The sequence below is a fragment of the Aythya marila genome (assembly GCF_965140915.1).
Source record: "Aythya marila genome assembly, chromosome: 17".
NCBI lineage: Eukaryota > Metazoa > Chordata > Aves > Anseriformes > Anatidae > Aythya > Aythya marila.
In genome coordinates this window covers 7,036,265-7,158,160 of record NC_139058.1, presented here as the reverse complement: position 1 = coordinate 7,158,160, position 121,896 = coordinate 7,036,265, and the positions used below count along the sequence as shown (strand labels likewise).

Here is a 121,896-nt window from a genome sequence, read left to right as displayed (position 1 = left end):
AAAAATGCTCCTTCCACATGGTCTCCCTCCCCCCGGGGAATTTCAGCCCTCCTTGCCTTGGGAGGCATCACCCAGCCTCGCTGGAGCAGCAGCTCGGGGAGGCACAGGGGAGGGAGAGGAGGAGCTGGAGATGTTTGCTAGCAAATAAAGGACTGTGTGCTTAAACACTCTTCCTCTGCCTGTCCCCACCCGGCAGCGTTTGCTCAGCAAACACTGCTAATTCACCGGCTTCCCAACGTTTGATTCAGTCTGCAAAAGCAAACCTCGTACCCCACGTCCCCAGGGGCCTCCTCTCCCCCCTCGTTCTCCCCGGGACGTGCTGCTGGGCACCAGCCCTCGGTGCCTGGCCACCAACTGTGAGACTGGGGAACTGTGGGGGCACAGGGGGGGCAGCAGCATCCCCTGGCAAAGCTTTTCTGGTGCTCAAATGTGGGGGAAAAGCAAACTTGGGCAGAGCTTTACCCTGATGCCACCCGTGCCTGGATAACGGGCTCGAGCTGGATGATGCTGTGTGTGCACAGTGCTCATGGCTTCGTGGTCATGAGTGTGGAGGTGTAAGGGGGAAAGGTGGCATGGGACAGCAGTAGAAATATTTTTCCCCTTAGGGAAAGGCGAGGGGTTTTGCGGAGAGGCTCTGGGAATTGCAGCCCTGGCTGCAGGAGGGGGGCAGCACCTCGTGTGCTTCGGGATGGTTGCTTGTACCAGTTATTCTCCGAGGGACAGGGCTCAGCCCCTGTGTTTTGTCTGGCTGCAGCAGTAGGAAATGCTTGTGTTCATCCAGAAATGTTCTTGCCCAGGGGACTGGCTACCAGGGAGTTACTGCAGGGTGCAGTAGTGTGGTCGTGGAGAGATCGATACCTCTAACAGGGACCACCCAGATGCCACGACATTTCAACAGCTCCAAAATGTTCAGTTTGAGTCAGAGCATAACATCCCCTTCATTCTGGCAGGGCAGCGAGGACATCCTGCTGAAATTGTCATGAATTTCTGCTCGTGGCTCGGCCAGGAGCTCAGGAAGGTGTTTGTGTTCGGTTTCACGGAAACTCGCTTTGCACTCGTGCTGACCAGCGGTGCTGAGACCGGGAGATGCTCAGGGCTGGACCCAGGGGTGCTGGGTTGGAGACCTCAAGGGCACAGCCACGGAGGTTTGGCCAGGCAGCTCACCCCCGGGTGCTGTCTCCTCTTCGTTTCTCCTGCTCACACCTGGAGCTGGTGCTGTAGAACATGCCCACACTTTGTCCTTTTCCTGCTCAGCCTCCTCAGCCAAATAAAACCTGCACTGGGCAGCCTCGTGCCATGGGCACCTGGGTGTGCATCCACCCTCCGGACCTGCAGGTCCCTGCTGCGCTCCTGGGGAAAAAGGCTTGGGAAAGCAGCCCCTTGTGCTCGCCTATCCGCATGGGAAGCATCCTCCTGTCACTTCCAAGCAGCCCCGGAGCTCCGGCAGTGACATATGCTCCCTCCTCGCCCGCCTTTCAGCGCAGGTCCTCGCGGGAGGCCCATTAAGCACTTAGCTGACCTTGGACCTCTGCCCGCGCCAGCTGCACGCGGGAGGGAGCGGGCAGGCACGCGAGCACCGTGCCCGCCGGAGCTGTCAGCGGTGATTTACCGCGGCTGGGCGCAGGGTGGGCAGCGGGGCTGGCACTGCGGTGCCAGGGGGCTGCTCTGGCTGCTCCGATCTCCACAGCCCCGCTCGGTGCCCCTCTGGGTTCAACCCCGGGTCTTAATTTTCCGGCTGACCGCACTCGCTCCTAGCGAGGCGGAGAGGGGAGGCGCAGATTGCAGCGGGAGCAGCTTCTGGCGATGGGGTGGTGGCTGGAGGAAGGATGCAGAGGCTGTAACAGCTGCTCTAGGCTCTTTTCCTCCTCTCCATGTACCTTCCTGATGGGACCAAACATGCCACAGGGGTGCTTCTGGCGAGGGGATGGCACCATCTCATCCCGGCCAAGCCAGCATCCTTCGGAGGTGCCGGTAAGCCCCGTGTCACTTCAGTTCCCAACGCAACACCCTGAGTCTGAGCCATCACCCCACCGCATCCTGCTCAGCCTTGTAGCTTAGCCTTATCTCTCAAAGCAGAAAGGCTGCAGATTGCCCTCGACAACTTGTGAAATATCCTCTGTGGTCTGTGTGGACTCTGACCTCCTCCCCCCAACCCCTCCTGCCCCATCCCTGGGGGCCTCTCTCCTGCAGGAGCCCCAGAGCTGGTCCCAGCTCAGCTCGGAGCCAGGATATTTTTTGTCCCCAGTTTGCAACACAAAACCGCTGAGGTTTGGGCTGTTCCTTGGGAGGAGGCAGCAGACAAGGGCAGTCCCTGGCAGGCTGCTTGCAGGCAGCTGGAGGAGAAAGATCCATACAGAAAAATAAGGGTGGGAAGTCCTAAAGGATGCTTCGGCTGCAGCAGCAGAAGACAAGGAGAGGCGCAGAGGTGCACCCATCTTTTCTACTAGCTGTATTTGGGGAAAGCCTTAGGGAAAAAAGGTATTAAAAGGCTCCTAGCTGTAGCAGCCCACTCATCACATCTCCAGAGCCAGAGAGAAGTCGTCTCCACCATCCCTGCTTCTGGGAGCCCCTTGTGGGGTGCAGCGAGAGACCAAAGGGAGGAGACATCCCTGCTGGGTGTCACAGGGCGACTTCGTCTGCACATGGCAAAGGAGGGAAGAAAATGTGAATTTTCCAACTGGGTGCTGCTCAGGGAACCTTCTCGGGGGATGGGGACACTTATCCCAAGCTGTTGGTAATGTTTCCCCTACAGACAAGCTGCAGGCACCTGCTCAAATCGGAGCAGCCTCCCCACAACCTCCTCCTGCCCCGTGACAGTGAGCTTGGGGCACCTTGGATGGGTGCAGGACGGGTGTATTTGTGGCTGTGCTGGGCATATCGACTTCTTGGCACCCAAAGGCCAGCCAAGGCACGATTTTCAGACGAAATCTTTGATTTCTGAACGCGTCTGTGAGCGATGCGAGGCGGCTCAAAGGCGCTCAGCTGCAGTGGGCGGGCTTGCGCCACTGGCGCGGTATCTCTGCTGGACACGGCACGACTCGTGGACATGAAGCTGAGGATCTGAAACTCTGCGTGCCTTTGAAAATCTTCACTTGGAGACTGGGTTTGAGGTTCTGAGGAACAAAAAAGGGTTTTGGAGCTGCTCGGGGGCATGGAAAGAGCAAGATAGGAGGAAGGAGAAACGCTGCTCCTGGTGCTGCCTCGACTGAAATAAATGCCCCAAGAGCTGCTGCCCCCAGGACCGCTGAGTATTTCTCTGCTCAGCCTTGAAACCCAATCACCTTTTGCTTTGTTTGGCAGGGAAAAATCCTCAAGGCTTTGGGGCTTGGCCTTGTTACGGAAAATGCTTTAAAACCAGGTGTGAGGATGCTCTAGGCGGGATGGGCGCACGCAGTGGGGACGTGGGGACCCTCTACAGCACCCAAATCACCTTGGCACAGGGACAGCACCCAGATCTCACTGCCTGGTGGTGAGGACACGCTGCTGAGGCCACCGGGAGCCTCTCCTGCTGCAGCCTCCCCAGGCTGAGACCCGTGATCCTCCCGTACCACCGGGAGGAGAAGCTGGCCCCAGCTGGGTCTCCGGAGCGCAGCACCCTGCAGGAGGAGCCCTTTATCCCCCCACACACACCCGTTTGCATTATTATTCCCCCCCCCCCTCTTCAAATTCATCTCCCTCAGCCATCCGGGGCTGTCCCTGCTGGAAAATTACTCTCACAAAAGCTCCCTCAGCAGTAATTACCTAAATGGGGGGAAGGGAGGGGAGACCCATTTAGAATCCACTTCATGGCGGGATTAGCTAATTAATTAACGGTTTCACTGACAACTCGAAGGGGAAGAGTGTGTTAAATAGGAAGGCTCCGGAGCTTGATTTATGTGATGTGACACCCACGGCTTCGCCGCCACGTTGCCATCCTGCGAGCCCCGCGCCGGGAGGTCCCGCTCGGGGCCACCAGGGGGGACGGAGGGGACAGCGGTGGGAGCAGGGGGTGAGCAGCCGGAGGGTGATGCTGGGGTCAGATGTGTCCTGGATGCACGTGAAGGTGTGGAGATACCCGACGTGCCCTGCTGGATGGAGGGCAGGTTGTCCATATCCTCTGGACAGGCTCCCGGCCACGTCCCAGCCCTGCGGTGCCACATCCCCACTGCTCCTTGGCTCATCACCTGCAGGCACCTCGGGAAAAGCCCTGCCCAGGATACCCAAATCCATGGCTGGAATGGATTTGTTGTGTCTCTGAAAAGAGCTGGGCTGTTCTGATGCACGAATCCTGCCCTGACTCACAAATCCTGCGCTGCTGCATTCGGGGCTTGCTCTGCCCCGGCTCTGTCCCCTGCCCAAATCCCGTACCCGCCGCCTGGTGCCTCTCACCTCCGCCAGCATCCTGGGGGAAAAGCAGCTGTGTGTTTGGATGGGAAAAATAAATCTTGAGGGTTTCCAGCTGGATTTGTTAATTTGTGGCAAAGGTTAAGATGCGTATTGGAAAAACACGCTTTTTTTTAGGGGTTAATTTGCATTTGTTTGTTTGTTTGCATTCTGCGAAGGCTGCGATTCCCCTCGGAGGGAACAAAACTGCCAAGTTTCACACCTTCGCTGGAGGTGAAAATTTCTCACGTTGGTAGCAAAACCACAGATTGCTTCGGGGAGAGGGAGGGAGGGGGGAAGGCGCCGGGAATGGGTTTCCTTCCACTTCTGCAGGGATTAAGGGGAAACGCTGATAAATAGCAGAGACGAAGCTGCCCAACCTTCCTGCAAAACTCAAGGGGGAAAGGGGACGGGGTGGGACAGCCAGAGGGGTTATCCCAGTGCCTGGCTGTGGGATGGGAGATATTTTGGATAGGGGATGCTATGGGATGGAGATGCTCTGGATTGGGGATGCTTTGGGATGGGGATGCTCTGGATAGGGGATGCTATGGGATGGAGATGCTCTGGATGGGAGCTGCTTTGGGATGGAGAAACTCTGGGTTGGAGATGCCCTGGGAAGGAGATGCTCCAGGTGTGAGGATGCTCCACTGCCACCCAAACCCTCTCCCCCCTGACTTTGCCGATTGCTTTGGCCACTTGAATGCCAGAGGCAGGGAGTGGGTTAAATCTAAATAAATGTTAACCCCCAAATAAATAAATAAAGGCCGCTCCGGGGTGGGGCTGTCCGTGTCTGGCAGGCCTGCGTCCCCCCCTGTCATGTCCCCCCCCCCAGCACTTGGCTGGCTTTTTTTGATGGCTTCTAAATAGAGGCGCCCGATCGCATCTGGGAACAAAATGAAACAGATTTCATTTTTCACACGCGGCACAATGGCCGCGCTGACAAAAGAGGAAGGCGGCCCATTGTCCCGCTCTGCATCTTCACATCCTACCTCTGTCCCCCAAATTAACCCCTTTCACCTCGGCCTTTGTGGCGACACCACTTCGGAGCCGCCGAACAAAGGCGGAAGAAAGCCCTCTCCATGTACTGGGGGGGGGGTGGCGGTGGGGGGGCGGCGGGCTGGTGTCCCCCTCCTCGTGCTCCTGGCGGTGGCTGTCCCCGTGTCCCTTCTTCCATCAGCCCCTCGCCCAGCAGGACCCTCTCCGGCGGGGATGTCCCGCCGTGGATCAAGGAACAAGGAGGGAGCATCCCTTAAATGCAGCCCTGCCTTGCTGTCCTGGCGCTGGGGACACTAAAGGGTGGTGATCCCCATAACCACGTCCTCCTTTGGGATGCTCATGGGGTTTTGGGGTTCTTTGGTGGGGTTTTAGTCTTGTTACCGACTCTGACATCATTTGGCTTTATTGTGCTTAAATCCCAACCATGCAAAAAAAAATAAATAAAAAAAAGAAAACAACAACAAACAAATAAATAAAAACAAGGCTAAAGGGGAAAAAGAGCAAAGTGCTTTCAGACAAAGCTCTGGAGCATTCGGAGTTGGCCTGGGGTGATTTCCAGCCGAGCCTCGTGCCTTGAAGCACACAGCACACTGGGTGCTGGCACGGATGGTGAAGCCAGGACCCGGCTCTGTGTCCTGGTTGCGCTCCGGCTCGGGGCTGCAGATCCTTAACTCCGTGAGAAAACGATTGCAGGGATGTCCAAATTTCCAGCATTTCACACCTTGCCTCCCGGATCTGGGGGCCAGCTGGGGACATCTTGCCCTGGCACCGACCCTTTTCCTTGGGGTCTCACTGGGAGGGGGCTCTGTACTTTTCCCCCCTGGTGGCGCTGGCTCCGTGCCGTTTATCTGACAACCCGCTCTGTTCGCAGATGACACCGCCGCGATGAACCCTTTGATAATCCCTCCGTCCCCACAATCAATGCACCCGTGAGCAAAGGCTGGGTGCCGCAGCAGGGGGATTTTTACCTGGAAAATCACCCCCAGGGATGCGTTTTTCCCTTTCCCAGCTAAGCCTCCCCAGCTGGCCACCAACTCACCGCAGGGCCGTGTGCCCATTTCTCTGCCACCTTGGGCATCTCACCCGCAGCATCCTCCCACTCCCTTTGCCCACCATTTGAGTAGGATGTGGGGACAGGGTCAGGCCGGGGGGTTGCTGTCTGTGGGGTTCCTCTGGGGGTCCCCTCCCCTGACCCCAGCAGCTCTGCAGGACCGGGACCAGCCCCAGAAACACCTGGGCTCCTCGCCCTCTCTGCGGCGCCCCCGACTGCAGCATCCCTTTAAATAGCGAGGGGCCGCTCTCCCACCCGGGCCTGCAGGAGGTTAGATAAGAGAATACAAACCACAATGCTTGCCCTTTTTTTTTTTTTTTTTTTTTTTTTTTTATCTTTCCTTTTTTTATTATCTTCTTATGGCTTTAGAATTATCTTCACAGACACTACATGAATTTAGTCAGGGCAGGTAAGGTCAGGCGCAGACACAGTTGCTCATATTTATGTATAATCACCCGCCGGAGGAGATAAATGGGCAAAGAGGAAGGGGGGCAGCGGGGGCAACAAGGGATGTGCCCCCCGGGGGAGGACGTGGAGGGGCAGTGAGGGGACAGCAGCTTGTGGGTGATGGCACGGCCTCCACTGGCATGCCAGAAGGTGGGCAGGAATTTCTGCTAGGCTGGTGGAAATTCCTCATGGAAAATCTGAGGTTTGGTCAGGCTTCTGCACGTTTGTGACCTTAAATGGCCAGGGTCTTAAGGGTCAGCCAGGCTTAGGGGCACCAAAAAGTTAGGTGAGATGGTTCTTACCCCCCGGTTCTTGACGCAGACGGCAGCACCGTGCTGGGTGTCTTGGCTGGGTTGGAGAGCATCATGGTGAGGTGGAGATGGCCATGGCATGGAGAGATGGAGGTGACCACACCATGGTGAGACGAGCGCTCTGTGACCTGGCACTGGCCATGGCTGGGAAGAAGATCTCAGCAGAGGTCCTGGGTGTGCAGAGCCCAGGCAGGGGCAGCAGGCTGGGTGATGGGCTCTCCCCGGACACCCTCCCCAGGTGGCTCCCCTTAGCACCCAGCTGGGTGGGCACCCAAGGGCGACGCCCCGAGCCAGGGACCCCATTCCCACATCGAGCCGTGGAGGCGAGCTGCTCAGGGCGGGATGCTTTCTGCAGAGCCAGGTAGCAGGGCAGAGCGTGCCGCTGTTTCAAGGAAAATATATAATGCACCTAAAGAAATTGTACAGAAATTGCAAACAAAGCATGCACAGGAGGATATAAAATACCGCGTACAAGGGCACCCACCGATTATAACTTGATTTAAAACCACTTAATTCACTAAATAACAAATGCAGATTTACCAGAGGTGTCAGGACTAAAAGCATGCCTAACAATGCATTTATTTAATAACTGTTTGCTCTCAATGTCAGGGCACTGTGTCTAGAAAATACAAGCAGCAAACTAAAGGCTGCGATTTTCTTTCTTCTTTTTTATTTTTTTTTTATTTTTTTCCCCAAGGCCTGGTATATCTGGGGAGGGGGAGGTGGAAATCAAGGAAGAGAAGCCAGAAATTGTAACGCTGAGCGAGGCTGTGCCTCCCTTTGGCCAGGGAGCAGAGGAGGGGAGCGGAACGCAGCAGCCGCGAGCGCGAATTCACCGCCAGAGCGTGCAGGTGAAGGAGAAACCCGCGTGGCTTAAACGAAGCTTCATTACCTTCGCCAAGGAAAAGTGTTACAGGAAAAGCTCTGAAGTTTGCAGATGTGTTTGGTGTATCGGATGGGGTTTGCTTGGTCAAGGAAAAGGGAAGGAGCCAAACACTGGTGCCTGTTAGGCTGCTGGTTGGGTGTTGGGGAGACAAGAAGTGCCAGGCTGGGCTGCCTTGCCCCCGTGGCACTGGAAAGGGTCATTTTTACTGTCTTTTTTGGGGATATCTGGCTTGTTTCACGTATTGCATGGTTTGCTCAGTGCCATGGGGTGCCCCATGCAGCTCCTGGGAGGAAGGTGAGGGCAGCAGCCCACCTTTTTCCAGCCTGGAGGTTTGCCTGTAGAAAACCACAAAATGCCAAAAGGCGTTTTTCAGGAAGACTCGACTGCTGCCAAGCCTGCAGAGTGGCACTCGCTCGAGCTTCACGTCTACACTTACTCCTCTAAGTAAGATCCAAGCAGAAAAGTCCCTCACTGATGGCCCTGCTGATGGTCCCACATGGGGTGTGCTCGGGAGAGGGGCAATGGAGCCCCCCAAGACTTTGTCCACGGGGCCCCCATTGCCTTCTGCTCTGTGCCCAGCACGGCACAGGAAATTCAGGCTCAAATCCTTCCACATCCTCCTTTTTTTTAGGACTTTACGTAGAATCTCCATTGCCATCCCCATGCTGGCGACGATGAGCTGTTCTGTGCCCATTTTACCCAGCCCCAGCTCTTGCCTTGTGGCTCTCGGGGCACCTCACAGGGCAATTTCCAGCAGCTCCCCAGGCACCTGCTGTGGAAGGCGATGTCAGAAGGACACCAGGCTTTGCAAAGCCCTGTTCGGAGGTGGCGCCCAGTTTTCCTGCAATTAGGGAGCAGCTAACGGGGCTCAGTGGCTACCTCCACTTTGCTCATCCAAACAGGGTTCATCACGGAGCCAGTCTGTGCCAGGCAGAGCAGGGCACGTTAATTAATCCTCCTGCAGTCATCAAAAACCTCGTGGCTGCCTTGCTGCTGGCGCTGCGAGACGCTCTGTGTGCAGAGCCCGGGTTGCCCTGCGTCTGGCAGAACAGCGCTGACCCCTGCTCTGGGAAAGGCAGCACATGTACCAGCTTTGTTCCCGCGTCCCCTTTCTGCTGAGCACGGCGTCGACACAAAACCCTGGTGCTGTGCGAAGGAGCCGACCCGGTGGGACGCGGGGCCGGGCTGGGGGATGCCCCGCGGTGCTGCCGGGGGGGGATGCAGCCCCCTGCCACGGGCGTTGTGCAGGTGGGACGGAGGGGAGCCCGCCTTTCCCTGGCTCTCCGTGACGCACGGCCCTACAAAGCTGGTTATCTGCCCAAACCCCGCGGCTGACAAAGAGCCCCCAGCCGCTCCAGCGCACGGCGGAGGTCTTCGCCGGGCTCCTCTTCCCTGCTCCCCCACCTCCTCCCCCAGCACTGTCGCCCAGCCTTATCTTCTGTTGTCTTCTTGTGGGAGAGGAGATAAAAGTAATTCTTATGGATGCTTCTCCAGCGGAGGCTTGCCTCCTTCCCCCCTCGCCTCCCCCAGCATCTCCCTGCTCCGTCCAGATAAAGGGTGAGGACCAAGCACATGTCATTTTCTTTGTGCAAAATCAATATTCAGCAAAGTTTATCTGTCCGACATAGCAGGAAGCGCTAATTTCATCCGCGTCAATTACTTTGATGAACGCTCATACTGTTCAGGGTGCGAGAACAAGATAAAAGAATTACTGAAATAAAAAGCGTGCGCCCGCCCGCGGCCCCCACCCCAAAGCCCCTCCCGGGGCCGGGCTGCCCGCGAGCAGCCAGGCGGGGTGGTAATGGGGTGGGTGGGGGTGATTTTGGGCTGGGGACAGGGCAGAGACACCCCCCCTGCTCCGGGTCAAAGGGCACAGGTAGGAAAAGGTGTGCTGCTGCAGGGATGGGCTCATCCAGCACGTGTTTGTCCGTGGTTTTTGTTTTTTTTTTTGGTGGGAAATGGCACCCGGAGAATAAGGAGAGCTGCTCCTGCCCCAAACCACCCCGTTCTCTAGCTGTGGCCGTAGCCGCTGCGGCTGAAGTGGTGCGTAACAGTCTGATGGCCCTGCTGCTGCGGAGCTGAGCGAGCAGGTCTCGGGGCCCAAGTCTTTAATTAACCAGCAGGGCTTAATTTCACAGCCAGGCTGGATGCGCCGCCACGCTGCCGTGCTGCCGGCTGCGGGCAGCAGCCCGGCCCCATCACGGGTGTCCTCGGTGTTGGGGCATCATCGGGGCCTGAGCCCTGCTCCCTGCTGTGCTCAGCCCCTGGAGAACGAGGTCGTTTCGCTCAGCTGGTACAAACCCATCCTTTGAGCATCGTCCCACCGAGCCCCTCTCCGTCAGCCCCGCGCGCAGCAGGAGCGGTTCCCGGCTGGTTCCTGCAGCATCGCTGGCAGGAGCGTGGACAAATGGCTCCTGCGAGTATCTCTGATGCCGCCCGTCAGAGGCAATTTGTCACCTGCACGGGGCCGCCTGCTGCTCCTCTCCCAGCCCCGGGGGATGGAGCAGCGTGGGCTTGTCCCCGGTGGTCACAGCGGGGGGACATTGGGGCTTGCTGCCCCCACAGGGGACAGCAGCTGGAGCAGGATGGGGGAGTTCTGCCCCAAAATCAGCAGAGCCTTCCAGGCACAGGGACAGCTCCCAAATGCCTGGGTCAGATGAGGACCTGGCTCCTGCCCTACCTGGTGGTGAAGAAAAATGTGCAGGGGCTGGCGGCGCGCACTGGAGTGATTTCCACAGCTCAGCTCGGCACTGGGACTTCGTTAAGCCACGGCAATTTGCCAGCTCTTGGTGGTGTGATCAAGAGGCTGGCCCCGTTTCTCCACCAGCTGCGTGTGTCCCCGCCACCCAGGGCTCCCCGAGCATCGTGCCAGCACCGCGCCGCTTCCCTGGGTACCACCAGGAGTGGGATCGCCCTCGGCACGCCCCGTGGGGCAGCTGCAGCGCGGTTTGGTGTTAAATCTGGACAGTTTGGGCTGTTGGAGGAGTGCAATTATCCCCAAACTATTGCCCTTGGCTGGGCACAACTCTGGGGACCCTGTGGGGTGCCAATGTCCCAGGGAGATGCTCTGCACCAGGACACGTGAAGGATGTCCCAAAATGGGGCTTTTGGGGCATGATCTGAGCCCATAGCCTCCCCAGAGCAGGGCAGGGGAATAGCCCAGAGGGTGAGGACCTCTCCGGTGTATTCTGGGCTGGGGGGAGCCCGGAGCCCCCTGCCCACCTGGCTGCGCGCAGCCTGGGCTCCCCCCCTTGCTCCCGCAGGCTGCCAGTGCCTCTCTCCCCACCGGCTACAGGGGGAGCCAAGACATCGAGCTAGACGAGACGCACGGCAAGCCCTGCACGAAGGTCGGCCAGGCAGATGGTGACGGGGCTGCCGTGGGGACCCGCCGACAGGTTTGGGGTCCCCGAGCCACCTGCGCGGAGGAGGAGCCCAGAGGAAGCACGGCCCGGGCTGGGGATGGATCCAGAGCTGCTGGTGCCCTGCTCGGCACCCCCAAATTCCCACCTCTGGCACCACCCAGCCCCTCTCCCCGCTACCTACCCGAGTGTCTTGTGCAGCAAAAAGAGAAACAAAAGAGGGGAATGGAAAGGCAAGGACTGCAGGAACGACAAATTCCTCACAGGCAGCACAATTACTGCAGGGCGCTGTGGTACCCCGCTCCCCAAAAAGCAAACCAACCCCACACCAGGGGCACACGAGCCAAAGCCTTAAAACCTGCCTAGTGAGGAAGGATTTTATTTGGGGATAATTTCAAACTATGCAATCCTTTGCTTGTTTTTTTATTTATTATTTTTTTCCCCCCCTTAAATTAGACTTTGCTGACGGCACTTCAAGGGTCTTCCTGCCGGTGCCAAATAAAAAAAAGTCTGTGTAATTAGTAATACTTGGGGAAAAACCATCCTTTCTCATCGGGATTTGGAAGGAGCAGAGGTGGGCTGTGTGAGAGGGAGCACCTGGCCCTACTGGGGCACGAGGCTTGGATTGAACCCTGCAGAAGGACGGGGCCGAGGCTCACCGAGGCTGTCCTGGCGCTGGGATCCGCTCGCCCTCCCCCTGCCGGGGCAGGATCCGTCCCCATCCCCATCCCCCCCGTCCCCCGCTGCCTCCCCTGCAGCACACACAAAGCTGCGACCTGGATTATCTTCATTTCCATATGGAGGGCGATGTAAGCCAGCTCAATGCATGGCCGGTCATTTTGTTCCCAACTTTGCGGCGCGCGGGAGCGGAGCCCGCTGGGGACATTAACTATTCAGCTCATCTCACCTTGTGTGCGCACGCATAGATCAGGCTCTACAGCCCGGGGAAAATAAAGCCCAACGCCTCCTGCCCGGTGTTTCTTTGTATTTGCCTTCCCCGGGGGGGTGGACGCCTCTTTTGGGGTCCCGATTTGGGGACACACATCGGCACAGGGGGGACGGGGATGGTTCCCATCAAAGGGCGATGCGGGGTGGGCATCCCCATGCCCCGTGGCTGCTTCCAGACCCAGGCTGTGTCCCCTTGCCCCCCCCCCATGGTGGCCAGGGGGCTGCTCCGTGTCCCCAAATTGTCCCCACCGATGTCCTGCTGACCTGCAGCCCCCTCTGCCGTTCGTGGCTCCGGCTTGCCCCAGCCTCAGGGTCCCATTTTGGGGCTGGGGGGGGGTCACCTGCCACTCCCCACCCCATCGCCCCTCTCCAGCAGCCCCCTCCCTGGTGCTGTGCCCCCTCTGTCCCCATCCCTAGGGGGATGGAGTCCTGTGGGTGCATCCTGCTGGCAGCACTGGTGGCTTTTTTGGGGTCTCCTCCCCAGAGCAAGGCCAAGATAGTAAATAGAGGAGAACCCAAAGGGCCAAACTCGAAGAAACTCAACCCAAAAGTCCCCTTCCCACTCCTTCACATCCTTTTTGGGTGGCAGGCTGTGGAAAATGGGATGGGAGCAGCTCTGCAGCAGGTAAAGCCCCCAGCCCCACTGTCCCCACCTGCCTGAGGACACCGTCCCTGTTCCCAGCTCCCAGCATGGGGCTACGGGGGGGTTATTGAGGTTCCAGCCCCTTCACATTTTTCTGCCACACAATTTTAACACCAGGAGCTTGGGGCCTCGTTAAGGGCAGTGGGATAATCACCTGTGAGCGTTGTAGGGGATGGGCAGGGGACCCCTAACACCGCGGGCCCATACCCAAAGCTTCTCCCCAAAAATCAGAGCCCAAGGACACCCGGGGCTGATTTCTGAGCCTGGCTGAGGGAGGAGGGGGGGTCCCCATTCCCCAGGGAGGGCCCCCATTTCTGAGGTGGGTCCCCATTTCCCAGGGGGGATCCCATTTCCTGGTGGTTTCCCATTTCTGGGGGTGTGTCCCCATTTCCCAGGTGTGTCCCCATTTCCCAGGGGGTGCATCCCCATTCCCCATGGCCTCCCCAAAGCTCCCGCAGCCCCCGCACACCCCAGAGCACAGCCACAAGCTGCACCAGCACCCCTCATCCCCCAGAAAATCCACACACCCCACCACCATCACCCCCCACCTCCAAAACCCCAGCTCCCTCGGCCCCCCATCCTTCCCCTTCCCACTCCTTTGCCCCCCCGGCACCGCAGCTCTCCCTCCACAGCCGCCGGCACTGCCGATGGCAGCAACCTCTCGGCCACAAAGCAGCCTTGGGGAAGCCTCCTGCCGCTGTCCCTCGGCAGATGGAGGCAGGATGGAGCCCGCTGGAGATGCTGCCCACATCTGCTCCCGCCGGGTCCAGGCAGCAGCGATGCCGCCATGCCGTGCCTATTTTTTTTTTTTTTAATTATTTTTTTTCCCTTCTATTTTTTTTTTCCCATCCCTTTCCCCGTTCCCCCTTCCGTGCCGCTATCCCCCGGTGTCAATGCGGCACGGGTGATAGGACACGGTGATAGATCTGCCTCGGACACACTCTACAATAGCTCTCAGACAGTCTATTAGTCAGCAATTGTCTGCCAGGCAGCCTGGCCGGGCCCGTGTGCCGCAGCTGATAATGGCAACGAACAAAGATGGCAGCTGCTTTGTAGGGGGAACAGATTTGTGGCAAATCGAGATAAAATAAAGAGGAAGGAGAAAGGAGTGTATGGGAAAAAAAAAAAAAAAAAGCGTGCAGAGGAAAGGGGGAAAGTAGGGGAGAGGGGGAGGAGGAAGGAGGCAGCGTGCGAGCTGTCAGTCCGCGGGAGCATCGCGGCGCTCTGATCTTCTGCGGGGATGGGGAGGGGGGGAGAAGGAAAAGCAGCACGAGAGGAAATGCAAAGGCAAAAATCAAATGCAGAAATCATTTTCAGGCTGCCGGTGTCGTGGGTGCAGATAAGCGCAGCCACTGAGGCTGGCAGGCTGGGGAAGGGCTCCTGGGGCTGCGTCGCCGTCGGTATCGCGGGGTGCGCCTGTGTGCAGCCAGCAGGAGAACAACTGCTGTGCCTCTGCTCCCCTGTGCCCATGCACCCGGCCTCGTTTGGTCCCTGTGATGCTTTCCCTTGATTTTTGGGGCAGAAAGGGGGCTTGTCCCAGCTGGGGGTGTCACGGTCACACCGAGCACCCCTCCTGTGGCGTGCCCAAGGAGCGCAGTGGCTGCTGTCCCCTCTGATGTGCCCTGTGAGCAGAGGGGTGCACGGGGTGGGGAGGTGGAGGCTTCCAGGGATGGGTTACAGAGCTCTGGGGCTCTGAAAGTAAAGATGGGGTTGGCAGGGAGTGCGGGGAGCTGGCCTGCCTCCTTTCTGGAGCCGCAGGGCTTGCACGCAAAGGTTTGCACACCATGGGTTGCGCGCGAAGATTTGCACACCGTGGTTGGTATGCAAGCGTTTGCACACGGGGGTTGCATGCAAATGGTTGCATGCAAAGATTTGCACACCACGGGTTGCAATGCAAGGATTTGCACACAGGTGTTCGCATGCAAAGGTTTGCACACCGTGGTTGGCATGCAAGCATTTGCACGCAGGTCTGCATGTAATTTTTCACATGCATGGCTTTACATGCAAAGGTTTGTACAAGAATTTGCATGCAGGAATTTGCACTCACGTGTTTGCACGCGAAGGCCTGTGTGCAGGAGTTTGCACACGCAGTGCACTCAGTTTTCCACCCCTGACCCTGCTCACCATCATCCTCCAGCCCAGCGCTGCAGGGACATGAGCCCCCCACAGCTCCCAGCTCCTTGGGACCCCCTAAAATGTGGCCCCACGGGTGCATGGCCCTGGGAAGCACCCACCAAGGGGTCACACACAGCACTTGGGGTGCTCACTTGTCATCCTGAGCAAAGGGAGGATCAAAATCAATTACAAAAAATAAATGAAAAGGTGCCTGTTATAATTACAATCCAAACTTTTTTTTTTTTTTTTTTTTTTTTTTTTTTTTTTCCCAGAAGCTGGAGTTTTTAATTCGAATGCATTACATTTGGCCTCAAAAATTTAATTGGATTAAAATTTAAAGTTTAAATTATGGCAAACCTATGTTAAAGCCTACATTTAACAAGATCTATTCATATTAAAATTAAATACATATGTACAGTTATATATATGTGCATATAAAGACAGCTGCACGTGGTTTTTGCTATCAGAGTGCCAAGAGTTTGCTTTTCTGCTTGGTTTTCCCATGTGGCAGTGCTCAGCACCTGGCCTGCCCACCTTTTGAGGCAGAAACACGAGATTTTTGTCATCCTGGTGTCACTGGTGCCCAAGGTGATGGGCTTGCTGCAGGTACCTCCAGCTCATCCCAGGGTTGGTTTAAAAGGGAAAAATCGTGTTTGGGTAACGCAAGACCTTTTGTTCTTATAGGTTCTGCTTAGTTAGGGTTTGTTAGTGTATTAAAAAAAAAATAATTAAAAAAAAATCCTGTTTTTGTACATAGAATTTGTAATCGAATTCTGGTTCCCACCTCTCCTGTGCTCAATATGATGGGGTGCATGCCCTGCTTTGTGGGATGGGGAGCATCCCTTGTGTTTTGGGATGGGGAGCATGCCCCATTTGTGGGATGGGGACCATGCCCTGCTTTGTGGGTTGGGGATAAGCTCTACCTTTTGGGATGCGGAGCATCCTTTGCTTTGTGGGGTGGGGAATACGCCCTGCACTTTGGGATGGGGAGCGTGCCCCCTGTTTTATGGGATGGGGATAATCCTCTGCATTTTGGGATAGGGAATATCCCCTGCATTTTGGGATGGATACCAACTCCTGCTTTGTATGGCAGGAAGCACCCTCCACATTTTGGGATGCCGGGCGTCCCACAGGGCAGGGCTGGGGGCGCGTTCAGGCCCAGCCCCTCTCGATAACCTCCTGGTGGGCCCGCGGAGAGCCGAGCTGCCTAATCTCCTTATCACTGCCGGCCTCAGCCTCGGGGCTGGTTATCTCTGTGGATAAAGGCAGAGGGACACCGCACAGCACCTAGCCCGGCACGGGGCCCCCCCGCTAATCCTGCCGGGGCCGTTCTCCCTTTATCCCCCTCCGCAAATCCCCGGCCCCCCGCGCCCCTCCACGCCTGAGCAGCACCGGGACCTCTTATCGCCCGCACCTGCGGTGGGAAAACAGGGCTGGGGGGGGGGACACGGGGGTGATGAGAAGCTGGGGGGCTTCCTCTGTGCCCCCCTGGGCTGCCTGCCAGATAAAACCTTAATCACTGCTGCCAGCCCCCCCCCAGGGAGCGGGATAAGCCCTGCGCATCGCTGCTGCACGCGATGCCCCCGGTGCTTCACCCCCTCCCGGCCCCAAAACCTTTGGGTCCCCTCCTGATGCGCACTCACATTTTCCCCTTTCTCCCCCACCCCTTATTTCCCTCGTTATCCATTTTTCCATTTTTCCACCCCACAAACATATTTTTTGCCCCCCCCAGCACCTTCCCCCGTCCCCACTTCTCCCTGCTCCCACCTCCCCTCCCTCTCCTCTCCCCCAGCCTTCCCCCTCTCCCCTCCCCATTTGCTCTTTGTCAGGCTGTTCTCCATCCCTCAGCCTGCCTCTAATTTCTGATTAATATGTTCTTAGCCAAGGAAAAGAGAGAGAGGGAGAAGGAGAGAGAGAGAAAAGAAGGAATCTTCTAAATAAATCATTTAGTCATGTGAGGAGCTAATCTCCAAGTGACGGCCTGTGTTTATCTAGTTTTTAGCAGTGCATGTTAAATAGTGATAGGGGACTAATTTTTTTTTTTTTTTTTTCTGCTGGAGCTGCTGTGAAGGGATTTTTAACTTCATTTCCCAGAAAGAAAAATGGTGAAAGCGGAGATAAGGCCCCCGAGCAGCTCTGCCCCTGAACTGTTAGCCGGTGCAATTAAACACCGCACGGCAGAAGGGGCAGCGGGGCAGGGGTTGCCAATTACCCCATGCAGGGGGCACGGCTCTGCCCCCGACCCCCCCAGGCCCCTGCCCCCTGCCATCCACCCACCAGGTCCCCTCAGTCCCCTCGCCCCACTCTGGGCCCCCCCTTTAAGAAATTTACTCCGAACGGTGGGTTTTTTCTGGGTCCCTCGCCATGGCAGGGGCAGAGAGGCACACAGTGCACTGGTCCCTGAATGTGTCCACCTTTAGGTTTTACCTCTGGGAGAATGGTAAAGCCCCACCAGGGACTCAACACCCTGCTGAAATCTCTTGTAGGTTCATCCTTTGGCTCGTTCTTTGGAAGAAAAGCTTGGTGTGGTTTCCTCACCCTTCTTCCAGCAAGCTCACCACTCCTGATTTTGCACCGATGTGGCACCGACCCTGCCCATATTCCTACCTAGTTTATTACATATTATTCTATATATCTACAAAACCATTTATTCCTCATATAGATGACAGAAGGGGAATGTATCCCGATCCCTGTAGGGCTGGGATGGACGAGAAGGTGCACGATGAAGAAGGGGAGTTACAAGCCACCGGCACAGCTCAGCACGTCGGAGAGGACCCATCCTCCTCGCAGCGCCTTCTCCAGGTGTTCTCCAGCCCCAGGAACCTGGGATGCTGCAGGAAAGCACAAAAAAAATCCCCACAGCCAGGGGCTTTCCCAGGAAGCCCCCCAGGACCCTCCTGGACCACGGGATCCCGGGTGGGCAGAGGCAGCCGATTCCCACCAGGAGCCGCCGCAATTAAGCCCCGGTAATGAGGGGCTGCGTTGAGGGGAGGCAGAGCGGTAATTTAAATGATGGCCAGCTCAAATACGGAACGTCTAAATGTTCTCTCGGAGAGATTTATCTGTGTGTGGGCCTACCTCGCTCATTTATTTCGTTAAGCAGCTCGCTATATCCCGGCGGGCGGGAGGAAGGGATGCTCGTGCACGGTGCCCGGCAGGGCTTGGGTACCTCTGTGGGCACGAAGCATCCCTTTATGTGCGCCCAGGGAGCCCCAAAATCTCTGCCTTCCACCCCAAGCACGGCTTTCCCTGCTTTTCTTCCCCACCTGGGGGCTGGGGGGAGGAGGGATGCTGAGCTGTGGGGTCTGCAGCCCGAAATGTGGGGAGGTGGCCGTAGGTAGCGGCCGCCTGCCCTTAAATCCCTCCTCGGTGACACCGGCTGCGCCGCCTTTGTCTGCAGCAAACAGCTTCCCACCAGCATGCCTGTTTGTTTTCTTTTTTGGGGAAAAATCAATTAAAAAAAAAAAGCCAGATTTCTCCAACTTCTTCCTCTCCCACCGCCGGGGTGGAGGAGAAGCCAGGCAGGGTGGTGCAGAGGGGATGCACCCCGCAGCCCCGCTGGAAGGAGGAACCCCCCAAAAATAAAACCAGTTTGCATGGAAAAAAACAGTGCCTTGCTCCCCTCGCCCATATCCCCCACTCCTGGGGGGGGAGGGCACAGCACGGGGACCCTTCCCCACGGCCACCCCGGGTCCCCGCTGTCCCCCCGGCTGCTCCCCACCGCCGCGTCCCTCGGGCGTGCGGCCGCGAACAGCTGTCGGAGAGCCGGGATCTAATGGCTGCCTGGAGAGCAGTTAGCGGATAATTAATATTTGCAGCACAGAGCCGTGATTGCTCCACGTCTTCCTCCCCGACAGCGGCGCGGGGATGCTGGGGACAGCAAGGCGGGGGGCTCGGAGTCCAGCCAGCACGGAGGGGGTGCCCCAAATCCATGGGCATCCTCGGCTAGGCGTGGGAAGGCAGGCAGGAGGCTGCCACGGCTCTCCATGGCAGCACGGGGATGGAGTAGGAAGATTTTTTTCCCCCTCCCAGGCCGTCCTTCCCCGAGGCTGAGGGGCTGCACGCCTGCTGCAGGGGTTTCAGCGAAAGGCAGGCTGCTGGAGGGGCTCTGCTCTGGCACCGTGGGATTTTAGCTTGGTGCCTGTGAAAACCCTCCTCCTTTTCTCCTTTTCCTCCAGTTGGGTTCGTTGCATGTGCAGAATGAGAAAAAAAATAATAAAAAAATAAAGAGTGTAAGTGAAGGGCCAGCAACTTCCCTGGAAAAATTAAACCAGCATTCTGCAGGGATGCTCGGCACACCAAAATACTCCTGGGAAGCAGCGAGGGGGTGCACAGAGCAGGGGTTTGGGGTTTGGGGGCAGCTGGGACAGGCTGGGCTCCTGAAAAGACCTCAGAGCAGCTTCTTGCTGTGGTTTTTATCCTTTAAGCAAGAGAAAGCACACTGGTGCTGAGCAAGCATTGTACGGCGGCATGACTGCTGGCATCCAGAGCACCTGGAGACCCCAAAAAGCAGAGCCCCATCACAAAGCCAGCATGGAGGGGATGGGGGCACCCGCGGAGCATCAACCCCAACACCTCCAAACCGCTGCAATAAACTGAGGAGGAACGGGTGAGGGAGAAATAAAAGCCTCCGTGCAGCAGGCAGGGATTCTCTTATCCTTCTTTTTGCTTTTCTCTCCTATTTTTTATTTATTTTTTTGGGGGGGTGAGGAGCAAATTCAGCCATCTCTGGCTGCGAGCGTGTTCGCTGCAGCTCGCAGCGTGCCGTTAATTCCCCGAGCTGTTTAATTTAACAGCCCCTGAACATGCAGACATCACGCTGCACCTTGGCTCTTTGCGGAGCGGCCTGGGTACGCAGCCAACACAGCCAAAAAAAATAATCACAAACCCTGCCCTCAGGAGCTGTGGGGTGGGCAGGGATGGACAGCCAGCATCCTGCCCCCCTCCCGTGCCTGCATCCATCCCAAAATGCTCCCAGCATCGCATCCCCTGGTCCTGCTCCTGCAGCCTTGGCACAGCCTCTCCACCCCGTTGGTGGCTTTGCACGGGTGTCCTGTGTGCCTCGGTTTCCCCAGGTGCATGGCGATGTGTCGTTGCTTCTTGGGCATGCTGAGAGGGGTTAAACCAATATCTGCCTGGCCCCAAATGTTTGGGGCTGGAGGGCGGTGCAGTGACACCGGAACCAGGCAGGGTCCCTGCTCGTGCAGGAAGATGGGGCTGGGGCTGCTCGTTGGGAAAGGGTGACACAAGAGGTTGGTGACACTGGAGGCTGGTGACACTAGAGACTGGTGATATTAGGGGCTGGTGACACTGTAGGTTGATGGCACTGGAGGTTGATGGCACTGGAGGTTGGTGACACTGGAGGTTGGTGACACCGGAGTTTGGGGTTGGTCTTGGCTCCAGTGCCCATGGAGGTGCAGGAGGATGCGAGTTTCCAAACCCAGGACGAAAAATCAGGGCCACGCCACAGCCCCAGCCGCTGCCTCGACCCACTCCCAGCCAGCAGAAAATCGGGGCTGCTTGTGCCTTCTCTCCCCGGCTTCAAAAATCCCATGAAGAGGGGCCGGCTGCAGGCGGCACCACCCCGGTGAGGGGGCCGCGGGCTGCGGCTTGATCCGCCCGCCTGCGGTATTATCCCGCAGCCCCCGAGCGCCTGGGCTGGCGCACGCGGGGGTTCACACCTCCAGAACAGAGCCTTATCTCGGCGCTCGGTGCAGGACAAGGCTGTTTTACTCCTCCCTCCATAACCCTCTTAGACTTAATCCCGTCTTTAATGCCGCTTGGAAGGGGGCTTTGAACGGCTGTGCAGCCTAACCGGCTCTGACCTCTCCGGCTGCTCTCGCATGCCCATTTGGAGAACTCCCGACTCTCAAAGAGATAACAGGAGCCCGGCAAATCCTCGCTGGGAAGCTAAAGCGATTGTCACACTTAGGGAAGTTTACTCGGAAAGCAAACTTAGAGCGGCTTGCCGGCCCTGGGGGTGGCGGGGGGCCGGGATGCTCGCCCTCCCCAACCCCACGGGGCAGTGGTACCCAGCCCGGAGGGATGCAGTGAGCGGCTTTTGGGCATGGAGCGAGGAGAGGAGGTGCTGTGGGTGATAAGGAACCGGATAAAATGGTGCAGGGGATGGGAACTGGTGCTTCTCTGCATGGCTTGACCCTTGGTGCAGCGACACGGCGATGCTTGGGGTTCCCCAGCACCGTGATGCTCACCCGACACGGTTTCCCCCCAAAAAAGTACCACAGCACCAAAACACCCCGCTGCCACCATCCCCAGGGCTTGCACCCCACCTCTGGGTGCTCCCCACCCCACCTCTGGGTGCTCCCCACCCAGCACCCCATGGCCAAGCCCTCCCCGGCGGCCCCGGGAATCGACACCTTTCTGTTCCGCTTGGAATTAATCAAAGCCACGGCCCCTATATTAATACTGCGGTGGGAATTAAAATCATGCAACGCATTAAAGATGTAATTTAAAATTAATAACTCATAATTATTTATCATGGCGTATCGGCGGGGCTATGAATTTTCTCCTCTCGCCCGGCGTTCATTTCCTTCCCTTTCCCTCTTCCTCGCGCCTCTAATAGCTGCCGGACCATTATGAATATCTGCGAGTGATTTTTTGGAGATGCTCAGCTTCAGATAGACCACGCTCCATTTTTTATTTTTATTTTTTAATATTTTTTTGGTGCTTGTCAGGCTGGGTGGCAGAGGAAAACCTTGGCTGTGGTCAGTCCCTGGAGCCAAAACGCTCCTGGCCCGTCGCAACGCGCTCCGTGCCCAAACGACGCCACGGTTTTGCCGGTGATGGCTTCGGATGCCTGGTGCATGGGAGCATCGGGGTGGCTTGCACCGAAACCTGCGTGCCTACGGCAGCGGGGTGCCCCGCAGGGACCCCAAAAATCAGCGGCGACATCGAGGGGAAGGAGGAGACGGCGAGGCCGGCGCGCCCCTGCCTCGCTCGGCCGGCGCTGCTGAAGGAGGGAGCGCAAATCCCCAGCCTGGCAGTTGGTTACAGCTCGCAGGAGGGGAAAAAAATGAAAGAAAAAAAAAAAAAAAAAAAAGGAGGGAAGCTCGGCTCTGTCTCTTTAAAAATAAATAAATAGATAAAGACTAAAAAAAAAAAAAAAAAGCAATAAGTATATGCAAATGTGTTGAGCCGAACATCGCTGTCTGTGAAACAGATGAGGGAGAAAGTGCTTGAAGCTAGAGAGGAATGAGGCAGCCAGTGCTGACCTCGGGGTTAATAATTTTTACTTCTCCATCTCATTCCCTCCATAAAAAAGAATGCGAGGGGGGAGGAGGGGGAGGCGCTGAGCCGGGGGGGCTGCGGCAGCCCCGGGCACGGCACCCATGGGTGGGCACGGGGGGACCGGGCACCTGCCTGCGCCGGTGCCTGGTGGAAAGGGAACATCCGAGGCAGAAACCACGGCATTTCTTTGGTAAGCACGGTATTTGGTAACCACGGTACCTGGACTTGATCTCAGCTGCTGTCATTCCCTCACGTGCGTTATTCCATCACGGCATGGCAGGCGACGACGGAGGCGAGATGCTCGACGCCACCCGGCACAACGGCAGCGCCAGCTCGCCAAGGCGCTGATGACATCGGCAACTCGATTGACGTGAATCGATTTTATTTTTATTTTTGGCAGAAAATCACGGAATTCCCACCAGCTTCAGCACCCGGCGTTGCGTGCGGGACTTGTATCCCTCCCATATCCCACCAGTTCGCCGTGTTTTTCCACACCGTGTTCAAATATCGCCGAAAATTACCCAAAATGGGGAGGTTGATGCCTCCAAACACACGACCTGCTGCGGGGGAGGAAGGGAATAACACGCTCCTTGTGTTTATTTGGGACAAGCAGTGATGGGTTTGAGCTGCTGCCTGGGAAGGCTGAGGGCAGGGGGGACAGCCCCAGCCCCTTGGGGCAGAGCATGGGGTCCCTTGTGGGGTTTTCCTGGCAGCGGGTGCAGAGGGAGAGGCCAGGATGAGCGGGTCCTGCTTGAGGGACCCTTGGGGTGGGCTAACGGAGCCCTTGAACCCCTGTACAAGGGGGTGGCAGCTCTTGGTGGCCTCTGAGGAGGTGCAGAAGGAGACCCAGCCCTGCTCAGCCCTTTCTCTGATGGTCCCAGGGGAAGGAGCAGGGGTGGCAGCAGGGCTTGGGAGCTGCTTCTTGCCAAGGGGGCAGCTCCCTGGAGGCAGGGATCCCTCCTGCGCTGCCAAAACCAGCAGCAGGGCCGGAGCCCCAGCAGGATCTCACCTGCCTGCCCCCAGCTCTGCAGCCCCTCCACCAGCCCTGGCACCCCCAGCCCTCCCCCGGCTGGTAGAGGAAGGGATCCTCACTGAACCCAGCAGCCTCTAAAGCCTGCAGCCCTCCCTGCATCCTTCCCTGTGCCCTTCCCATACAAGCCTGTATCTCTCCTTACATCCTTCCCATATAAGTCTGCATCCTTCCCTGCCTCTCTCCCATACGAGCCTGCATCCCTCACATGCAAGCCTGCGTTCCTCCCTGCAGGTTCTCCCCTATGAGCCTGGATTCTTCCCATACAAGCCTGTATCCATCCCTGCATCCTTGCCATACAAGCCTTCATCCTTTCCAGCATCCCTCCCCTACAAGCCTGCATCCATCCCTTCATCCTTCCCCTACAAGCCTGCATCCTGCCCTACATCCTCCTCATATAAGCCTGCATCCCTCTCTGTATCCCTCCCATACAGGGCTGTATCCATTCCTGCAATCTCTCCCCTATAAGCCTCTATCCTTCCCATACAAGCCCGCATCCCTCCCTGCATCCTTCCCATACAAGCCTGCATCCCTCCCCTACAAGCCTGTACCCATTGCTGCATCCTGCCCACACAAGCACGCATCCATCTCTGCATCTCTCCCCTACAAGCCTGCATTTCTCCCTGAATCCCTCCCCTACAAGCTTCCATCCTTCCCTGCATCCCTCCCTGCATCCATCCCCTATAAACCTGCATCCTTTCCTGAAACCCTCCCCTATAAGCCTGCATCCCTCCCTGCACCCCCTTCACCCCCTGCATCCCCCCCCAGGCATCCTTCCCCGTTCTCCCCCTCCCACACACAGTGCTGAGCCGCACAGCCCCTGCAGGACCCTACCCACGTCCTCCCCATCCCCGTGTCCCCGTGTCCCCGTGTCCCCGTGTCCCCTGGCCGCGGCGGTGGCCGAGGAAGCGCCTCCTGCACCCCCGTGCTCGGGCGCTAAATGGAAGCGGCAGATCGATCCCGCGTGTGCCGAGCTGACACGGAGCCTCATTAGGGGTTAGTTTTCATCCTCCTGCTCCCTGGCAGCCTTCACATTATCCCATAAAATTTATTTACTATTTCATGAATACATAAGCAGCAGGCAAACGCCGGCTTTTTATATATTTACACTGTATATATTTCACGGGAGAGTTATGTGTGTCTCTGAGGCAGAGTGGAGGGAGCGAGAGGGGAGCAGGAGCAGAAGGAGAAAGCAGCTGTGAGGGAGGAGGGAGGGGAGACGGGGACGGATCCTGCCGGGGGTGCAGAGCTGAATTTTGAGGGTGTTCGCATCCCGCCGCTGGGGCATCACTGATGTTTTTTTTTGGGGCAAAATGGGGGAAAAAAAAAACAGCAGATAGGCTGGATGTGCAGGGCTTTGGAGGCAACGCTGCACGGTACCTCAGTGCCCAACTGTGGGGTTTCCAGATGCGGGGGCCAACTGCACCCTTGGTGCTTTCCCCGGTCTCAAGGCCCCAAGAAAAGGGCTTTTAGGGGTGGTAGGAGCCAGCTGTGGGATGCCCCTGGTGAGGAATGAGCTCGGAGGAGCCCAGCTGCACCCCAAGGGCTGCTTGAGGTGCTGGCTTGGGGTTGTTGGAGAGGGAGAGCGCAGGGTGCGCCCCACGATGCTTGTCCTACATGGACACAGACCCCATCCTTATCAAACCCCATCCCACGTGCCCCAAAATGTGCTCCCTGTCTGTCTCGCTTGGCAGAGGTTGGCTTGCTGGGCTCAAAGGGTGGCAGAGGGACAGGAGAAGGGCTGGCACCCTCCCTCGGGAGTGGAGCTCCCCCTTTCCAGAGCGAAGGAGAGGAAAAAAAAAAAATAAAAGCCCGGTGGTGCTCATTTGAACCACGCAGCCACTTGTAGCCTGATGCCATCGGAGGAAATCAGCAGCCAAGAGCCACTCGAACGGTGTGCGCGGGGAGGAGACGGGAACGGAGGCAAAAGAAGAGCTGGGAAGGGAGGAGGGGGGATTACGGTCCCCCCATCACCCCTGGTGGAGGCAGGGAGCAGGATCAGAGCCAGGTGATTTTTTTGGCAGATCCCACTGGAGACATCGGCGCTTGGTGTGCCCCCCAGCAAGGTGTGGGGATGCTCACAAACCTGCAGCCTCCCCAAATGTCACCGCTGCCGGAGCCACCACAGAGCCAGCTCCTGGCCTCCCCCGGAGGAACGAGGGGATTTAATCCTCCGAGCTGCGAGGCTGCTGTGCAAAGCTGAGCTCTTTTTGCAAGGTGCCCGGTTCCTCCATCCTCTCCCCCCGGCACCACGTCGTGCGTCCCCAGGAGAAGGGAGAGGAACCGCGGGGAGGAGGCCGGGAGGGAGGATCAGAGCTGGCGGCCTCCAGGCAAGGCTGGGGAAGGCCAAGGAGGAAAGGGGGGGGAAATGGGGAGGCAGGGGAGCTCCACGAACCCACACACCCACCCCGCAGCATTCCTCCGTGGCCCTCCCCGCTCCATCAGTCATTTCTGCGCCGCCGGAGCTGCGGCTGCCGGGAGCAGAACAAAGGGGTTGGATGGCCGGGCCTCCTGCTGGGGAGGTCACCGCGGGGATGAGGCCAGCCCTGGGAGGAGGCCGAGGTCTTGGGTGCTTTCTGGACGAGGTCTGGGGTCCCCCACCTCGAAGGGGTCGCGATACCCTAGCACGGTGCTGCCGGTGTCACGGCATCCCGCTGCCACCCGTCCTGTTCCTGGCACAGCGCCAAGAGGGGATCAGGCAGGGGGTTTAAGGAGCTGAAGACCAAAAAGGACATAAAAACCAATCTCCAGAAGTGCTGAAGTCCTTAACGTTTGCCAGAAAATCATTTGTCTGGGCAGCAATACCTTCAGCTTCCTACCTCTGTTCTGGACCCATCCTCGTTCCCGTGCATCCCCCCCGGCTGCCGCTTCCCAACCCAAATCAATTCAGTGCTAATTTGAAAAGCAACACGTCCGCCGAGCCCCCTTCCTCCGGCGTGCTCAGACCAGCCCGGCGGAGCCCCAGCGGGCGGGAGGGGGGGTCCTGAGCACCACGATAGCAGCTCCTCCACGGGCAGCTCCACCACGGGGTTCGGAGAGCCGGCCGGAGCCGTGGGACGCCTTCAGGTGATGCCTGATGATGGCAAGCCCGGTCCTGTAAGGGGTTTGCGCTTGTGGTGTGTGCCAATTAACGGGATGTCGCCGTCGGAGCCGCAGCTGGGTCCCCGGAGCTCTCAGGGCACCCCCTGCCTCCGCAGAGGCTTTTCCTTGGGCACTGCTGGAGGAACGAAGCCGCCCGTGCGCGCTGCCCGAGGGATGGGATGGAGAGAGGACACCCAGCCAGGGTGGCACCCCTCACCTCATCCCCCATCGTGTCCCACGGGACCTTGCACAGCGCCCAGCTTCCAGGCCATGTGTTTTATATTTGCAGCAGAGCCACCAGAAGGCTGCCCAGGCTTCCTGGGCTCACAAGCACAAACCCAGGGATGTTTCCGAAGAGGCAAAGCCACCGCCAGAAGTCACGCTCGGCACGCACGGCTCGGCGCTCCTCTCCTTGAATTCCTAGCACGAGCCAACGGGCAACGGTCGCTCAGTTTCCAGAGATCACAACCAAGAGACAAAAGTTGGAGCTGGAATATTCCTGGCCGAGCCACACGGTTAAAACAGGCAGGAAAGGTTTGTTGAATACATTCAGATAATTAATACATGTGAGAACACCGCGATTCCCTCATTGCCAGTCCACAAACAGAAAGAAGCTAAATTCATTAGATTAATATTTGTTGAGACTTATTAGTTTAGCTCTAATTTCATGATCAGATGGCATTTTCTGGAAGTCGAAAAGCAGGTGCTGAAGATTCACCGAACCTAAACCACGGCATTAAAGGGCAAAGCATCTCCGAGAGGAAAGGCTGCACAAAGCCTGGCTCCCCCAGCAGCATGGAGAGCAGCAGCTTTTCCGCCTTACCCCACCTCGCACCACAGCCCGGGGTTTATAGGACTGGAGGGACGAGTGGCTCCTCCAGCTGGGGCTGCTCAGTGTGGGGAAACCCCCCCCCAGCTTGCTCCCCTTTGGCAACTCTGTGGCTTAACCCCCTTGTCCACCCTGGTCTTGCTGCTGCCAACAGCTTCCCGGGCCCCGTAATTCCCCGTCCTGCCCAGCCGGTGCCTTTCCAGCCCTGCCTCCTTCAGCTGAACGGGGAAATGAGCCGGTGAAGCATCTCAGCCAGGCGTAGACCCCTGCACACTCCAGCGAGCCCCCGTCCTTCCGCAAGTCCCCGCTCAAGGTGACTGAAGCACCTCCCGCGGGCAGGTAGCAAGGCAGCACGGCGGCTTTCTGCAGGGAGCCAGCCTTCCCGAAGCTGGGATGCCTCCTGGTTTTGGTGGTGGCCACCCCCGCACACCCCCAGGAGCTCAGAATAAGGTCCGGGTGTGTTGAATCCACCCCCGGGGCTGGCTGGGCAAGGCAGGGGCGCGCTGAGCGGTGTCCCCTGGGGGCTGAGAGCCTTTGAGCTGTAGGAGCTTGCTTAAAGCCGAGCCCTCGTGCCCGAGCTGAGCAATTCCTGCCTTTCCTTCCCACCGCATCGGGACCTCACCCGATGAACCCCGCAGTGGCAGCAGCACAAACCGCAGCCGCCGGCCCCGTCCCCATCGCGGTCACTCCATGAAATCCGCCGAGCCCCTGCAGCCAGGTGAAGCATTTTGCTCCGTGCGTGGCTTGGTCCAGCAAAGGGGACTTCACCACACGCCTCACGGAGCTGGGAAGTGCCCACCCTACAGCTCTGTGGGGCCCCAAATGGGGCTGGGTGCTGGAGAGCCGACCGGGGCCGTGCGTGGATCCCCAGCTGCCCCCAAAGCCACCCGGCTCCGTCTCTCTGGGGAACGAAGCTCCTCTCCGGGTAGCGGCACGCTGAGTCCCCTGCTCCTGGGGAAAACTTTTGGGGAGGGAGAATGGCTTTTTAAGTGTTATCATCCTAATTACAGTGCACATTTGCTCCCGCTGCACAAGCCACGGTAGGGACCCGGTGGCTTTGCACCAGCTGGGGAAAAAAAAAAAAAAAAAAAAAGAAATAAACCCAGCAAAACATTTGGAAACACCGCTGAGATGCCAGCTCAGCTCCCAGGACACGAAGGCATCCTCTTCCTCCCATCACACACACACACAGACCCCGTGGGTGCTTCGGCCTCGAGCGCCCGGTGGGGAAGGTGAGGCCGAAGGCAGCGTCCCCCCCCCCCGGCCACCCCGCGCTCGGAGCCGCCTGACCCCCACGGGTCCCCTTGCTGACAAAAGGCCTATCTTCTCTCCGCCTAAATGATTTAAATTCTAATCAAACATCATTTATGGTACATCTCGGAGCCGTCTCCCGGGAACTGCTCCCACGTGAGCCGTTGCCAGGGCAACCGGGGGGTCTCATTTCAGAAATGTCAGATTGCATTATTGTCTTCACACTTCTCTGATAACCCGGTGTCTCTGCCTCTCCCGCCGCCGTCCCCGCGGCTCGCGCCAGCCTTCCCCCTCCTCGCCCGCCGTCCCCGGAGAAAATCGCCGGCTCCATTTCATTACTCGCCCTGCCCGCCCCGCCGGCACCGGGTCCCCCGTCGGACTCCCGCGGCGCGGTCCGCTCTCGTTTTTATTGCTGCTGGGGAGGAAGAGGAGGGCTCGTTTGGCGTTGGGGAGGAAGGGGAGATGCTCCCTTCACCCCCCAGCTGGGTTCCTGTGTCGGCACGGTGGTACCCGGCCCGCTGGGGTACCTCGGGGATGCACGAGGATGCCCTAAAAGCCACCCAGAGGGGCTGGCACCGAGCTCCTGGGTGTGCCCAGGTGAGCCCCAATCTCCTGCAGCCATCCCAAGGGTTCCTGAGGGCACCTCCTGGCACACACAAGAGCCAATTAACCACGATCTGCTAACTATGTGGTCAAGGAGGAACCACTTCTCCCCACCCACGGTTCCTCATGGGCAGGTTAAAGCAGCCGGAGGTCAGCAGGCACTTTTTGTTATGGTCACAACCACGTTTGGCACAGCCAGGTGGAGCAGCCACCAAGAGGCACCGAGAGCAGTCACTAAAAGCAGGCCCAGGCATTTCACGCTGCGTGAGCTAGGTCAGAGTCACCACCTGCACGTGGTCTTCAGCCCTACGGGCAGAAAGGGCAAGCCTGTCCCCATCTCAGCACCTCAACGTGGGGCTCACAACACTCACTCCGTCATAGCCAGGACATCTTGTGGCTCTTTGGGGTGCCAACAACCCAACCCAACCCAACCCAACTCAACCCAACTCAACCCAACCAAATCCAACTCAACCAAATCCAACTCAACTCAACTCAACCCAATTCAACTCTACCCAAACCAATCCAACTCACCCAACCCAACCCAACCCAACCCAACCCAACCCAACCCAACCCAACCCTACCTAACCCAACAAGAGCCTCTACAACCTTCAGGCTCCCCTTGTTCCCACGTTTTCTGCAGGCATTGCCAACCCCTGGCAGCCAGCTGTGCTTCTTTGGCCCTCCTCCACGCTGTGCATCCCACTGAGGTCCACCTCCACCCGCACAGAGTTCCTAACCCTTGCCTCCAGCTCCCAGAAGCCAATAATTAAAACCACGGTTGGCTGATGAGCCTCTAATGAGGCTCAGCTCTAAGCTGGCCAAACCCAGCCGAGCTGGGTCCAACACAGCCGTGGTTTTCATGTGCCGTCAGGGACAACTGGCTGAGCTGCTGGGAATTTGGTCCAGGCTGGAGATAAGTGTTGGTTTTACAGCCCCAGGAGGGGTTTGGTGGGGAGCACAGAAATGTTCCAAGAAGCTGGGGGCAAAATAGGGGTGTTTCCATGACTACTCTGCCACCACTTAGGGACACCGGGGGGATAAGATGTGCGGGGTGATTGGGATGGCACCATGCGTGCCGTCCCTGCTGAGCTCCTCGGCCCATCTGCCAGCAGCACTGAGCTCTCCATCACCTTTAAATCGAGCCCAGAAAATACTCCCCAAGAGAGTCCCCACCCAGGGCAGGAGAATTTGGCCAAACGGTCCCAAATCCCTTATTTTTCCCCCATTTCCCTGCATCCTGCCCTAAGCACGGTGGCTGGGAAGGTGACACGGGGTGTCCCCGACGAGCTGGGCCGGTGGCGGTGCCGTCCCCGCGTGCGCTGTCCTGCATCCATCCATCTGCCGGGCGCCCCGGCTGCCTGATAAACCCCTAATGAACTCCCAACACCGCCTCTTCCCAAAGAATAAACCAGCGCTGGCCCAGGCGGTTAATATTTAACTGAATAAGGGCCATAAATATGGAAAATGGGACTTTTAATTAAATAAGCAGCTTTTAAAAGGGCCCTTGGGCCGAAGCGGCTTTTGTTTAAATATGATTGATTTGACATGTCCTTTCCCTCCCGTTTTTTCTCTCTCTCTCCCTCCCTCTCCCTTTCGGTGCAGGGATGGGAAGCGGGGCTGCTCGTCCCCGTCGTGCCGGCTGCAGGGATCCCGCTGGCCTTCCCGTGCTGGGGGCAGACCTGGAGGTGTCCTGCTGGAGTGGAGCCACCAAAAGCAGGGGCACAAGGGGTGGGTTTCGGGCCGAGATGGGTTCAGAGGAGCCCCGGGTGCTGCGCAGCAGCTTCTTTCTGAGCTGTGAATCATCCAGAAGGAGCTACAGCTTGTTTAATCCAAATGTTCTCCAAAGGGCCTCTCTTGGGATAAAACACCTCGACCAGAAGCGATGCCAGGGCAGGGACAGCACACAGTGGTCACTACGCTCTCCCCCTGCTGCTTTTTAAAAGCTGTAACCCCCCCGAGCTTCAGATTTTCCATAAATGCCCTCTGCAGGAGGCTGAAGCCATGCATCTTGGTGAGGATCCCAAGTGTTTGTGCATGGCAGAGCCCCCTCCAAAGAGCTTGGGAGAGGAAGGAGGGGAAACTGAGGCACGGAGTAGGGAACGACTGCCCAGCACAGCCAGGAGAAGGATGGATCCCCCAAATGTCAGCACGCGTGGAGCTCAGCCGGTGTGCAATAACAGGGGGTCTTACCAGCTTTGCTGTTTGACGTTTGGGCTGTCCTCGTGCTGACGACTCCAAAACCTTCCAAGGGGACTTCGTGGAGGTGGCAGGGGGCAGGTCCTGGGCTGAACGGCCACAGCGTGCAGCCAGTGCTGGATGAGATCCTGCACAGCCCCTGTGGCCCGAGGAGCATCTCAGGATCACCAGATTTAGCTCTCTGAGAGAAAGAGGAGCTGGGTGAAAGAAGCCGAGCCACCCCGAAGCGAGCGACGCACCAGGATCTGGTGGAGCTTCACCCAGAGCCGGCTGAGCTCCTCTCCTTCCCCTGCCCAAAGGCTCTCAAGGGCTCTGCAAAGCCCAACGAGCAGCCCACGTAAAGCTGCCCTGGCTGCTCTGTTAGACACCAGGGGTGCCAGTCGGTGCAGCCCCAAGCTGGGCTGCCACCACGAGCAGCATTTGCTCCCCACCCGTTCATCCTGCCTATTTTCTGTCCTTCTATTCCCCATCGATGCCGCACGCCTCGGGCTCCCTTCGCTCAGCGCAGCCACGCTGAGTTTCAGCTGAGGGAGCACAGAGTTAATTATCTCCACAAACTACTCGGGGGAAGCGAAGTATTCCCCGGACCTTGACCTGTTGCTTCAGTGGGATTTCACGTCTGATGCTGTGAAATGGGGGGGTTTGGAATTGAGCCGGGGGGGGAAAAGGGCAGGTTATGCTTCCCATCACTTCTGGGTGCCTTTGGGCGTGAAGTTTTCACCAGGGATCACTGGATTTGAACATTGCCAGTGTCCAAAACCAGGTCCTCACCCCGGTATCGCACTGGTTTGTGGGATCTTCTCCCCCATAAACAGCCCCCTGGTGCCATACCTGGTGAGAGCATCAACAGCTGGGACAAACAAAACTTCTCCCTTGGCTTAAGCATCCCTGGGCCACTGGTGACAACTGGAGCTGCTTCTGAACCCTGCTAAATGCAGGCATCACCGGAGACCTCCGAGGGCAGGCTGGAGGAGCCCAGCAGTGGTGGCATGGGCAGAGCTGTCCCCCATGGATCCCCTCCAGGCACCCTGCCGTGGTTTTGGCTCCTCAACAACACACAAAACGAAGTGCAGGAGGATGTGCTTTGGTTTCAGCTTGTTCATGGATAAATTGAACCCCGTGCCTTAGCCTCATGCCTCCACCAGGTCGCATTCCCCCGCCGCACCCACACTCGTCTGGGTTCCCTGCCTCGGATGTCGTCACCCAGCTATCACCCCTCCGGGACGCCAGCTTCCTTCTGAGCTGCCTCCCAGTGACGCACCCTTTGTAATTATTCACACACATTGCTAAACATTTCCTCTTTTCCCTTTAAAGCACGCGAGGCACCGCCTAGATCAGCCGGTGACGAACGCGCACGCAGAACAGCTCCTCATCTCCACGCCATCCCGAGGCACCTCCAGCCCTGGGTGCCCTCTGAAACGCTGCACAAAGCCCTGATTTTGCTCCCTCTGAAATCTAGGCACATCTCAGCCCTGGTGTACAACACCTGAACACGGCACCAGTGCTGGATCTGCCCCCAGTACCAGGCAGCAGGGAGCGCAGTGCCAGGGACAGCGACCGACCAGGGCCGGGTACCCACCAGGTGACACCAAAGCTGGCAAAGTGATTTTATGAAAAGAGGGTTAATGCTGACATATAAAATTGTAATTCCTAAGGAATTATTAGCAAATATTTTTTGAATCTCAGTGCTTGGTCCTCAGCAGCATGAGGGCATCGTCACTCTGATGCTGAGGGGTCTTGGGAAATCCCAACCCAAACTGCAGCCAAAATTTCTGGCCAGACCAACACTGTGACATCCGTGGCACTTTGGCGGATTTGGGCACATGAGAAAAGCAACCAGGACATGTCCCGGAGAAGTGCTGCTATGCCACCAGTCCCGGGATGCCAGGCTCGTACCTCGCTCTTGGGGAGACCAGGCAGAAGGCAGAGCTCACTGTGGCACTGGAGAGACCGGGAGGTTTTGTAGGGATTTTTTTTTTTTTTTAAGGTATGCGGTTCTCAAAAAGAAAAAAAAAAAAAAAATAAAGGCCCAGTGTTTGCAGCCAACACGTGTAATCTGTTGCAGTCCTTGTCAGACAAAACAGTTTTGCCGTAAGACAGCGATTCCCAGAGGGGAAAGGGGCGAAGTGAAAATACTTTATCAGCTGCGTACATATGTAAAGCGGTACCCTGGTTGAAAAGCAAAGCCTCTTTCCCTTTGAAAGCAAGGCAGGGAGAGACGGGAGGCAATTGCCTAAGAGCAGGGACAGAAATGACACAGGCACAAAGCTGAATGCGGCAAACCCCAGGCCTCGCTCCTAAAATATGCTTATCTCCCTATCGGGCTGAAATAACCGCCAGGCTGTGGGGAGCGCGGATTCAAAACCAAATCCAAACAAACCCCAGCTTCGGTCAGTTTTGGAAAACTCTTTAAAAATATACGCGTGGCTTTTAATGTACAAATCGCGATTTGATTCGAAGATTAAGAGCAAATTCTGCCGCAGTCTTTAGGGTCGGCGGGGGACCTTGCGCCAAACGTCCGCGTCCCCGGGGTGCTGTGCCAAAAAATGTGCTGCTTTGGGAGGGTCACGCTGCTGCCCCGTACCTGCTGCTGGTTTCAGAGGAGATCCTGGGGCACAAGCTCGTCCTCCTGCTCCGAATTCAGGGTCTGTTTAAAAGGCTGAGTGCTAAAACCAGCCCTCTGCTTCGTGGGATGAGCAGACTCAGCTGGCAACAGGTGTGCTCGCCGCCGAAAATCCAGCGGTTTTCTCCCTCTCCATCCATCAGCGAGTGCCCTGAGAAGAGGGAAATAAAATGAATGGCGTGCAGCAGCTACCCGTCACCCCTGGCGAGACAGAGACCGCAGCTCGAGTTTGATTTACACGGATGGGGACAGGGATGGGAGAGTTTGGGGGGGATGCAGGCGCCCAACCCGGTCCCCTGGGGGAATGCAGAGCCCAGGGAGGGCAGGAGCCACACGTGCTGATGCTGCCGGGCTGAGGAAGGTAAGAAAAAAGGCTGGGGGAGGGAGCTGGAAAAATAAAGGAGAGAAAGAAGAAAGGGAATGAGGAGAGGCAAGGGGGGGGCAGACGGAAGGAGCACGCGCGCGTGCCCATCTGGGCGCTGCATCACATTGAAATTGTCCCGCATTAAAAATTCACCAGGCAGCGAATTTTCAAGGGATTTGTAGTAATTAGATGACAAAATGCTGGCAAATCTCAGGCTTGCCAAAGATGTTACTCAGGGGTCAAAGACTCGACACTTTTGGCTGGGTAATTTGTAAGTGTCAATCACACTCAGCCATCAGAGGGAGAGCGGGGATCTAAGGGCTGCATCCTAACGAAGCCCAACGCCCCTGCCTGCAGCCGCCCCGCGCCTCGCAGCCTCTTGCGAGGGACTCGAGGCACAGCAGCGGAAACACAGAGGCTATATATATTTATTTTCCCCCAGAAAAACTTCCCATTTTTCCTTTTTTGGGTCAGTTTCTAGTAGGAGCAGCGCCTGCCCTGGTTTTTGGCCGCCAAGCGCCGGTGCATCCATCCTGGCCGTCCTGCTGGGGGATGCAAAAAGAATTTGAGAAGTGGGTGTTTTTCGTCAGTCCTGCTGCCATGTTTCAAAAATTGCCCATAGGATGGGCTCTGCCTTCCTGCCACCCCGTTGTCTGCCCAAACCAGCTGGATCAATTAATTCGGACACCAGCGGGGTTGTCCCAAACCTGGCTGCTCCCGTTCTGGGGACCGGGACCCGCTACGGACCGAGCTGCCTGGAGCCCCAGGGAGAGGAGAAATTAACGGGTTTTCCACTCCGTTGGTTAGAAACCAGGCCACAAAATGCAAAAGTGAGTTCTGCCCAAGGTGCCACCAGAACTCGTTGCCCTGACCGTGGGTGAAGGATCCACGGGGCCGATCCCACGGGGCCATCCCCTGCCCTTGTGGGGGGATTTTGGCTCGACCCACGTGAGCCCTGATACCGCTGCGGTGGCTGCCCCGGCCATTTCGGGCTGCCAAGGACTGGCTGCGATTGCCTGGAGGCTCTTTGGGAGCAAACTGCCCCAAAACAGGGCACCGTCTCCCAGGCACAGCACCCTACCTGCTCCAAAAACCTGGCCAAGCCCAGGATCAGCCCTGGTGTTGTCCCAGCACGTGGAGCCTCTGCAAAGCTGCTCAGCAGGGAATTCCCAGCCTGATGCCTGGTGGGAGACGGCCTCGGGGCTGTCCTGCGATGCTGATTGAGGCCAGGCTCCACCAGCTCCGAAAAATCCCCTGAGAAAGCCAGGGCACTGGGGTTTGGGTCGCCGGAGAGGCAAGAGCACAAATGCCTCTCCATCTCCTGTGGCTTATAAGGATGTCCTTGTTCCACCTGCGGAATCCCACCTCTGGTTTCGGACCACAAGGAAAGGTTTAAGCTGGAGGAAAGGGAGAGAGGGATGCAGGGAGGGGCACGGCAGAGGTGGCAAGGGGGAAAATTGCCTTTGGGAAGAGTTTCTGTGGTTTGGTTCGAGTCCGTCACCGTTCCTTGCTGGGATCACAGTACCTGGTAACTCAGCCACGCGGCAGCGCGCTGCTCTCCAGCCATCCTGCTGCCCTATATAAGCGAGCTGAGGGGCCTGTAAAAGTGGCTGTGGGTTTCTCCTCAATTTAAAAAGTCATTTAGCAGCTGCAAAACGTTGCCTGCCAGCAGCCGGGCCTCGGAGGGGCATCCTGCCCCTAACCAGGCAGCGGCTGGGTTTCGAGACTCTATTATGCGGACTTAAATAGCACTAATTATGGACCGAGGCACCCAGAGAGCTGCAGAGGTGCTTCTCAATATTCTTTCTCCATCTTAATGCCACAATTCCTCCGTTTTCTTTCTTTGTCAGTGGTTTCCTTCCTTCTCAGCACCAGGAGCCATAAAACCCAGCGCAGGTTTTTCCTATAAAGCGCTGATGCTTTATAGGAAACGTAACCCCCACCTCAACTGACTGCGCTGGATGAGCGAGGACAGGGGACTCTTCCCTGTCCAGCGCTGCTGGAGGTGGAGCAGATCCCAAATGTGTGTGGCAACGATGACAAAAAGGCCAAAAAGCAGTGGCACAACCCTGGAGCTGGCACCCTGCTGCACAAGAGGGCTGGCGAGTGCTTCAGCCACCTTCAGAAAAGGATCTCACACATTTGGGGATGCTCACGAGCATGCTTCTCCTCACTCCGGGCAGCAGCCAGGCACCTCTCTGCAAAAAGGCAAAGGTTTGAAACCCACCTTGCTGGAATTTGGTGGCTCTTTTGCTCCAGTCCTGAAGCAGCCCTCGGGAAAGCCCGGAGCTCCCCACGTACCCCAGTGCGGGTGGGAGAAGGGACTGACCCCGTTCTCTGAGAGCCCCGGGTCCAGCAGCAGGGTGGGAGGCAAAGCCTGCCCATGGCGAGAGGCTGCAGAGGAGAAAATGAACGAGCAAGGTCCTGAGCCTACAAGAGCGCTCCGATCCTAATTGCGCCCTCATCCTAATTGCGCCCTGATCCTAATTAAATGGCACAAATTACGCGCCGTGGCACGCTGGGGTCTCTGCAGGACCGTGCTCCTGCACAACATCAGGGTGCCACCTGTCCCACGGGGTGACACTGGCCACCAAGAGCCAGCTTTGGGGATTTGGGGTGCCCTGGGCCGTCCCTCTCCTGGCTGCTCCCGCACCCCACTGCCGGAGCCTCTCGCTCCTGTGCCGGCTGCTTTGCATATCTCACCGATTCCGGTCACATCGTGCACACATATGCCTCAGCCAACGTTTGTTGATATTCTCTCTGCCTCTCTCCCTAGCTCCAGTTTGGGGTGAAAGCCTCCCTTATTAGCCAATTTGGATACCCATTTACTGTGAATTACTGAGCCTGATTATTATTCATGAATGGATAAGTCTGAAATCTCAAGCCCTGCCATGCGATTTCTCTCCCTCTCAAATGCATATATTTAGGGAAAACAGGAGGCAGCGTGTCCGTGTCACGCAGCATCGAGCTCCGGAGGAAGGAGAGCTGGGCAGGGCTCCTCGCTGCCCCCTTTTTTTTTTTGGCACCGACTTGTTCGGGAACACGGAACTGGGGAAGGAGCAGCGAGACCCAGGACAAGGTGCAGATGTGCTTAATGTTAAGGAGAGAAATCCACGCTCCCCAAATCCCCAGCAGCATCCACGAGAAGCATCCCCACGGCAATTTGAGCTTGCTGCTGTCCCCTCCAGCGGGGGCCAGGCACCAGGAGGCACCCGGGTGGTGGCAGAGCCCGTAGGCACGGCGCAAATATTTGAGTGCCGGCTGCAGGAAGGGGAAAAGAGGTTTGCAGTCACCCACGGAAGGAGGCAGGAAAATCAGGGGCTGAACAAAAGCAAAGCCCTGGCTGCCACGTAGCAAAGTTTGCAGCACACCTGCACGCAGAGCGGGGAGCTGCCTCCAGCTGGAGCCCTGCAGTGGGGAAACCGAGGCAGCGCGGGGAGGTCTCCGCCCCAGCACTGCTCCTGCTGAAGGAGCAGCAGCCGAAATGGGTTTTGTAGAGCCCAAACCTTTACTGTGTGCTCCCTGCCACGTTTTGCTCAGCAAGCCAAGGCAGACAGCGCGCCGGGCGAGCAGGCAGCCAAGCTGGGAGCGTCACTGCTGCCGTGCCAGCACGCAGCGAGAGGGGCTCGCGACGGAGCCGGCAGCAAGCAGGGCGCAGGAGAGCCCAGCTGGGAGACGTGCGGCGGGGAGACGTGCTGCTTGTCCTCCTGCGACGAGTCCTGGAGCCCTGCTCCGTCTGCCAGCCTTTGGGGAAGGTTTTTTGCAAAGGTTGTGCAGGACTGAGGAGAGGAGGAAAGCAGGAGGCAGGAAGGAAACCAGCTGGATGCGGGCACGGGGCTCCCGTGTCCTCCTGGGAGCGGGGACAAGCAGCACGCACCCTTTGGGGTTCTCTGCAGGGAGCTGACAGCTCCTCGAGGCCTCTGCCAGCAGGCAGCACCGAAGAAAAGCTGGTTTTCCATCAAAGCCCTGCGATTCAGCAAACAGGCTGCCTTTGAACAGCATCCTCGTCCAGCTCCAAAGGAGCTAAGGACCAGGGGGAGACCATTTCCCATAACTATGTGGACAGTTACAGAGTTTGCATTATTTTATTGTTAGGATCGTTTCGGATCCCAAAAAGAAAAAAAAAAAAAAGGCAGCGGGGAGTGATGAGTTCTGCGCAGACCTACTTAGGCTTCTGGTTTAATTCAAGTTAATTAGCAGCTAGACGCTCGTTCTCGGAAAATTCCCGTTAAACCCGCAGTAATTTTGGGGTGCGGGACGTGGGATTCTTCCCACGTAACAAAGGAGCCGAGGCTCTGCTCGCGGAGCAGGAACTGACTCCAGCCGCTCTCCGGCGCTGCCATCAGCACTTCCATAATGAACGTGCGGGCAGATATCTGTACACACATACACAGCCCCCCCCCCCCCCCCGCACACATCAAACAGATTTCCTCGATACCAAATTGCCTGAAAAATTAACCAATGTCAAACTGCTCGGCGAGATAAGTATCATTAAGGGAGGAAGGAAATCTTCATTACGTTTGAAGGTGCGGAGAAAGCCCCTCGTGGACGTCCTCCAGCCCGAGCCCAGCCACGGCATTAAGGCGTTGGACGACGCATCAAAGGGTTAAATTAATTTTCATTAAAATTTAAATTTGAGAAGGCTCCCTCTCTCTCTCTCCTCTCCTCCCTCCTCCCCCCCCCCCCCGCACGTTTGACTGGCAACCATTTCATATTTCAATCTCGGCAGAACAAATTGAATTAGATGTTGAAACCAAACTCTGCTCTGTTCTCTAAAGCCTACATGCTCTGCTTGCGCTAATCCTTTTCGGCGCTGCTGCAGACCTCAGAGACGCTCAGCAAGAAACCTGCCCCGCCACAAAAGACAATGAGGGGAGGAAAAAGAGGAAAAAAAAAATAAAAAAAATAACACAACACGGGGAAAATCCAACCCCAACCTGCAACCCTGCGAAGCTCTGCTTTAATCGAGGGCTGGGGGCCACACGTAGGAAGGGACCTGCTCGGCTCCTCCGTCCTCGGGGCAGCCGGGGCCAGCTGGGCACGTTTGTTCCTCCCTCCTGCAGGGTTTCTGAGCCACCTTGCTGTCTGATCCTGCTCCCCTGCCCTTCTACCTATCGATATATATATATAAATTTGTTTTTTTTCTTTTAGCTCGAAGCGTTTTTTCCCATGGATCATGAGATGGTTTGCTGGTGGTGCGGTGCAGCTCCCATCCGTCCCCATCAGCTGACCTGATTCTTGTCCCAAGATGCAGAGCCCCCTGCTCTGAGCTGATCACAGACTCACCCCGAGGCTTTGCGCCCCTCTGGTGCCACCCCAGGACCCCCACCAGGAACACTGGGCAAAAAAAAAAGGCAAAAAACCAAACAAACCCCAAGATTCCCTCACTCCACGTTAGGCGTGTGGCTATTTCAGCTGACAGCCCCTTTCCCGGCACTGCTCCACAACACGTGCCTCAGTTTCCCCTGAAAAGGGGCAGTCTTTGGGGTTAGAAAGGGGCTTTTTGGGGCTGGGAAGCAGCAGAGCACTTGAGCAGGGAGCACGGGCTCCAGGAGCCCAGCTGGGGGAGGTTTGCAGACACCATCCCAAAGCGGTGGCAAGAGGCCAGGGGACAGCAGAGCAGGCAGGAGGTGCCCAAAAGGCCGGGCTCGCCGTGCCTCCAAGCAGTGCTGGTGCTGCTCCATCCCCTCCTTCCTCCTCCTGGCGTCTCGAGAAGGTGCTGGCAGCACGGCCACGCGGAGGCATCCTTAAATCAGAGCTGTTCCACGGGAACAAATGTTATCTCCAGACCCCGGACTCGCCGCGTGAGGCAGGCAGTTATTTAACCCAGCTCGGATTGCTCCCGCGGTCACGCAAGCACCTTCCCTTTCCTCGGGAGGGCCCCGGTGCTGTGCCCGTGCCCACGGCACAAGGCAGGAGGACGCATTAGCAGGGTTATTGGTCGGCTCCGGGCCCAGACGCGCTCGCTAGTCAGGAGCCAGCGGTGCCGGGGGTTTATCAAAGGCCGGTAATAGGCGAGGTGATGAGCATCCCACTGCTAGGAGGATTGGTACCGCCTCGCAGCAACAGGCAGACAGTGCCGGGAGGAAAACAGCCTCGGCAGCACTGATGTGCAGCACGCACGCAGGCACACGTGGGCGAGCACAGGGCGCTGGCACGGGGACAGCCCCGAGGCCTTGGTCACCGCCACGCGTTCGGCACCCGGCCTGAGCAGCACCCTGAAAACCAGAGCCCTGCCGACCCTCCTGACCCCAGCAGGATCTGCCCAGGGGTCTCAAAAGGAGGCAGGGGAACTGTTTTGGTTGTTTTCCCCCCTGTGCCCATCTCAGGTGGTGAGCCAAGGAGGAGCAGCCCCCCTGCTCTGCCCCACGCAGGGCGAGGGACCACTCGCACCTCGCCAGCCCTCGAGGGAATGCCAACACGGTGTGCAGTGCACCCAAATGTGTGTGCTCTCACTTGGAGCCTGAACTGAGCACAGATCTGAGCTGTACCCCACAAGCACATCCCTGGATGCTCCCAGGAGCCTTCTCCTCCTCCTGGCACCTCCAACCAAGGCGTGTTGCCCTGCAGGGCCGGCTGTGCCCCATACCCACCTCGGCGGATGGCAGGCAGCTGCCGAACACGGGCTAGATGGCCTCGTCTTTGTTGCTCTCCTCCTCTTCCAGCTGCTCCAGGATTTCACCCAAAACCTCTGAGCGTTTCCTCTTCTTCACGGAACCTGGGGAGAGGAAAAAGAAAGGCAAGGATCACAAGCCAGGCCCACGCACGACCGCCACCAGCTCCAGCCCTCCTCATCCCCCGGCGCTGCCGTTTCCATCTCCCCAGCTGCTCCTGGAGTTTACCACGGAGTAAATCCCCATCCCTTTCCTCCAAAGCCTTTTCTGGAGGCCAGCGACGCCGAAACCCTTCCCAGGGAGCCCAAATCACCCACCCCACACCCGAGAGCGCTCGCAGGAGCCCCCCCAGACGCACGGCAGGACGCGGACACACGGACACCGCCACGCACACCCTTCCCCGGGGAAGGGACACCTCCTCTCCGCACCCCACCACCGTCACCACAGCGGGTCCCAAACCCCCCTGGGGGGGCTTCCAGCCCCTGTGGTGCCAAAACCATTTGTCCCCTGTGCCGGGGAGGCCGGGGACTGCCTTGTCTCCACCGGGCACGAAATGCCCCCGCGGCACGGCAGGAGCCGCCGCGCAGCCCCCGCTCCCCCCGCGCTCCCCAGCCAGCGGCTCTGGCTCGCGAGAAGCACATGGAGAACAGCTGTTTAAATCCTGCTTTCAGACATCAAAAGCCTCGCTGGGTTTCTCAAACAAACAAACATACCATAGGACTGAAGAAAAGGTGTAAAATAAATAAATGGAACAAGCTGTGCATTTTCTTTTAGTATTACAGCTGCTGCGGGAGATAAACAACAAGTAAATGTCACAAAACATCAATACAGAAGAAATTAACCTGACAAAAGCTCACATCCCCCTCCTCTGCCTCTCCCCCCCGCCCCCCCCCCAGCTCGGAACAGTTTTTGCATTTCTGGAGTTCCCATCTAATGATTTTTATTTTTCAATTAATTCCTTGACAGAGCGCCAGAGCCCGCCTCGGCCTCGCTCCCCGCCGGGGGCTGTGGGGACGGGGGCGCCGGCTGCCACCCCCCAGACCCGAGGTGCTCGGCTCTGCCCCGCTGAGATGCCCCAAAAACACAAAAATGGGGACGGTCGAGGCCGGAGGAAGGCGCAGACCCCGCTGCCGACCCTACCCCTTACTCTGCCCTCCAGGCTCCTGCTCCCCCGGCTGTCCTCGTGCTTAGGGTTAGGAGGCGAATAGGGTTAGGTGCGAATCCCCCAAATCCAGGGCAGCTCTGGGTTTGTTTCTCCACCTGCAGCCCTTCCGCACCAGACCCCAAATGCCCCTTGTAGGGTCTGTTGGCTGCCCCTATCACACCCCAGGCGCACTGTATGGGTTTATTAGGAGAGCACGGGAAGAGGTTGGGTGGCTCCAGATTTGGGATCAGAGCTGCTCCTACCCCTAAACCCACCCCAAGCCAACAAGGAGACCACAGATCCCCTCAACCACAGCACCTGAACCCATCGGACCCACAAGCAATATGGGGACAACCCCGACCCCAGTGCCCCTCCCCAGCACCGGGGAGCCCCGAGAGCGACCCGGCGCCTGCCTAACGGGGAGGAGAAAAGGAAAACAAAACGAAATCCAACAAAACCCAGGAGGGTGGGGAAGCGAATTGGTTCGACTTCCGTTCTGCTGCTCCAAGCTGGTTAAGGTTTGCCCGCTAACGATCCCATTTGCTTCCTTTAAACAATAGCCAAAGCCGGCGGGGGTGGGCCGGGAGGGGGATTACCACGGGATTAGAACGTGGCAGGGTTGCGGATGCCACGCTAATCCTGCAGGGTTTTACTCTCTGGCTACGGCATGTGTTTGCATTAGTTACAGATGCTCTGTAAAAAAAAAAAAAAAATAAAAAAAAAAAGGAAGGAAAAAAAAAAAAAAGGAAACACAAAGGGAGCCCAAAAGGATGGGAGGTGAGAGGGTGGGAGCGCAGCCGAAAGGAAAAAGGAGCCGCTTCGGGGGGCCGGGGCAAAGGAGGAGCAACGGGGGAAAGGTTGTGGGGTTGGGGAAGCCCCTTCCACTCCTTTCCCTTTCCCATTCCCTTCCCTTTCACCCTGTAAAGGGTGCACGCTCCTGCCTTACTGCCCTCCTCTTCCTCGCCCTCTCCCACCCCAAACCAGAGGCGGCTCCCCCCATTTCACCGCCCGCTCCACCCCTCGGAGAACAAACCCAAGCCGTCCCTTCCCCTTTCTTTCTTTTTTTTTTTTTTTTTTTTTTTGTTTTTTTCCCCTCCTTGCGCTCGGCGCAGAATTCCCCATCTGTCAATTTAATTCTTTGATCGATGGGAAAGAGCAGGAAAAAACGGCCCGGCACAGCTGGCTTCCCAAGTTAGCCCTGGCGGGAGACCGCCAGCCCCGCTGGTGACGGCTGAGCGAAATGTTTGCGGAGAGCAGAGAACACAAGTCGATAGCAATTTAGCTGGATTGGGAGCACGTACCTTCCCTGCACGGAGCGCGGGCTCCCGGGAGAGAGGCGGCGCCGCCTCGCTCCTCGCCGACGTTTCCCCGGGCTGGAGCTCGTGGCCGCAGCTGCGGCCGTCGCGCGGTGGAAAAGGGGGAAAAAAAATGCAAGGAGAGGGGGAATTGGTGCGGTGCCGAGGGTTGTAGGTGAGCACGGGGAGGGAGGAGGGTGGGGAGCGGGTGCTGGGGGGCTGGAGGGGAGCCCAGAGGTTGCAACGTGTGCAGGGCGCGGATGGGATCCGTCCCTCTCCATGGTTTGAAGGGTTTTAGGGTGCCTGTGCGCCCTGCTGTTCCGAGGGGATTGGCACAATGGTCCCTGGGGGTCAGCGTCCTATAAAATGAGGGTGGAAAGAGGCTGTTGGTGGCAGGATTGGTGCAGCCACCCCGATGCAGGGCTTGCCACGGTCCCTGCTCCGTGGGATGGGCTGGATGAGCAGCCCCAAAGCCGACCAACCTTCCTGGGGCTTCTCTCCCCACCTCACTGCAGACAAGTCCCTGTATCCACAGCCCTCCCTGCCACCCTGGTGGGCTCTGCAGCCACCCCTCAGCATCAGCTCCCACGTTAACAAGGCATGGTGGGGTGCCATTAAACCCCAAAGAATCCAAGCGGGGTTTTCCCTCGCCATATAAGACCCCCCTGCCGGAGGCTGAAGAGGAGGTGTGCTCAGGAATGAGAAAAAAGATTTAAGCTCTTAGCTACTGAGCTCGGAGACAGCGGTCGGGGTTGGGCAGCGGGATCCTGGCCAGCAGCATCACCGACCCCACTGCTGGCAGCGGGGGCCTCGCTTCCTCCTGGAACACCACAAAGGCACGAAGAATGGCCTGAAAACCCCACAAAATGGGCAAGGGGCCCGCTCCACTTTACTGCACCTATTTGATTGAGAAGATGGCTCCGAAGCGACTTGATCGCTGGGACAAACGGCGGCACCGAGGCAGGATTTTGGAGGCCAGACCTCGCTCTGACCCAACGCAGAGTGGCAGATTGAGACCCGAGAAGCCTTCGGAGCTGGGGGTGCAGGAATCTGCTGCGCTGGCAGTGAGGCCCACACAACGAGGAGCAGCAAGGCGAGCTCATTCCATGCTCAAGCCAAACCTCACTTTGGAAACTCCTGCGCATCGCTGCTGCGCCCACAGCAAACCAAAACGGCCCAGAGGAAAAGGAAAAGGAAGGAGGAAAAGGAGGAGCTTTCCGAAATACTTGCAGGGGTGTAGAGCTTGGAAGAAACGCGTCCTGAGACTGATGCGAGATGGGGAGATCAGCTCTCTTTGTCCTGATTCACCCCTTCTGGAGGTGAAAGATCCTTGGGGTGCTCCTGGTGGCTTTAATTTCTGTGGAATAACTGGGAAAAAGGGGTGGGAGCAGCAGAGCCCACGTCACCCTGTATTGCTGGCAAGGTGACGATAGAAACACACAACACCCCTGCAGCAAGGCCAGCAGCTCCCAGCAGCATTGTGATGTGGCATCGGCTGCCCAAAGGTCCAAAAGGATCACAAAAGGCTTGCAGAGGGGAGAAGAAAAATAGTGGGATGGCAATGCTCAACACCACAAAGATGTTTGGGGCACGAAGCAAGGAATAAAGTGAGTTGGCCGGTGGGGTAAAGCTCACCCCAGCCACTGCGCTCTGCCTTTTGGAGGCGGCTGCCTGCACGTGCTGCTCCCCAGGTAGGGCTGGCAGGGAGGTAATGCTGGTAATAATGCCCACCCTGGGCTCTGCTCGGGAAGATCAGCCTCCAGCTAAGGTGGGGAGGACACAGGGATGCGAACGAGCATCCCCACGGTGGCTGCAAGAGGCAGCTGCAGTTTTTACCCCTATCACCTGCACACCCACGGCAATACCAGGGCTGGGCACGGCTCCCTCCTGTCCTCGGGGTCACTGAGCGCCACTTGGGGAACCCTCAAGACCAACCGGCCTCACCATCCGGACAGGGAACTCCCCAGACTGGCACCCGAAGGACGAAAATCCCCACAGGCACGCAGGGAGAGGCTGCGCCCCGTTGCTGGTGCCAGGCAGCTCTCGTGCTCACCCCGCAGGGGCTTTGTCCTGGAGATCTGCTGCTGGCAAATCCCGCTCGGCACCGGGATTAGCCACCAGCAGCTTCACGGCGGAGACGTGAGTGTGTGTGCAAGGCAGGGCTGAAGGCACTGGATATTATTTTTCTCTCTCTCTCCCTCTCTCCCCTCGAGACGGGTTGGAGAGCAGAGCTGCCTGCCGTCTTCAATCCTATTTCCAGCCCCTGAAGACGGGCGGCGATAACCTCGCTCCCGTTTTCCATCCCAGCCCCTGGAGCCACCGCAGCTCCCTCCAAGGCTGCAGCCCTCCCGGGAGGCGAAGAAACCTCCTCCTGCCGTGCTCCGCATCCCCGCCTCAGCCAGGAAGGCACCAGGCAGGGGGGCCGGGGCGATGAAAACAGAAATCAGGAGGTGAGCTGAGCCTGGGGTAGGCGGCAGAGCTCGCCAGGAACAGCCAGCATCTGCTGCCAGTCTGCACCGACAGCAAAGCCAAGCCCAGAGCAGAGGAAGAAGGGCAAAAGGAGATTCCCCCGTAGGAAAGGGGTGCACAGAGCATCACAGCTGCTCCCCTATCCCCCAGGATGGAGATTCACGCTCCTGTGGACGTGCACCCGCTCTGGGCTGGCTTCTGGGGGGCACATCCATCCCCTCCCAGCAGTGCCCCGCTGCCTCCCAGCGCTACGTGCGGGGTATTTCACAGGGCTGGACGCTGCCGTGCTCCTTCAGCTCTCCTTTTCAGCCCCGTGCTGGAGCTCAGCCTGCAGCTCCCAGCGTTTCCAGCTCACCACGTGCCCCTTTTTGCTCCACTCCTGGCCCCATCGCGCCTCCCCTCATCCCTTTCCCTGCCAAATCGCCTCTTTCCCTGCCTGCCCGTAAGACTCAGCACCACGCACACCACTTCACCATCATGTCACCGGGTCCTGCTGGAGCTGGGCTCGCTGAATATACAAAACCCGCTGCTTTTCCACCTCGGCACGTGGCAAAAAGCAACCCCAGAGCTGCTCCTGCCACCCCCCGGCCATGGGCACGACGGAGAGGGGAGGCGGGGAAGGGATGCTGCAGGGGATGCAGGAGGAAGAGCATCGATCTCCAGCTCAGTCCTCCAGCCCAGGGGAGCCCTTCCTACATAAATATTTGCCAAGCAATGCATTTGTGCCTGTCGATGGCTGTCAATGGGAGCCCGCGGGGCTGCTATCTGCCGAGCTGTCATTCTCGGGCACCTGATCCAAACGGCACTCTCCGGATCTCAACCCACAGTCAAATTATTTGTCCTTTTTAACCGGGTTTCCGTCCTCCGAGGGACTCCCCTCCCCTCCCAGGTGTCTGTTAGACCCAGCCCTTGCTGGGCAGCCTCACGGTGCCACCAAGGGTGCTCGTAGCCTGTCCCCACCTCGGGAGCACCCTAGGGCGCAAGGCAGGCAGAGCAAAAACCTTTCAGCTGGCACAGCGCTGCCAGCACGCGGGGAGTTAACAGCCTCACGTGCACAGGGAGAGCTGTCAGACAAAGCATCCTGCCCGCATCCCTCCTGCTTCCCCCCTCGGCCGCCTCCAGCTCCTCTCCTGCAGCAGATTTCCTCCAGCACAGCCTCCTCGGTGGGCCCTGCCCGCCTCTGCTGGGCGAGACCCCCTGTGTTGGCACCGCCGGGGCTCCAGCATCCATCTGGCAGCCCCGGCGCGGCGGGGAAAGGGCCGGCGTGGAGCGGAGGCGAGTGCCAGATGGGCCGGTGCCAGCCAAGCTGCGTCGCCCGGGCCAGAAGGATGCTGCTACGTTACCGTGGAAATGGTCGGCTGTTTTCCGTCTCAGGGCCTCCACCGTGCTCTCCTCCGTGTCTGCCCACTCCAAGACCAGCCTCCGGCCGTACAGATGCGTGCTGTGGCACAGGGCGTTGAAGGCTTTCTGCAGATTAAAAGGGAAAATAAAAATAAATAAATAAATAAATAAAAGAAAATAAAAGAAAATAAAAGCAGGCTTGCATGAGGAAAAAACAAGGATGTCCCTCCCTCTGCCCTGAATCTAAAAGGCCACCACAGGACATTCTGCTCTGAGCACTTGGCTCTGACGGGGCAGGATCCATCTCCGTCACTGGCCGTGATGCCATCATTTATCTCCCACAGCCTCGCAGAAGAGCAAGTGCCCGTCGTGACGCCTGCTGCTCGCAGGGGAGCGGGCTGGGAGCCAGCACGTGGAGCAGCTCAATGCACTCCTCATTTCCTACAGGCTTCCAAGGGAATTCAGGTCTGAGCAGGATCGGGCCCATCCCATGAATGTACAAACCCTCAGGTCAAATATTTTCATCCCCAGGGGCCCAAAGTGCTCCGGACATCGCGATATGTGGCTGGGCACGGGGCAGAGCAAAGGGGCGCAGGACGCTCTTTGAAAACCCTGACCTAGGATTCAGGAAATACATCAGGGCTGCAAACTCGCAGCAGTGGAACAAACACAGCCACACACAGCATCCCTCTGTCCTCACATCTGGAGGGCCCCAAAGCAGCGCTGATGTAAGGGCAAGGCTGGAGAAGCCACGGCCATTCGGTCCCACGGAGGTCCTGAGGGTGTCCAGCGCCGCAGGCAGGAGCTTGGGCAGCAGCACGAGCGCCTTCTCCAAAGGTTTTGTTGACAACAAAGGGAAATGCGTTGAGTTAATCATCCCTGCTGCCTGCTTTTTGGGTTTGGTTGGAGCGCTTCGTCAGATTTGGGGCAATGCTGAAAGCGAGAGGTTTCTCTGCACACAGGGCTGAAAAGTCTCGAAGAAGTCTCCAAGTGAGGCTCGCCCAGCGGTGGCTCTGGATGGCCGCGGCTGCCCCCAGCTGTCCCATCACATCTCCACTCCTCCTGGAAGCGCCTTCGGGTGCCCAGGACAGCTCCTTGGAACCCCGGAGCCATTTCTGGGGACTTCAGAGCCCAGCTGTTTCATGGAGGCAGCAGAAATTCCCCGTGGGATGAAAGCAGAGCTCTCACCAGCTCACCACACCTCCTCCCAGTCCAACTGCTGGGCGAGCACTGGGGGCCGTGCCTTTATCCTGCAGCAGGCTCTTCTGACTCCCACAGATTACAAATCTCCAGAAAATGCATTTCCAGGGACCAGCTTCCCGTTGCCTGCATCTTCCCCTCCTTCTGATTCTCCTTTGCTCACACAATTCCCGTTCATTATAAAAAAACAAAGAGCACTGCCAGCTCCACCTTGCCCGGACCCCTCGCCGATGCACCAAGACGTCCTTCCACATCTGCCACCTCCCCAAACTCGTGCACGGCCCCGTTTTTTGGGGTGTGCCGCAGCCTCACCAGCTCTTTTTGCAGCCACAGCTGTTTTTATTTGCCGCTGCTGTTGTTTTAAAGGCCTCTTTTCACTTGGAATGGTTTCCAATTAGCAGAGCAATGTGTTGGCTTCAACAACCACCCGGGGGGAGGCGGCAGGAGGGAGCGGCGATGGCTGTTTACGTTGGCACAAAGAGACGTTTCCGTAGCCTGGCAAAGAAGCACAGCTCAAATCGCCCAGTCCCGTTTGTTCATTTCTACTTTTTGTTTTTGATTTCTCACTACCTGCAGCACGAGGAGGAGGAGGGAGGCCGCAGGACGGGGTGCGGCCGCGGGATTGCCGGCCCCGTGGGATCACCAGGAGAGGTCGTGGAGCAAGAGGGAAGGCTGGCGTTGCCATCAGCTCGTGGTGGATGGAAATCCTGCTGGGTGAGGCACATCTCCTGGCGGCCAGGTGACAATTCCCAGCCCAACGTGCTCCTGGAACGAGGGGCTTTGAACCCAGGAAGAAGCAAAGCGTGGGATGGCGGGGTGAGAGCACAGGGACCCTGAGCTGGGGCGCTAGAAGAAGATCCATGCATTTCAGGTGAAAAACACCTACACGTGTCATCTCCTTTGGAAAGCAGCTGAAAAATAAAACTTACATATTCGTAGCTCTGCGAGGGATTTGTATTTGTATTTGTATTCTCCAGGGCAAAGCAAGAACGCACCGATAATTCAGAAGGCAAAGGGAGGAAGGGGAGAAATGCTGTCTCCATGCACCCACGTGGCTGAAGATCTTCCAGAGATGAGGAAATTCGCCACTGCTGCCATTGCAAATAAAAAACTGGGCAGGAGAAAATTCATTTTAACTGCAGGAGAAATAGGAAAGGGAACAAGGACGAGCAGAATGGCTTTCAAAGCAAGTGGGGCTGGGGGCCTGAGGTATTTTTGGTATCCTCCACGTGAGTGTCTGAAGACCAAGCTGCCAGAACAGGAACAGAGGGCTGGTGGCCGGCTATAAAAATGGGAAAAGACCTCAAATTACTGCAGCAATGCATGGTTAAAGAAAAGGGATCGGAGCAGGCTTGGCATGAACCCGGTGGTGGCTTCAGCTTGGGCACGGCCAGAGCCTGGCAGTGGATGGAGAGGCAGAAGGAGCAGGGAAAAGCAGAGAGGAAGGGAAAAGGAGAGTGAAAAACATTTGTGGGATTCAGAGAGGGAATTTCAAAATGAAGGGAGGACTGATGAACCTCTCCGATGCCTGGGACAAGGCAGATGCTGCTTTGGAGCTCATCTGCTGTGCCAGGGCACTGCAAAGTCAGAGATCAAGGGGCTGGACCACTGCATCCACCGCCCCCGAGCGCTACGGCGCGCCGTCCCTAAATGCTGTATTAATTTTGAGGACAGTGCTGCTCTGCCTCCAGATTCCCCCTTGCCCTATTAAATACTCAAGCCTCAGAGCCTCGGGGCTGGAGTCATTAGAGGGACAAAGGGTCAACAACATTAGGAGATTGATAAATTTCCCTTCCTCACAAGAAACAGTCCCAGCTGAGGATGCTCTCTGCAGCGCCAGCTGCACACGAAGGATTTTTCGCGTGCGCCTTTTTAAAGGGCTGCCTGTCTGTCCCAAAAGGGCAATTCCTATTTGGAGACCAGATGTATTTTTATATTGACAGGGGAGAAAAGTGGAAGCCAGGCTTCCAGTTAATAGTTTAAAAATAAAAACAATCCCCCACCAATCCTGCACGGGGAACTTCAGGAAGCACAGCAAGTGCTTAATACGGCCTTAACCACAGATCAGCTGCTGTTGAAGCTCCCCTTCTTGATCCCCAAATCCCACGTGCTCCCAGCTAGCGGTCATCTTGTGCTGGAGATTTTGAACCAAAGGCTTGGTCAGCAGCTACGCAATCCCTCTTTGGGAATATGGTGAAAGCAAGGCATAAAAACCCACCACGTGCTGAGGACTGGGGTAGCAGGATGGTACCAGCTGATGGGGAATTAGGAGGCTCCAGCCCCTGAAGCTCCCTCAGCAGAAAAACTCACGGTCCTGGCTCCTTTCTGAAACTCTGACGTGGGTTCCTCCCTCTTTCCTGGCTTAGCACACGTGCTGGGATCTGCTCAATGCACAGCCGTGGAGGGCAAGGGGACGAAGCCCAGCCCGATGGGTGCCGTGCTGGCACCCCAGCGGGGATTTTGGAGCAGAAGCCCCACGTCTCCCTCCCAGCTTTGGAAAAACCTCCGCAGGCGCTCCCACAGCAGCTGTAATCGCTCAGAGAAAATGACAAACATGGGAGGTCACAGGCTTTAAATGCCCAACAAAGCCACCGTAACTATTCTATTATAAAAACATCATGTTTTATAAGACGCTTATAAGCAATTTCCAAATTACCACTCTGAGCAAAAAATGTCATTGATAGTCCGCAGCTATTCAGCTCAGAGGTCTCCGGGCCCACTCCCCTCCTCTCTCATTTCACTTAGCAATAAACTCTAAGCCAATTATGTCCGTGTTTACGATATTCAGGATCCTATTCATCAATACATGGCGCATCCTTTTCCAGACGGCCAGTGGAGTGTACTTGATGTGCCACTTGTGAGACAATTAAATCCCTCAAAGAGATGAGGGTAAAAAAAAAAAAAAAAAAAAGAAGGAAGAAAAGCTGCTTTGCTGGAAAAGAGGAAAAACTCACGGAGTGAGCCTTCACAGGGTGGCTTCCTCACCGCACACTTGTCTCCGGGGTCGGTGCATCCCTGCCTCTGTGAGCTCTGGTGGGGTGGTGGGAGCAGGAGGGTCCCAGACAAGAGCCCTGCCAGAATCTCTCCCCCCTGCCTGGCTGCGTTTTTCACCCAGGTGAGAGCAAACCTGATGAGAGACTCGGCTGGAGCAGAGGCATGTGCGAAAACCGCAGAGCAGGCAGGAGAGCCACGCTTCAAGGGGGCTCGCTGCACGACGTGCTGCTGAGCAAGCCAGCCCCGAAGGGGAGGGCGAATGCTGAGCTGAAGGAAGTTTGAGTTAGGATCAATACAGGGCTAACAAAGAAACTCTGCGCACTGTGTTATAGGGGAGGTCAGGCTGGAACAGATGATCTAATAGTCCCTTGTGATCCCGGATCGATGAATCCTGTCTAAAAACATAAACACGGCGATGCTTGCTCCCCCCTCCTCGCTCCTTCGTCTCCACTCACGGTCTTGAAAATTCGGAGTGGCTGCAGGTCGCTGGAGCCCCGTGGTACCTCCTCTTCAGCAGTGACATCCCTGGGCCTGCACCCACGGTTCCTCTTCCACACTGCACACAGCTCTGGGCATCATCAGCAGGGATCAAACCCCAAAACCAACCCCGAGTCCTTCTTTTGGTCATTGCACCAAGGACACCAAACTTCTGCCCTTTATGGCTGGCTCAGTTTGGGGTTTCTGTGGTGTGCTGCCTTACCTGCTGGCTGGAAGCACTGCCCGGCTTTTTACACACTGCCCCTGCCTCCTGCAGGACAGCTGTGCTGGCAGGAACAAACCCTCGCCTCGGCTAGATCCTCCTTTTCAGAACTGCTGAAAACTCATTTTTCCTTCCTAAACAGCACTGCTCAGGTCCTCAGGATGTTTTTCTGGAAGGTGTTCTGGGAAGCACTTTGGAAGGAGTTATATTGTGATGGAGTTTCTCGTCCTTACTGTGAGCTGCCTCTGGTTCCCCCAGCTCCAGCAGGACCATGTGGGACCACTCATTTTATGGGTTACAACACCCACCTGATAACCCCGAGCTAGCTGTCCCCAGCAGCTCTGAGTGACAGCCCCACAACCAAGATCCACACACGTGTGGTGGGGCAATTGGAGCTGTTTGGTAGCTGGATGCTCGGTACCACTTCTGTGAGCCCTTCCTCCCACAGACAGCAGCTTGCAGGGCTGCAAGCAAGGCACGGCACAGCACAACCGCCTGCCCCAGCTGCCCTTCCCCGTTTTTTCCACTGCTACGGAAGAAAAGCTGTTTGCCAGACACATCTAGAGGGTGATCCTGGCTGTTGGTTTCACTGAGGGTGTTGAATTAGCCAGATCCCAAGTGCAGTCAAAGAGAAAGGGAGCCTTAGGTGGCTGCCCACTGTGGGGAGCTTCATTGTGGCTTTGCTGGTGAATCCAACAGCCTGCATCAAGTCCCTCGGTGGAACACAGCCCCCAGGTTCCCTTCTGGCCCGAGACCAGGCGGGGACGGTGCTGGAGGGAGAGGAGCCGGGGGCAGGTCTAGGTCTCACCTTGGCATCCTGCTTGGTGAGGAAATCCACGAAGCCGAAGCCGCGGTGGGAGCCTGTCCCTGCCATCTTCTTGGGCAGCCGCACGGTCTTCAGCTCTCCGAAGGTGCTGTGAGGGAGAGAGGGAAAAGCAAAGACACTGAGACCGAGGGGAAAACCCTCTTTTTATCCCAAACCACGGCAGCACCAGTTGCAGACACATTTCAGGCTTGCCAGCCCCGACTAAAGCAAGCTGTGGGCAGTGGCCGCTCTGCTTCCCTGTAAGCTCCACAACCAAAGCACGCAGCGACAGCTGAAAGCTCCGCTGGGATTTCACAGGCTGTCCTTTCTGCTTCACAAAGCAAAAACCTCCTCCAGTCTAACTGCTGTCCTCCTCCTCCCTGTGGATCTGCAGAAATTGAGGCCCCAGCCTGCGTGCTGTGCCCTGGTCAGGGTGGGCGAAGAGCATCTCCGTGTCACAAGGGGTCGGATCAGATTTATTGGCACTTCAGGACATGGCCACAAGCCCCAGCGTGGCCTCGTGGGGTCTTTTCCTCCTTCCAGAAGAGCTCCTCTGCCCCCAGAGCCTGTCCTGCACACCATGCTCGCAGAGGTCCCATCCCTCTGCTGGGTACCTTTTTTCTGACTGGATTTCCAGCAGAGTTTCAGAGGAGTCTGAGTGCCACCAGCATGGAAAGCTGGGAAACAGGGGAATAAATAAAGGGGGTTCCCATTCAGCTGGAAACCTTGCCACGGCATGGTTTCCCTGCAGAATGAACACAGCCCTCAAAAACCAAAGCATGCAGCCACCCCAGCAGCCTGGACCTCGCCCCAAAAGCCTGCAGCCAGACCCTGAGGCAGAGCTCGCAGCTCCTCCACCTCGGCTCTCCCACCCCGATATCCCCAAGAAATTCCCAACAAAGCCCCTGTTTTCCCTACATCCCAGCTCCGGCTTCCCCTTCTCCTCCCCTCGCCTCCATTTACCAACCCCACAGGCGCAAACGGCAGGCGATAAATATTTAACGCGGACGGGGGCCGAGGAGATGCGCCGGTTTATTTGGAAACCTGCACGCACAAAAGGAGCCCGGGATGCAGCGGTGCCAAAGAGCACCTGGGAATAAACACAGTAAAGGCCGTAAATGCTCTCGTGAAATGATATAAGCTAAATCCTGGGAGTTAACCCGCTGCACCGGCGGCATGACCAGGCATTCATCCACCCAATTTCCTCCGGCAAGGCGGTGTGTAAATGTACCATTATGAAGCCTCCAAATGAATCCGCACGCCTCCTCCGCGGCGTTTCCAGCGCTCTGCCTCCCTCCTGCCCCCTCCGAGCTGGTGCTGGGCAAACAAACAAACAAACCCACACGGCGTGGCCTGGGGGAGCAGAGGGGCTCGGGTCCCTGCAGGGTGAGGATGCTCCCGGGGGTGAGCCAGGCACCGGAGCTCTGCGGATGGCTCCTCTTGTTGCCGCGTCCCTGCGGGAGCTGAGAGCCCTGGGTGGGGTAAAGCGAGGGCTGCCGAGAGAGATCCTGGCCCAAAGGGGTTTAAAACGGAGGTGGAAATCAGAGTGATGATGCCCAAACCTGTGGCACCACGGAAAACGTGAGCTGAGTTATGGGCACCGCCTGCGGGGAGCAGAGTGTTTGCCTGAGGACTTGCAGCACCTGCTCTGAGCACTAAAGCACCAAGAGTCTCCCCCTGAAACCACACCGAGACCTGACACATGGCATGGGCAAACGCCAAAAATGCCAAATTTTTGGCAAATGCCAAAAATGGACAGCCCCTGGAGACGGGAGCAGGGCAGCTCCAGGCCCTGTGGGGCAGCCCCGGGGACACACATCAGCCTCGGCCACCAAGAAGACGACAGCGGGGACCCAGCCCGGAGCAGCACCTCCTTGGGGCTAGGGGAAGGGACAGCAGGGCCAAAGAGGGTTGGGGCTGTTGTAGGGGACCACAGCACAATGTTCAGCAGGGGGAGGAAAGCAGAGGGACAGGGCTGACCCCACCGGGGCTGAGGAGTAAAACACCCCCCCACTGCGGCGCTAATTAGAAAGCACAACACAGCAATTACCATCCCAGGAGCTGTGAATGAAGTGGAGAGCCCGGGCCTTTAATGTTCTCCTCTCCAGCGCAAGGCAGAGGCTCACACCTCTCTTTTCCAATTATTTCCTCCAGATTTGTGCGGGGGAAGAGAGGCAGAGGCGGGGGGGGAGCCCGATTACCCCCCGCAGCGCCAGGCTCCTCGTGCCGGGGGGACACCGATGCTGCAGCCCTCGAGCTCGGGGACGGCCCCAAAAACCCCCAGGAGAGGGGCTGGAGGAAGGGACAGGGATGCAGCTCATCTGAGCGAGGTGGCAGGGCAGGGAGGAGAGCAGCTTTTACACAGGCTGCTGTGCCAGCTGCTGAAACCCAGCTCACCGCTGAGATCCCACCGAGCTGCTTTCCAACACGGATGGGGACGGCTACGGAGGAGGGTGGGCTCCCAGCAGCTCTGACCCCTTGTCGCTGCCTCCTTCCCCTTCCAGGACACAGCTGTGATGTCCGCAGCCCCACCAGCATGCAGAGACTGGTGTGAAAACACAGCAGACACCCCAGGAGATGGGTTTCCCCTCGGAGCTGACATCTCTCTCCTCTCTCCACGGGGAACTGGACGGCGATCAGCCAGTGCTGGCACCAAACCCCACTGCTGGCGCAGAGCATGGCTCCAGGCCAGGCTCCTCTCCCCAGCACCAGGCTTTATAGGGCAGTCCCAGGAGCCAGAGTAAGAGTGGGTGAAACCTGAGCAGCCACAGACCCCCCTGGGACACGGATGCTCCACCAGGAGCTGAGCTCCAACTCCTTGGAGCTGCGGAGGTCAGAGCAGGGTCCTGGCTAATCCACAACCAGTCTGGACAGAAAGCTCCAACCAGTCACTCAAGCATCTCCTGCCCTACTGCATGTCAGAAGAGTTAGGATGAGGATTTCAGCATCCGTTTGCCTGCCTGGGTGAAAGCTGGGGAGCTCCAGAGCCCCTGCAGCAGTGCCAGGGCTCAGCCACAGCAAAGCCCTTCCTGAATCGGTGAGTCCGCCTCTGCAGGAGGCTCCAGCCTCCCCTCTGCTCAATCCTGCCCTGGGCAGACCCACGGCCCTGGCCCTGCTTTCTGGCAGAACACCTCGGGTGGCATCACACCAGGCTGCTCTGAGATCAGTACGCTCTCCTGGAGCCGCGGCAAAACCAAAGGCGCCACGTTTTGCCTACCATGGGGGGTGGGCGATGGGAAACGTGGGTCGGGCTCCTGGTGGGAAGCAGAGCGGAGGCACAAGAGGCTGGATTTGCAAGGTTTGGCTCTCCTGGCTTTGCCCTCCCCGCACACGGCAGGCAGCTCGCCAGCCAGGCTGGTGAAATCCACCCTGAGGCTCGCGCTCGGCTTGGCGCGCCCGCATGCTGCTGGCTGGCAGGGCCGACAGCCCCGAACAAACGCCCAGACAGAGCTGTTTCCTCAGCTAAAACCTTTGTTTTGTGCTGATCCAGGTTTAAAAGGAGGAGAAAGGGAAACCGGTACGAGCCTGCGTTGGCCCTGGCTGAGCACCCACCCCCGCGGCCGCAGAACAATGAGAGCCGCAGCCTCCCTCCGCCTGCCACTGGCCCCAAACCCAAGAGCGAGGCGAGAAAAGCCCCGAGATGCCAGCGGGGACATCCCCTGCCGTCCCTCATCGCCGGTGCCAGGTGGCATCGAGCACCCCTGCGTGGCACTGCTGGGCACCCACCGCTCTCCTGGCGCTTTGGCAGCTCATCCACAGCTTCTGCGCCCTGCTGGATGAGCAGAGGGAGGAGGAGGAGGCTGCAAACCGCGAGCTGGCCGCGGGTCAGAGGCCCACCACTCCTTGGGGCTGTAATTCTGTCCTTCTGGCACAGGCTGGCTGGGAGGCGAGGCCTTTGCCTGCTCATTGTAGGAGGTTCTCTTGCTGCTAAGCAGAGCGCGCTGCAGCTCCCTCCGTGCCCACGGCTGTCCTGCCACGAGCTCACCCCGAATTTTCTTCGCCTCCCTGCGCCTGGATCCAGCCCCAGCAGCTCCTCACGCACACACTGCACAGCTCGGCAGTGCCTCACCTCACAGGAACCACAGATCCTGAACACAACCCCAGCTGGAAGGTGTGCAGGCTGCCAAACGGAGTACCCCGCAGCAAGCACGCGGCTTGCCAGCTCTGTGCCCGCACCACTTTGTCCTCCGCGCTCCTCCAGACCCAAATCCACGAGAAAACGAAGCAGACGCGTGCTGATGGAGCCAAGCTGATACCTGCTGACCCCTCCTGCTCAGCCTCTTCACCTCGTGCCATTCCCTACCTTAAAAAGGAGCATTTGAACCACAAGCTCCTTTGGACAGGCCAAGTCCTGGTGAGCCCTGACCATTATTTTCAAGTCCCGGACAGAAGTCACCGTCAGCCTGCTTGGTTTTGGCACGCCCTGAGCACCCGATCGAGGGCTGGTTGTGAAGTTTTAGCACCAGGAATCCACGCACGTGGCTGGAAGAGCCAGCTGCTGCCCATCCCCGCAGGGGGATGTTTGCTTCCTGCAAAGCAAACAAATCAGCCTTACGTTTCTCCAAACACCAACAGCTGTCCCACTGCACGGGATAAGCCTAAATCAGGGAAAAAAAAACACAACGCCAATGAGCAGCGTGGGAAGTCGGTCATGAAAACCTCCAGCAAGGCCACCAGCCTTCTCCTGGCTTGCCACCACCTCCTCCTCTCTCCCTTTCTCTTTTTGACGACTTCCCATCCCCAGAGCCCTGCCACCGCCTAAATCCCTCCTCGTGGCTGCTGCAGCCCTGGGACGAGGCTGGAGGGGGGGAGCTGGGAGCTTTCTGCTCATCACCAACAGCTCCAGGCAGGGGACCTGAGGCCAAACAAGACCAAAGTCCTCCCCTTCCCAGCCCGTGCCACCTCGTCTCTCGCAGCAGGCCACGGCCACGCTTCAGCCCCGCAGAATTCAGGCAATCTCTCTGCAACGGTCATCCTCATTTTCTTTCCTTTTTTTCCTCCTTTCACCCCCAAAAAGGCCCTTCCCTCCCCCACCGCATTACTTCCCTGCCAGTCTTTGCTTCCGCGCCGATTTACTGATTATGGGGGAAAAAAAAAAAAAAAAAAGAGATATAATAATGGTCCTTTTTTTCTTTCTTCCTCCTTTCGGAAGGCAGGACCCTGCCAAATGGTTTTGCCCCTGGGCTGAGCCGCGGCCAGTTCCACCCCCTGCAGGAGGGAGTTAATGAAATACGCAGCGGAAGGGCCCTCCCGCCTCCCGCTCCAGGACTTGGGCTGACTCCACTCCAGCTAATCCCATTACAAGAAAATAACGTGGATAATTCAAGCTAATGAAATCGTTACAAGAATGTGGACAGCCAGGGGTGGACATTCAGAGCCAATTTAACACTCCTCGGTGTTGTTATCCCCGGCACAGGAAATATCTGAAAGGAGGAAGGGAAAGGAGAGAGGGAGAGAAGAAAAAAAAAAAAAAAAAAAGCAGCCCTCCTCTCTTGTTAGCTTAAATCCTGTTAGAGAGTTCAGGAATTAATCTGCCACCTATCTCCCCTGCTCCCATTATCATCATCATCATCAATAATGTCTCCTCGGTAACCCCTGCACGTGAACAGATGAAGGCGCAGGAGGGCGAGGAGGGCGCGGAGCCTCCCGGCACGCTGCAGCGAGCGCGGCACTGCCACTGCCACCACCCCGGGGCAGAAATAGGGACAGAGAGGGGGACACGGGGGTGGCAGGGCTGAAGCCTGGACCTGCACACCCAGCCCTCCTCTCCTGGAGCCTCTGTCCTCAGCCACCTGGTGCAGCTGGAGGTGTGCCGGGTCCCCAAAATGCCTTCCAAACCTCTCTGAAAACCGCGCAGGGCTCAGGAGGAAGACAGCCACGGGTGCTCCTTGTTCCTTCCTGCATGGATCAGCACATTTTTTTATTTTTCACCATCCTCTCCTCGCTGCCCACGAGCATCATCTGTAGTTGGAGGCCTCTTGGTCTGCTGGCTGCAGCAAAACAGGGTTTTGCCTTCCCTAAGTGCTGTTCTTCTCCACTCCTAGGGACAGCCGGACACGAAGCAAAGAGCTCCCCGCCTCCTGTGGGTGCACGCAGCAGGTCCAGGGGCAGAGCTGCTGCTGTGGGTGAATTTTAAGAGAGATCCAAGCTCCCACACACATCCAAACACCTCCTGGTTGCAGCACGACATGGGCACAGCTCATACTTGGCGCAGACCCCGTGAAAGCCAAACCTTTCCCTTCTTCCAGCTCAGCAAAGCCCCGGCTGCTGCTCACCGACCTCGCTCAGACACACATTGCTTCAGTCCCTCCACGGAAACGGAGAGGTTTGGGATTTAAAATAGAGATGGAGCAACACGAAGGCAAGAATTTGGAGTGAGACGAAGCAAAAGCCCCATGGCAGAAGCAGCAGAAGGGCTGGGAGCCCTGCAGAAGGGTGAGCTGCTGGGCACCAGGCCACCGAGAGCGGCGTGCCACCATCCTCCGTGGGTCACAGAGATGGGATATTTGGGGTCCAGCTTGGTGGCTGTCCCCTTCCTATCCCATACAGAGACTCTCTGATGTGCCACAGGGGAATTTTTCACCCTTGTGCCACTCCAACACAAAGAGCAGCTCGTCCTTCCCCTTTTCCTAGGCTTTATTCTCACCAAACTTGCAGGACAATCGGCACCAGCCACATTTCCACCCTGTGCCCCACAAATGAGGCTGGGACCGACTGAGAATTTTGGAAACCAACAATGCCCAGGACAGGGAGGGATGCGGTGGGATGAGCCCCCCAGGATGAGCTGCACCATCCCATTTCTCCGGGTGCTTCCAGCACACCTGCCACAGCAACTGTTCAGCTCGCTGCCTCCAAGAGCATCAAAAGCCCCGCAGCTCCCCAGGGAGCAAGGAGACGCCAAGAAATGTGCCTGAAGAAGAGCCCAAGATCCAACGATTGGGGTGAATTGTTGGGATAGATGCAGTAAAGGCACTTGAAAATTATTTTTAGCTGAATTTTGGGAAGAGGTGGGCACGCAGCCCGCTGGACCTGGCTTCATGGGGCAGAATAAAGTGACGCCGTGCCAACAAGTACTTGAAAAATAAATAAATAAAAAAGTAAAACCTGGTAGATTGCCAGTGGTCAGGGTGTTGCGTTCTGGGAGCAGTGTTCCCATGTCCTCGTTCCCATGCCATGCTCCAAATCCTCCTTTCCAGACACCACGGCAGCCTGGCTCCTCACTCCTCTGCACCCTGTGCCAGGCCATCCTCACCTATTTCCTCTGAGCCGATCTCCTTCATCATCCCCATCGCCCAGCTGGGACAGGGCTCCTCTGAAAGCTTCCCCGGGACTTTGCTCCCCCTTCTTTTTCCACCTGCGAGTCTCCGGCTGGCTGATGGCTCCCTTTTCTGCCTGTCACTTCAAATCCTTTTTCTCCTACTGCTGGTGCCAGCGGGTTGCTGTCCCTCGCCTTCCTCTCCTCTTGCTTGGGACCCGTTTGGGCGTGCTGTCGATGGAGGTTTCGCTGCCGTGCCGTCCCCACGTGCCTTCCCGTGCTCGCTGGGTTGCCAGTAGCCCTCAGCTCCGTGCCACCCTGCTGCCAGCCCCAGGGGAGCCCCTGAGGTCCCCCCAGCCACCCGCTCGTGCCCCTCAGCCTCACCGCTGGGGAACCTGCCCTTGGTGCCGCATGGCCCTCGCTCCTCACCTCTTCAGCGTGGGCAAAACCAAAGCTTAGCTCTTCCCAGATGCATCAAATTTGGGCCCAGAACTTCAAAAAAAACCCACAACTATTCCCAGTGCCAGAGACTAGGAGGACACAGATGCGCTTCTTCCAACGAGCGCTTCCAAGGAGCTGGGGATTTACGCACGAGGCTCCTGCTCAGGTCCTGATTTTCCAGGGAAGCCTCTCCGCCCTCGCAGCCCCCCTCAAAGCCTCTCAAAGGAGGCAGCCTCGGGCCCTTCCCTCTCCCTCCCCGAAGCTGTTTCCCCCTCGCCTAAACTGCTTGCTTCAAACCGGAGCAAAACATTTCACCCCTCCTCGATTTATTTTCCTTAACAGTTGCTTGTGAGGGACCTTATCAAAAGCTTTCTGAAATTCCAAGTAAATTAGTCATTAGGCAGGTTTTCAGAACGGTAATTAGGCCACTCCATGCCCCTGATGTATTATTTACCTGAGAAGATATACATAATTAGGGCTCTTCTTTATAACTGGTATTACACGCGCTAAATTCTACTCCAGTCTATCGTGTAATTACGCAATTAGGCTGCATGCTAAACAGAAAGAAACCAATTCTGAAAACCAAGCAAAAAAAAAAAAAAAGGGGGAAAAAAAAAAGGCCGGTAATTATTATTTTTTAAATCCCCCATCGCCGGCACAGCGGCGGGGTTTAAAATTTTAATATCCCTCCACTTCAGGCGTTTCTGAACAGGTGCTAGGAGCGGGTTTGGTTGCCTCGTTTTGTCCCGTCTAATCCTCGCGTTGCGCCGCAGATTCGCTTCCTTAAAGGGATTTGCTCCAGGGCTGCCGTTCCCAGGGGCTTGCAGCTCCCTTCCCGGGTCGGCGGGGATTTGCTGTGCTCGGGGAAACGGGGTCGCATTGCCTCGCAGCCTCTCCTCGTCCTCCTGAAGATTATTTCCAACAGCTTCCCATCCACAGCCGGCGGACGCAGGCAGGGCCAGTTGCTACGGCAGGGCTGGTGCAGAGATGTAGCCCTGCAGGGCTGGATCCTACAGAGCAATCCAAGCAGGCAACGGGGCCAAAAAAACATCAGGGAGCACCGGGGGCTGTGCAGGAGAAGCCAACACCTCCACAAGGGGCAGGCAGAAAACCAGGGGCCGGGTCCTGGCTCTCCAAAGTCGTGCCCAGCCCTTGTGCACCTTTCAAGAGGAGAATGGGATGTGGCGATCCCAAATTTGTCCCCCTCTTCCTCCTGGCTGTACCTGGAAGTGTGAGCTCTTCTCTTCTGCAGCTCCACGTCCCGCGGCGTGCTGCCCTGCTCCATCTCAGCCCCACAGATGGAGGAGCGCGTGCCACGGGGCGCACCACACACCCGGGGAGTTTTTTTTTTAATCTCCCCATCATTACGCATCTACCTTAGAGTTGGTGAGATCAAAGAAAAAGTGCCCAGGACTTACCGAGCACGCTCACACCTCCCCGGGAAGCCACCTGCGCGTTATCCGCATGCGTTTTCATGCGTTCAAGGCTCCTCTGATTCATTACCTTCGTTTCAGAAGGAAATCTGCTGCTGCTCTATGTCTCAGCACTCAAAATTGCCAAGCCACCGCAGGCACGGGGAAAGGTGCAGGATGGGGAACGCCAGCAGCTTTAGGGAGGCCCACATAAGATCCCACTGTTGGAATCGCACCAAAGTCTGTGAGAGTCGAGGTTTTTGGAAGACTGTCACCCTCACACGCTGTGATTTCATCTCCCTGGGGGCTTTCTGACCCCTGCTGCTGCTTTTTTGTTTGCTGTTGGGGCAAAACGTTCAGTGCAGAGAAGGCTGCGTCTACCAGGACCACTCCAAGAGGACTTCTCTTCAGCCCTGCCAGCCTCCTGTCCCCTCCACCTCCCAGGACAGTGCCAGGACCCCTGGGACACCCCACGGCTCCTGCCACCAGCTCCCACGGTCGCTCCCACCGAGCTGTACAAGCAGTCGTGACCCTTACATCCCAAACCCCAGGAAACCTAAATCCTCCCACCGACTTCAGTGGGAGCCTCGGCGCTCGCAGAGCGTTTTGTCGAGCTCCAGCCCTAAGCCACGCTTCTCCTGCGGGCAGCACCTTGCAGCACCAGGGCTTAGGAGCCCCCACGTCCCCCCCAGTGATCACCAGCAGGTCAGGATTTCAAAGGAACCACCCGCAGCTCGAACAGCGCCGAGATTTGGGGATTTATCTCTCCTGGGCTCCTTTGAAAGCCCCGATCAGAGCACAGCTGCGGTCACAAAGGAGTTACGCTAAAAATAGTGCTCGCAGGAGGGCCCGGCACAAATCTCCTTTCCTCTCGGATTCTCGTGAGTCAGCTCGTTTTGAAGACAGAAGAGGAAATTCAGGCGACTGGCAGAGCAGTAAACAAGGGGAGGGAGACGCAGCCTCGTGGCCCCCAAAGGGCACCCGGCAGAGAAAGCTTTGCTGTAGGAACCCCGGTGAAATGGCTGCACCGACAGCCAAAAAACATCTCATCTCCGACTCCAGAGCCTCCTGCACCGAGCTGAAGGAGAATAAATATAGAAGCAATGAGATATTTATAGGCAGGCAGCTATTTTAACATGGCTCCGCTTTAAAGAGAATCCTTATTTAAGTCCCGGCCCTGCAAAGCTGCAGGATGACTTCGAGAAATCACCAGATTAATTATTTTCACCGGGAGAACCGAGGAACGCGTAGGGAAGATCAAATGCATGCAAATGCATTACAGGACGTGGGAGCTCGAGCGGAGCGCTCCTGTTCTGGGGAATTGAGTCCACGAGGATCCTGAGATCTCCTGAGCACGGGATGGTCCTGAAAGCTTTCCCTACCCATGGGCACAGGGCTCAGCAGGGGCACAAGCCCACGCTCCCCCTTAGCCTTGTTTTGGGGATCTCGGACCAGCTTTTTGAGGGCAGAGGCAGGGAAATGCCTCCCCGCACCTTCCTCACCCAGCGTCTCGCCCTGTGGGTGCCCAAACAGCAGCAGAGGTGAACCTGCCTCGGGAATTTCCTAAAGGGAGGTGGAGGATGCTGAGCTCTGGCAGCTGGGCTACACAAAACCTGAAGCCCTCCGAGGGATAGCTTGGTCTCCCCCTTCCCTGGCCATCTATTTGCCCCAGTCTCACAGCAACTGAACGCTGACGGCTTCTTTCTGCTGCCAGGCAGAGGATGCCAACAGCTCGGTCACAGACCTCCCTTCCTCGAGAAGAGAGAAAACCAGTTGAAAAACGTAATCTTAAATGTTTCGCTTAAACAAAATACGCTGCTGGTGTTCCTGATGGCATCCTCTACGCACGCAAGCCGCAAGTGGTAAACATCCCTCCCGTATCCCCCAGAGAAGAAGCAAGGCGCAGCTCTCGCTGCAAATTGCCGGCAGGCAGCGAGATGGAAAGGGGCTGGCATCTTCCAGCCGAGCGCTGGAGAAAGCCATTTCCCTGACAGATGCCTGATGTCTGCGGGAGGACTGAGCACACGGCCCTGCAAACCCCAGGACCTGCGAGGAGGAGCAGGGCAGGAGAGAGAACGGCTCCCACGCAGCCGCATCGAGTGGAAGCTCCCCGATACGGGGAAGAGGAGAAGAGGATGCTGAGAAGCGTCCCCACAACACGTACCATGCATCTGATGACAGCTGGCTGTTGCACACGCTGCTTTAGCCTCGCACACGGGGGTTTGGAGAGCTTTCCTGCGAGTATTTGCTGCTCCTGAGGTGAACGGGAAGGTGAGGAATATGCTGCACCGCTGAGACAGCGCCGGGACCAGCGCAGAAAGAGCCTGTTTTGGTCCAAATGTCAGAAGATGGGACCTCAAAAAGGAATCTGAGCCACTAAAGCACAAGCTGGATGCTCAGTGGTGATTAAAAGAATGAAATTCTTTGGGCTCATCATCTCTGCGATGTTTAATAAATGTTAGAGGGCTCTGATAACGCGTGGCACTGGCACGAGCCGCCTGCAGCCCATCTCCCAGCCAGCTGCTGAGCTTGGTGTTGCTTGGAGGAAGCCAGCAACCCCGAGCCCTCTTCTCAGCTTTCAACCTGGGGGGTTAAAGATTTATGTGGGCAGATGGAGAGCCCTGATTCCTCAGGAAAACTGTTTCCTTAGGAAAACAGCTTGTGAGAGCGGGCTCTGCAGGCTCATGGGATCCTTCCTCCCGCACCCGCAGGTAGCTCCCCTCCCGAGGGAGGCAGAGCCGTTCCCCTCAATGCGTTTCCTTCCCTGCAAACACAGGGAAACCTCAGCTGTGCTGCTCCTCGGATGGGGCTGCATCCCACCAAGCGCTGTAAAAAGCGCAGCCGTAGGAGACACGGTGAGAGAGAAGGGAAGGAGGTGGCCCTTACGGCCTGAACCCTCCAAAAATACAACAAGAGCACAGCTGGCCAAAAGCTGAGACACCTCCTAGGGATGGCACCACCACAAATTGCTGGGGGTGGTGCAGAAATCCTGCAGCTAGAGAGGCTGGCGGGGGGAGAGCTGCCAGCCACGAGGGCCTGGGGAGTGTGGAGCCTGCGAGGGAGCTGTCAGAGCCCCGGCCCTACCTCGTGTGACAGCAAGAAGTCCCCGCAGAGGTGACGGCGCCGGCAGCCGCAGCGAGCAAACAGCCGAACGTGCTGCAGAAAGGGGGGGGGGAACAAGAGAGGAGGCGATGGATGTGGTCCTGGCAGGAGAGTCAGGCTGCATTTGCTTGTGTTAAATTTAAAAAAAAATAGGGAAAAAAAAAGGAGGCAAGTGGTTAAAGAGCAACTTCTCAGCAGCACAACCCTCTGCCCGCAGGTAGGGCAGGGCGGCAGCTCCCTCCCCTCGCTCCCGCGGCCCTCATTTCATGGGGTTTTTGCACAAGCAGCGGGGTGGAAAATGATCCAGCGGCTGGAGAAGCACCCCCAGGGTCCCTGGGTGCACGGCGGGTGGGTGGCCGGAGCCCGGTCCTGCTGGGGTGGCGAGGAGGGAGCCTGGCTGCTGAGCTCCCAAATCGCAGCCGCGCAGCGCGGGGGAGCCGGGCGCTGCCCCCCCGCCGCCCTCCTGGATGCTGACGAGAGAGACAGCGCAGTCCTGCGTGACAGCGTGAAATTAATATGATTTTGGGGGAAGCTGGCAGTGAGTAATGAGCATCTGAAATACCTCGCCTCCACCCCCCCCCTCGCCCCTGAACTCCTTTAACCCTTCAGCCGCTCGCACGGCGCCTGGAGAACGGGCTTGAAGGAGGGGAAGAGGCAGAGCTGGGGTGGAGAGAGGCGAAGAGGGGGGCGAGCAGCCCAGCCAGGTGCTGAATTTATGGGGTAGGTTTTGGCATCAGTGCTGGAGGGGCTGAGGTCAGCGCTCACAGAGGCAGGACCTGAAATGTCGAAGAGCATGGCTCCATGGGAAGGTGTCAAAAAGGGCTGGGGGGCTGGAAGGGATCAGGGCTGTCCTCCAAACCTCCTCCAGCAGGTTCCCAAGAGGCCAGCTGTGAGGGGAACAGTCCAACACGTCCCCACCACCTTCCCTCAGAAGCCAGGAGCTCACCTTCCCCTTCCCAGGGTGCCAACAAAACCTTGGTCTGGCAAAGCGCTCCATGCGGGGGCTCCTCCCGAGCACTCCTGCTGCCTAAAAAAAGGCTCAGTCCCCACTAAGGGTCGGTCCCACAGCACCACATCCCTGCAAAGACAAACCCCAGGAGCTTCCTACGCCTCCCGGTACCGGCTCCTCACATTTAAGCTCTCTCCTCTTCCCTGCCAGATGCCTGGAGTGGTCAGCTGGCTCAGCTGCAGCTGGGGGAGGAGGGAAGAAGACAGATGGTCAGCGTGCTGTGCCTTCGCTTGGCTTCTTTGGGGAAAGCAAGAGGCAGAGAGAAATGCTCTCGGCGCCACGAGCAGCAGAAGCCAAGGCGGTGCAAACGCCAGGGCACGGGAAACCTTTGGGGTCTGCCCAGGCAAGGCAGGAGAGCGATTACAGCCACGTCCCAAAGGCTTAAACCCCGCTGAATTGGAGGAGGTAGAAATGCGGCGGCGGGCTTGACGTTAAAAAAAAAGAAGATAATGCAAATAGAGATGCAAATAAAGGACACGGTGTCACCCTGAGCAGCAAACTGTGATTCATTAGAGGCTCATTCAGGACCTTCGCGGGAAGCCAGGCTGAGAATACCCACACACAGGCACCGGGGAGAGATGGGGAGGTGGGCAGGGCAATGGCAACGCCTGCCTAAGGAACGCGAACGCGGTGGGGAAGGATTTTAAAGACGAAGAAAATCATCAGCTGGAGGGCTCCTTGGGTGAAAAGCTAGGGCACGATTCAGAGTTAGTCCAGCTCATTCCAACAGGGCAGGGCCTGAGAAATCCCAGCCTGACCGGCCACGGGGCAATGCACGAGGAGAACGAGATCAGGCTACAGCCTGAGACAAAAAACCCCAAGACAAAACCCCCACACGTTTTCCCTGCCTTATATATAGACACACACACAGTGTTCAGAGCAATTCAGACAAAAGGAGACTTCCTAGCACTTGTACTACAGCTGCCAGCCTTTCTACAGGATTTGTTGCTCCTTTCCCATCGAGGAGCAAAAGCGCACATGTGTGCCAGCCCCACTCAGCACAGAAAGCTGGCAAAGACCCTGAAGCAGAATCCCAGAGCCACATCGGACTAAGACACCTCAGCAGCTGCCCCTTCCCCACCTCTCCTCACCTCCCCAGGCCCTTCCCCACCGAGGAGCAGTGGAGCCTGTGTGTGAAACTCACTGAGCACCCCTGGGAGGCTCGGTGCCTGGGCGAGAGGCTCCTGTAGAAGGAAGCAGCCTAAAAAGTCCCCTAATTTGTGCTGGATGGGTGGCCTGAGCAAAAGCAGGCAGCTGAGAGCTCCTGGGCAGAGGTTTCAGGTGAGCAAAAAGGAGACCTGTGGGTAGGGGACACGCGGAGTGCAGAAGAGGGGAAAAAAAATCAAATATTGCAATGAATATTCAAGACAGGGAAAGAGATGTACTGAAAAAAAAAATATTCCTTCTGCTCTTGGGAAGATCCACCTTTTAAAGCAGCCCTGTCAAGATAACACAGAGTTAAACATTTCCTTATCTATGTTAAACACCTTTATGATTCAAACTGGAAAACAGCACCGAAAACCCATTTCGCTCTCCCCCCCGCCCCACGGCTCGTTTTGCGGAGCCAAATGAAAGCGGCCAGCTCCACGCCTGGGCTCTGCTCGACATCGCTGCGCTTGGGCTCCCAACGTGTAAGGAAGAGGCTCGAAGGACCCCCATCTTCCCCTAGAAAGTTTAATTTATGCTTTTCAGGATAGGAAGAGAAATAAACCCAAGATATCCCTGCCTGGTGGAGCAAACCACGGGCACTGCGAGCGCGCAGCCAGAGGGGATGAGGGCACCCACACCCCAAACACCCTGGGAGCATGGATTATGTGGGGCAGCACCTATAAGGGCTGGATGCAGACTTTTGGGGCCACCCTTTTTGGAAGAAGAAGAGCCCCAAGGGAAATGCACCCAGCAAAGACATTTTTACCAGTGCCTCCAAAGCACGCTCGCAGACTTCAAGTGGGCGAGTGGGGCCAAGCTGCGACAGGAGCTCTGGGGCTGAAGACATCAATCCCAGAGCAGCTTTTTGCAGCCCGAGATGCTCAGCAGCCCGTTCACAGCCCCCACATCCTAATTCCGGAGCTGATAACCCCACATTAATACAAAGCAGTGCAGCTACCACCAGCAACGCTGCCCAGGAGCCGCCTGCAGCCTCAGATGAGTCAAGAGCTGGAGCAGGAGCTCAGACTTTGCTTAGGGTGCAGGGTGCTGCTGGCTGGGTTTGACCTGATGGCTGCACACACCACGGAGCTCCAGAGCTCTGCTGAGCACAAATATCCTCTGGCACAGCCCTGCCCTGCTGCGGGTACATCCCAGCACTTGTTTTAACGCCTTGCTCCCTCTTAGCGTCCATTTCTCCGAGGCAGCTAAACCCCAATCCACGGAGGTAGGGAAGTGAGGGATCGGGGCTGGCCTGGATAACGAACAAAAAAAAATTGAGCAAGGCTCCTCGCCCACAGGATGAGCCTCTCCTCCCTGCTTTTGTTGACTGCTCCAGCACGGGGGCTTGTTAATCTGCCCGCACCGAGCAACGAGGGATTTGGCTGGCCCATCAGGCTGTGGAGGAGAGCAGGAGGCTCCTCCCTGGGCAGAAGCATCCTCCTGGGGAAAAAGGCTGCATATCCCATGGGGAACATCTCTGGGTTTGCTGATGGGGGAGCAGAAACCTCTGGCTTTACACCAGTAACCACACAGGGGTAGGACAAGAGGCATTTTGCTCATCACCCAACAGCCAGCCCCCTCTCCTCCTCCAAAACACAAGGCCTTCAGCCGGCTCTAGCTGCAGCCTGGCGGTTGGACTGTCATGATGAAGTGATTCAGAAACGCAGCTTCATCTGCTGGTGGATGTAACCCAGAGGAACAGGGCACGAACCCAGCAGTGGCTTCCAGCAGCCCTTCTCAAAGATGATCTGCTCCACGTCCTGCCCCAGCACTGCAGTCTAGCGTGCCCAGCGCCTGCACAGCTAGCCTCCCTCTGCCTTCCTCTGCCCCTCAGGTAACAATCCCATCAACTTATCCACGCTGATTTAATTTTGTTTCAGCCTTAAAGGGCTAAAACCACAATAAACTGGAAGTTTTACAGTCCTGTGCATTGCAGTTTGTGCACGCACCCCCCTTACCTCGGCTCAGGGTGCTGGGGGAGCTTCCAGGTGCGGCACAGCAGAGAGGGACCCACGCTGTGCTTAACCAGCTGTCCCCAGGAGGGTGCAGGACACGCTGGGGACATGTTCTCAGCAGCCAGCAAGGAGCTGAGCAGGCGATTTGGCCTGTCGATGTGGAAGGGTGGCAGAAAGAAGAGGAAAAGTGTTGCACCTGGGGTTCCTGGGCATCGCCGAGCTACCTCCTTCCAGATCAGACCTCCAGCAGGGGCTCTGCAGCTCCTGGGCTTCACCCCACAACCAGCTCTATCCCCCCTGAGCAGCCCCTGCCAGACCCAGAGAGGCTCCTACACCATGATTTGATGCTCAACTGTGCTTTCTGCAGCATCCCCCACGCTCACAGGCTGGCTCACTAGAGTGGGCATAGCCCAGAAAGAAAAATTTAAGCAGCCAAGAGGAAGGAGCAATGGATTTTGAGGTATTTCTAACACACAGCTAGGGTTTTAAAAGCAAAACCATCACTTGGAGAACGATCTGACAGACTGTTCGGCAAATGTTTGCAGCACTGTGCATCCTAGGGTTGTTTGCAGTGCATTTTCTAATTAGAACTGCCCAGCACTTGCTTAACGAACTCACATGTTTATGAAGGCTGTTTCTTTTTTCCACTCTTCTGCCTTTCAGTAGCAAAGATTTCCACAGCTTCAACAAGGCAACGTTAGTCCAGGAAGGAGAAATTGTCTCCAGTCATGTAGACTCCATTACTGGGAGAAAGGTGTGAACAGCAAGCATGTCTGGCAGACGGATTCATTATACCACCGTGTCCTTTATAATGGGAAATGAAAAGCCCATTCTGATAACTACACTTTATTATAATAGGTCAGAAGAAGTGAAAGGCATCATCTTATAAAATTAACTTCATAAAGACTGCCTTTAAAAAAAAATATCTGCCAGTTTATCTGCTGCATCTTTCTTCAGAGATTTTTTTCTTCTTCTAGGGGAGCTGTGACTCCAAAGCCTCGTCCCGCTGCCTGTTCTCACTTTTGCCCTCTATCAGAGGGAATGGAGCAGTTTTCTCCTGATCAGTCCCAGGCACTTGTTTTGCCGGATGCAATAACGCCGTGGCTTTGTCAAGGCAAAGAAAATAGCCAGCAAAGTAGTTAAAACTGAAAGAGACCCCAAAGGTCTTCCAGCTCTTCCTCCTTCTTCACAGGGAAGTCACAATGGGGACAAACATGCCCCACAGCCCCCCCTGTGCTCTGAGATACCTTTCAGTTGCTTCTTTGTGCAACTCAAGTCCACTCTTAACAGCTGGGGATAATTTCTAAGACTTAATAGCTTCTCACAACACATTTGGATTCGTTTCCTACAGGTGAAAGACAAGAGGTGGCCAGGCAGACGATAAAACATCTTCTAGGGGCACTGCTCTGACACCCCATCTCGCTCTGGTGAGGGTGGCTAGGACTAATTGGCAGAGAAGGGCTGGAAGCAAAGGTCCTTGCAATTTTAGGAGAATTTATACCGAAAAAAAACCCGACTACAGACTTTCAAGGTATGTTTTGCAAAGGAGGCAAAAGGAAAACACCATCCTCAACGCACACAACTGGAGATGCAACGCCAACAACTGCTCCTGTGGTGGTACGAGCATCAGGCACCAAACTCTAGACAGGCTCCCTACAGTATTTGTGTCTCACATCGCATGAGATTGGGTGGAAATCTTTAAGATTTCTTCAAAACCTCACCATTTCCCTTTTGGCAAAAATAAAACGTGTCCTTGAAGTGTGACATGAAGTTGCAAACCAGCCTTGTTTGTAATATTCATGAAAGTTGGTGCAGGAAGGAGGATGGAAGAGGATGCCATGAAACAAACGGTTAATTGGGACTTCAAATGAAGGTTGGATCTAATGTGAGAGATTTTAAAGGAGCCTCATTTTCAGAAATTGCCAGAGCTCCAATCTGTGAAAATGTGGCCTTTCACAGATCTCCAATTCAGCTTGCCACATCGAGAGTTCCTTTTGAAAAAAGTCGTGCCATAAAAGCCCCCCAATTTGGTAGCAAAAATTAGCAGCCTTCATGGGATATCAATCCCTTTGTCTCTCCTCCCCTAACCACGGCTCTTTGGAAAGGACGAAGGACCATTTGTCTTTTGTTATTTCTGCAGGTAGTGAAGATAAGAGTAGAATCTAATAGAGAACAAAACTGGCGAAAAAAAAAAAAAAAAAAAAAAAACCACCCACAAAAGCTGAATCTTCACACCTAGCCCAAAAGCTGCCCCTATAATTGAAAAGCATTTCTCCCTCTGAAGAAAATAACACCCATCAGGCCTCAAAAAACCTCTCCCAGCAGCACAGCAGAGGCCAGCACCTCCAGCACGAGGGGACAGAGGGACACCGAGTGCCCCAAAGGCATCGTCTCGGGGTGGGAGGTGGGCACACGTCCACCCTGCAACCCTGACTTTGCAGGGGAAGGACTCCAGCCTCTAGGGCTGCTAACCCGAGTGCTCCTGACTTCAGCTCCTTCCTTCATCCCAAGGATTAGGACTCGACAGCCCCAAACTCCAGAATTAAACTCGTTTTCATCGAGTCTCCTGCATGTCCTCAGCTTGGGGAGGAATCAGGCTGGATTTTGCAGGCGCTCGCAGACCTCTCCGTGCTGCCAGGGACCCACCTTGCCACTCCACTGCCGTCCGAACACGAGCAATGGGGCAGGGCAAGCGTGAGCATCCAAACCATGGATCCATGCACCGAGATATTAAAACGCGTAAAGACACCCAGGGAAGGATTTCCTGAACTGCCAGCGCCGAGCAGTGTGTGCAGGAAGCCCTCCAAAGCTGCTATTCCAAGCACCCAACTCCCGCGTTTCGCTGTTTCACTGTCATTAACACCTACCGCAGCCGGAGTTAAAAACCAAGACAGCTCCTTGACAAAGCTCCAAACACGCAAATATTTGTTTGGGGGTATAAACACATGCACTGCCTCCTGCCAAAGCAGCTGAGAAAAGGAAAAAAAAAAAAAAAAAAAAAAGAGAAAGCAAGTACAGAAGGAAGCAAGCTGAGAGACATCAGCTGCAGAGCTTTTGAGAGCGTGAAACAATAGAGGAGAAGCTCGTCCTGCAAAGCCTCCCACCTCCACGGGCCGGGGGCTGCTGCCTGGCGTGGCGGTGCCCGGCGGGGTCCCTGGCTGTCCCCAGGCTGTCCCCCAGGCTGGCTGTCCCCAGCAGCCTCTCCTGGGCAGGCTAAGAGTGCCCCCTGCAGCCCTGCCGTCCGTGCCGCCTCCGCTGCCAAGCGACCGGTCCCAATTGCAAATGAATAAAGTAAGGAAACACAAACCGGACAGGTTCCTAAATGGAGGGAGAGCTCAAAGCTCCAAGAGCAAAGGCAGCTGGTTTAAGAGCACAGAAAGCAATCTAGGAGGATGAAGTGTTGGGTAGTGCTCTGTCATGCCTGGTTTTAGCCTCTCTGAAGGAAAGGAAGGATGGCAGGGGTGCAGGGAGGATTGTGGGTCCCCCACCCCCCCAAGCTGCTGGCTTTTGTCTTGAGGATAAAAAAAACACATCTCTGAATATCCTAGGTAAATGGAACGGATGTTCACGTGTTGCTCTGAGGATGCTGTCAGCAGCGCCCGGAGCCAGAAGCTGCGTGTTCCTTGCAATATTAATCAGAGCGCTCCGCTGCCCCTCCGCTCCCCAGCACTCAGGTGCCAGGCAAGACAGGAAGAAATAAAAAAATGTACCAAAAACCCCTCATTCTCTGCTGGGCTCATCTATTCTCCTGATATACATAAGCCTCCCAGGTCCTTGAACTCCACCCAGGGCACTAACAGGCACAGATCCCCAGGGTTTTGTTTGCTCTGCTGTTAGGATGGACACGTCCACAACCACGTTGCATTAAGTTTTGGAGCAGCAGAGCCCCGTGTGCCACCAGAACTCAGCACACAAATTTGGAAGTCCAGGGGCTTTTGCCCTGTTTCAAAAAGGCTCTCAGGGAAGTGGGGAAGCAGCAGCACCCAGGCTGCACCAGCAGGAAAACCCTTTGTTCTTCCACTGTGCCTTTCCTCACTGTGTGTCCAACAGCTGAGTCACGGTCTGCAAGCAGTTAGAATCGAGGACCCTGCTCCAAAACGGTGTCTCAACACACGGTTTTCCTCACCACCTCACACCCTTCCTCCGTCCTGCAGCGTTCAGGCTGCCAGCAGCACAGAAAACCTGTCCTTACCTGCGGGTGAGCCAGGAAATCATCACATGCTACCAAAGCAGCCGGAATTCACTGCACGCAGGGAACTGCACTGCTCCCTCTGCTCCAACAACTCCCTGCCCCACAGCTCCTCGCTATGCAGTTCTCAGAGCATGGCCTGAGAGGTTTCAAAGGGTTAAAGTGATTCCTCAGCTCAGTCCCTTTGGAAAGGGACACTGCAGCCCTGCCTTCTGCTTCAACACTCAGCAGGACAGCCTCCTCCTAACCCAGGAGCTCACCATTCCCTGAGGATGGATGGCACCCCTCTTGCTTTTGCTGATGGAAAAGGGGACGGATGGAGCTGGACACAGATTCCCCCAAATTCCTTTGGGAAGAGCAGAGCTGGGACCATGGCCTGGGGCAACCAGCCACAGATTCTCATCCTGGGAGCAGCAAAGACACCGTAAGCTGAACTCTACACGGCTGCACCTCCTTCCTGAGATGTGTTCCACAGCTTAACGAGTGACTGCACAAAAGGCTGAGGGTACAAAGAAACCAGAGATCAGCCAGCGTGCAGAGGAATGCAGGCTGGGATCCTAAAATCCCTCTTTGCTGTTACGGCAGGTCTGTAGGCTGGCAAAGGATTCCTTGCTGGAGAGGCTCCGACAGGCAGCACAGCCTCACGCAGGGATGCACCGCACCAAGCACACCAGGCACGTATCCAGGTACAGAAAGCAAAACACTCGAAGGCAGAGCAAGATTTACGCGCTCCCTGCGTGCTGGGAAGGAGCTACGGCGTTGTGTGTGCAGGGCAGATGGAGGAGGGAGCCAGCCCGAGCTAAAACCTCTCAGAGCAGCTGTCTGCAGCGGCTCGCGGTGCTCCTCCCCAGCCAGGTGTGCCAAGCAGCAGGAAAGCTGCCACACACCGCTCAGACGAGAGGGGAAGAAATCCAAGGCGATGGCATTTGGTCAATGGGGAGTGATGCCCATGCTCCGGGGATGTCTGCAGCACAGCAAAGGGCCACCCAGCTCTGACAGCTCCCAGGGGCTGTAGTCACAACGCTGGCATGTGTCATCTCTGTCCCTCAGACAGAATTTCTGCAGCGATACAACGTGCTAAACCATTTCTACTTCCAGGTTTGCTTAAATCCACAAAAAAAGCTGTAATATTTACACTCCAGCAGCAAGCTCCTGGATTCAGATCCTGCTGGCTCCTACACGGAGCACACCAAACACCCGACAAAGCGTGTTCCTACCTGAAGAGCTCCCTGATTTCCCTGACGGTGGCCTGGAAGGGGATGTTTCGGACTAAGATCTTGGAAGTCTTCTGCTTCTTCACTGTTTGCTTCTTTCGGGAGGATTTCACAGCAGGCCTGTGAAGTCAACAGAAAGGGCAGGTGAGAACGACTGTGCAGCAGCATACGCAGGACATTTTGGCACCTTTAACGTTGGGAGTCTGAAAAAATTAGCCAGCCAGCTCACAGTGGCATCCCCAATGGCATCTTATTGATGACAACAGAAATTTCACAGGATATGCCGTGGAGCAATGAATGCAAGCAATTTAAATCCCATGTCTGAAAATTGGATTCCAGTTTGTTGAGTGCAACCACAACCAAGATCAGGCAGCAGGCCTGGGCTTGAACCTGCCCCTAACTTTTCTTTTGAAACCAAATCTTGTCTATTCAATTATCTGAAGGAAATATTATTTGTACATATGCAAGCAGTTAGTCTAATGTAAGCTAATTTTCATTCTTTTTCTTACTGGCTTAGAAAACAGTAAACAAAACTTTTTAATAGGTTATTAAACTAATTTATTTTGCCCAGGTTGTGTTGCATTTGAACAAGATAGAAATTTACCTAAGACAAAAAAATAGCAGCTTAAAGCAAAACTTTCTACATTAAAATTCATTCAGTGATTATCCAGACTGCAAAATCCAGAATGGATGAGGATGCTTCAATGAAGAGCTGAAGTACAAAGTGCAGCTCCTGAACCGTTGAATTCTGGTCCCTAGGTATCAGATTTTCAAAGGATTTTTGACATTTAAGAGACCTCTTCTGGTAGGGTTTCCAAAGTGCCTAAACAACAGCTTTTGAGTGCTGATTGTCACCTTCAAATACCTGGATTAATTTTCAGCTTCATGGGTATGGATCACCAAAATCCCAGTGGACAGGAGTCACAGACTTCTGCATTAAAGGCATAAATCTCAGCCAGTCACCCTCTTTATTCAACAGCAAGAAACACCTCCATACAAAGGTCTGTCTGTGAGGCACTGTCCCAAAAGCATTTGAGAAGCCTTTTTCTTGAATGTGGAAGTCTCAAGTGCCTGGTTCTTGCTTTGGGGTGACTTTTGGAGCCCTGATACTGCCTGCTGCTTAGGGGTTTTACTTGGAAATATGTCTTTTACTGAGCAAACACCTTCACATCAGCTGATTGTTTTCTTTTCAAATAAGACTAAGGTGACTCCACTTAATCATAACAAGAGCTGATGTGTGACCAGCACTACCGGTCACAACCCTCACAATGCAGAGATGCTAGCTAAGAAATGAAGAACCTACCAAGAACTGCAGCTTAAATATACCCATGCTACAGAGGTAAAACAGCTTTACCTGATAGCTCTCTCCGAGATTTTCACTTCCAGCTTATGGCCATCTACAATGCAGCCCTAAAAGTCAAAAAAAAAAAGTTTAAGTCACAACAGCTTTCATGCTTCCAGGGCAGTGGCACCGCATTTCATGTCTTTGCTCCTTCCCATATATTCCTCCCATTCTCCCCATCAAGGTTTTTCCCTGTTGAACGCTGTTCAAACAAGGCCAGGTTTCTGATATGAGGCTGGAGACAGCCTGACCGACCGAAGCAGCAGCCCGTGTCCCTGATCTCCCTGCCGATCAGCCTCAGCTCTGCCACTAAGCTGGCAGAGGCGAGTCACTTCACTGCCTCCGACTACTGTTTCCTCTCCCTCTAGACTGCAAACTCTTCAAGGCAGGGAGCGTCTTACTGCTTGTTCTGGAATGAGCCAAGGATGACTCATTTGCTGTCAGTAGCCAATACAGCAAAAAAATAGTCTGCAAAATACCCACTTTGCTGCTTTTCCCCTTCCCCCCGGAATTCTGCTTTCAAAACAATGGGGAACACAAATCCAACCCCGAGACTACGTGGGCTGTGGAACGTGAAATCACCACCTGTTGAAGGTGGGACCCACGGACTGCGGTCACGGAGCACGAACAGATTGTACAAACACAGCAATTTCTTCAAACCTATCTAGAAAGGGATCGTTCCAGCTGTCTGGCCCGCTTCGCCCAGGTAATGCAGACCAGAGAGTTGAATGGTGGTGTTCTAGCAGCATGAGGAACAACTTATTCCCTTGGAGAGCAGCCAAGCCCTGTAGCATGTGTCATGGAGAAAGCATAAGGCTAGAAAACCCTGAAGCACTGGCAGATTTACAGAAGATAAAACTTAACTCCACAGCACTAAATACTGAGCAATATTTATTCTCGTTTTGGGAGGGCCTGGGTCTCTGCCACCCCTGCAAAGGAAATCCGGCGGAATAAAAACTCACTAAGTTTGCATCTTTCCACATTTTCTGCCACCTCCCCATTGGATCAATGCTAACAAACTCCCTTCTGAACAAGCTTTTGTCCCTTTTATACCCTGTTCCTCAACTTCATTTAGATTTTGAGCCTCACAGCTCATCCACGCCTTCGCCCATCTCCTCTGGAAATAAACCTGGACAGACGGTGCCTGAGCTTACCTGGAGCTGGCGCAGGGCTTTCTGAGCACTCTCTGGCTTCTTGTACTCCACAAATCCAAAGCCCATGGAAAGCAAAGTGCCTGTTAGGACAGTAAGGGAACTTAAGTTAGCAAGAAACGATGCTATTAAACAGAAGATTTAAAAACAAACCAGAAGAAAGTGCTGTTGCATACTGACTAGACCAGGGGAACTCGCTGCCACAGCATCACATGCACTCACACCATGAATTGTGGTGCCCTGCACTGGCTCTTCAACACAATGCAGGGACAATTTGGAGCACAAGAAGTCTCTGAACTGTTGACTGTCAAAACTGGGGAGACGAAAAGCAATACCCCAGAGAAGGGGCCAGCCTGCCCATGCCCTGAAGTCAAAGGCCATCCAGGCTGTGCTTGCCTTAAGCAAAACCTTTCCTGTGTCCAACCCCGTGGAAAGCAAGCAGGCAATCCAAAGCCCCAAGCACTCGTCCCTGCAGTGTGCTGGGACCGATACAGGCAGGGAGATGGCAAACGAACCACACTCAGCACAGTGCTCAGCCAGGGATCCTCAAAGATCCTGGCTGCTGCTGTAGATAAAGCACGCCCTGAGATGATTCAACTGGTGTGTGATGCTGGCTGCTTTCAACTCGCATCTTGTATGGTCCTGAAGGAGTTGGCTCCTCCACACACACCTCCACAAAGCCCACAATCGAGCCTAACCTTCTAGACTGAACCCCAGCACATTTTTGTTGCTGTTTTCAGCCATTTCAACAGGCGTACTTCTAGAAACGTTAAAGACTTCGCCAGCAAGAACACAAACGCTCATCTGGATGAATGCTAAAGCAACGCCACACCTGAGCCCTCAGCAACCAGCCAAGGGAAGGAATTGAACAGCAACAGCTAGAGTACCTGCTTTGTCTTTCTTCTTGGATATCGTGCAGCTCTTCACAGCTCCCACTTTGGAGAACGTCTGCAAGGAATTCAGACACGTGACTCAGTTCTTTGTCACAGGCTTACAGCTCAGCTTGAGTGACAACGTGGCCCTCTTCCAGAGCCAGGAGCACTCGCTGATGAGCCCACCTCCCCCCGGCACACCTGAGCAGCAGTCAGTGCAGCTGCTTTTTCTATTATAAGATTGCTTCTGTGCAAATACACACACAGATTTAAAAATAATAATAATAAAAAATCAATACAGGTGTTCTTGGAAAAGCTCCACTGCTCCTCAGAACCTGTTGGGATCTGGGGTGGCTCTGGAAGACCACTACAGGTTACAAGATGCCCTCACCCAGGTAGGGACCTTAGGGGTAGACAACTCCAGTGGTGCCCCAAGAGAACAGCTCCTTCCAGAGCCAAGCAGGAGGGGCTGCCCTACAGCAGCACGCTGGCTATTTGATTCTCCTGTAAAACTGTAGCCACAAGGCAGGAAAAAAAAAGGAAAAACTGGCAAGTCCCAGGCCTTCTCTGATATTTATATTTGTTCCCAGAGCCCCCTGGACCAGGTCTATAGCAGTACCACAGTCCCAAGGCAAAGAAGCACAGGTCCAGAACGGACTAACACCCCACCAGTCTTTCTGGGACATGAAATGTGGCATTGCCCATGGCTACAAAAATTAGCAGGGATGGGAACTTCCAGCTGTTTCCCACAGCCTTGCTATTAACATCCCACAGGGCTTCAGAAATGCTACCATCTCTCCCAAGTGCTTTGCTGAGGTAAAGCAGCTCTGTGTTGGTAGAAGGCTGAAGATGAAAAGTGCACCTCGGTGAAATCACCATTTATTTATTTAGCACACAAAGCAGCGTCACAGCTGCTCAAGCTGATCCCAAGGAGAAGCATGGGAAGTGAGGAGTCTTAAAAGACTTCCTACTGCCTCCACCTGTCCCAAGGTGGAATTAAACCTCATCAGAACTGTTTCAGAAACATTTGTCTAATTGATGGCTAAAGCTCTAAGCGGAGGTTTCCAGCCCCAGTACAATCCAGGGCTCCTGATTTCCTTCATTAGGCCGTACTGGCTGCAATTTAACTCCTTTGGACACTTTATCCTTGGCACAACAAGGTGGAAAACAGCTTTCCCCTGGCCCTCTGCAGCCCAGTTCCTTTTAGCCCCTGCAGGCAGTAGGGATTTTACTCCAGCAAGCAGCCCAGTCTGACCTCCAGCCCACTCCCATCCCACCTGAGTGGCCTGTGCTAAGCAAAACCCAGTCCCCACCCTTTTCTTACGGCTTACCTCATTCAGCGTGTCTTCTGTGGTGGCGAAGTTGATGTTTTTGATGAACAAGGTACACCCTGGAATGCTCTCTTCTTCTTCCTCATCCTCCTCTTCATCCTCTTCCTCCCCCTGCGCTGCTGTTTCTGCTGAGCCCTCAACAGCTGTGGCTGTGTCATCACCTGATACAACAAGAACAAACACAACGCTGTGAGATGGAACAAAGCTGAATTTGGGGCGAGCTTGCCCCCTGCCCCAGCTGTGAGTCCAGCAGGAACAGAACAATCCTCTCTTGGCTCTTTGTGGGCGAACAGGGACTGAGGCAAGCTCAGCACACGGTACGTGAACATGTCACTGTGGAAACTGCGATACTGCCTGTCCTTTGAACGCAGAAACTCCACCAACCTGCTTCCCCAGCACTCAAACGCCCTCACATCTACCCTCGCCAGCCACTGCTGAACTAGGCAAGGGGCCTCAGCCTTGCTTGAGCAGGCTTCTGCACTGCTCCACCTCACCTCTTGCTAACACTTACCTGCAGGATGCAAAATCCTGACTTCCCCATCAGCACATGAAGGCACTTATTAAACAACAGAGTATACACATAAGCTGTCATCCATGGGCTCTCCAACTCCTTTTCTTCCTAAAAAACTTGTATTTTCACACTAGCTTCATCCCCTACAGCGTCGCTGATGCTGTGCTCAGGGGGACCAAGCTAAGCACCTCCCTTGGGCATTATCACCACCCCCTCGATGATTTTTCTAGGCTCATTTCTCTCACTTTGCACGAGATAAACCTGTATAGGGTCAGGGGTGCACAGAGACCCCCTGGCTCTATTTCAAGAGCTGCCTTTCCCCACAGGGCTCCATCTGGTTGCCCTCCCTGCCCCGGTGCCACACAGCCCAAGCCTTTTTGGTCGAGTGGCCAAACTCTCCTGCTCCCAGCCAGGGAGGAATTTGCCAACAAGGTATGGAAAAAACTCATCGCCTCTGAAGGCAACTCGTCGGAGGAAGGGGGAGGGAAGAGATTTAGTGAGACGGGGTGGGATGAAAAGGTGCCTCCATCTGTGGCTGGCACAATGAGGCTGCCACGCGCCGCCGCCTGAAGCCCTTTTGTGAGCGAGGCGAGGAGTTTACTGCGCATCCCCTCCCTTCCCTCTCCCAGATGCAGAGCGCCAGAGGCTGGCAGCAAAGACCATTATCAGCCCCAAGCAGCCTTCCAGGAGCTCCTGCGCTTAAAGCTCTTTATCTCGAGGTGAGGGTCTCGGTTACAGGCAGATAAAGCGCCCCCCCCAGCTCCCCTGGGCTCCGGCTGTCCCCTGTGACCCACACGCAGAACAGCAGCCCAGGAAGAGGCTTTTCATCAGCTTTTCTCCCCCCTCCCCAAACCTCAGAGTCCTGAAATAGCTTCCAGCAAAACAACCCTACATAAAGCCATGCTTCCCCAGCCTTTTTTTTTTTTTTTTTTTTTTTTTTAAAGGTTTAAAGGATCTTGAAAGGTTTTAAACATACAGGCAAGATTTAATTGTTATAGACCCTGGGATGGGGAGAAAGTCTGCTGGCAGAGGGAAGGTTGTGCCCTTGTGGCAGCAGAAAATCACCCAGACAAAGCATACAGCAGGGCTTGACACAGGAGCACAGAGAAACGAGCACAGGGACCCTTGATCTGACACAGGCACGTCAGCTGCTCCATCCACTGCTGCCTGTTGTGGCAAGCTGGCTGCCCACGGACAGGGAGGCTTGCACAGCATGCAGCCAGCTCAAAACCACACTCAGGGGGGCAGGTCTGGCTCAAAGAAAAACAGCTACAGCTCTCCTGATGGCTGCTGCCCAGCCCAGGCCAAAAATCTCCTCCCATCAGCTCAGGCCAACTGGATCGTGAGCTGTGGGCAGCACCACACTGCCTGCACCTCATCCAGGAGGTGAGGGGCACAGAGACAGGATAGAGCCCAGTGCTCGTGTGGGACACGCTGCAGGTGTTCTTAGGGGACCCTAAAAACCACACCGAGGACATCAAGAGAATGGTTCCCTACCTAAAAGCTCAGGAACATCAGCACTGCTGCTTTAGACAGAATGCAGCAGGGGAGTAACCAGAGATACCTCCTAACCCGAAGTTTAAGCTCTTACCAGGTGCCAGGCTTGCTTCTCCCTCTTTTTCTGAAGCTTCTGTGGTTTTTTGCTGAGGGGCTGGGCCGGAGAAGACACCCATCGGAGCCCATTCCAGATACAGCGGCGTGGAGTGAAACTGAAGAGAACGCAGGAGAAACGTGAAGAGCATTAGGTAAGGCATGAAAAAATCTCTGCTCTGAGCTTTTCTACTCAGACACACTTCTGGAAAACAGCACTAGGAAAGCTAAGCAACATTTTTGCCTGGCTTAACTATCTTGCACTGAAGGAGAACTGGCATCCAACCAGACACAGGGCCAGCCTGCCAAATGGCACCCAGAGGTCAAGGAGCAGGGCCACAGCTGGGCAAACAGGCTCCAAGGGGAGCTCCAGGCTTCAGTACCACACAGCCCTATTGCAAAAAGTACCAGAAACCCTCTCCCAGGCCACAGAGGGATTATTACAGCATAGCAACGACTGAGAACTCTCATCCTCCAGCCCCCCACCTCACATTTTTACAAGCCCTCCTTTCTACAGATCCATAATTAACCAAGATCCACGCTCTCCAGGCAGCTGCCTGCCCCTGGCCACGCTCACCTTGGAGTAGGCCAGCCTGGTGAACGCTTGCTTGGCCTCAGTTGGCTCCAGGAACTCCACGATGGCTGTGATGCCTCCTGCAGGGAGCAGCACCCGGCCCAGGCTGCCGTGCTTGCCAAAAAGGACCTCCAGCTCTGACACGCTCGTGCTGGCAGGGAGGTTCTTGACCAGGATCACGGTTTTACTCCGCTTGCCAGCAGCCTGCCGCATTTGGTTGGGGGAAAAGAGAAAGGGGAGATGGGATTTTAGAAAGCCACGCAGCATGTATTTCATCCATCCCAAGCACAGTTGCATTTGCAAGTGTTCAGAAGGTTTCTTAACTCTTTTAAGAGTTAATTTCTGCAAGATGAGGATTAATTAATTTCAAAAAGAGCTGAGGATGTCAGGACTAGGCACCCATAGAAGAAGCAGGTCCTATTTGCTGCCTCCAGTTGGGCATCTCACCTGACTGAAGGCATCCAGGCAGACTCCGTTTTCAATTAGGAACCGGCGAATTTCCTGCACCAGCTCAGTTTCTCCCAGAGCGACCCTCACTGCCACGCTGTCTTTACTCTCCTGCAGGCAAGAACATCAGTTAGAAACATGACAGAGGTCAAAGCAGGGAAGCAAAGGGCCTGATCCAGGAAAGTACTGAGTAACTGTTGCTCCTGCTGCTCTTAGAAGCATCAGGAATTTGGCAGAGAGGTTGAAGGCAAAATGTTCCAGCTCCTCTGAATCTGCTGGGAGTTGCTAAGTGGTAGGGTGTAAATTCCCATCAACTTGCAGCCATGTACAAACTCAAAATTCAGCCACAGAAAAGCAGATATGGTGGGGAAGGGGGAGAAGAATGTCATTTTGTCTTCCGGTGACAAAGGGATTGGCCCCCACAGAGAGGCTACAGGGCCAGTGATCTTTCAGCCTGTACAGTGCTCACGATTGGCACAGCAGCTTTTGCTGCACAAGACCATCAGGCAGGTCCTGACCCTGAGAAAACAGGTAGGAAAATGATCTCCCATCCCCGCCGATCAATAACCAACTCACGTGATCCAGCACTTGGCTTTTTGAAGCGTTGTACTTCTGAGCAATGGCATCAGCCACAGCACTTGTGCCCACAAACAACGTGTTCCAGTTGTGAGAGCTGCAGAGAGAAAAAAGAGCCAGGTTCAAAGCCTTGCAGCCTTCTTTCATTGGCAACTCTCTACTCGATGGTCCTGGGAGAAAACTTTGAAACCAGTATGTTGCAGAGGAAGATAACCCCAAATTCCTGCAAGTTTTAAAATACAGGTGGCCAAGCAGAGGAGAAAGACCAAATGATCTGAAACAACTGCCCCCCAAAGAGTTACAGCATCAGACCAACTTTCTTTAGGCACCAGAGAAACTCCTAAGCAGAGCCACTGAACCCCACATTTCTCTCAATTTGTGCTACTCACTGAACTACTAGAGCTGCTTGGAGAGAGGAGTCAAGTAGATAGGAGATAAAAGAAACAGAGAGGTGCACAATAAATGCCTTATTGGCTCTGGTAACCTCTACATCCCCTGCAAAGATGCATTCTGGCCATTTGGGAATTTGGCAGGCTGTATCATCACACCGTGCTACAAGACACCTTTGTACCTGGCACTGTTGGCTTTTTCCTTGGCCTCTTTCTGCTTTTTGTAGGAGGAAGACTCTTCTGCATCCACATCTTCAATTTTTTCCTTCTTGATTGTGGAGGGTAAGAGATGCATCATTCTACCCTAGAAGGAAGGAAGAAGAGGTCCAGAAGGTCTTAAATATCCCAGAGTAGCTCATGAGCTAAGTAAGCAAGGGGAAGAAGTTTTCAGGCACCTTTCCTAGTCAAGTGAACGAGGTGAAAGAGGGAACCTTCCTCCCCAGAGAAGGCATTACTGCAAGTAAGCGTGCAAGTAAATGTAGTACAAGACAGACTCAGACCTTCCTCTAGCTCAGATTTTGGTACTGTTTTTGGAAGCTGTTCACATCAGGCTGCCCTACCAGAAGGGACTGTGTTCTCAGAGCAAGGCAGAATTGCCTCTGCCCCTGATCACCCACAGAAACCCCGTTCAGCAAAGCACAGGAGCAACAAACACCCTCCCCGCACAGGAAACCCATTGGCGGCTGTACCTGGAACACCTGCCCGTCCATCTCTGCATAGGCCTTCACTGCGTGCTCGGGCATCATGTAGGTGATGAAAGCAAATCCTTTGGGCTTCTTGGTCAGTCTGTCTATAGGGAAATGGATATCCGAGAGGGGCCCTGCGAGAGGAAAGGCCTTTCCGTGAGAGATGTCCTGGCCCAGCCAGCACTGCCCACAACAGCACTCAGAACTGGCACCTCCTGGCCACACAAATGCAGCTGCTTAGAACTCGTCTTCTTTATCTTAAGTCAGGAACCAGGATTTCCACAACCTAACCCTCTGTTTGCCCCAGGACACTCCCATACCAAGAGAAACTTAAATTTGCCTAACTTTGAGCAAAAAGGGAAGCTCGAAGCTCCCACCTCACATGCCAAACATGAACAGGAATTTGCAGTACTCAGAAGTTCACCCCTTACCTACAAAATCTAGTATCGTCCCGTGTGATCAGTGTGTTTCATGCAGCAGGTGCTTTCAGCTACCCTCTCCTCCTTCCCATGCCACCAGGACTCTGAGACTGACTGGTAAGAGCTTTTGCAGCTGCATTTGAGACGTGACGAGGAAGGAGGGCACACACACAGCATGCTCTGAGCTAAGCACAACAGCACCAGGGGCAGTTTCAAAGCCAAGCAACCACATCTTATCACCCCGGGCAATAAAAATTATGGAAGTCAGTCTGTGTCTGAGGGGTGTGGGACACGGAGCTTCACACATCCACTCCCACCAAGCAAACCTCTGTCCCAGCCCTGCAGCAAGTACGTACCATACTTGGAAAAGATCTTCTCCAAGTCCTCCTCAGTGCTGGTAAAAGGCAGATTCCTGACAAACAGCCTTCCTGATTCAGACAGGTCCTCTTCTTCCTCATCATCCCTCTTCCTTCGTTGCCACGGCTTGTCATCAGTTTTTGCTGGAACGGTTTCTTTTGGGGTATTCCCACATCGGAGTACCTTGATGTATCGCCCATCTAGTCCAAAACCACAAGCACGTTAGATGCTTCCCACAGCCACGGGACATTTATAGCAATGAGTTAAGAGTCTGGGCTTACAGCAGTGACACAGGCAATTATAACTTGAAAAAAATGAGCAGAACTCTGCCTGGTTAAACAAAAGGATGAGGGCTGCAAGAGATTAGTCTTCATGAAAATAATATGAATAATGCTTGCTAGCCAGCTGCACAGCCTCCTTCCCCTTCAGAGCTCCAACACTTCTGCCTCTGCCAGCCTCATCCACAGGCTTCTAAGCCAGTGTTCCCATCCTGCATGTTTTTTTTTTGTTTTGTTTTGTTTTTTTAAGCAAGTATAAATTGAGCAGTTCCACTACAGACCAGGCCAGGAGCAGGTTTCAAATACAGATTTACAGAGTCACTTCTACAAATCCCCTGCAGTATCCCACCTAGATTTAAACAATATCATTTTTATGCCAAGAACAAAACACACTTCAGGCACGTGGCAAGAAACAAGAGCCAAAGAGCACACGGCTCAGCCCGTTGCCAAGTCTAAGCTGCTCCTGATGGCACTGACATAGCACCTGGTTACCCCACGTCAGCAGCGCAGAGCAAACCACCCCCACCATCTGCCTGGGAAAAACTGAAGCAATGGGAGATTCTTTCACAGGGAACACTTCAGCAGCTGAGCACCCTGCCATCGACAGCAGCCGGAAAGAGAAGGAACAAGCAGCCCTTACCTAGGCATTCTTTCTTTCGTTTCAAGGCCCTTTGCACTTCTGCTTCACTCTTCAAATCAACAAAGACATAACCTTGGAGGAAGGAAAGGTTCAGCTGAGCATCATGTGGGGTGCACAGAGTCACTAATTGGCTAATTAAGGGTGAATCAGGCTTTTTAAATATAGATTCCTATAGATAAAGCATTCAGGTCCCATTAAAGTTTCAATCCAGCCTGAAAACAGCCCCATCAGACTGGAAGGCTGCCTTTTAATAGCTCATTCTCTATGTACAAACCAAACAAGCCCAATTTAACAGCTGAAGTGGGCTTTCACGGGTGTCTCCAAGCCATCAAAAGCAAAGAAAAGGCGTGTCTGCTGTAAGGCTATGAAAGAAAAACAGCAAAGTTCTCTGCCAGCTCCGAGGACCTGCTCTTTCTGATGGGTACCTCCAGTAACTGCAGCCCCTCAGAAGCCCACCTTGGTTACAGGTGGATTTTACAGATGGACTGGCAGCAGCAGCCCTTCCCAGAGGAAGGGACCTTTCCTTGGCACGGTTTGGGATGTTTAGGAAAGCTCCAGGGGCAGATGAAAGAACAGGCTCCTGCTGCTGTATGCTGCAGTACCCTAAGGGAGCACAGCCAACATTACTCTGCCCATGGCATCCTATGGACAACAACTAGGGCAGGTGAGCTGCAAAGTCACAGAAAGGTCTATAAGAATCAGGGCACGAGCCAGCAATTTAGAACTACAGATGGAAAGAGCAGTGGTGTGATTCAGAAGTCCTCCAAGTCACAGATCCAACTCCCTTCAACATACATTACCTGCGTTTTTCCCCTGGGCACTTTTTCCTATCCGGATTGCCACTGGCTTCAGAGGCAAGAAGAATTCTCGAATCTTTTGCTGCAGGAAGAATTAGAATTGCTTAAATCAGTTCTCAGATACAGGAAGCAGGTTTCATACTCTTTTACAAGCACTATAAAAACACCACATGCAACATACAGCATTTCTGCACAAAACCAGGTAAAAAGCTTCTCTGTCTGCCCATACAACCCTCAGCACAGCTCCATCAAGTGAAGAAAGGGGCAAAGATTTGGTTGAGTTACAAGCTGGGAACACCCTTGAACACACATTCCCAGCTTGGGAACAAAGCTCACCTCAGTGACGTTCAGAGGGGCACCATGCAGTTTCACTGTGTATGGCGTGCTTGCTTCTCCTGAGCTGACCTGGTTCTTCTGCACAAAAGGACAGAAAAAAAAAGCAGCTGAGTGAAAAACAGTAAAAGTCACAGGACAACAAGCTGATTTTGCCCAGCAAGCAGGAGGTGTGAGATAAAAAAAAAAAAATCAGAGGTTCTCTCAATTGCATCAGCCTGGGCTGGATGAGGGTGCAAAGTCTGACTGGGATGTTCAGACAACTGCTAAAAAACAACCTCTGCAAAAGAGCGTTCTCTGCAGACAGAGACAGGCACGGGAAAGAGAGAAGAGCCTCTGAGAAGTACACTAACAGCACTTCTTAAAAAGCCCTCATTTCCAAAAAGGGAAATTTAATCAGCACTGAAAAGATACCTAACAAACTTTTTTAATGTCTCCCATCAAGTGGCCCAACAAAGCTGGCACCTGGGGGTCTTGCAGATTTCAAGTTTTCAATCTCATCCCGGGAGCAACCAATGAAAACATACCATCCCATGAAGTTTCTGCTTTATGACAGATAAAATATAATTCAGCAATACCTGTAGCGTGGATCCTTTTTTCGTCTTCTCTGCTGGTGACTCTTGCTGTGGTTTCTGGGCTTTTGCCTTCCCCTTTTTTTCTGTGTGGGTGCTGACAGTTTCTACAGTGTCTGAGTCCTCCTCACTCTCACTCTCTTCTTCCGTCTCTTCACTGTCTGTTTCTTCTTCTGTGCTAGAGGAGGACGAATCCTTCACTACTTTAGATTTCAGGTAATCCATATCTGAGAGGTCTTCCCTGGCAGCTGCCTTCTTCTCCTGGCCCTTCTTTGCTGTCAGAAAAAAAAGACCAAAGTTTTGCATCGATACTGCTGCTTTCTCCTCAACCAGGTAAAATCTGAGAACAGACACAATCACTAGAACCAACTTACTCTCCTCTATCCTTTCTGCATGAAGGAAAGACAAAAATAGCAGAGCAATTTTAAATCAGCACTTCCACACTGACGTGTCTGGACTGCTGTTTCTTTTTTCCTTTTTTTTAAGCAACAGTTCATATATAAAACAAATTAGAAAGGAGCTTGAGGCATTTCATGAATTATTTTGTCTCCGTTTTAACTAAATACTTCAAATGGACTCCAGAGAAGATTTTCAATTGTTCAGTTAAATTTTGCACAGACAAATGACAGATGAAGAAATTTCTCCAAAACACCATCCATCCATCCCCAGAGATCGATTGACCACACCTACATTTTAGTTACCCGAACAGAGGCAAAGAGCAGCAGGTGAGGTGCCATTTACTCCAAAAGAAGATAAGGCAATACCACACAGGGAGCAAGAAAGGCTCCAAAACCACATTCATCACTGGTGCAAGAACACTGGAGACTAAAAATACCAGACTACAGCCCAGATTTCTCACTCTAAGTTATCCCAGCGCTCTACTAGACACCGTTTTCCTTCTAGGATCTAACACACTGAACTCTGACCGTTCCCATCAACTCTGACAGAGCCCGAGGACATACCAACATTTTCAGAAATATGCAAAAGGCAGACCATGTTCACAGAAAGCAGTTAAGTGATACTAAATAAAAGGAAACCACATCCAGCTTTGGAAATGCTGGCAATGAAAGGGGCAATAGGCTAGGTGGTCAGCATTAAAGGAGAGAGAAATTTCCCCTATTACTCTTCCTGGGCTTTCAGGAGAAAGCACAAATGCCATCCACTTAATACCAGAAACTGCATTTCTCCACGTTTGGGGAGCTAGCCGTACACCTGAAGTGTACTGAGCAAGTCTCACACTGGGGAAGCTACCTTCTGACTGCACTGTCCCTGTTTGTGGGCAGGACACTGAGGTTCAGAGACAAAGATGAGCAAAGACGGTTCCTTTCAGTACCTTTGGTTCCCTCCTCATCTTCAGAGGGTTCATTCCCCTCCCTCTCCTCCTCACTCAGATCCTCAGACTCGTCTGAATCGAAGTTCAGGTAATCAGCTGCTGCCTTTGATTTTTCCTTCTTGGGCTTTTCTGCCAAAGTGTCATTAGCCCAGGTGGCCACCTGAGACCGTTTCTGGTGAACCACCAAGAATTCCTGGAATGCTTCATCTCCTTCCAGCTGTTGAAAAATAAAGCAAGCAGACAAACTGTGAAGAGAGGCAAAGGAGTGGTAGTAGCAAGTCTGAATTCAAAGACAGCTCATTTTCAGCCACAGAAAGAAAACTTACAAACAGAACTCCACTTTACACTCACAAGGTGAGTCACTAACAGCTCTCAGCCCTACGCCCTCTTGTTGTACTTACTGTTTAGAAGGCACTTTAAGGAAAAAAAGAAAACATTAAAGAAGGAAAAAGTGCACAAGTCAAACATAACAAAACTTGCACGTGGTTTGAAAACACAGTTGTTGAAACAGGTTTGTCCGGGATGCAGTGTTTGTTCACAAAGGAGTAGTTAACAATTAAAAAACAAAAACAAAACAAAACAAAAAACAATTTCTAATGTTGGGATTATCAGAATTATGCTTTGTTACAGCAGAATTGCCTGTCGTGGAGTTCTTTACATCATACATCTTGCCTGCATTGACAGCAATGAAAACAATACAGAAAAAAAACACTCTATTATTCCTGTTCTTAATATAAGTTATCAATGTAGGGACTGGGACTGAAACTTACCTCCTTTAAGTCTTCTGTGGGGTCTTTCTTCTTTTTATTCTAGGAAGATAAACCATGTTTAGAAAGCATTATTAGAAGCAGAGGCAGTATCACTTCTCAGGTAACCTAAGGCTAGAGGGAACATAGGTCCTAAGGCAGAAAATGCCAGAACCAGGCCTCCAACATCAGCTCTCCCAGCTACTCAATCCCCTTTTCCCCACACCCAGCTATCCCCCTCTCTGCCAAGTCACTGCCACACGTCAGATTTCCATGGAAAAAAAAAAAAAAGCAAGGCTTACTTTCTTTGTGCCTGCAGGAGCTGCACTTGTCACAGGTTGTTTCTCAGGCTGCTTTTCCGAGGCAGGGACCTTCTGAGAGTGCTTACTCCACGCTTTGGGTTTTGAAGGGTCACCAAAAGACTTGCACAACTCAACCTGAGAGGAATAAATCAAGTCTTTAAAAATAAACAGTCCGAACAGTGCTCAACTAAACAGTCAAACAAGTTCTCCTTCATATCACAGATAACACTCTGCCTCATACAATATGATGAATCACTTTAAATAAATGAAAAAAACAAACTCAAATTCACAAGTTCAGATGATCACAGCTCAAAACCTGACACTGCTGTTCCTGAAATCACTGTCATTGCACAGAAGACAGACCATCTGTACCAGCTACCTGCTTGGGACACCAGCAACAAGGCCTGACATCAGGCTTTGCTGTTTTGCTGCAGAGAACTTAAAATTCAGACTTTTTTGGGCACCAGCTGCTCATCAGTAAGACTACCAAGATCTCCAATTATCAACTTTATTCTGAATCAAAAGAAGGCATTTTCAAAGATGAGCTCACAGTGACTCTGGAGGTGTCTATGAAGCTCCTGTTGAAGTGGTTCAGGGCCACCTGAGCTTCGTCTTCAGACTTGTAGCCGATGAAGCCGAATTTCCGGAATTTGCCATCCTTGGTGAACTTCAAGCAGCAATCGGTCAGCGTGCCAAAGGCTGCAAACAGCTTCCGAAAGCGATCTTCCTTCATCTGGGAAATGAGGAACAGGAAAAGAGGTCAGCAACAAGATATAACAACAGAGATGCTTTGTGGACATAATCCAAACCAATGCACTTACTAACAACGGACTGCTGAAAAAATACATCACTTTATATCGTGGCAGGGCTGGTAAGAAACACACATCAACTATGAAAGCTCTTCGTCTCCCTATGAATTCCCTACATGCATACATCTGTGCCTCCAAGAGCTCCCCACCCAAATGCTGCACCCAGGTGGGGGGCTGCCCTCAATCCAGCACCCACTGCAACCACAGGCAGCTGCCCACACCTCCACATGAGGCTCCTGGCCCGCAGCACCTCAACCACCAAGGGTCCTGCCCCCAGCACTCTCTTGCCTCCTCCAGCCAAGCTGAGGACTCTCTGTGTCAGGACACAGAATCAGAAAATCATTAAGGTTGGAAAAGCCCTCCAAGACCATCTGCTCCAACCACCCCCTACCACCACTATCACCCACTAACGCGTGTCCCCAAGCACCACGTCCAACCTTTCTTTGAACCCCCTCAGGGACAGTGACTCCACCACCTCCCTGGGCGACCCATCCCAATGCCTGACTGCTCCTTCTGACAGAAATGTCTCCTCATTCCCAACCTGAACCTCCCCTGGCACAACTTGAGGCCGTTCCCTCTAGTCCTATTGCTAGTTATCTGTGAGAAGAGGCCAACCACATCTTCCACATCCCCACATCTTCCTTTCAGGCAGTTGCAGAGAGCAATGAGCTCTCCCCTGAGCCTCCTCTTCTCCAGCCCAAACCCCCCCAGTTCCCTCAGCCGCTCCTCATGGGACTTGTGCTCCAGGCCCTTCCCCAGCTTCGCAGCCCTTCTCTGGACACGCTCCAGCCCCTCGATGTCCTTCTGGTAGTGAGGGGCCCAAAGCTGAACCCAGCACTGGTGCGGCCTCACCAGAGCTGAGTACACGGGGACCATCACCTCCCTGCTCCTGCTGGCCACACTTCTTCTGACACAAGCCAGGCTGCCGGTGGCCACCTGTGCTCGCTGCGGGCTCCCTCCCTGCTCCCTCCCCGAGGCCTCCCCAGGACCCCACCGGGGCCTCCCCGCTCCCAGCAGCCCGCACCCAACCCCCCAGGCCCCGCTCCCCCCGAACGCCGCCCCGCTGAGGCCGCCGCCGCTCTCACCCCGTTGGGGAGGTTCTTCACGATGAGCCTCGACATGTCGGCGACAGAGGGGGGCGGCGACAGCGGCCGCGACACGAGGAGGGCCCCGCCGCACTCAGCCGGGCGCACGCCGCGCTGTGGGCGCCGCCATGTTGCCGCCGCGTCACGTGGGCGCGGGGCCCGCAGCGCGCAGGCGCGGAAGTGAAAGGGGCCGTGGCAACGGGCCCTAGCAACGCCCATAGCAACGGGCCCTAGCAACGGGCCCAGGCCTGATGGGGCCTGGGGGGGGTTCAAAGGAAGGGGACGGAGGTGGCCATGGGGGACAGTGAGGGGACAAAGGGACACGGAGGGGACAAGGGGACCCCCAGGGGGTGTTGTCTCCCCAAGGGGTGTCCCCTCCCCGCCAGCCCACGGACACAGTCCCCAGAGCCATGCAGCCATGGTGCAGGGGACACTGGTGTCCCCTAAGAAGATGGTGTCCCCAAAGTAAGGACCCCGCTGCCACCAGCCCCCCCGTGTTCTCCTGGTGCTGCTCGGTGGGGCCGGAGGAGGGAGCTCCATGCCTGACACTGCTCTGAGCTGAGAGGCGCCAAGGGCAGGGGGAATGAACCCCTAAAAAATTCAGGGAAATGGGGGGTGATGGTGTGAGTTCAGTGCTGCTTTGCTTCCTGCCTGCCCCTGTAAAAGGGGAAGATCTTCGGGAAGGCAGCAGGTTCAACCCAGCCACACCACAGCTCCATCCCAATGGCTTGGTGGGACTGGGATGCAGGCTTGTAACTGGGGAGCCCAACCTGACCCCCACCCCCCCAGGTGAGCAGGAAGGAAACCACCTGCATTTTCTAGGCAAGAATTTGGGGAATGGCCAGACTCAGTGCTCAGGAGAGAATGGGATGCTCTGGGATGGCCATCCGAGGCTCTACTTGAAGGAAAAACACGGTGCATGAAGCTACCTATGAGTGCCCAGGAGGAGATGCTCCTGCTCCCATCACCCAGCTCTTTGAAGGGGTCTCCATGAGCTGTTGTGGAGCTGGGGACCCATCTCCCTCCCCTCGCCCTCTGCTCCTGCCTCGTCCTTGCCGTGCTGTCAGCCTTGTCACTGGGATGCAGGCTGGCACTGACAGGGCCCCGCTCACACCGTCACTAACACGTCCAGACCGTGCCCTTGTCATTCCCGTCCTCTCCAAGACATTTGTCTCCCTCTCTCCTTCCCCATCTCCTCCTCACCTGCTGATCGCAGCCGCCAGCAGTGCCCAGCTCCAGCCTGTGCTGTCCAGGACAGCTCTGACCTTGTCCTCCTAAGCTGTCACTGCTGGGACAGAGCTGTCCACACCCCAGCCAGCCATCCTGCTCCCCATGGGTCCCACACCTCACCTGGGGATGCAATTTCCCTCCAACATCCCCTCCTGCAATTAGGGTTGATCCTCCCCAGGTGAGAGCTCACAGAGAAGCCTCAGTGCCCATGAGGGGATGTGGCTTTTGCCAGGGCCGTGGTGATTTTCCCCTTTGCTATTCCCCCTCCTTTGTGAGTACCATATTTCAGCCTCCCCAAATGCAAAGATCTGGCTACAGAAGCAAAAGCTTTCAAAATTCTGACTTGAGAGTTGATTTCCTTTTTACTTTCTACTCCCCAGTCTACCTCTGGCTCCAGTTTTTATGTTTGAAAGTGTGAAAGCTGGAACATTTTTCTTTCTCACCAAGTCTTACACTTCTGGGGCATCAGCAATAGGTGGCTCCTTCGGTGGCTGTTCCTGCTGCCCCATGGAAGGTCCTGTCCAAAGGTAGGCTCGTTCCTGAGCAGAGATCCCAGCCCCAGGTAGAAAAGAGGGAAACTGAGGAGGGAAAAAAGAGGGAAACTTGTTTGAGAAGGCTCAACAAAAGCTTTGGAAAGCAGCTCCAAGTGCTTGAACACCCGCCCCCAAATCACCCCTGACCCCTCTGCTGCAGGCCCACAACGTGGGTAGGGGGTAGACTGGGCGCTGCCCTGCCCCAGAGCAGAGACTCAAGATTAGACTGACCACAACACACTTTTGGGTCTTTTCTCCATCAAAATACACCTCAGGTGATCCCATGGGATCCTAAGGGGGAAACTCAGCCAAATCCAGGAGGGTACCTGGCAGGTGACATATCCCATGAAGGTGACACTCCATCCACCTGCAGCCTGGCTGCCAGCCCACCAGGAACCAAGTCGGGGTGTCAGGATGGTGACAGGGTCACGGTGCTGCCCACCCCCTCGCCCTCCCTCCTCCAAGGTCCCCTGTGCCTGGCAGGGGGTGACAAGCTCTCCGTCCCATCCCACTGCTGACAGGAGGAGAAGTCACAGCCCCTCGGCTGGTCCCAGTGGAGCTGTCACGGCGCGTTAGGCATCTGGCTCGTCCTCCAGCAGGACAGGGCCTTGCACAGCGCCAAAGAGCAGGGGTCACCTTGCTGTAAAACACCGTTACGGGCTGCCTGCAGCCGAGCGGCTGAACTTTAGGCAGCAAGGGCTACAGCGAGGGGCAGGAAGGAGAGAAAGAAGGAAGCTGCTGCAGATCCTGTCCCTCCCTGGGTGCATCGAGGGGTCAGACTCAAAGCTTGCCATGGTTTTGGAGAGATGCCTCTTTCGGCCTGGTGTCCCCAGGTCACCATGGTGCCATGGCACGGCTTGTCCTGCTGCCAGCCCTGCCCAGGAAGGACACACACGGCCGTGGGCAGCCCTTCGTGCCTATCTGATCAGGAGCACCTCATCCCTGCTGGGTGCTGGGGTCACCCTCACTGGGACGGGAGATAAATCACAAACAGAAAAGCACAAACCAAAACCATGGTCGTCCACGGGGGGCTGCAGGGACCTTAGCATCGAGCACACAAACCGCTGGGATCGGCACGGGCTTAAAAACGAGGTTCACCCGGTGTTCCTCCTGACCACACAAAGCCACGGGAGATGTTGGCCATGCCCTGCTGGCCACGCAGCTGCAGCTGGTCCTGGCCATTGCTGTCACCCAGCAGTGACACCGCTGCCTTCAGGGGACAGAAAAGGTCTGGCCCCTTCGCAGCACACCCCGAGGCAGCCTTCAGCACCTCTCCTGTGACTCACCAAAGACTCACCACCAGCCCTTCTGGTGGCCTGGACCCTCCGCGAGGAGAAGGGTTCCTCCTGCTGCCGCCCCTCGCCTGGTCTCTCCTCCATCCATCACCCCCTTCCACCGCCTTCGCCTTCCTTTGTGTTTCTGTATTTTGGGTTGTGTGTAAATGGACTCAGGGGAGGGTCCGGGCAACAGCTGCCTTTGATCAGCGCAACATGTGGGAGACGGAGCACTTCAGGAATGCCGACTCCTGATCAAAGGTGGGAACGCAGTGACAGCCGGGGCTTGGCAAGGGCCCATCCCCGCTAATCCCCAGGGGGGTAGGACCAGCAACCCGCACAGGCTGGCTGGTTGTCCGTCAAAAGGGGACAATCTGCACCCCAAAGCGTGGAAAGGGGCCGGAGGGCAGCCTCCAAAATTCAGTGCCAGCACCCAAAGCAGCAAGAGAAATGCTGAGCAGCCTTGGGGAGGGCACATGATTGAAAATTGGGCAGCGCTGCCCCAGCACATCGCCTCCCTGAAGGCGAGGCTGGGTTGGAAGGTCGCTTGCTATGAAAACATCAGGAGGAAGAGGAAGGATCATCCCTCCTGATGGACAGACGGGGTCCACAGGAGGGGAAAACATGGCTCAGCCTCCCCTCCTGTGGGTTTGGCAGCCCCCAAGCCTGTCCCACGGCACCTTCTGCCACAGACACTCTTATCTGCCGTCTCTTTCCCTGATAACCCCGGGTGCTGAGCTGGGAATCCCATCTGTGCAGAGCAGGTGGACTCAGCAAGGTGCTGGGTGAGGGATCACACGCTCCCCACGATGCTGCTCCAACAGGGACCAGGTCGGGGGCTCCCCAGCAGGATGCTCCCCTCCCAACCTCAGCAAAACAATCCCTCGTCACACGCAGCACCCCTGCCCCATCTCTATTTGGGTACTTCTCGGACAAGGCTCCTCAGTCGCGTCAAAATGGGAAGCTTTTAGAAGGGGGCTGATAAGGGCAATTCCCTCGGGGTCGCAGCGGGCAGGGTCATGGGTTGCTTCCTCGCGGCGCGCTGCCTGATAACGAGGCGATCGGAGCCGGGGTTATGGAGATGGCATTTATCAGCAAGCCCTGGGAAAATAAAGACCTGCAGATGCCTGCTGGCTTGCCAGCGGGGAGATGGGGCAAGGATGAGCACCGATGTGTGGGTGGGGGCTTCAGGCATGGGAGCTAGCACAGAGGAAGGGTGTGGGAGGATTAGGGAGGTGAAGAGCAGGGGCAAGGGATGGGAAGCTCGAGGGTTTGTTCCCTGATTGTTCCCTCATTGTGGTGGGGCTGCCATAAATAAATACAGATGAGATGCCCCCAAAGCAGGGAGATGCTGCACATGGGAGCCGAGCCCTATACAAGTCCCAACCCCAAGAATCCACCTTCCATATAACCCCCAGGGTGCTTTTCTTCTCCCCTCAGAGCCCTCTGAGGACCATCTCCATCCCCAGCCATCCCAGTCTCAGCTCATGGAGACAGAGCACGAAGAGCAGGAGGGCAGAAAGGGAAACTGAGGCACGGGGAGGTGAGAGCCGACTGCTGGCAGCACAGCCAGGATGGAGCCACAGCCTCCCCCTTGGGGAGCAGCCCAGGGACTGTGCCGAGCTGCTCATTTTTCGGGGGCCATGGAGACAGCAGAAAGAGCCCCTGCTGCTGCCCCTTCCCATCCCAAACTGGGTACAGCCGAGCGGAGGATTTGGGGGAGCAGAGGGAGGGACAGCAGGCAGCTGGAGGGATGGAGAGGAAAGCACGGGGCGCGTGGGCACAGCCTGCCAGCACCCGGGGTGCTGGGGGCAGCGCAGGGTGACAGGCCACCTCCGACACCTCGCCACGGCAGGCACGGGGACAGGCAGCAGGGGAAGGGCAAGGCACAGCAAGAGACAGCAGCTCCCGAGGTTTAACTCCCTCCTCCACCAATGTGCAGCACTTTTCCCTTACCAGAGAGGCTCGGCAGAGCAAATATTGAGAGCACCTGCCTGCCTCAGCCAGGCACAATTATCCTTGACCAAATGCCATGGTGCAAGAATGTAGGGCACACTCACCACCCGCCCGCCCTACGCCAGGGCACAATGCAATTAAAGTAAGCGGTGCCAGATGGTTTATTAGCGGCTGCAGAGCTGGGGGCTGGTGCTTTGTGTCCCAGAAGTGGCTCTGCTGCAGCTCCCTTGCATCCTGGGGTCAGCTCTTCCTCCCACCCCATCAGCGATGTCCATCCTTCCCCTCTGTCCCCTTCTGTTGGTGCAGAGCCTGGCCTGAAAAGCGTGTAACTCTGAAATCCTACAGGAAAAAACAGGAATATTGCTAGGTTTTCACACTAAACATACAACCACTCTGAGGGCATTGCGTGCTTGCCTCCCTAGCCCCTCTCCCACAGCTTCTGACCTCTTGGGCTCTGCAGAGGTGCTAAAGCTCACATTTCTGCCATGGATTTCACTCCCCTGAATGCCTTTTGCACAGCACCAACCACTCGGGGCGCATCCCAGCCATTCGTTACAAGCAGCAAAGCTGCTTCAAGCCTGTGGTGTGGAGTAAGCCAGGAAACACAGCTCCTGTGCCACCCACCAGCTGGTGATGAACGAATCAAAAAAAAAAACAAAACAGCCCCATGGCTCCAGCCCCACAGTTATGTGCCACACACCAGCCTGCCTCGCTGCTGGGAACGGGGTTTTTGGTGCTCTTTTAAGTCCCTTGAAGCTTTTCAGCAGAGCAGGCAGCGAGGGGATGGGAACAAGCTGTCGCAGCCTCACCCAGCACAAGGGCTCGGCGGGCACCACGCGAAACCCCGCTCCATCCCTGGCTGCTCACACAGGGCAAAGAGCTTTGCACTGAGCCATGGAGGAGCTCAGGGGCTGTCTGAGCAGCAGCACGGCCCTGCTCCATCCCAGGGACACGCAGGGAGCAGAACAGCAGCAACAATTCAGCACAAATCATTTTGTCCCGGTGGCCAAGGCACGGTGCACCCTTAGCCAGCTCCATCCTCGCACAGCACCCACGGCGAGCAGGATGGGGAGCTCCTGTGGTCCTCACCCTATCCCCAAAGGGGCCCCAATTATTTTTTTTTTTTTAAGGTTCCCCCAGAACAAATCCTCATCCCAGCTGCAGCAAAGCCCCCTTCTCCTGCAAGGGCTTCTCACTCGCGCCGTTTGTTTTGCTGCTGGCAAGGCTGGGTGCTGGAAGCTGCCAGGCGAGGGGCTCTGCGAGCACGGGGACTACAAAGAGGGCTGACACCTCTAATGAATTGCAGTAATACCAGCTCGGGTGAACTCTGAAGTGCCTGTTTACACAATCACTGACCTCCCCTCGCCCGCTCGCTGGTGCGAGTCCCCCTGCCTTGATGGATCGCAGCTGAAGGGAGGCAGAGCCCAGTGTTTATCGTCTCCCAGCTTGGGAAGGGAAGAAATAACACTATTTCCTGGCACGCCGGCCACCACCGGCGATCAAATGCCCACCCAACACTTGCTCTGGGAAGCACCCTCTGCAGGGGCTTCTTTACAAATCCATTTTTTTGGGGAGGAAGGCCAGATGTTCATAGCTTTTGCAGCCAGACCTTCCCCACGGCCAGCGGAGATGCTCCCTGGACCAAATCCTGCTCCATCACATCAGTCCCCAGCCAAGGGACACAGCCTGGTCAGACGTCCCCGTGCCCCTGCTTGGGTTTATGAGAGCAGCCCCCAGTCCTTCCTGTGGCCCTAAACCTCCCTCTGATGCAGGTGAGCACCAAGAGCCCTTCTGGGTGATGCCATCCGTGGGGAAACGGGTCCCTCCTTTCAGCACACACTAGGATTTGGGGTTGGGACATGTCCCATGACCATCTTGTCCCAGCTCCAAGCATACAGGGGAAAAAAAACCCAAACCCTATTAGAAAAGGGGAGAGTGCACTTCGAAGTCTGCAGTCAGCCAGCAGGAGGGAAGGACAAGAGGATGCTCTGTCACCCGGCCACCCTCATGCCTCCCCACGGCTCATTTTAGCCCTGGCAGGAGGGGAAAGTCTTCCACAAAGCCAAGCTTTCCTTCCTTGTGTACTCAGAGGGTGAAAACTTCAGTGCTGGCCCCCAGGGAAAACGCTTCTCCATTCCCCTGCTCACCCCCCGACCTCCTCGTTTTGTTCCGGAGTTATTTTTGGCAGCAAAAAGCTTTCTTCCTCGCCCTTCCCCTGGCCCCCATCTTTCTGCCAGCCAAAGTGGCATTTTAAGCCTCCTGCCCGCCCGAGCAGAAAAATGGTGGCTGCAGCAGGGCAGAGTTAAACCTCTCCACCCGCCGAGGAAGCTGGAACCTTCTCGACCCATTAACCCCCCACCAGCTCAGCCACCCCAAGAGGGGCTCTCAGAGCTCGCCACGGGCCAGACCTGACCCCACGAGGGTCCACAGGCAGGAGAGGAGAGCTGTGACCCCCAGGATGGGGACTCACCCCCATCTCCTCCCCTGCAGCACTCTGAAATCCATTTAACCATAGCACCGTGGTCTCCGCAGTCCTCTATCACGTATGAAATCCTAGCTGCACCCCAAATCCTGCTTGCAGTTGGAGTTGGGTGAATTCAGGAGGTCCTACACCAAAAAAAGCTTTGGGGAATACACAGAGACCTTGTGCCGCTTCCCCCAAAAAGTGAGAGAAGCTAGCTTCACATAAACAAAGGTTTAAAACACCACGAGCGAGGAAGCAAGCAGCACAAAACGTGCGGCTGTAAGGCTTGAGCTGTGCTAAGGGATGTCAGGACCGAGGAGTGGATGCCCTGAGACCTGAGGGTACCAAACCCCAGCATCACCTTGCTCCTCTGCAGCCAGAGCTGCTCTGCCCTGCTGAAAACAAATTAATAATTAGCTGCTGTCCATCAAAACCAGCAACGAGGGGCTAGGCAGACACCCAGCCAGCTCAGCATCCTCCTCCCCACACCAGCAAGATCAGGCAGGGGGACACCAAGCCCTGCCTCAGCTGCTGGGCTCAGCAGCCTGGGGACATCCACGGTGGTTAGCTCCCCCCATAGACAGCCCTCTTCTTCCTGAAGATTTCCAGCCCCTTTTTTTTATCCCACTGGTGTTTCTGCCTTCCTCAGCACCTCGCAGCTGTGAGTTTGGCTTTAACTGCAGCCCCTCGGTGGGTTTTAGCCCACGGGGTAGGACAAGAGCTGCAGAGCATCCCTAAAACGGAGAAACCCTGCAGGGCACGGACTTAGGAAAGCCTCTGCCCTTTGGATTTCTGCCCAAGCAGCTCCTCCAGCACTTCCCACCACTCCATCCTTACGCCACGGATGAAAAAGAAAAAAAGAATCAATCAATGGGGAAACCTCGCCGCAATGCCCTGGCAATCCTGGTTTCAGCCCGAGGTGATCTCCTCTCCCCACCGCCGGCCCCGGTTTGTGCCGAAATGGCCGAGCAGCCTCTGCTGTTGCAGCAGCATCACTGCACAGCCCCGCGGAGGAGCCGCCACCACAAGATGTCACCCGCACCCTTTGCCCAAAGCCCCCCAGAAGCCCCCATAGGGCCGCCTTGCTGAGCGGGGCCGGGGGCAGCCTGCCCCAGGACCCCCTTCCCCAGCTCCTGTGGGGTGCTGAGACCCCGGCACCTCGTCCCCTGCTGCATGGAGGGCACCAAACCTCGTCCCTAACTCAGCATCTCCCCGTCCCCATGGAAATCCCCCGGCTGCAGCATCCCCCGGGGACCAGCGCTGGACCACGGGATGCTGCGGGTGCTCAGCACCAGGTCCCAGACCCCCTCGTGGGCTGGGATAATCGTCCTTAAAGTTCCCATCCACCCGGGGACCTGCAACCCGGATCACAAATGGGTAGAAGAAGTGGTTTTCAAGCTGGCAAGGAGCAGCTTTCTGGCTCAGGAGTGCGATAGGAGGTCTCTGTGCAAGGTTTGAGCACAGAGGGGGTTCGAGTGGTGTTATCCTGCCCCAGAACAAAACACCCAATTTTTGTAAGTAAATTGCAAACTTCTTTAATCCGTAGATTCAAGATATTTTGCCCTGAAGTAATTCAGCTTGAATAAGAACCTCACAAACTGAGACAGAACTAAAACGTTTTAAGAGGAAGGATTGCTCCAGAGCAGACAGAGCGGGCTGCCAGGGAGCTACGGGGATGTGAGCGGTTCTGAGTCAAGGGGAAACGGAGTTGACTGAAACTGTGGGAGCACCAAGCCCTCTGGCACAACGTCCCTGCATTGCCAAGCCTGTCGTATTTCCAACTGCAGACACGGGTGAGAACTGCAACCAGCACCAGCCTCAGCAAGAGCAAGCCTTACACATTTTCCAAGCCTTTAAACATTTTCTGTTCTCCTCTTGAGCCCTGGCAGGGAGCAGAAGAGCACCCAACAGGTCAAACACAGGCTACAAACCTATGTAACACCCAGAAGATCACACCAACACCTGGAGAAGGAAACTTTCTCGAGGGGAATCCCAGAAACCCTAAACCCCAGCGCCAGCAATAAACCCAAGAGGACTGGCAGCATTTGGGGCACTGCAGCAACAACTGAGTGCTCCGGAAAAAAGCCAGCCTGGGTCTTTTCCTCCTTGACCTCCCCTGCAGCAGTGCATTAGCCTCCCTGTGCATGCTCGTGCTGTAAGTGGGATGCTGCTGGGTTTATTCCAGAAGCAGAGGGGTCGGCTCGGCGAGGTCCCGAGGGCTCGGTCCCCCACGGCTGCTCAGCTCAGGTTGCGTTGTTTAATGGACTGCTCTACCAAAAGCACGTCTGTTGCGAGCCCCCGTGGTGCCTTATAAAAGCCAGCACCACCAGCGAGCCCTGAGCCTGGCCGCTCGGCTCCGCGGGCAGGTTATTGCTCATAAAACCCCGCGCTGGAAGGAGCCGTGCTCCTCGAGGGCGAGCCAGCGCTGCCTCGTGGTTTGCTCAATAAAAAGCCCCCCGTGCTCGACTCCTTTCCCAAGGAATATTTGAGATCTGCTGCTCCGGGGTGTCCAGAAAGGAAGAAAATTACTGGCCCGTTAACAGCTGCCCCTTGGCCTGTTTTTCCACGTTTGAAACAATTGGCAGCTGGGTCGGCCGAAAACATTTGTTTTGCCTCGGATTATTTGCAACACCCCGTAAACTCGGTGGCTTTTCACTCCCTCACCGCGGGGACTTCTCCTGTGTGTTTTTCCATGCGCCTCCAACATATGGAGCAATAAAAGCCTAGCTCGTGGCTGGTGTCACAAAATATTTCGGGGGAGCCCTGGGGAGGAGGCGTAGGGCTCGGGTGGGGATGACCTGGCAGAGACCCGGGGCTGAAGGAAGCTCATGTTTTTATGAGCCGGGAAATTGCAGGCTCAGCTCGGGCTGTGCCAGTTGTCTGCTTCCTAACCAGGGGCTGGGCAGGGGGAAACAGCCAAAGGGACACGTGGCAGCTGCCAGGGGTGGTGGGTCCCAGCAGGGGGACAGCCAGGAATCACTAAGGTCGGACAAGACCTTCAAGCTCATCTGGTGCAACCATCCCCCTACCACCAATGTCACCACTGAACCATGTCCCCAAGTGTCACGTCCAACCTTGCCTTGAACACCCCCAGGGATGGTAGATGTCGAGTGGGACAGGCGAAGTGGCAGGGCTGTCGCCGAGCCAGCCTGCAAGGACAGGTCGGGGTGGGGAAATGCTGCTTGGCAGATGTGGTGGGAAAGGAGGCAGAGAGCTGGGGAGCTGACAAGGGAGGGTGGAGGGCGTGGGGAGAAATACAGACCTGAGCCATGGAGGATGGCACAGGACAGGCAAGAAAAAGGAAGTGAGACCTAAAACGGGGGAGATGAACAAGCCTGGAAGAGCTGAATGGGAGACAGAGATGTTCCTTTTGGGAAACCCCACTTCTACCCACGCAGCCTGCCGATGCTCCACACACACATCCCCCAGGAGAGCAGCACACATCCAAAGCCCCAACAGACCTCAGCCCACAGTAGGGGGCTCGGAGAGGGGCACAGAGTACAAATGTCTCGACCAGAAGATGAAGGCAGCTCTCCATGCCCCCCCTCCCCTGGGGACGGTGAGCGGGGCTGGAGTGAGGGCGAGCAGAAGGCTGGAGTTTGTAACGCCGCATCCAGCTGTCATCGCCGGCGTTTGTCAAACGAAGTGACCACTCTCGGGACAGGTACTATTTCAAAAGTGAACATCGCTTTAAAAAAGTGCTAATGTACAAGGCTGTCAGGTCCCAGCCTCGGGAGCAAGATTGCTTCTCTGATGTTCGGGGGGAGATAAGGCTGCCGGGAGGGGCGGCAGCCGGGGCTGGCTCTGCTTGTCACTGCGCAGAGCGCTTGGACCTGGCCTTCCAGGCAGGTTTGGCCAAATACCTTCTCCTGCTCGAGGCTGGGGAGCTGAAATGTAGATGCTCAGGTCAGTCCCCATTGCTACAGCACCACAGATTTCAAGTCTCCTTCCGAGCCATCTGCTGCATCAAGCTTATTTTAACAGAGCACGCATTGCTGCTCCCAACACGGACTCCTCTGCTCACCAAGGACTCCTTCACCTGAAGGATTTGAGAGTTTTCCCCAAAAAGAGGCCGGTGGAGAAGGAGCAAGCCTTTCCTTAGCACCCATCACTCCCAGCTTGGGCACAGTCACCAGCACATCACCCACACCAGGCGCATTTCAGCCCCTGCCTCTCCTTATTTAACACCAGCAGAAACGATGCCTCTTCCCTCGCTTCTGTGGGGCTGCCCAAAAGCTGCATACCCATCTCACTTTGTCCACCTTCGTTTAGGAAAACAAGGGAAAAACACACATAAAACTAAAGATATCTAATTCTTACCTTCTCTTCGGGAGACAGACGAGGTCTGCTAGGGTTTTGTACGTTATCCACCCGGTCCCCTGGGTTAGAACCCAGCTAGAACAGGATCTATTCCCTCTGAGAGCCTTGGAGCAACCTCAGCCTGCTGGTGGATACCACTATAACCTCTACAATTAGGATTTATTTAATCCTTCCCCTCCATCCCCCAGGCAATCACCTGCAGCCCCATCCCACACAAAAGCCAAACATTCTCCCTACCACCAGCAGCACCCAGGGCAGAGCACACCTCTCCCCATACCAGCACCACCAAGCACTATTTTCCCAAAATATCCTCCTCCCCAGGCTGTGAAATGTGGATTTCTCCCTTGGGAAAACCCCCTTTGCTGCCACCCAGCCACATCCAGCAGCCCCACCACCCCAGGGAGGGGCAGCCCTGCCCTTTCCTTAATTACCTGCAGGTTGCTCAGCTAATTAGCCCTCTTCAGGTCTGGATCTTCAGCAGCAGTGCTGCTCAGCACATCCTGCTCTGGGTCACAATCAGAAGAGCCGTACAGCTGCTCAAAGCAAATAATCCACAAAACATTTTGCCACCTGAACCAGAATCTTACTGGGACGTGGGGAATTTTCCATCAGAATTGAAATCCGAGGGGCTTTTCTGACTTCATTTGAAACCTATTTGGACCTTTGATAATCAGCATTAATAACCCTAGGAATTAATGTCAGAAGAGGGATTTTTCAAGGAGACAATTTGCATGGTAACATGTTGCTCTTGATTAAACTTTGCAACAAGGAAAAAAAAACAGTTTGTTCTGCTAACATCATTCTGATGACTCCTGTTTGTTTCTAGAAAATGATCACTTTTTCTCTAAGTGGTGTTGCATTACATATAGCAGAGCGTATTACAGCTGTGTAGCATGGACAGATGAAAACAAAGAGCCAAAGCGATGCTAGAGAAACACAGTGGGCGCCTTCACCTCCGTACAACATTTTGATTGTTGAAAACAATCATTTTAGGGAAATTCAGTTGGAAAAATATTCTATTCCAAATCAGAATTATTTTTTTTAACGCCAAATGTTCCTATCCGTGGATAAAGAAATTTATTTATTTATGAAAGGAATACAAGTGTCCATTCCTTATACACAATAAGAAGGGAAAAGTACCTCACAGCACAGGCAGCTTGCTTGAGGGACTCCTGGCTGGAAGGAGCTTTAATTCAAAGTAATGAATGTAATAACTCCATAAAAGCTATTTGTATTAATTCCTTGCATTTATCCCGGGGTCCTCCAGCCCTGGGGACACCTCTGCCCAGTGCTGTGGGTACTGAGCTCTTGGAGCAGCAGGAACACTGGGATGTCCAGTGGTGGGTGCCTCTGATGGCAGGGCTTTGGGGCATCCTTTAAGTTACCTACAACCTTCCACAGGTCATGCACATTTGGGTGAGGATTAGGCTGGAAATATTTCACTGCCAGCAGTCTTTGTGAGCTTACCGACTGCACAACCCGAGAAATTCTTCTGTGCAAACAGAAACGCCCTGAGCCACCTTGGTGCCATCCCTCTCTCCTCTTCCTCGGAGCCCCCATCCCATCCCATCCCATCCCATCCCATCCCATCCCATCCCATCCCATCCCATCCCATCCCATCCCATCCCATCCCAAGCCCCATGGGAGCAGACAGACCCATCCCATGCCACCCTCCCGACCCGGCCCACTTCCACCCCGCTCTACCCCCAGAACCCCACCTTTTCTTTATTTTTTTTGGCAACGCTGCAGGGAAATATCAGAGGCACCCACGCGGCCTCCACTGGCTCAGAAAGGAGGCACTGGCTGTGGAAGAAACACCCAATTATTTAGCAGCTGGCAAGGTTAAGCTCGGTAACCCCGGGGCCGGGGAAGGCTGGGCTTTGTGTGTGCACGGGGAAAGCATCATCCCGACGGAGGGCAGCCCAACCAACGCACCCGTCCCGGCGGTGGCACGCTGCTGCCTGGCAGGACGCCGGCTTTTTGGGCCATGAAAAGAAGCTGGGGATGTCCCGGCCGACGCCGGCTTGGGGCGAGGGGCAGACGAGCTCTGCCCATTCATCAGCACCCGTCAGGCTCCCCGAGCCGGCCGCGGGATAAATCAAACCGCGAGAGGGGAAGGGGGAAAAAAAAAAAAGCATCCAGGGGGGAGGTGGGGGAGCGAAAAGGCAGCGCAAGGGAGAGGAAAAACCAGATCAAAGGCAGAAATTCATCAGAGATAACGGAATTATTTATTTTTCCTGCTGCTAGTGGGGATTTTTTTTTTTTTCCCCCTTTGAGGCCCCCCAGGCCTTCTGGGCTCCTACGTCTCCAGGCAGTCTGTTATTCTCCGGCGTCCCATCACCCCAGCCCAGCCACAAAGCACCACGTTCACTTCATCACGCCGCCCTGCTCCGCGCAGAGAGACCTTTTGATCTCCGTCTCTCCAGTGTTTATGTGTGACAGTGCAAGAAATGTATTTACAGTACCCAGGGCTCTGTTAGACACTGCCCGCCTGCGTTTGAACATTAATATTGGGAGCGAAGGGGGGGGGGGAAGAGGGGGAGCAGCTCTCCTTTAATTCACCCGTCATTTATTAAAGTGTTTATTTGGAAATCTGCAGGCCCATTTATCTGGTTATTACTCAGCGCGGGATCAAATAATAACTCAGGTTCTGCGTGTCACGCCAGACAAACCAAACAGCCTCTTGATGAGGTCTTTCCACGGCCTGTGTGCCCAGCCGCCCCCCTGGCACCGTGCCTGCTGTAGGGTCCTGGGTGGGCTCGGCGGGCCCCTAGCCCAGCTTTTCATCTCCCCTTGCGGGCATGGATCCAGCCTGGGCCTGGTGCTACTGATGGTGGTGGCCCCAAAGCCCCCCCTGAGAGAAATTGGTGCCCGGTTGGGCAGGGGCAGCCCTGCTAAGAGCTTTGTCCCAGCTCCCTCTGACTCGCACCCTGCTTTTAATGCTGCCTCCTTCCGTCTGCAGCACCTCTCCCAGCAGCAGAGGGGTGTCCTCAGGGGGACCAGGCCACTGAGGACCCCAATGGGCTTGCCATCATGTGTTGGTAGGAGCTGGAGAGCTTGGAGTCACCACAAAGCCCCCATTCCCAGACCCTGAGATGAGGAAAAGAGCCTGGGGTGTTCCAGCTCTTTTTGGGGTGAGGATAAGGCAACAGCCACTGAGCTCCGGTGGCTGCCCCACTGTCTCCTTTGGACATTCCCTTCCCCACCTCACACCTTCTGCTTGGTGTTGGGTTCCCCAACCTCACCAGATGAGGAGGTTTCGAGAAGTGCTAATTTCAATTACCCAGGAGCACAAGGCTGGCTCACGGGGCCTCGTTCCAATGTTATTAACCACCTATAGCGCAGGTTTCGCAGATTTTAAGAAAACATTTCAACCCCTTTCAGGCAGTTCTTGGTGGTGAACAAGGTGCCTTCTGGCCAAAGAGGTTTTGGTGATGAAATGCCCTTGTGAAGGGACCCATTTCACACAGCCATGGTGTGCAGAACAGCTGGCAGGGTGCCCCTGGCAGCACCAGAGCTGAGACCAGAGGTGCCAATACACATCAAGCTCTGGAGAATATTGGTGTTTGATGAAGGAACTACTGGCAGAAACCAGCTGGTAGGGGGAAAGGACAGTTCAGTAGTTTGGTCATACCCGGGTTTTGTGCCTCGTGCACATCGCAGCACTGCTTCAAGCCCCTCCTGCACCTTAACCTTGGCTACGAAGGATGGCCAGCCCTGAAATCCCAGCTCTTTGTTAGTGCTTGACATCACAAAGTGCTTTCCAGCCTCAGCTGTTCACAAATTCTCTTTTAAAAACGCCTTGTGCTCCAGAAGGTGTTGAGCAAGCGTTATGTCAAACCAAGCTTGCTTGGATCCCCAAACAAGCGCTCTGGGGATGAGGAGCAAAAGAACAAAATGCAGAGTCTGGAGCAACAGGCATGTACTTGGCCAGAGCATTGCCCAGCAGCACGAGCCTCTCCGAGGCTCCTCTACAGCACAGGCAAAAGCTCTGTAAGAGGTAAAGGCACTCACCAGAGCTCTGAGAGCCTCTGCAACCCACCCACCTCCTGGCATCACAGGTGGCATTTAACCACAAGACGTCTCCATCTCGCTGTGGCCCATGTAGGTGCTACCACCCAGCCCACCTCCAAAACCCACTCTGTAGTGTTAGAACAGCCCCATCCTAGAGCATGATGTTTTTCAAATCAGTGGGGCTGGATGTCCTGCCTTTCCTCTGGGGGGGAACAGCCTGTAGGAAGCATCCCTCCCATCAGTAGGATCCTGCCACCACCCCGTGGGGAGCACCAGTGCTCATCAGCCGGTTCTAAATGCTCATTTTTAATTCCTGCCTTCTCTGCACGTGGATTTAAGATGCATATGATAAGGTGTCATAAAAAGAGCTGACAACAGAGGAAACGTTAAGCTGCTACGGGCATACTCCTTTGACACTATTTGGAGAGTTGTCTTCGTTAAAGCCCTGAAGCCTGGGATCCCGTAACAGGAGCCGCCGGAGGCAGGCAGTGCAGAGGTTCCGACCCCCCCTCTAGCTCATGGTATCAGCTATGGTATAAAATAAATACATATATAAAAAATAAATAAAAAACAAGCATTTCAAATAAAAGATCTTTCTGGTTAAATTATATAGCTTGGGAAAAATTTTTGCTCGTATTTTCAGAGAAAAGGGGATTTCTGTTCTTCAATTCAATGGATTTTTCCTTCTGAAAGTGGGCTTGGTTTTGCTATTTATACAAATGTGCGCAGAGAAAGAAAGCAATTCCAGTTTCTAGCATATGCTACTTAAGCATATACGCATTGTATGGAAGTGCAATGTTTTGACTACTTAAAAAAATGACTCAAATGCCCTCCCCCTTTCCTGCCTTATGTTTTTTAAAAATAAAAAGTTTGCATCTTGGCCTCCCAACTACACTTGCAATCATTTTATTTCTCCCAACAGACGTTTTCCAAGGAGCAACCATTCATTTTGCAGCCCTTGCTCCTGAAATCTTGCGACAATTTTAATCCTTCTTGTGCAAAACTCCCTGATAGCACCAGCACAAGGCCTCCCAGAATAAAATTCCCTCATCAACGACGTAAAGAGGTTTTTTGTGCGTTGTTTTGTTTTACCTTCTCTTTTGGTCCTAACTCTGCAAAGAACTGGTGAGTCACGGCTTTGAAATCCGCGCTGGATGCCAGCTGAAAACAGAGGCTTTGCACGATCAAGTTGACAGATGATGCAAAGGCGGCCCTGCTAGGCACAGACTCATCCATATTCCGAGTTAAAAGAAATATTGCATTTTTAAGGGTAAAGAAACATATTTAAGAGATAAAGGAAAAGAAAAGTTTGCTGGTCATCAATTATAATAATAAAACAGAGGAAGGGGGAGAGAAATTCACTTTAAAGACATGCTAAAGCCCCTAATCTTCAAAGAGCTAAAGGCCGGAGGCTGCCCTTGAGCCAGCCCTGCCAGCAGGCGGCGGCCACGGAGCCCAGGGAAGAGAAAAATAGTCAAAATAATCCTGGAGGAAACCTGGACTGAGCATGGATGGGTTCAATGGGGAACAGGGAGAGAGGAAAAGGCAGGCAGAAGGGCACAGTGGTGGGAGATGGCTTGTGGGGTGGCTGGGTGAGACCCAGGAGTTGGGGTGGCACCAGGGGAAGCAATGAGCAGCTCCATCATGTCATCCTCCCTCCAAATCCTGCTTCTCCTGCCCCAACAGCCCCTGCCAGGTGAGCACAGGCATGGTTTCTGTTCAAAATGTGTTAGGAAGAGGCAAGAAGTTGTGACTGCTCTGGGCCACCTGCGGGACCTCATCCACAGCCCCCTGAAGTCAACAACCTCCCCTTGGGTTTGGGTTAAGCCCTTGGGATGTTTCAGTGTCTACCAAGGGAAGGAACAGAGAGGTGAGGAGTAGAGAGGTGAACTCAGATGGTACCTGCCTGCAGAACCACGTGAGTGAGCCCAAGGTGGGTGTGCAAAGCTCGCGGTCGTGTGGTACATCGGGAGAGAGCTGCCACGTCCTTACATCTCGACTCACTGCTGTGCAAGCCCAACCTGGGCTCTTTGCACGGGGTTACTTCTGGAAGATGCTGTAAGCACATTTCCTGCTTTTACAGGTGTTGGAGCTTGCATTCAGACAGCAAACACTTGGAAACCCATGCTCTAAGCAGCCCTCCACAAAGCCTTCAGACTTGCTTCCAACCAACACGTGAGAACCCACTTGTGAACTGCATTTCATTGTCCACCTGGTGAAGAGACTTGTGTGCAACCCCGAAGAACTCCCTTCTGGGAAACTGCACTTTGTGTTCTCAAATTGTCCAAAAGGGAAGCTCAAAGACCCCGGGAAGCTCAAAGGGAAGCTCAAAGACCACAGGATGAACAACAACAACAAGGCCAGGTGTGCTGGGCTCCTCTGCTAGGAAGGGGCCATGTGTTGTGGTCCTTTGGAAGAAATCAAGACTTTGCAGAAGCCAAAGTGAAATCATGGACATAGACAAGTCCTGCCCACCGGTTCAACAGCAGGGGCACAGAGATTTGGGTCCATTTGCTTAGCTTTTGTTAGTAGGGAGGGGTAAAAGGGTTGGAAGAAGAAAGAGGAGTGCCCCAGACCTCGGATCTGAGTAAAAGCAGTGTCCACTCTGAGCACAGCTGCAAGTCATCAGAGGGAAAATAAGGCTACATGGAGATGAAAACCTACATTCAGCATGGGGAGGCGATGCCAGATACTTGGAGAGCTCTCACAGGTCTTGCAGTGGAAGGAGCTCAGCAGGTCAAGGTGCTCACCCCACCCAGTACCCTCAGGAGGTGAGAAAATGGGAATTCACTGCAGCATGCCTGGATCATGGATACTGCTTTGCACCTGCAATTTACTGGGTTATCCTTACTAAATGATGAAGATGGATAAATTATGAAGGTGGATATCAACTGGTGATACATCACCTGGATGCAAATAACACACAATATAAGTTTTAATATAACACACAATATAAGCCTCTGGGATTGGGACTTATGGTCTGGGCCATTTTGGCTGGAGAAGACCTCCTTATAAGCCTGGCTGCCAGGCGAGCTCAGCCTGCAGTAGGAAAGAGTCAAAGATGGTCCCCCCTGGTGTGAATACAGATACCCGGCCTCCTTTCTCTTCCTTGGCTTCATGGGGACCAGAGGAAGCTGCTCTGGTGGTATGGTTGGACAAAACTAGCCCCAACATGGGCTCATCTTGCTTTTCCAGGGTACCTTCTCCTAAGAGGGAGGAAAACTAATCCATCTCCACCACAAGACACCCAGACCCACATTACAGGTTGGAGAAAACTCCAGTGAAGTTCAGCCTGGTTCCTAGCCCCCACCACAAAGCCCATTTTACACCCTGAAAGGTATCAGAGTGAAGCTGGACGGAAACCCGCCTAGAACAGATGATGGTTGACCCACCACAAAATATGGAGGCATCCCAAATCATCCAAGCAAAGTGTAAATAAGCCAGCCTGAGCTTGGAAATAACTGGACATGTGTGAGTTCGGCTGATTCACCTTATTCCTCATGCGTGTGGCACGGAGAGCAGCCCCAAGGAGCCAAGCTTTGGAGAGCCCCCTGCAGTGTGATCTCATCCTGCCCATGTCTCACACCTCACCCTGGTGCTCAGCAGGCTCGCGATGTGCCAGCCTCACCCTCCGGAGCCCTCGAGGCTTTTAAAAGTTGTTTCCAATCTCGGAGCCTGCTACAGCGCGGAGACTTTATCACAAAGTCCAACACCAGAATTTTTCTTCAGCTTGCAAGCCAAAACTAACATAAACAGCCGGCTCCTCATTTGTTATTCTAATTCTACCATAAAACATGCCAAAGCCAGTCCTGACTGAGGTTTTAGCTGATTTACTGCCTTTTCAACAGGCAGTGTCTAATGAATTGGGTGAGCTCGCGGGTCAGATTTATGCTGGAGGAGCAGCTGTAGGGGAGCTCACCGCGCCACGAACAGCAGAAACACCGCTTGCCTGCCAGAAAAGGGGCATCTCCCAGAATTTCCTACCTCACCATGCCCTTCCGACACGTTTCTGTTAGCACTGAAAGAGAGAGACGCAACAGAAGGGTTTTTCGTGGAGCCCTGAGAAGTTTCACCTGGCCAAAATAACTCTGATGCACAATTTATCCCCCCTCAAATCCCTGCCAGGCCTGCTTCCAGTTGTTCCAAAACCCCCTTGCAAGGCCAAGCAGGATCACAATGCCATCTGCAGCACGTATCACAGCCTGGTGTTCCTCCAGCTCTCCCCACCGGAGCCCCTCTGAGGAACGGGGCCGGCGTTGGATGCTCCCGGTGAGGTTAATCCCCCTCGAACACAAGATGCGTGCCATTTTCTTTATTTTTCTATATCAGTTTGATAAACTGTTTCCCAGGGAGGCTGGTGCACAGAAGGAGGAGGAGCTCAGCTAAAACCTTAACCCTTTGGCAGCCCCGTGGCTGGTATTTTGGAGTTCACTGAGGAATTTTCTTTCCCCTTAAGATGCTTCTAATTTTACCCACAGCCAAGCTCAGAGGTAAAAAACCCAAGCAGCATTAGGAAAGCCACCCAAGGTCCAGGCAATGACTCCAGCTCCTTTGCAAGAGCACCAATCACCTATTCCACCTCCTGGGATGCAAGAAGCAAGGACGAAACCAGCCCCAAACCACCTCCAACATCACTTTGACCAGAAAAGCAGAGGAAACACGCTGTTATCTTCACCAGGGAGAGCTTCCGAGTCAGCAGCAGATCCTGCCCAGAGCAAGATCAGGCTGAATAATTGATGGCTGCATAACATTAGGACCAGGAATTGGGGTCCTTCTTGGCCTTCAGGTCTTGTAGGTCTGAAAAAGTAGGTTGGAAGTACCCGTGGGAGTGGCCAGTGCAGATCCCAGCACTTTCTCCTTGCTGGAGCACTGGGGGATGCAGCTTTCTTGCTGTGTGTCCAGGCTGCTTGACAGCAGAGGAAAAAAAAAAAAGGAGAAGAAAAACAAAGCCTTGCCCAGAGGCAGCTGTTCCTCTGGCTTGGCTAAAATCAGATGTGAAACCAGTTCAAGGTTCGGAGAGTCGAGTTCCTGGGGATGTCGAAAAGGTGGCCACCCTCGGTGCCCCTGCACACAAGGACCATGCCTGCAGGACCCCTGCAAAGATGCCCCAAGAGCCATCCTTCCCACTAGAAACAAAAATATTTTGGAAATACTCCTTGGGTTTTCTCGTTGCCTTGCTGGGGATGGGAGGTGCTGGCAGCTCAGCACCACACTGCCCCAGAAGCACTGCAAGCTCAGCACCAGGCCATCAGCATTGGCACCCTCAGGTGACCAAAACCCTTCTGACCCCAACATTTGTCCCTACAGCTGTATAGAGAGGAGGGAAGAGGCATCGCAGCACGTTCATGAACCAGGCGATGCTCAGATCCAGCTGCCTCCCCCACCTTCCTCGAGGCGCAAGCGCTGCTGCGATTTAAATTACGTGGAGGGGCAGGATTTAGTGCGCTGCTGGGAGCGGGCTTGGCGCACAGACCCCCAGACCTGGAAGGGGCCTGTCCTTTGTGTATTGTCTTACGAGACAAAGGCGGAAGAAAACACCTGGAACAGCGAGGCCGGGGCTGGTGGGGGGGCGGAAGAGATGTTGCCACAGCTGCTTACGAGATGCGGGCCAGATTTATAAGGGAATTTGCAGACCTACCACTGGGACCTGTGTGCCCTGACTTCCAGCAGTCTTCTGATGCCCACCAGCATGGAACGGGGCTTACCCATGGTCCGAAATCCTGGCTGAAAGCCCCCTGAAGACCCATGGAGAAGCTCTGCATTAGGGGCACCGTGTCCTGGAGGCTCCGTGTGCTGAGCAGGATGGATCCCTGCCTGCAGCCAGGACCACCTCCTTCCGTGGGTGCTGACAGGGCTGTACTCAGGCACCTACGGATATACAAAAGCATGCCCGGTGGGACAGAGCTGAGCAGATGACTCCCACTGACCTCGCAGGCTTGCACCTTGCGGAGCCTCTTCCTCCCCATCTCCACCTGCCCTTCCTGTGCCAAAAACTGTGGCACCTTTTTTTTTTTTTTTGGCTAGGGCATGAAATGCTTGCAAGGAGCCAGAATCCAGCCCTGCTCTGCCCGTGGCGTGCGGATGTCTTCTGCAGCCAGGAGGATGGATGTAACAGGAGAGGGAGGAGAGGAAGGATGGATGTAACAGGAGAGGGAGGAGGATGGAAGGTGAGGATAGCGCTCTTCCCTGCTGCGGAAATCCCCCATCATGGGCGTGAAGAGAGAGATGAGAGCTGATAAAGCCCTCCCTGCCCCGCCGCAAGCACAAAACGTGAAAGCAGAAATTTGGAGAGCAGCTGGGGGTCCTGCCACAAAGCCCCCAGGCACCGGGGCAGGGTCCATGCTGGTGCTTCCCCCCCACAGCCCCACCTGAGCATCACTGTCAGGTACCGGGGGCTTCACCCTGCGGGATGTGCCACCTCCCTTCCCACTGGGAGAGCAAGGGGAAGCTGTGGAAATATGCAGAGCTGGGAAAGACATTGCAGGTCCTCCCCGAGAGCGCCTGGAAAGCGTGGGGGGGAGGCAGGGAGGCTGACTGACAGCGTGATTTAGGACCTGTCTGCAAAGCAAACAAAAGCAATTGAAAACTGCATCATCTAGGCAAACTTAGTAGGTTGTATTTTCACAAGTGAGGACTGATGGTAAGACCAGCTTAATCCCCCAGTGGACTTTCCACACCTCTGCGGGCCGGCTGACAGGGCCAGCTGTTTTGTCTTGCAGCTGATTGCTGAAATAACATTGCTGGGCTCGTGCTATTGAAACAGGATGGGACGGGAGGGAGCGAGCAGCCACGGGGGCAGCCGGTATTAAAACAAATACGCTCGGCTGCCAAACCTCCTGCTCTGTGCCCCCTAAAAACCAGGGCACCCCTTGGTCCTGGCGGCGAGGAGCAGCGATGCTCCAAATGCTCACGCCAGAGCAGAGTCTGTGCTCGTGGGTGTTTGGAGAAGAACCCCAGGAGAAAAATCTCCCCGGGTGTTTTTGGCTGATTTGGGGTGAGCAGGAAATGCAGCAGAGGTGGATAATTGCGTGTAACCCACAGCCTTACCTGTCCTCCAGGGGACTGGCCTGGGGACCTGCTGAGCTGAACGGGAGCTGCAGCCCAGCTCACCAGCTTTTAGGGGCTCATCCAGACCGCAGATACACGTACAATGAGTTAGAGGAAAAGGACTTCAAATATTATGGCATTACATGCACGCAGACAAAACAAAAAAACAATAAGCACAGCCCAAGCCAATCTGAAGTTCTCATGATGTTTCCATTCACTTTGGGTTTGAACAAAACCACATATTTAGGTTCCCACACCCTAATTTCCCAGCGAATATCAAAAAAGAGACAAAATATTGCCTTGCACAGAGCAGGGGATGTTCAGTGCCTTCTTATTCCCTTCCCAAAACCATCATTGAAATGATGAATAGAACAACATATCCCTTTCCAACATCAAACTTGTTAACAGAGAAAAATAAAACATGTTTTGGGGAGCTTAACACATCTCCTACATGCACCAGGCATGCAAGCAGCAAATGGATGCACCAGTTTTACTAATCCTCACTTTTTTTTTTTTTTTTTTTTTTTTTTAAGAGAAGATGAATGAACCTCTCCTCCCTCTCTGGGACTGTTCAAAGGGACAGATGACAGACCAAGATCTCCCCCCACACCTGGGCAATGTGTGCAGGACTCAAGATCAGCTCTCTTCTCGGCTCCTGGCATGCAGCAGCGCCTGCAGGAGAGCATCCTCTGCTCTCCAGCCCCTGGGAATCCCCTTTGGCTCACTGCTGTAGCAGAAGGAGGCTGCTGCTCATCTGATGAGACAGGTTACCAGCAGAAAAAGCATATTTGCTGAAGTCGCAACGTTTGGCAGAAGTGTTGGTGATATTTTCACCATAAGTTTACCTGCTTCCTTCAAATAAGAGTGCAGTGCTTTAGTTCAGGCAGTTCAGCTCAGCCTTTCGCTCTGCCCATGCTGTTTCATTTCCCTGCACTGTGACTTAAGCTGAATTCCAGTTTCCATTGACAATTAGGTTACAGCAAAGCAGCTATTTAGGAGCTTGCACTTGGACTTGAATGGTTTTTACATTACGAAAACATGACATTAAAACCCAACCCACCAAATAGTCCTATGTTTTCAAAGCAGAAAGTTTCTCAAATTTTAATTTCAGGGTGATTGTTTGCTTTTAAAATAATGTCCCTGTTTGCAAAGAAAACAGATGTCAGAACAAAGCAGCCTGGCCCTCCTTACAGGGCCAGCACCATCTTTGTTCCTCGCAGGATCAGGTCTGCGTGCGGCCAGCAGGAAAAAGGGCTGAGCACTGGTCACCTCGCTCTTCCTGCTCTGACAAGCAGAGGAAAAAAAAAAAAAAAAAAAAAAGGGATGGAAGTATTTAAGTCCACCTCCACTGACTGGGTTTTGTCCTGGAACGCCATCTCCAATTCCTCCTTAGCCTGAATTAAGTATGTTAACTCATCTCTATTTCAATAAGTTAAAATTTCCCAAGGACTTTGCAACTATGGTAAAATCAGGGAAGCTTAAGGATCGAGTCAGGGAAGTTTACAGAACACAGCAGAACCTCAGATACCTGTTTCCTGTGGCTATGAACTCATCCAGGACACAAGTGAGTGCTCTTCAGGTGTGATTAGCTCCCTGCTTTCAGCTTCTGTCACATCTGTGCCCCCTGCAAAAGAAAAAACAAACAAACCATGGCTTCTATCAGACAGCATGCTGATTGCAAAACATTCCTTCATATCCTTTTGAGCAAAATCTGGAAATTTTAGGGATACTGTAGATACCTTTATTCCACCGCACCATGAAGGGCACAACAAGAAATTTGGGGGGATGCTCTACATCCATGAGGGAGGCAGAAATCCCTGAGCACCTTCGAGGCAGGAGCAGAGGGGCTGGGGATGGAGCACAGGGAGCTCACAACACTAAAATTTTAGGCTGCTTAAATACAGACCCATCACCTTTGCCTGGGGGGCAGGATGGATTTAACCCTCTCTCAACCCCTCCTTGTCTCTGAACAGGCTCAGAGGCCGAGCACAGCAAGAAGGCATTGCACATTTCCAAACCCTCATCACAAGAAAACTGCTGATGCCCAGCTCTGGATCTTGCTGTCAGCCCTTCGGATACGCAACCCTATCAGCCCCCCAGTGCCAGCGGGTGGAGGGGAGCAGGGAAGAGGCACTGAGCCCCACGGCGCTGGGCTTTGCTGCAATTTTGCTGTGAAGTGAGGGGACAGAAAAGCTACATCCTCAAGGAAAAAAATGCCCCCACCACCCACACCTTTAGACATCTGACTGAAAAATGGAAAAAGAAGATTAAAAAATAAAAACAAAGCCCAAGTCTCACATTGATTGATTTCCTGGTGCAGGCTTCTGTTTCCTCGCTTGCTGCTTATCGAGCAGGTCAGTGCTGGAGAGCTGCAGTGCTGCTCCCCCTGGCAAGGACGATGCCCCTGTGCTGCCAGCATCCCCCAGCCCTGATGGGGATGGACGAGTGATGGGTAGTAGGTTATCAGTGCCTGCCCCCCATAGCCCATGGCTATGTGCCCCGGGATGTGCCCTGGCCCCTCTGCAGAGCTGAGCACCAAAACGAGCTGATTTCTTCCCAAGACTGTCAGCTTTTCCTAGCCCATGCCACACATCCATTGTAAATTGAAAATTTGAAAATAACACATTTATTTTCATTTTTTCAATAAAAAAAGAAAAAAAGAAAAAAAAAAGAAAGAAAGAAAAAAAAAGAAAACAAACAAACAAACAACCCCCAAACCAAAACCACAACAACCCAAACCCCATAGACAATTTCCTCTGTGGTGGATATAAGGGGAAAGCAATTAAGGATTTTTTTCCCTACCAGCTTTAGCTGTGACGCATTTGCTCGCATTTTCCCAGCATGAGCAATGCCCTGATGACACCGTTAGCCCTTGGTCCTGGTGCCACCACAGGGATGACAATAACCTGTGCTCCTGAGCCACCAACACCATTGCCTCCAACGCACCTCTAAGAAAGTCCAAGAAATCGGGCCATTCAGTGCTCCCTCACAGCTGCTTCCAGCAAGCAACCTGCCTCCCCAGCTGGATTCATGCTGGTGACCCCAATTCATGGAGTTTAGCCCCAGATGCTCCCCTAGGAAGGTACTGTCACATGAGACAGGGCACGATATGGGTTGAATTCATCCCGCATCAGCTCAGTGCCTTGACTCACGAAACCCAAGCCCTGCAACGGAGGCATGCAAAAAGCATCCTGCACCTCATCAGCACACAGAATTATTTTCCCTCCCTATGCCATTTACATAGCACAAAAGACCACCAAGGAAATTCATTGCAATTATTTCTGGCAGCCTGCTCAATCAGTTTTCACACCCCAGGCTCCGCACTGTGGGGCTCAGAGCCTGCTGCAGGCTGCTCCCCCTGTCCCTCTCCACCTCCGGAGCACCAGCAATTTCCTTGGCACACCAGTAAATCCATTTTCTGGTCACATCCTGGTGCCCTGACCATGCTGGCACAAGGAGCATCCTGCCCCGTGTAACGACCAGCACCAGCTGCCTAAAGGCTTCATCCAGAAACCTTTGTGGGGCTGCCGGGCACCTCCTCCTCCAGGGAGCCAGCTGCAGCACTTCAAAAGGAGACTTCATGCATGGGTAAAAGTCCTTTAAAATGGGATTAAAAACTCACATTTTTGCCCCCCCTCAACCCCCCCCCCCCTTTTTTTTTTTTTTTGATGTTTTTAATCAAACCTACCCTGAGACAGATACAAGAAGTGGTTTGGCTCACTGGCTTTGTATGATAGGACCATTGGTCTGGGGAGTCTTTGGTGGGTATTTCTAATACTATATATATAATATATACTTTTAATACTCCTAAGAAAACCCTTTTATGAAACACCTGACTGAAGTTAAAAAAAAAAAGTATTTAAAACAAACTAGAAAGCTTTTTGTTAATTATATATGTGTATATACAATGGAAATACTCATATTAATGCACATAAATGCATCAACTATATACATGATATATATTACGTAAACTATATACAACATATGATATATATTACATAAACTATATACAATATATGGTATATATTACATAAACTATAAGGTATTTATTACATAAACTATATTTATATGATATAAATAGTATAATATATCCTATAATATGTATAGTGCACATGTGAATACGATCATATATGTACCCATATCCTCCCCCCAGCATTTCAGCTGATGCTTTCCCACCAGTCTCACCCAAAATCCAGCCCCACCACCACCTCTACTCTTCCCCAGAGCTCTCCATCCAAAATCCTGGCTGGGCTCAGATGATGCCCAGGAGCCCTTCGGGGCCCTCTCCCCGTGCCGGAGGGGCGCCGGGACCCCCGGGGGCAGGTGGGTGCCCTTTGATCCCCCGGGGCAGCGGGGCCGGGGGATGCGGCGGTGCGCAGACGGGCTGGGCAGCCAGCCCTGCTCTGCTAATTCCCTTCTGAAGTGCTGGAGCCACTGTCACGTCTCATTACAAGAGGCCAGTGCCCTTGTTTTAATTTCTAACCGGAGCAAACGGGATAATAATATTAACCCCAGCGGGGGGTGGCAAGAGAAGGCACCTCCTCGCTTCAAATGTTTGGACAAAAAATTTGCTCTCATTAGGGCAGAAGGCCAGGAGATGCTGCCTCTGTAGGGAAGGCAGAGCCACGGGGCTTTGTTGCATTTGGAGTGCACCTCAGCTTCTCCCAGAGAGCCTGGGCTGTAATTGGGGCCAGGCAGGGACTTGCTGGGACCAGAGGGAGACAAAAAGGGGCAGGAAGGCTTTTGGTCTCCCCAGCAAAGGAATTCTGCCCCATAGACCCATATTCTGCTAGAAAACGGGCTGCTTTTTCTTGAGGAAAGGAGCTTATCTTGCAGGTTATTCAACACCAAGTTCAAGGATCGTAGCATCTCCCCAGAGCCACACCAGGGTCCAGACCAGGAGCTAAAACAAGGGTGCAAGGAGACACTTGGGAAAAGGAGCACCATGAAGCAAGAGCTGGCACAAAACGGGCAAAGAACTGGCCAAATCAAGAAGGAAAAAAAATAATAAAAAAACACTGTACACCTTCCCTCTGCCAGGAAGCACATTGCTAGCCAAAGAGTTTCAAGTTTGGTTCAGCCTCGGGTAAGGAGGGAAATTAAAAACAAAGTGTTCAATTAATTCTTCATTTATGACCAAATAGTAGGAACATTGTTTCCCTCATTCCCCAAATTGCCCACTGTCAGTATGTTTAGAAACAGGTTGGAAATGAATGTTCTTCCTGCGGGTGACTGCCAGAAAAGATAAGGGATTTCTGCGGAGGGTCACTTTTTTTTGTTATTGTGTTATCATTACTGCTATGTGAAGCCCACAGAGCTGCTCTGGATGCCCAGAACCTATTGATTCAGACCTGAAAGAAGAACTTAAACATGGCACCGAGCTCCTGAACACGAGGGGACCCGTTCCCACTCATTGCTGCAATGACAGCACGGTGTTTTTGCTTAGAGCTATCCAGGCAGTATTTGGGTTGAGATCTTGTTCTTCCAAGTAAATAAATATATAAGGCTATTTACTTGTTTTCAAAAGAAATTCAAATGAAAACATCAGGTTCCTAATGCTCCCTTTCAGCTTTGATCATTTTTTAAACTTCTCCACATACCAAAAATTGAGTTATTCGCTCATTCTGTTCAGCCTTGCCGAGCATTACAGAGATTCCCCCAAAGGTGAAACCAGGCACTTTAAAAATAAAACAGAAACCCGTGCTTCAGCCCTCAGAAATCCAGCCAACAGCCCACCCGCTGCCGATCTATTGAAGGTAACTCGATGGGACAAACCTGACTCGTGACGGGACAAGTGACGACTGTCGCATTGTCCTGAGGATGCTCCTTCTGACACCGAGATCACGCAGAGCCTCGGGGAATAGGATACAACCTTCGTTCAACCCCTTGTCCTCTCCAGGCCGGTACCCTCCCTCCATTTCTGAGTGCTGAGCCGAGCCGGAGGGACGTGGATCAAAAGCAGTCGGTCAAAAACGTTATTGATGGAGGCCAGCCTTCCAAAACCGCATCTGGATCCAAATCAGAACTTTTTCGCAATAACTTGTCAATTCCTACAAATGTTTTTTGAAGTGAGAGGGTCAAAGCATTCACCTCGACTTTTCCAAGGGCAGTGCTGGAGCGTTATATTTCATTTTTGACATTGTGTTTTTGGAATGTTTTCTTTAAAATATACTAAAATATTTAAAGACATATTATTACATATTAAAGGCAATAATGTATTTCATGATGTTAAATTCAAAATACCTATACAGGAGTCCAAACAAAATATTTTCTCTTATTAAAACCTCAGATTTTTATGTAAACTAATGGCTATTTTCTTTTCTTTTAAAAGTGTCAGGAAACATTTGAGAGTTCCAAAAAAGCTTGTCTACTTTTGTCCATTTTTTTACTGCATGAAAAATGCTGACTTTAATTGTTTTTCAGAATGCGCAAACTTCCTTTTCAGTTGTTTTCAGGCTAAAAATTGCAATTCCCAATCAGCTGTCAAGTGACTGAAGGTTCTCAGATTTTTCCCCCAAGCCCTCAGAAGGAAACAGGGAAGGAAAGATGTTTGCTTTCATCCATTGTTTTTTTGTTACCAATCAAGCAAAACCAGCAAAAATTGGGGCAGTTAATGGAAGAGATTTCAGCCTCTGATGACCTAAGAAAATGGAACCAGTGACAAGCATTTCTCATTTCCTAAAAAAGCCAAAAACTTGCAAGTGCAAAGGACCTTTGTCCATCTTTGTCCTTTGATCCAGATGGACATTTACTCACTGGGTAGGGTCTCCTGATAACATGACCCCCAGCCCAGTTCCCTAATTTCCAGCTCTATTTTTCAGGCTATGGTCAAAGTTGGATCATCCCCAAACCCTGGATGCCACTGACCATGAGATCCATGTTAACCTTTCCAGGACAGAAGACACTTGGGGCCCAGCTAGTCAGGGCTTTAGCTGCTGATTTCTGTTGTTACCTGGGGGAAGGACAGGGAACAAGCTCTCAGTGCGTGCTTACACTTGGGAAAAAAAAAAAAAAGAACAAATAAATGTTACAGCTCCTCGTGGGGAGGGCTGCATCTGTGGGAGTCAGTGGGCAGGGGACAGGTGACAGTTATCAGCTGATAACAGTGCTTACACCAGGGCTGTAGACAGCCTGCCCAGGGGCTTGTCAGGAGCAGGGATACAGCTGGCACACGGGGAAAACCTGTACTCGTGTCCCACCTGTGGGTGTGACACCAGCCTCTGGCTGCAAGCTTGCAGTGCTGTTTTTCATCCCTTATCTCGTATAAATGAAGCTGAGAAGAGAGAC

At 54.7% G+C, this 121,896-nt stretch overlaps 1 protein-coding gene across 2 annotated transcripts; it reads right to left on the bottom strand.

Moving 5' to 3' along the window:
- Positions 1 to 7,147: 7,147 nt before the first annotated feature.
- RBM19 (RNA binding motif protein 19) lies at positions 7,148 to 91,902 on the bottom strand. 2 transcript variants are annotated; one of them, XM_082774072.1, is made up of 25 exons: positions 91,772 to 91,902; positions 90,428 to 90,610; positions 89,878 to 90,012; positions 89,600 to 89,638; positions 88,830 to 89,046; positions 87,503 to 87,771; positions 86,928 to 87,005; positions 86,595 to 86,673; positions 85,795 to 85,866; positions 84,876 to 85,076; positions 84,104 to 84,234; positions 83,597 to 83,718; positions 83,026 to 83,122; positions 82,450 to 82,560; positions 82,006 to 82,206; positions 81,430 to 81,547; positions 79,328 to 79,488; positions 78,012 to 78,072; positions 77,128 to 77,207; positions 75,986 to 76,041; positions 74,635 to 74,751; positions 52,909 to 53,014; positions 47,209 to 47,332; positions 40,937 to 41,061; positions 7,148 to 7,549 (listed from the first exon to the last, which is right to left on the bottom strand). In XM_082774072.1, the coding sequence occupies exons 1-24, from the start codon at positions 91,805 to 91,807 to the stop codon at positions 40,970 to 40,972; spliced, it is 2,886 nt and encodes a 961-aa protein (XP_082630198.1). In that variant the 5' UTR covers positions 91,808 to 91,902; the 3' UTR covers positions 7,148 to 7,549; positions 40,937 to 40,969. The 2 variants fall into 2 exon arrangements, with proteins under 2 accessions (XP_082630198.1, XP_082630197.1); XM_082774071.1 differs by lacking the exon at positions 7,148 to 7,549 and adding an exon at positions 33,437 to 34,130.
- Positions 91,903 to 121,896: the final 29,994 nt, after the last annotated feature.

What these genes read in the sequence shown, in the direction of transcription:
- RBM19 (XM_082774072.1), bottom strand. Translation starts at nt 91,807, where the DNA reads ATGTCGAGGCTCATCGTGAAGAACCTCCCCAACGGG. An exon ending in AAAGCCAAGTGCTGGATCAC is followed by an intron (nt 82,561 to 83,025) that starts GTGAGTTGGTTA and finishes TCTTGCCTGCAG; the next exon opens with GAGAGTAAAGACAGCGTGGC. An exon ending in AGAAGCAAGCCTGGCACCTG is followed by an intron (nt 79,489 to 81,429) that starts GTAAGAGCTTAA and finishes TTGTTGTATCAG; the next exon opens with GTGATGACACAGCCACAGCT.